Source organism: Xiphophorus hellerii, chromosome 2 (genome assembly GCF_003331165.1).
Source record: "Xiphophorus hellerii strain 12219 chromosome 2, Xiphophorus_hellerii-4.1, whole genome shotgun sequence".
In the NCBI taxonomy this organism is placed as follows: Eukaryota; Metazoa; Chordata; class Actinopteri; order Cyprinodontiformes; family Poeciliidae; genus Xiphophorus; species Xiphophorus hellerii.
Window position 1 is genome coordinate 11,522,330 of NC_045673.1, and position 120,370 is coordinate 11,642,699.

The 120,370-nt window shown below is 39.0% G+C and overlaps 5 protein-coding genes and 1 long non-coding RNA gene across 7 annotated transcripts; 4 read left to right on the forward strand and 2 right to left on the reverse strand.

The window, feature by feature from the left end:
* The first annotated feature begins 6,342 nt into the window (after positions 1-6,342).
* Positions 6,343-46,453, forward strand: ptprq (protein tyrosine phosphatase receptor type Q). Its single transcript, XM_032550965.1, is given in 52 exon segments — positions 6,343-6,432; positions 6,835-7,003; positions 7,097-7,357; positions 7,488-7,648; positions 13,409-13,520; positions 14,124-14,232; positions 15,370-15,484; positions 17,382-17,451; positions 17,537-17,583; positions 17,585-17,689; positions 17,691-17,738; positions 17,826-18,054; positions 18,152-18,280; positions 18,360-18,506; positions 18,600-18,760; positions 19,851-20,352; positions 20,444-20,605; positions 20,695-20,874; positions 20,973-21,080; positions 21,270-21,551; positions 22,401-22,682; positions 23,110-23,230; positions 23,337-23,491; positions 23,601-23,746; positions 24,476-24,647; positions 25,889-26,209; positions 27,074-27,349; positions 27,460-27,611; positions 27,900-28,041; positions 31,117-31,392; positions 31,478-31,846; positions 34,066-34,175; positions 34,372-34,558; positions 34,636-34,874; positions 36,107-36,176; positions 36,460-36,618; positions 36,743-36,792; positions 36,794-37,023; positions 37,131-37,204; positions 37,746-37,845; positions 37,959-38,087; positions 40,451-40,495; positions 41,181-41,207; positions 41,384-41,465; positions 42,049-42,139; positions 42,259-42,335; positions 42,421-42,555; positions 42,683-42,808; positions 43,437-43,582; positions 43,695-43,830; positions 45,657-45,780; positions 45,863-46,453. Coding segments are annotated over 52 exon segments (7,974 nt in total). The 3' UTR covers positions 45,901-46,453.
* A 3,799-nt stretch (positions 46,454-50,252) lies between these two features.
* On the reverse strand, positions 50,253-89,687 carry iqsec3b (IQ motif and Sec7 domain ArfGEF 3b). 2 transcript variants are annotated; one of them, XM_032546702.1, is made up of 15 exons: positions 88,937-89,687; positions 80,251-80,325; positions 72,680-72,797; positions 71,429-71,830; positions 69,804-70,525; positions 68,963-69,124; positions 66,245-66,367; positions 59,984-60,150; positions 55,619-55,758; positions 55,366-55,497; positions 55,139-55,238; positions 54,307-54,465; positions 54,113-54,205; positions 53,938-53,984; positions 50,253-52,029 (listed from the first exon to the last, which is right to left on the reverse strand). In XM_032546702.1, exons 1-15 carry the CDS (start codon positions 89,458-89,460, stop codon positions 51,610-51,612), a joined length of 3,384 nt encoding a protein of 1,127 aa, XP_032402593.1. In that variant the 5' UTR covers positions 89,461-89,687; the 3' UTR covers positions 50,253-51,609. The 2 variants fall into 2 exon arrangements, with proteins under 2 accessions (XP_032402593.1, XP_032402597.1); XM_032546706.1 differs by having other exon boundaries at positions 51,848-52,012.
* Positions 89,688-90,852: 1,165 nt separating this feature from the next.
* On the forward strand, positions 90,853-100,053 carry wash1 (WAS protein family homolog 1). The gene is made up of 11 exons (XM_032583591.1): positions 90,853-90,992; positions 93,101-93,241; positions 94,257-94,368; positions 94,450-94,596; positions 96,440-96,576; positions 96,679-96,814; positions 97,612-97,807; positions 97,956-98,123; positions 98,287-98,445; positions 98,649-98,720; positions 99,487-100,053. The coding sequence occupies exons 1-11, from the start codon at positions 90,985-90,987 to the stop codon at positions 99,627-99,629; spliced, it is 1,419 nt and encodes a 472-aa protein (XP_032439482.1). The 5' UTR covers positions 90,853-90,984; the 3' UTR covers positions 99,630-100,053.
* On the reverse strand, positions 99,645-109,853 carry ddx11 (DEAD/H (Asp-Glu-Ala-Asp/His) box helicase 11). The gene is made up of 27 exons (XM_032583580.1): positions 109,565-109,853; positions 107,970-108,330; positions 107,809-107,895; positions 107,581-107,717; positions 107,435-107,492; positions 107,236-107,343; positions 106,013-106,100; positions 105,716-105,918; positions 105,537-105,611; positions 104,577-104,654; positions 104,459-104,505; positions 104,295-104,374; positions 104,172-104,213; positions 104,014-104,081; positions 103,892-103,930; positions 103,657-103,795; positions 103,413-103,547; positions 103,193-103,305; positions 103,036-103,108; positions 101,886-101,989; positions 101,269-101,418; positions 101,098-101,166; positions 100,909-101,012; positions 100,731-100,815; positions 100,570-100,645; positions 100,340-100,494; positions 99,645-100,238 (listed from the first exon to the last, which is right to left on the reverse strand). The coding sequence occupies exons 2-27, from the start codon at positions 108,315-108,317 to the stop codon at positions 100,206-100,208; spliced, it is 2,694 nt and encodes an 897-aa protein (XP_032439471.1). The 5' UTR covers positions 108,318-108,330; positions 109,565-109,853; the 3' UTR covers positions 99,645-100,205.
* Positions 109,854-109,968: 115 nt separating this feature from the next.
* fkbp4 (FKBP prolyl isomerase 4) lies at positions 109,969-117,222 on the forward strand. The gene is made up of 11 exons (XM_032583603.1): positions 109,969-110,331; positions 110,759-110,903; positions 110,989-111,131; positions 112,076-112,196; positions 113,607-113,763; positions 114,062-114,152; positions 114,230-114,313; positions 114,413-114,598; positions 114,721-114,864; positions 115,975-116,070; positions 116,186-117,222. Exons 1-11 carry the CDS (start codon positions 110,239-110,241, stop codon positions 116,270-116,272), a joined length of 1,347 nt encoding a protein of 448 aa, XP_032439494.1. The 5' UTR covers positions 109,969-110,238; the 3' UTR covers positions 116,273-117,222.
* Positions 117,223-118,309: 1,087 nt separating this feature from the next.
* LOC116732989 (uncharacterized) lies at positions 118,310-120,167 on the forward strand. The gene is made up of 2 exons (XR_004341925.1): positions 118,310-119,491; positions 119,585-120,167. It is a non-coding gene; the product is annotated as an uncharacterized LOC116732989 (long non-coding RNA).
* The last annotated feature ends 203 nt before the right edge of the window (positions 120,168-120,370 follow it).

The window sequence follows — 120,370 nt, forward strand, 5'->3', positions numbered from 1 at the left end:
CTAACTCTCATGTGGCTGAAATGTTTTGCTTCAAAAAGTTTGTTTTAAAATTACTTATGACTCTTCTTTGATTTATTTGGATTGTATTGTATTTTTTTAGTATTTTTTTCTACCTCTAAACTATGATGTGCATGTACTTTAAGCACATATATTCTTGTGTCACTTACAGTTAATAAGAACTAAGAACAACACTAAGCTGTAAAAATGAACTCTTACGTGCCTTATATGCCACTTTAGTCGTTCACATACTTATTTTTCCATCTAACAGCTCCTTCTACTCCTGCATCATTTTCATTCGACCTGGCTCAGGTGGCAGACCAGCATGTAGAGCTTCGATGGAGTGACCTTTCACCCCTGCGCTCTACTCATTCTTCATCTTTTGAGATATTCCTCCAGTATAGAGAAAGTAAAAATGCCCTTTTGGGTCATGGTGAAGAAGATGGATGCAAGGAGTCAGAGGGGAAAAACGGGACGAAAACCCAGTCGAGTTTCAGAAAAACAGTCAAAGTTAAGATTCTTCACTCCTCCAGAGGGGTAACTGTGACAGGTTTAGCCCCGGGGAGCATTTACTTTTTCACCCTTCAGGTCTCCCTCCATGCTGGCCCCAGCTGGATTTTGGGACAAATACAGACCGCATACATGAGTGAGTCTGCTGACAACTTATCACATACGTAGGCAACAAGCACATTATGCAAATATCTCATAACTTGGAATATTTATGCCTGCAGGACCGCTTCCTCCTCAAGACATCTCTGTTGGATCAATAACAGCTAGTCAGATTACTTTACACTGGATGCTGCCAGACACTCAGTGTACAGCTGGGTGGGCATTTGCTGTACAATGTGAAGATGTGTCCTTGAGACAGGAGAGAGTAGTTGGCAACATCTCCAGGGTCTATGGGACCAACAGGAAGTGGTTCTACACAGCTATGATTGGAGGACTTGACGCCTACACGAGATACAGAATTCAAGTCTTCACAATTGCACAATTCGGAATATGGAGCTGTGGTCAGGCACCTCTAACTGTGCGGACTGGTAAGCATGTTTGAAACAAAGGCAGAAACTGTTACAATTTTTAAACATTAAATGACATCTACGAGCCTTTTGGAAAAAGACAGGCAAATGTTATCAAAAAAACAATTGTGACAGCTTTAATATTGCTCAAAAGCGCTTCAAAATACTACATTGTGATTCTTGGAAGCAAAATGTCAAGAAATGAGGGATGACTCAAGAGTTTTCAACAGAATTGTGTTGTAACAATTCAACAAATGTAATTCTGGATATCTACCCAGAATTACATTTCTTTACTTTAGAATTGTAATTATTGCTTCCATAAAGGTCCACGTTAAAGAGGCTCTTGTTAGAATTTTGTGCACAATTTCCAATCCCAAGTTTTTGTAAATCTTTGACATGCAGATTTTAGCCAATCCAGATCTCTATTTAACAACTATATTGTAGGAAGATATAAAAAAACACTGTTTATAATATTTTGTTGTCAAACCACAGTGATGTGTTGACCACCCATCACTAGAATCAGAGGAAATATGTTATTTGTGAGAGGATTTTCATTAAAATGTTTTATTTTTACTGTTATTTTAAAATAAGGATATTTGATATATTCAACTGCCCTTAGCTTCCCATTTTAGTAATTAGCATCACTAGCATAAACTACAATACAGTGCCTATAAAAAGTATTTTGACCATAACATTTTTAAAATATCCTCTTCAATTTCAAACTGAAAAGTGAGTTCTACAAAATAATAACTAAAAGCATTTAACTTAAAATTAAAGATTGCATAAATGTTCATATTAAATGGTATTTAGTAGATGCACTGTCCTGTGGATAGGTCTCAGTCAGAGTTGTGTATTTAAATTGTGCAATGTTACTCCATTCTTCCTTGGCTCTGTCAGGTTGTATGAGGATCTGCTGTGAACGGACCTTTTCAAGTCCTGTCACAAGTTCTCCATCAAATTGAAGTCTGGGCTTTGACTCGGCCACTCCAGAATAACCACCTTGTTGTCTTCAAACCCTTTCTGTGTAGCTTTAGCTGCATGCTTCAGGTCATTGTCTTGCTGGAAGACAAACATATTTTGAAGCTGTAGTTCTCCTGCAGAGGGAAACAAGGTGCCCGTCAGGATCTTCCTACATTTTGATCATGATTGATTTGTGAAAGAAACAATAGGGTAAAACATCCAAGAGGGCAAGTACTTTTTACAGGCACTGCATTATTCATTTTTAATTAGAAAAGTTTTTTTTATAATTGAATTTACAGATTTTTTTTTTTTTTTTACTAAGTAGCTGCAGTCCAGATGAAAAAAAAAAATCAAACAGAGTTTACTTTTAGATATTTACATTTTCTTATGCTTAAATTTACTGCTGGAAAAAAGAAATAATGCTTTATTTGCATCCCTTAGCGGTAAAGCCTCCTGCTGATCTGCTGATGTTTAGCAAGAATGACAGCCTGTCAGCTTGCTGGACAGTTCCACCTAGCGATCCTCCAGATGCATATTACGTGACAACCCAATCGTTTAATAGTCCTGCTGCTTCTTCGCTATGGATAAACGACTCCACCGCTGATGGACTCAGAAAAGATGAATCCATTTGTGTTAATTTGGGCACATTTACTCCTAGTCACACATATGAAGTAGCGGTCGTTGCCATGAGGGGAAATGACAGAAGCGAGAGGTCCATTACTGTCTACACCACAGGTGAGAGAAATAAGAATACAACCCATGATAATACAAGCCATTTACAAAATGTGTTTTTAACTCTTGTGTTTGTCTTTGTGGATGCAGCTCCAATGCCTGTGCAGGTGGCAGTCCCTCTTACTGTGGGGACAAACTACACACAGCTGTATGTTCAGCCTCCACTGGTGGGTCTGATTGATGGGGTCAAAGTGTGTTCGTGTCTTGGCGTTTGCAACAGGACATGTAAGGAATTGTGTGACCACACTTGTGACTGGCATTCCCTCCCCACTGGCATTTTCATTACAACCATCAGCAGCCTTACTCCAGGATCACAGTACCAGCTCAGTGTGTACAGCACTGTTAAAGAGAGAGTGGGGCCACCATTCTACACCCATCCTATTAAAACAAGTAAGTTGCCAACCAGTGATAACAATATTTCAATTTCTTCACTCCATGTGTGTTTTTTACTTTTTTACTTTTTACGTAAAGATGACAAAATTAATTTTACAACATTCCCCATACTTTTTGATATACCTGGTAATGATGGCTAAAAATCTTTAAAATAAATTCACCTTTCATTATAATAGGATTATCTTGTACAAAAAACAGCATTTTATTTCACTAAATCTTTTTCAGAGTAGATAACCTTCCCTGTCAATATTAATTTGCCTTTTTGTTGTTTTTGTTTTCACTTTGTCACTATAATATAGGCACTTCTAACAATAAAATAAACATAGCTTTATTGGCAGTTGGGAGAATTATGTAAAATTATTTGAAATTTCTGTCATGATACAATGTTATTCTCATATCAAAAACATACCTGGAGTAGTGGTTTTGATTCTTTCATGTGTGTTTGAGGAATATTTGAATCTCAGAATGAGGGACAGAATTATGGTGTGGTGCTCTCTTTCAGGAGTTGGGCTTGACCCATGAACTCTAGTGGAGCTTTTAGGCAACTTTGTGAATGAGTCCTTCCTGTCTGAAGTGGCTGAGCACAAAGCAAGATTCAAAAAGACATGGATAAGCGAATTTGGTCTACCCAACTCAACAATACACCTTAGAGATTAAGTAGAATGGGAAATAAGAGTTTGTCCTTCTTGTTAAAAAGTCTGACTGCACAAATGCACTTCTACATTATCTAAAGGATAAAAAATGTCCATAAAGACTCTCCTACACCTTGTGGAAATCGTTCCTAGAAGAGCTGAAAATGTTAAAACTACAAATGGAGGGCAAACATCTTACTTGAATGGGATGTCATTCAAGTTCAAGTATGTGCAAAGGAAGTCAAGCAAATATGTTTGGCAACCGAGTGTATATCACTTTGGAGTTAACACATAAAACTCTAGGTTACTGCCTAAAAGCTTGACGTGTCTTTGTTTTTGCATAAGAAAAACACTGCTGTCACAATATTTGTCAGTTCCGTTGAACTTAAAAATCTCACCTATCCTGTAATTGGAAAGAAGTCTCATATCACATGAAATTAATTGTGATATAAGACACTTGATATTGCAACATTTGACTGATGCTGCTACATTTGACTGAGATTAAGTGTCAAATCAAAATCTGTTTTATAGTTTCTACGTGTGCTTTCATGACAACTAAATAGAAAAATAAATTGCCCCCGATACACTGTTGTCACCATCCATATTTGGCATCAGTCTTTTTTTTTTGCATCATCATTTCATGCAACTGTCACTAACCAGATTTAAAATTTAATCTGGCCTAATCTTGGGAGCGGATCACATCTGCTTCATATCTTTGAAGATTTAGAGTGAAGTGATAGAATGATTTAGAAAATAATAAAAGTCTGCATTTTTTTAGCTTTTGCTATGCATAGTAAGACTTAGCAGTACAATTTACAAGATATGTCATATTATAAACCATGGGGCTGTTTCACAGACAAAAAGATATTTTCTTTAAACATAAAATAGAAGTAGTCCTTAACACTACTCTTTTTTCTTTAAAGGTTGTACGAAAAGTATTTATTCTCTCTTGTTTGTTTTTTCTTTTATGTTTTTCATTGTGTTATAAGATCTATTACAATGCTCTAGTGCGTGTTTTGTGATGATGTGTTTGATTTTAGGTCTGGTTCCACCCAGCAGAGTGAGGGAAGGAGTGGTGACGGACACATCCATAGAGCTGCTTTGGGATCCGGCACCAGGAAAGGGTCAGAGCTACGAGGTCATCTGCCACAACTGTGGCCAGGCACTCAAGGTGAATAAATAAATAAATGAATGAATGAACAAATAGAAATGTAAATGTTTTCTCATAGTTTGGAAGCAGATCTGTGGAAATGGATTATTACCTGCATTATGCAATGCCCCTTTAGTCATTGTTGGATTGCTATGATTAGCTGATTGCATGTTTTTATACATAATATTTTAGTATGAACATCAGTACAATGTTTTGATCCTCAGTAATTAATGCTCTACTGTAATTATACTAGCATTTGCCTATTTGATTTGTGTGTTACAGGTGCAGAAGGTATTCAGTCAGAGTGCAGTGTTTTCTGGTCTGATACCAGGTTCACTCTATCACTTTGCTGTACGCGCAGAGAAGGAGTCCTTTGCTGACAGTTCACCAGTCTCAATCAATATCACTGCAGGTAAACACACACACACACACACACACCCGCACGCACATACACATTGTAACAGTTCATCTTTCTTTTCTATAATGACCACATGCTTTGCTTTTTGATGTGGCAGTTCCTGGCCAAGTGGAGGTTTCACTCGTCAATAAAACAACATCATCCATATGCATTAGCTGGAGTACCGCCAGAGGACTGCTGAGCTCATTCATTCTGTCTATCAAAAACACAACAACCATTCAGGAGCTGATCATTTCTCATCAGGAGCGCAGGCCAGTCTCTTCTCATTCTGCCACAATCAAAATTAATATGAACCCAGAGTTGTTATCGCTGACTGAAACCTGCTCCTGAAAAGACTGACTGCCAAAGCGGGGTGTGTGTGTGTGTGTGTTTACAGATCACACAATTTCCAAGGTCTTGTTCCTGGTACTAAGTATACGGTTGAGGTGTTTGCCACCAATGGGGAGAGGAGAAGTAAACCTTCTACTGTAATTCTGTATACACGTGAGTTAAAATGTGTCTGTAAAAATCTGCAGGTGTACAGCAAAGCCCAAAATTACATATATGTCTGGCAGATTCTGGCTTAAAGTAATCTTGTGATTTTACCAGCATGTTTTGTCTGACTGGAATTTAGAATCTGAGAGAGAATCTTTGGAGGGAGCTAAAAATTAGGGTGATGGAAAGGAATCGTTGAAGCTTAAAAGCTCATCACTAAAGATAAATTGTTCAAATTACCAGTGAAAACATGGGGATAAAATGAGGGGTTATACATTAGCTGTAATCCGAATGGAAAATAAAAAGCAATACAAAAAGATCTAAATGAAAGCAGATTCACTTTTTTTTTTTTTTTACAAAATTATATTCTTTTTACCTTTTTATTATCTTATGAGAGATAGCTCTCATATTCTATCCAACACAAACTTCTTGGTTCAAGGGTGATCATTTTAAATCTAAATTTTCCAATGGTAACTGTCTGCCTGCACAATATGTAGCAAATGTATTATTTTTACATTTTCACAGTTTCAATATCACTAAGAAACATATTTCTTGTCTCAAGTCCCAGGGATGCCAAAGCAAGTGGTTACATCAGAGCACCCAGTGACATCCATATTTCTGACCTGGAGGCCACCAGCAGGACAGGTAGACAAGTACAAGGTGAGATGTTGAATCTGCCGAATCTGTCCAAGAATTCACTTGCATTTCACAGAAGATAATCCAACTTTTATGACTTCAAGAAAAAATAATCCTGGTGTACTTGGTATTTCTAAACATCTATGTCAAAATATAACACTCAGCTGTGACCCGCAAGTATTAAGTGGTTGCCAGGTAACCGCTGTTTGCACACCAAGAATCTGGTTACAACCCTTTAAAGATAAATGACATTCAGGTTCAGCCCAGAACAGTATATAAGCACAGTTTTTTTTAAAATGCAATTAAAGTAAAGGTGGATTGTTCAAAAAAACTTAAATCAAGAGTACACAGAGCTAACATTTTCACTGTCATTTGTTAAAAAATTATTTTTTAACAAAATTCTAAGACTGAAGGTCTCTTCGGCAGCTTGCATTTGGTCTGTTGTCCATGGACAGGAAATTGTGGACTGGAGTGTTTGTTGAGAGCACAAGCTATGAGATCAGAGAGTTGATCCCAGGGTCAGACTACGGTGTCAGCATTCAGAGTGTCCTGGGCTCAGACAGCAGCCATGCAGCAAACAGAGAGTTCAGCACACGTAAGGAACAAAAAAGTACACCCTAGTCTATAACTCAGGTCATTTCCCTAAAAAATATTTGGAAAATTTCCTAATTTCAGATCTGTCTTCCAGGCCCTGCCAGATTATGCCGACTTCATTTAGATAAAGTGGATTCTTCGTCCATATCTGTGCATTGGGACGGGGCGCCTGGAGAGTTTGACTTTCACAGATTGACTGTGGCCGGCGCTTCGATCACACAAACACTCATAATACCAAAAGTGGAGCAGGTTGCTGTGGTTACAGGGCTGCTGGATGGTTGCAGCTACAATGTGAGCGCCAAGAGAGTGAGAGGGGAGACAGAAGGAAGTGCTGCTTTTCTGACTGTCACCACAGGTAGTTATTTCAAGGGCTTCACCGATTAGTCTCCCAGTTAATCATGCCCGACCTCAACGAGTCTACGTTAAATTACAGAAACGTTCTCCTCCACTCTGACTCCGTTTCTTATGTTTCTGTTTCTTATTAGTGCCAAAGCCTGTGAGAGGTGTGCGTTTGGTCAGCATTTCTGGACATGCATTCTCACTACGCTGGCTGCAAGCAGAGGGGTGTGTAGATCACTACCAAGTTAACTTGGTGCCAAACCATGGTGCTGTGACATTTCACCCTACCTATGATGGATACATTCAGGTACACACACTTTAAATGAAATCGTAGGAAATACACAGTCTTTTTTTCTAATAGGACGCCATCAGGATGGTGTTAGCACAGTCACTTTGCTGAATGTTAAAGTTTCAAGTACCAGTACTTTTTTTATTGTGAGAATTTAGTGCACACAAACATATCCCTATGTACAGTGAAGCATCTCTCCTCCCATTCAACCAAGTCCCACCCCATACTGACTGCCAGGTATCCAGTATCTCCCAAAATGTAACCTTACACACCACACACATACACACGCATGGAGACAAAACACAGTGCAGGGTTGAGTAATGGATCACATTATTTATTAAGTTAGCTTCATGAGCTCAGCTTTGAATCATTCATTAACTTAAGCAACTCTCCCAAAAGAGGCAAAGAGACAAACGGTATAGCTTTAGCCTTGTGCTAATCAAAGGATTTACAAAAATTTTGGAATACCTCAAGATCAAGATATTATTATTTTCACCCAACGTCTGGACGATCAAAGCTTTAAGTTGTTCTCTACTGCTAACTTTTATGCACTAAGACTGGACACAGACATACTGGGAAAGCCTCTGACCTGCTGTGGCTAAACAAAAACTAACTCCAAAACCCTGCAATATGTTGTTCTTCTCAGCAATTTTAATGCTCACAGTCAAACTCGGAAAGGTGTATTCACAGGTAAGAATTCCCCTATTAATATCTGCAGTTTTTCACATATTTCATCATTTGCAACCACACAGCTAACAACTGTGTTTTTAGCTGTGTTGAGTTTTACTGAAATGTCATAGACCAAGACGCTATCAAGAACAAGATTTAGAAAGTGTAAGGAAAATGTTTTTGACATTGAGTTCAAGCCCTTTACTTTCATAGCCCTAAATATATTCAGTATAAACAACTGGCCTCAAAAGTCACTTAGTCCATAGCATCCACCTGTGTGTAGACCTCAGGTTTGTTAGAGAACATTGGAGAATAAAACAGACAGACACAGCAGATAGGTCAGGGATAAAATAACAGAGTACTTAAATGCAGGATCAGGGTATGCCTACATGTATGGAGGACCAAAACTGACATAATAAGAAATAAAAGCATAAATGTATATTTAGTTGTTCCTTGTCCTTACACATTTGTTGTCGTCAAGAAATTTATATGTTTTGTTTTTCCTTTCCTTTATACATGTGCTGTCATCAAAAAATTTATATTAATTTTACTTTTCCTTACACATGTGTTTTCGTCAAGAAATGTATATATATTTTTTTTCATTTCCCCTAAACATACGTTTTTTTCAAGAAAAGTAGATATTTTGTTTTGTCTTTTCCTTATACAAGCCTTTCTTCTTTTGTCATTGCCTCCTCTCCTTTTTCTACTTCTTCTTTTTCTGCTTCTCCATGTGCATCTTTGTGTTAATGAGGAGATCTGCCTTCTATGTCCAGCTCCTACTATTGGCCAATAGAGCTTTGGAACCAACGTCACTGCGTAAGACGTGGTGGGGCGTTTACGTCTCACACAGTTGCTCGGTGCCATCTTTACAGGCCACAGACCAAAACAAACTTTACCCCGGCGTTTTTATTGTATTAACGACCACAGTGAAGTTAGTTTCGAGTTGGATATTGGAATATCCAATATTGGAATACTGGAATATCCAATATTGGAATATCCAATATAAAACACAAATAAAACACAAACTTTACTTTCATCTTACAAAAAGATATTGGACCACTGAGCAAAAGTCCATCTCTTTTTCTCCTAAGCCCTAGTAAGGAGACTGTAGCCCATGTGTAGTATATATCTGTGAGTGGTGGTTCTTCATGCGCTCCAGCCTCATTCCACTCATGCTAAGCTCCCCCAAATTCTTGACTGCATTTTGTTTGATAATATTCTCAAGTCACCTCTGTTGCTTGTTCAATTTTTATTACCACATTACTGCTTCCACATAAGTTTGGATACATTTGGATACAGCCCTCAACGAGCTTTTTAAGCAATGACCTTTAGTGGCTTACTCCTTGTTAAAGATGTCAATAATTGCCTTCAAAGCAGGAGCCTTCCCCATGATTTTGTAACCTACTAATCCTGACTGAGAGACCATTTGGAGGCTCAGAAATCCTTTGCAGGTTTTTTGAATTAATTAGCTGACTAGTGTGTGTGACACCATGTATTTTCCAAATGTGAACTTTTTCACATATTATAATTTCCTAAGACAGGAATTTAGGGCCCTTTCCTAATAAATGAAGATCACCAGATCAAGAGTTCAAACAAGAATTCATTTGTACAAGTAATTTGAAAGAGGCAAATCTTGCCCATGGTCTGGGCAAAGGTCAAAAATTAGATGCACAGGTATAAGGGAATTTACTGGACAACAGCAGGATCCACCACATATCAAATCCACCATGAAATGGAAAGTGATGGAACCTCAAGTGAACTATAGATAGACCACAGAAAGGTTAAAGAAGGAAAGTGACTTTTGTAAACCTAAGAATCAGTGAAAGAAGCAGCATTGTTTTGATGACGTGCTGAAGAGGGAATGTCAGACAGCATAGGAGCTTCTTGAAGAAACAGGCTAATTTGAAAGCATCATAGTTATAACGAGAAGTCAAATTAGTTTTAAGTTATGTTTGATATGTATAATATTTTCATAACAACTGAAGGTAAAGTTACTTGATTGTGCTATGAAATGTCTAAGATATGCTTAAAGGTTTTAATGTTCAAAAAATTATTTTAATCTGACAAACCAGCCTCATTGGACACATTCTAATCAATTGAATATAATTGTACAGTTCAAAGTTTTCCTTCGGTCCTTCTCCAGATTTCCCATTTTGTCTTTCCTCTTCAGCAGGGCATTTTTGAAATAAATAATATTCTTTTATCTTTTACAGCCTTCTTCCTTCCTAGTCTAGTCTTCTTCCTTCCTAGTCTAGGAAGGAAGAAGGCTGCAATATGGCTGCTATATGGTTCCTTCCTAGTTCCTTCCTTCTTCTCCTCATAGATCTTGATAATATCATGATATTCCAAAGTGTCTTTTATCTAAAGATAGAGCTGTTACATACAGAATTTTCATTTAGGTACTGATTTAGATATGCCTAGTTTAAGTGTGGTTGTTTAGATTTCCAAAGGGAATATTGAAATACTGATTGCTCTTGGTTAGAAAATTAAAAACAAGCTACACCTAAATTGGTGCAAATCTTCTGTTTTTTCTGCAAAGCTTTCCACTACTATATTGCCAGCTGCACTTGCCAGGCCTAAGTGGGCTCTGTAATTGAGAATGTATGACGGCCATCTAATTAAAAACAAACTGCAGCTTTTATTTTTGATCATTTTAACATTTCTTTTCACCAAACACACATACAACCTAGTAATGAAGAAACAAAATGTTAATAGTACCGATGTAGTTAATAAGCAATATTTTAATTCCTGTCAACGGCAACACAAGTGGTAGACCAAAAAAAGTGTAGGTGGAAGTTAAGCTTTTTATATCTTAACCTTTTGCAACATGCAGCATTATTAAAATCAAAACAGCAACACACTTACTGTATATACTCATAAAAGAAAATAAGCAGTGATGATCAAACCTTGCAGTATTGGTTTAGTAAATGTTTTGTGAGAAGAAGTTTTAATACCTCACAACAATTATTCCACACGTGAATCCCTCTAACTAATGTTAACAGTTGTTCTGACCTTTAGTTTTTTAAACAAATATGTCTTCCTTAATTTATACAACTTTCAACCCCTTCTATATGCAACTTAGAATGAGTTTATTATAAGCCTTATACAGCTTATAATGAGCTCGACTAAGTCAGAAAGATTTAAACTATGAAATTTAAGAAATGTTTCATTGGTTGAATGACAATAATCTGATGTGCTTAGAATTTGCATACTGAAGCACATAGGCTTTAAAGATTTCTTTTTTTCTTCTTTGTCACATTAATTAGGATCAGTCAAATGTTATTATCAGGCACTAATAATCTCAATTAATGCAAAAAATATTATTTATAAAAGAGGAAACTGTAGCTTAACCAACCTGAATAGGTGATTGCCCCAAAACCTAAAATAACTGGTTGTGTGACCGTTAGCAGTAACAACTATATTTAAGCGTTTGCAGTCAAGACTGTTTTATAATATTGTAGATTTTTTTTGCCCACTTTTCTTTGCAGAGTTGTTTTAATTCAATGTTCATGAATGTTTAAGGTGACAGCAATGTCTCTCAATCAGAATGATCATGTTCTAAATATGCTAAAGTTTTAGTGGTGACTGGACCCATGATACACAGGCAGCAAGCGACTGTTAAATATTTCAATAAGAATAGTTGAAGAGGTATTTACAGCAACTAAGAGATAATTGCAAGGGTCAGGCAGGGAGCAATGGGGGAAAAATCTTGCAGGATGGGAGTAAACAGTAGAATCCAGCAAGGAGTGAAGAATAGAGAGGAGTTTAAGTACTGGGGAGTTTGATTACTGACCAGTGACAGGTAACTGATTGGAAACAGGCTGCAAGTCAGAGTGGAAGCCAGACAGGCAGGCTGACGGACAGAGAGAGTGTAATGGTGCGAGAGGAGCAGAGAAGGAGTAAACAAACTGGGGAAAAGGCAAGACATAAATCCAAGAACAGTAATAAACAACAAACTAAATGCAAAAGAAGGAACTACCACAGAGCGATCTAAGCATCAGTTAATAAACAAGAACTAAGGAAAAAGTAAGGCAAGGATGACAGAAACAGAAAAGAAACAATAACTAAGGCTGAGCACAAATAAACAAAAACTGATCAAAAATGCAAACACTGGAGAAACCCAAAAACCTAAACAACCCAGAATCCTGACAAAATATTCATTATCTTCTCCTTTTGAAATGTTTTTACATTGGATGTAACGTGACGCACATGTTCCAAAGAGTTGTACTTTTGTCTCATCAATACACAGAATATTTTCATAGAAAGTCTTGTGGATCATCAAGATGGTTTTTTTGTGTTTTTTTTTTTTTTTTTTACAAATTTACACATTTATTTTGGGTCATGGGCAGTGGATTTCTCCTTGGGGTTCATTCATTGCTCAGTCTCTTTCTTATTATGGAATCATGACCACAAGTGAGACATGCAGGGCTTTAGATGTTATTGGTTCTTCTTTGACCTCCTTGATTGGTTATTGATTCACTCAGAGTAATTTTGGTAGACCAAAGTAGTGGGACTGTTTCCCACTACTTTGTGTTTTCTCCTCTTGCAGTGCTTTCACTGCACTTCACTAAGGTCTTAAAACTTTAGAATTTGCTTTGTAGCGAGTTCCAGACTCATGAAGATTAATGGGTTTGCTTCTTAACTGTTTTTGAATTTCTTTACACTATGTTCTGATCTGTTGCTTTTGTGACAGTTTTTATCTATCCCATGTTATCCGAGTAGTTCTGTTTTCAACTTTTCTAATCAGGGCCCAGCAGTAAAATAAAACTCAAGTTTTCCAAGAGAAGTGGAATAATTGTTTATCCATTATTTATGATTTAACAACTTAATTGAAGAAATAAAAAAACAGCATCTTGTTCTTACACAGGTTATATGTTTAATAGCAAAATTGGTTTAATGATCTTAAACGTGAAAGATTATGACTAGATTATGATTATTACTATTTTGTAAATCAGAACATCCGCACAGAAACAACACATACAGTATTTTTGATTAACATAACAAAACATTAAAAAAAAAACACATACTGAAACCCGAATGGTACCCCAGCTGTAGAATGTGTGCATGCACAGAAAGCAGTGGACCAGGTGTGTTTTGCTGTTTTCACAGGCTGACGTGGTGGATGTTAGTCCTGGGACACAGTACTCGGTGACGGTCTCTGCAGACTCTTCTTCTAAAAGCAGCCCTGGAGTCAGTCGCATGATCATTACCAAAGAGAGCGGTGAGATGGTTTTACAATCAGTGCTCATTGTTGGATTTGTCTGATTTATTTAAGTGGTATCAAGTACAATCAGGCTCTCCTCGTGTTGTGCCCTGCTGCTTCATTTATTCGCTGCACATGGCACACACACGAGGGAAAAGGATGAAGCTGAGCGGTAGAGAGTGTGTGCACTTCCTTCACTATTTAATTCCTTTTAGGTAACTTTAGCCGGCGCTTTTGAACCCCTGGATGAATGCGTCTGGAGTGAATGTCAGTGAAATGGCACTGCTGTGTGAAGCTCTATTCATCAGACTTTAGCCACATAGAATGTACATGTTTAAACTCCCACACACACACCACCTCCACTAAGACCACATGAACTACTCTTTAAACAAAGCCGGCACTTTGTCAGTAGGCTTTGCTGTAGGGATACTAATCTTGAAAATTTGTACCAAACACTTTCTATGGACGGTAATTTATTAGAAAAATTGAGAGAGTGAGTATTTCTAACTACATATTTAACTTTGAGATCCAACTTGAGTTAATTCACAGCTGGGCTTGTTAATGACAGACACTGGATGCTGCTGTTCTCCACTTCACACACTCTTCCTTTCTTTCCTGTAGTTCCCGGTCCTCCGCTGACCCTTGAAGGAGAAGCTGTTGGTTCTAATGGGATTCTGCTATCCTGGACCATGCAATCTAATGCAAACAATATAGATGGATATGTCATCAGGTATTTTTTTTTTCCTTCTGTGTTATTTAGCATTTAGTTGACATCCATTTTATTTTGCTTAGATCCAAAACATGAAAATTGCTGAATTTATAGATAATGCCTACTTGTTTATGTCTAATACAAAGTTCTGGCAAAGAAACAATTACATGACATGACATTAGCTAATTGTTACTTCCAAATAATGAGTGGAAATTACAGTTTGAACTTGGCTTTCACCTTAGCTGTGAACTTTTTTACATTCATGTAAAAAACACAAACTTCAAATGCATTTAATTTCATGCAGATAAATCAGCACAAAGACAATGCATACATGTGAATGGTAAATGTTTGCACAGTATTCAACTTTTTAAACAAAAAATAATCTGAGCCCAGATTTTCCCTCTCGTGTTGCTAAATGCATAGGGCACTCCTTATGGATTCCTTTCTACATCTCAACAAAGTTGCCATCTGCCAAGAACAGATATTTTACATGAATAATAGTTGTACCATCAACAGATTTGTCCAACTTTGGGGTAACGGTGGCTTAGGAGTTATAGGTTTGTTCTGTAACTGGTGGGTTGCTGGTTGAACCCTGACTTAGTCTGTCTCTGTCAAGACACTATTTGATTCTATACACTTCACCTGCTTTGCCTTATGGTGGTAGTCAGAGGGTCCGGTGGTGCTGGTGCATGGCACTTCTGTTACCCTGCCCCAGGGCAACTGTAGCTACAATGTAGCTTACCACCATTGGCGTATCAATGTGTGTTTGAGTGGCTAAATGTAGTGTGAAGCTATTTGGGTCCCCAACACAGTTGTTGAGATCAATCTATCAGATTATATTTGCAGTAGCAGGAATACTTGCTGCTTTCTTTAATCTACAAATACAATGAAAAATTATGCATTTTATTTCTGTGTAAAACTATATTTTACAGGACTATTTACAGAAGATTTATTATAAATTCAATTGAGTTTAAATATAAAATAGAATTATTAAAATAATCACATAAAATGATATCCAGTGGATGGCAACTGCTTTACACGGCAGTAAGATCGTCTTGGAAATCCAAATTATTTTCATTTTTGCATTTTAAGTTCATACTTAAAATGAAATCCAGAAATGTGGAATTCCTAAAATGATATATATATATTTTTTTTCAGGTACAAGGAGGTTTGCCCGTACACCGATCCCTCTTTCACGCAGGTGACCAAGTACCTGGATATACCAGAGATTCTGATCACCGACTTTACCTCAGGTTCAACGTACCATATCCAGGTAAGAGGAACAATTTTTTTATCATTTGTAGATTGATTGATTTTGATGGACATGAACATAGGACAACATTAAGAGAAGCATGTTTGGATTAGTAGAAACACATAAAACTAATTTAAGAGTGGCATATAGGTGTGAATTAACCTTACTAGTTTAAAGATATAACAGTTCTTGTTGCCTCTGATCAAACATTCCTGGGAATTGCTCCACTGTCCTTTTTTACTTTCCACTGTGGCTTTGTGACAAGGAACAGTCTATCCTCTTGATCTGACTGAATGCAGGTAATCAATCCTGATTGCATTATTAATTAAGTAAACAGATCTATGGATCAGCCCAGGCTCTTTCCACTGCCTGTTGTCACTGAACTTGAATGCGATCAAGCTTATTAGTTTTCAGAATCCATTAACCCACCATGACCTTGATACAAATGGACGCAGAGATGACACACTTCCCGATTATAGCTGCACACGCAGGATTTGTTTGAGGGCTCGTATGGGATTATGAAAGTGTGCTCATGTATTGGGTTACTACACCTCCCCTGCATTTGTGTTGGCTCTCCAATTTATGAATCCAGCAGCACACAATTCCTACTGGATCTCCGAGAGGGGTTTACCAGTTCTACTAGCAGAGGTTTTTCTGAATGCCCATTAAAATGTTGTTTTGTTTATGTAAGCAGAAAAGTAACACAAACCACACTGCTTTGTAGTGTTCATACTCTCAAAAGCTTTTTAAATTTTGCCACATTGCAGCCCCCACCATCAACTTATTTTACATAACTGACCAACACAATGCAGTGCATTATTTTTAAGTGAAATGAAAATGATACAAAAAAGTTTCCTTGGCTTCTAACTCATTCACAAACTGAAAGAGTTTGGTACAGTTTTTAAGCTACCAAGACATGTTTGTCCACCTAAGTCCACCTATCGTGAAATATTGTGGTGACAGCAACATGCTGTGTGGCTAATTAGCTTGAGCAAACACTGTGAAGGTTGACAGAATTGATGATGGATGGAGTTAAATACAGGGCAGTCATGGATGAAAATATGTTAGAGCCTGCATTGTCAATAGACGAAAGGTAATGCAGCTTCATGGATGTGGAATGCAGGGAAACTTACTATCATTCATTTATCATAAATGAAGGAACTTTAACATAAGTAGCAGTTTTAGTGAATGTTTTATAGTAATTTGTTATTCTTAAGTTACTTTTTATTTTATTTACTGGTTTGGGGTATCAACACAAAAAAAGAAAGAAAAAAAACACCCCACAATCATCCCATTGTTAGTCTTTGCAACAAAACTGCCAGTGATCCCCTGAACAACATTTCTACTCTCCACAAAAACAGATCCCCTAGAAAAAGCTCAGACAGTTTTAGCTGAAGCTATCCAACCCCCGGTTCACAGTTTTTCCTTTTACTGTCAGGATGCAGATTTGCTTTAAAAAAACCGTAGAACCAACAGATTTAAGAATTAATTTTTACCTGCCATTACTGTCCTTTTAAATATTTCAAGTGTCTGCCAGTGGTTATGGTTTTTATGTTCTTATGTGTATCCTGAGGTGTTATTCATTCTACTACTGTGTTTATTTATTATTGGTGAATATATTTTTTGCTGGCTGTAATAAGAATTGCTCCCTGAGGACATTAAAGAAACCTTGACCTTGAATTGAGTCTTGTGGAGGTTCACCTTATCAGGCCTATGATCATAAACATACAGCCAGACCTACACTGGAATGGTTTAGATGAGGAGCCTGCATTATACCCTCAACTGCCTAGAAAAATGGCCTAAGTGAGTTTTCGAAAAGTGATTTTGCCGAAAAAAAAAAAAACTAACAAAAAACAACAACATTTAAAAAAACATGAACAGAAGGATATTTAACAGTTACCATTCTCTTTCTGTTTAGGTAGCAGCTATGTCTCCAGCTGGAACAGGGCCTTTCAGCAAACCTTTGTACATAAAGACATCTGAGTCACGTGAGTGGTAGAACATATCCTGACCTGCTTTCGTCCAAAATGCAACATGACCAGTCAAACTTGTATTTTCATGCATTCCCTGTAGCCCCCGGCCTGGTGACCAATGTGACGGCGTATGCTCAGAACCACACCTTTCGTCGTTGTTACCTGGTTCCTGCCGCACCGCATAAATGGCCTCATCACAAAGTTTGCTGTCAAAGCAAAACATGTTCGAACGGGTCAGACTGTCCGCATACTGGCAAGTCAACGCAGAGGAAATCATGACTGGAGCTCTCCCTCACTGCAATGTACTAGATTATTCTGGCACAAAAATTGGATTTATCCTCAAAAACAATTCTTTTCTGTTTAATTTATTCATAATTTTATGTCTTCAGGATGCGGCTGATATTTTGTCACGAGCAACTCCCAGCCCCTTGGAGATAACTGCATCGTCTCCACCCATCACCCTCTCTGCTGTGCCTCCCGCAGCCTCTTGGAATGTGCCCATATCAGTAGGAGTAGATCAGCTGCGACCTTACACAGCCTATCTGTTTGAGGTTTCTGCATTCACATCTGATGGAGAGGGACAGGTAGCCTCCACCATGGTCCGCATGCCAGAATCAGGTGTGGATGAACAAAAAGACAAGTGCAGAGTTGTTATATATTTGACCTTTATCAGGTTTTCATAGTATTTCTGTTCTTTTGTGTTTAATGATGACAGCACCCGAGGATCCACCTGATAACTTTTCAGTGATGAACATGACATCCAGGTCAATTTATGCGTCGTGGAACTCTCCCAGCAAGATCACTGGAAAGTTCTCCTATGTGCTTTACCTTTATGGACCTACAGGTTGTTTATTATTTTACACATTCCATAAAATTCACTCATGTAAGCAAATAACACAAAACATATGTTTCTTTTTTTTCAGGTTTTTTGTATGACAACAGCACATGGGATATGCATTTTCTCTTTACTGGGTTGACTCCCTACACAATGTACAGAGTAGCTGTCCGAGCAAAAGCCGCAGGAGAGGTGGGACCAGCAGCTCAGAAGGTCATAGTAACACCAGCTGAAGGTGACAAGACTTAAAATGCACTCACATATGTGTCTTCTGTTCTCGTGAAAGCTTTCAGAGAAATAAGTGAAAAAGCTTTTGTTCTTTTTTCAGCACCAAGCGCAGTGCAAAACCTGGAGGCAGTAGCTGAGGATTCAGTTTCAATTCGTGTTAGCTGGAGAAGCCCTGCCCAGCCCAATGGTCCCATAACTCAATACAGACTGCAGGTCCTGGCTGATGATACTTTGCTGCAGGACATCACCCTCACATCAGGGGTAAAGCAAATATAACTCTTTCCACAGCTTTTTAAAATCTAACTAAGATACTAGCAACACAGTCCTTCGACATGAAAAAACAGTTGGATGGTATTAATTGTAAAGCAGCCCTGTTAACATGATTTTAAAATGTAAATTGTGCTTAAAAAAATTGTGACGCTCCAGTTTCACATCATATATGATAGTTTAGTAAATAGCTGCAACAATAAAATGAAAGTGTCTCCAACAATTATCTGAGTCCTTCAAAGAATAGCTGGATTTACATTAATATTAATGTATACACTGGTGGACTATAGTTACTGAGTAGGTGACTTCTGAAAGTAAGTGGTTGCACTGGATTTAATTTAGGACTGATTAAAGAGAGGTGATTACAAAGTCTGATTTTTATATATACATTTTCTAAATCATACATCGTTTTCCTTCCACTCACAGATATGCACCACTTTGTGTTGGTCAAGTACATGTCCCCTCCATAAAATACATTGTGATTATAATGTGCTAAAAAGTGATGTAAATAATTATTTTTTTATCTGACATTTCACTGCATAGCTACATATGACTGTACATGCTTCATCTTTTCCTTAAGTTCCATAAAGACATCATTAATTCGCCAGATAACTGGTTTCGTTCTGCTGCTAAAATGTCTTTTAAGATAAAGACTAAACCATCAGATTCTAAACTTGTTTGACTTTGATCTGTTATCAAATGACATTTTAAATTGTAGTGAATCAGTGCTCCTGTGATGTGTTTTTCTCTGTAAACATAACAAGTTAAATATTTTCATTGCCATAAATGTCAGAATAATGTAAGTTTGCAGAAGAAATTCTATTACTTCATTTTCTTTAAATGTATTTTATTCTGACATTCACTTTATATCTAACAGATGTTTCTTGGGATATATTCAAGTGCAAACCTACCTATACATTTAGTTTTACTGCTGGCATTTAACTTCCATTACATGTAAATATGTTAATAAAAAGTAGTAAATCGTAGGTATTATTCCAAAACCTCATTTACGTTTTACTGCACTCATCCATTGAACCCTAAGTAAAATTTAACTTTTCTATCTTGCTTTTCTTTCTTCCCTCAGAATATAACTGATTCATATGAGAATGAAACACTTTCTCCACATGTCGACAACACTATGAGGTGGAGAAAGAGATCAGATGAGCTCAGTCCGGTCACGTCTCCGCCGACTTTCACGGCTACAGTTTCAGCCCGCACTCCACCCACTGCAATGACTGCCTCCAGCTTTGCTCGCTCAGAAAGCAGAAGCACTGATCACACTGCCAACACTGATTTTCAACCTACCCTCCACCTTGCACTCGCCGATGAGTCTAGCCCGGGTTATGATTCAGAAAGCATTACTCAGTCTTTTGACAATGTCAGCTCTAGGACGTCTGTTCGGCCTGTGACGTCTGTGTCACGTAATACCCATCCACCCTGGCTCATGGAGCAGTCACACACAGATGCGGTGACCTCAGCCACCTCCGCCTTGGGTCTTACTCCAGGTCAGCTGCGCCTGTCCACACGTGATGTTTCAGTTACTGGGAACATTTCAACACGCAGTGGAGCAGTAACAGGAACTCCAGGTGCATTAAACACTGCTCCATATACTACATGTTTCACTTTACATTGTATGTACCCCTCATGAACAACATGTGCTCTTAATGCCTGACCCAGGTGTTACCGTAAGAGAAGAAGTGGTGGACGTTTTGTCTGAGGAACTTTCGTACTTGGTGTCGGATCTGAATCCTTTTACTGAATATGTGTTCAGAGTCACTGCCTCCACCACCGCTGGGGAGGGACCTGCTGCAGATATCACTGAGAAGACCAGTGAGCAGGGTATGAACAAAAGGAGGGAGCCCTGTTGGGAGCACGGCCTAAATAAAGAGTTTCTTTACCTGCAATAACATCTTGCATTTTCTTTCTAGTTCCCAGCTCGGTGCTTGAAGTGTCCTATCAAAATATAAGCTCCACATCCATTCTTGTTAACTGGATCCCACCACTCAATCCCAATGGGCGGATCACACATTACAGCGTATACGGCCTCAATCTGCGCAGCAATCAAGCCATGAAGTGGGTTACTAACACCACCACCATATTAATATCAGGTAGAGAGTTCATTCAGAGTTCATTCCATGAGAAAAACTCAATATATTGTTGTTGATGCATGTTCTTTTTTCTTTTTTTTGTCTGGTATGATGTGTAGATCTGGACAAGTACACGGGCTACAAGCTACGTGTAGCTGCATCTACAGCTGTGGGAGAGAGCACTCTGTCAGAGGACGATGATGTTTTTGTTTTTACTTTAGAGGATGGTATGAAATAATCAGACATACACAATTTCTATATAATTTTCACTTTTGAAAAGATTATTAAGCTATTGCAGTAAAAAAAACTGTCAAGATTTTCCTTCTCAAAATTTCAAGGATATTGAGTGCCTGGATTCTGTGTTTGTCATTTTAACACAAAACATTTTAAATCCTCTCTGCCCATCTTTTTCTCAGAGCCCGACTCCCCTCCTGAAAATCTCTCAGTGGTTGAAACGAGCCCCTCTACAGCCACTTTGACCTGGTCCGCTCCAGAGAAGGCTAATGGAGTGATCCAGTACTATGAGGTCTTCTATGAAAACGACTCCTACTTTGCAGTGATGAACACCACTTCAAACAGAGTCACTCTGACCAGCTTAAAGCCGTTCTCATTTTACAACGTGTCTGTGAGGGCATACACTCGCTACGGCAACGGCAACCAAACGTCCATAACGTTGAACCTGCTGTCTGGAGAAGATGGTGTGTTGAAGGATGTACAGTAGTATTTAAGCCTCTTAACCCAGGCCACGATTTGTTATGTTATAACTTCCAACTCAAATGTTTATTATTTGGATATTATTTGACAGAAAACAAAAAGCAAAATAGTGGAAAAAGCAGAAAATGTATGTATGTTGATTCTTCTTTGCAAAGTTCCTCAGGCTCAGTCCAATTGGATAAACATCTATGCAAATTTATGTGATGTCTTGCACTAGATTTTAAATCTTGACTTTTACTGGGCCACTCTAATGGGTGCACATGAGTGCTCAAAGTCTGGCCTGTGGGCCATTTGCAGCCCAAGAAAGAGTTTTTGTGTGGCCCGTAATTGCAACTTTAAAATGCTACAAATCTGAACTGGCATCACAGGCCAGTTCAGAAAGCCTGTCGGGGCAAGAGTTTCATTGATAAATACATCTTAAAATACATCTTAAAATGGAAAATGTTTGTCTTTTATTAAACTCGTTTTGGTTGTCATTTTAATTTCCTAGTACCCAAATAATAAGTTATTATTTCTGGAAATCAAATTCTTCTGTCACCATCATTACTTTCAGCTCAGTGACTTTGATCCATGTGGCAAAGAAAATGGTTCTGTGTCTTTGCCTATGCTCGATCCACCTTGAACTGTTTCACTATTCCAAGAAAAAGAAAATATAAACTATGCTCTCTACTGACACATGCAATCCCAATAAATGACATTGAGATTTGTGGTTGTAACATGACAAAATGTAGAAAGGTTTAAAATATACAATCCCTGCACGGCAGTTTTCACAAATACACACATGGACGAACAACTAGAAACTATACCAGACCCTGTTTGTATCCCATCTGCAGTTCCAGGCAGTCCTCCATATGGACTTTCCTACGAGTCAATCAGCCCCAGTGAGGTGAATGTGTCATGGTATGCTCCTCTGCAGCCAAATGGCGTTGTTACTCACTACAGCCTGGAGCTCTGGAACTCCACTCATCACCTGAACCTCACCTCACCGGCCAACTCCCTCCACATCACACACCTGAGGAAGTACACTCAGTACCGCATCATGGTTCAAGCACACACTCGAGCGGGGCCAGGAAACTACAGCAGCGAGCCACTCAACATCACCACACTTGAGGATGGTGAGAGGAATGGGCAAGGGGGCTGGCAATGAGAAAAGGGGGTGAGGGGAGTTTTGGTTCACTTTCAGGTCCTTGTGAGATGACATCTTCTCTGACTGATTAGTTCAGAGGCCATCTGATCAAATCAGACCTTCTTGCAAGGGTTCTCTCCTCTGTTGCGTCTCTGTGCTTCAACTAACGCTAATGATGTTACATCACAGGTTTCTCAACCTACAAGATCCCTGAATGTCTCATCCAGACTCATTGTTACAACAATATTAACAAACTAACAGTTTTTGCATTTCAGGAGACTATTCCATTCCTTTCTTGGCATTTTTCTTGGAGCAGTCACAGTTTTCTTGCCAAAACTCTGAGAAGTTGATGCACCTAACTTTTTAGTTTAGTTGTTTATTGTGCATCACTGGAAAGTTTTTCTCCTGCATCTCAGCTCCAGACACCCCCCCTCAGTTCCTCCAAGCCAGGAAGTTGTCTGACTATGAGGTAGAACTGTCATGGGAGCCACCACTTAATGCCAACTCAGAAATACTCTACTACATAGTCAGAGTTTGGTGAGTCTGGAAATCACAATTACTCATTTTATTTAAAAGTGAGAAATTGGTAAGAAAGAGCTTGACAGTGTGGCATGAGTTGTTGTTTTTTTCCCCCCTTTGTTAGGAATGAAACTGCTGAGACGTGGCAGAATGTGACAGAGACATCTGTGGTTATTAATGTGGACTCAGAAAGTCGCTACAATGCCTCTATCTCCAGCTGGACCAGACTGGGAGACGGAGGAGTGCTGATCTCTATCAGCTTCTCCACCACAGAAGCAGGTACTGCAGACTGTGACAGCTGGCTTTATTTGCTGCCTCACATACAAAATGAACTTTTCTTTGTGCATTTCTATGTAATGTTGTGTCAGTCTCCTGTCTCGTCTTTCAGAACCATTTGACCCGCCACGGAATGTGACGGTTGTAAATGTGACCACTTCCTCTGTCACCTTGATGTGGCAACCACCGACTGAACCAAATGGAATTATTGTGCACTACACTATTTACTACACCGATAACAGCACTGTGATAGAAAAGGTAAATCACAAGTTTTAAGGATTTTGGTAGGGCAACTTAAATTTACAGTTCTCCCTGCTCAGCACTTGGCAGCTGTACGGTTGTGATGAATTGCTTTTCTTGTATTTTCCCAAATATCTTCTTTTTCTTTTCTCAGCATTTTGACTTTGTAGAAAAAGCTGCAAGAGGTTATAGAAATACCTGCCTTGCATTAAGTAGTTTTATACTTGTTCTCTAATAGACCCACACAAAGTAGTCCACAATTGTGGAAGTGAACGAATGGTGGTGTTTCATTTTCAAGTATAATGCTGAAATACAGTTGTGCCATATGGTTTCTACTTTTAAAGAAGAGATAGAACAGCATTTTCCCTGATCTGTCTGATGTGTTTTTCTGAGTTTAGGATGCTCCTCAGTGATATTGAACAAATCTCTGCGTCTTTCATAGAACAGCCAGAATTATACTGAGTTTACATGTTGACTCTTATTTACAGTAGCAGTGATGGACATTTGTCATTACCTTCACTGTATACATTTTATACCAAAACACTGTTCTAATTTCTTCTTTTCAGCTTGTTCAATGGCTCCAGAAAGAAATCCATCTCATTTTAGGAGGGATGACAAATTCACCTGCGTCTTGTGTCGATCAATACCTTTCTTGTTTATTTCTCACACATCTCTGTACACAGAATACTTTGTGCAAATGTAGAAATGCCTGATTCAGTTTGTGGAAATAACTATTTTTTCCCACAGAGAATTGGAGTGTCAGACTTACCACCCCGTTACTTCCCTGACTCGCCCTTCATCTACACCCTGACTCGACTGATCGGAGGCAGCAACTACACCCTGTGGATGACTTCGAGCACTGTACAGGGCGACGGAGGGGTCGAGTCGGAACCTATAGAACTGCTCTTACCAGAAGATGGTCAGTCAGAAACACAAATATACCACAGTCTGCATATATCTCCATAGAATTATTAAAAAAATATCAAAATACCTATTTTATATTCCATTTAAGGCTAGAAAATATGAGTAATAATTCACAACATTTCTGGAAGGCAAGTCTGCACTCTTTTTTTCACATCTCCTCTTACCTTGAAATAAAATTACATAAAAACTCTGCAATAAAGAGACTTCCAGGCAGGCAGTAACTGGAGATAACTGTTAGTATGTTGGACTGTTTTGGCTGTGACAGAATGGCATTTTATACATGACAAAAAAAATGTGAGGGATTAAAAAATAAAAATAAGGAAAATACTAACTTTGGAAGAAACAGAGAACTGATAAGCTTTTTGAACATTTATCTGGTTTTGTTCTGCCAAAATTGTGTTTCCCTGGTGAATGAAATTGGCTATATTTCTATTCAACATTTAATTGTGCTTCTTTTTTTTGCCTTTGTGTAGTAAAAATAAAATTATTCTCTAGGTTTTTATGTGATTTTGGGAAAAATGGTGCAGACTGTCACCAGACTTTGTAGAAAACAGATTCTGCTGCCATTTTGTAATGTTGACATTTTGTTTTTGAAATAGTCTCTGTCTCCGTATGTTCGTACTGACCCTGTATCTCTGCCTGTGCTCCAGTTGCTCCACTATCAGCCAAACATCGGACCTCCAGGGCAACTTGTCCCTCCTGCACAGCCAAGCCCAGCAGGGGCTCACTCACCGGGTCATAGACTCCTTATAACCATTTTTTTATGATTATCTAGAGCTTTGATTTCCACTTGATTTCCCCTTTGTTTACCTTTTTTCTGCTCTGTGTATGATAAATGTTTCCAAAGGAGCTGAGAAGAACAGGATGAGTATTTCTTTTTATCTTTCCTTCTTACTTCACTAAATTTTCAGTGTGCAACTTTTATTTCAGTCCCCCATGTGCATGTCACATTGCGCTGCTGATATTATACAGTAGCTGTTTTCTGTTCAACTCTGCTGTATTTCTGTAAATGCAAATTTCAACTGTTCTGATAAATGTAAATGAAATTATGACTATAACTTGAAAGAATACTTTACATGAGATCCTAACTGATTTTTTTCTGTTTATTTCCAATGAAATGCTGTTCTGTGTTTTAATGATGGAGGCCTTCATGATAATAAATTCTTCTTAATTTTGTTTGGTGTTTTAAGCAGCGTTCGGTAAAGGTAACACTGTTTTACCTGTTTTCTTTTGCAGTGCCAAGTGACCCAGTCTCAAACCTGTCGGCTCAGATCTTCAGCTCCACAATCATCATTGTGAGCTGGGATCCTCCCATGGAGCCAAACGGCCGTCCCTACTACATCCTCACCTTACAGGAGGCTGGCATATTCCCAAACATGAGCAGCCCAGGGACCGTGGCTGTGAACAAGACCATCAAGCAAACCACTACCGACAATGTTTTCCTATTTACCAGACTGAGGAAGTATTTTCCATATGTACTGACTGTTACTCCAGCAACGGGAGCTGGTCCTGCCTACAATCAAACCAGCACCATGTACCTGAGAACAGATGATGACAGTGAGTATATTTATTTTTATTATTTCAACATCCAGGTTCACTATACTGCATTCTCATTTCTGGAACTCATTATGGTCTGTCAAGCTGGTATAGCGGAAACCAGAACTGCACATAAACTGAATAAAAAGATTTTTTTTTTTTCACTGTCTGACGTGAAATTCAACTTCTCTTGCTGTAGGTTAGTTAGAATGATCAAAATTAATTACATTTGCTTAATGCCAAAAAACTAGTGAGAACATTTTTGAGAGATTGCTTTGTAACTCTCTCCCAAAAGTACTTTGACCACTTAAACATTTTCACATTTTGTCACATTACAAATACTAAATTCGGTGTATTCTACTTTGATTTAGACTAATAAAAAGTTCATAAAAAATGTGCATAGAAATAAGTATACAAAAGGTTTTGCATTTGCATTCAACCCTTTTACTGTGACCATAAGTAAAATCCAGTGCAACCCATTGGAGGTTGATCTTCTAAGTAGTAAATAGTATAGATGTGTGCAATTCAAACTCAGTATGTAAAAAAAACAGGGGACATGGTAGCCAAGTTTTAGATAATTTTAAAGCAGGCACCTTCTATGCAAGTAATATGTGGAGAAAAATGAACTCTGCCTGGAGCACATGGAGATACTTGATGGAGGTAGCATCATGATGTTGGGTTGGTCTTCATCAGCAGGGACAGGGAAGATGGTCAGGATGGATGGGAGGATGGATGAAGCTACACAGTTCACTATAGTTCTCATAATTTTTAATAATAAAATACAGTATAATTTGTGGTTCTAATAACAAAAGGTGACATAGCAACATTATGCTATACACTGACATGCAGACAGCAGCACTGATGATTGCATGTTTCTCTCTTTAGTTCCCAGTTCTCCTCCATTGTTGTTGTCAACTAGAAACCTTTCTTCCTCCTCCATCGAAGTGGTGTGGCAACGCCCTCTGGAGGCTAATGGAGAAATAACAGAGTATACCCTCACTCTGTCTGGACCTGGGGGCACAAACACAACGCAGGTCCCCAACACATCTGTCATCCTCACTAAACTAGCGTCATTTACGGCTTACAACCTCACCATCATAGCCTCAACGCGTAAAGGCGCAGGGCCCAGCCTGCTTGTGCAGCTTCACACTGATGAAGCCGGTCAGTTAGAAAGTAGATCCCAAAGATTTCTATGAGCCTGAAGTCAAGGTAATCATTTTCTATTTTGATTTTTTTTTTCTGTGCTGTGTCTTCCTAACTTTTCCCTCCAGGTCCTTCCTCCCCTCCCCGTAACCTGACTATATACAACCACACAGCCGTTTCCGTGTGGTTGACCTGGGAGCCTCCTCTGGAGCCTAATGGAGTGGTGATAAAGTACGGATTCCGGATCCAAGACCTCATCACACAAACCGTCACACATCGGGTACTGTTAATTTCACACACTGAAAGCTCCTTCACAATAACAACAGTACACACACAACCCAACACACACACGCCCACACACCCCCACACTCCACAAAACCACTCAGGAAGAATGCGCACGTACGTGGGGTAATTTCACACTTCACGTATTGCTTTGCGGTAATATTATCCTTAAACGCACGCGTGCATTTCTGTGCTGATGCACTGATCTTATCCACTCCATCGGTGAATCTGGATATCTTAATCTTGTATGTGTGTTTTATTTGGTTGTGTGTTGGAACAAATGCAGAATTCCTCTGGTTCGTCGACCACAGAGCATCTGTCAGGCTTCAGGCCTCACAGCTCCTATGAGATCAGTGTGTACAGTTATACCAGAGTGGGCCATGGGAATCAATTCAGCAGCCCTGTGACCTTCACAACCAATGAGTCAGGTAAAACACACAATGGGGAAAGTCACACAGATCCACGTTCCTGCTTTTTAGTGTTAAAGTTAAAGGATTAAAGATAGATATTTAATTCATTTTTGCTTTAAAAAATGACATTTTGAGGCAAATAGGATTTTAGCAATAAAAACTGTTTTATTTCCGTTTGTTTACAAGACATCTTATTTTACCTGTAACTTTAAGGGGGAGAATGGGACGATCCTTATCTATTGTCACTTTCTTTGAAGTGCACCTGCAGGTTGTGCAGAAAAGATGCAATATGGCAATCTCAAACTGAAAAAAATTGAAGAGAGACTGTTTTTTTTTCTCATAAAAGATCTAAGTAACAATTTTTGTAAACTGGTTTCAACTAAAGCATTTATAATTAATGTTTTAATTAATGTTTTAATGTTTTAATTAATGTTTTTTTCCAAAGTGTTGGAAAAAAACTGTCATTTGTAAAAAATCTTCCTGTTTCCTTACTCTATAAAACATAGAAGTCTGTTTCTTGTGGCCCCTCTTCAAAATGGAAAAGCTCCAAGAACCTAAGTGAGGCAAACTTGATCATAAATCTGTGAAAATTAAAGCTTGCCTAAACTTGTCTATACATAAATATAAAATCAGTAACTTCAAAAACTTAAAATAACTCAAAACAGTGTCAAGCAAGGCTGGATGAGAACCTATTTTTGTCTTTGCAACATGCACAGTGAGGAGGATGGCAAAATAAATAAAAAAAATCTTCAAAGCTCACTGTTTGAGAACTGCAAAGTGTTGCGGTAGAAATCTGCTTCTGCAATTAATGATGAACAGCTTCTCTAATTCTAATGCCAGAAGAAAGTGGAGTGCTTCCTCCAGGTCAGAGTCTGCTTTAAGTGGAGGAGTTTGAATATCTGCCTTGTTCCTCGATGTTAAGGTACAGCAGGAGATGGTTAGACAGATTGGAACCTTATCTGCAGTAATGGGAGCACAGCTGTGATCTGTTGAGGTGAAGAAAAAAACTGCTGAAAAAGAGCAAAGCTTTTGATTTATCTGTCTTTCTGCATTCTACTCTTCAAAAAAGTGAATGCTTGGATGGATAGACAAAGCATTTAAACTTTATTTTTTGAAGTTGATTTACATTGCTTAGATTTTCTAATTAGTCAAATACAACTTTATGTTTCGCTTTAGTTTAAATATGCTATGAGAGAAAGGCCATGTCTCTTACTCACTCTTCTAAATGAAAAAGACAAGAGAGCATTGAATTTAAGTAAGTAATGAGCGTTGATTTCCATTAGTCACAAAATGGCAACAAGAAAACGACTAGCCTAAACTTTTTTATTCTACCATCAGAATAGAAATACAACGTTCAAAAGAACTGTAACTGTGGGAAATAAGGCAGAAGCTGAGTTTACTTTGTGATCATGCACAAAGAGGAAGATTGCACGTAGAATAAAAGGGGGAAAAAAATAGAGCTTTAATGTTGGTGTAGCTGTAGAAAAATTCTACTGCAATAAAATATGTATTCATCATTAAAACTCCTTTCTGTCGGTCCAAATAGATGTAAAGTGTTGTATGTGAATTTTGTGTCTATGTGACTGATAAGAAAAGCGTCTAAAGAGTCAGCAAAAGAAAAGAAGAAAGAACTTACTTCCTGCAGTTATCTTTTCAATAGGTATGAGTCAGCTCTACAATGCATGCAATGCCATGGAGGCACATAAAGTTGGAGACGCGATAAAGTGTTTGCTCAAAGTGCAAAGAAACATTTGAGGTCTGAGTCCACTAAAAATTTGCACTTCTGTGGCTTGGACTCTCGGTAGCTGGTATTTGAAATGCTCTGATCCTCTCCACTTTTTCAATCTGAGAGTAATCTGACACCTTCCACTATATGAAAATTTGTTTTATTAAAAGAAGACTGGTCAAAAAGTGTAATATTGGCTATTCAGATGAAGAGATAAAAGTGGTATTCAAAAACAGCTAAAAGTATCTGGCATTCATTGTAACTGGAAAAAGTTTAATTGTTAATAAGAAGTGGCAACTAAGTTTCTGTTTTTTAGGACAATGTGTGAGACTGAAAAAAAATCCTTGACAATTATGGAACTATTTTTCTCATAAAAATGTAATTATTCTCAGCAAAAACAAAAAAAAACCCTGAGTCTTTTTCGCAGTGACATTTATTAATTTTGTGTATGCAGAGCTGATGGGTAGTGGGGGCTGATGATGACAGCCTATCCCAGCTGTCACTGTGAGCAGTGAACACCCAGGGAAGATTACAAATCCATCACAGGGCCAAATGTAGATACACACAATATAAACATAGTTTCTTGCTGTACAGTAAATCAGGAGTTGCATATTTTGTGCTTTATAAATGATTCATAACATTCAACCTTTAATAACAATTCATTTAACAGGTTTAGAGATAAGAATATTTAGAAATTAAGAGCAAGAGTAGGTTATAAGACATATATCCCAAGCTTTGAACACCTCAAAGAGCATTGTTCAATCAATCATCTAAGAATTCAAAGATTATTGTATGCAGTAAGTGTTAACCTACTAAGATGTAAAGGTCTACCTAAACTTACTGGTCGGAGAGGAAGCCAAAGGTCAAAGAAGAGCCTTGAAGTTTTTAGCTGCAATATGGCAAGATGTGGAAATGTGCTGGGCCTTTGAAAGTTTTTGAAGGAAGACACTGCAAAGAAGGATGTTTGTGGAGCTGGAGATAAAAATTAGAAAAATCTTGAGAAAACCAGACTACATAACCCAGAGTCCATCACTGTTGTGAAATTGTAGAAAAAAACATGAATTACATGAAAATACTCAAGGATATTAAAAGCTAATAATTTTGGCCCTTCAACAAAATTAACCAAAAAAAATATATATACGTATATATATACAGAAGAAGTTGCAATCAAGTAAAAAATTATGTTTAACATAATTAATGTCTAGGTTACTTCATAATAATTATTTAATAGTAAAGCAAATCTGCAAGTAGACAATTACCCTTTCAAAATTGAACACTGATGCAGAAATATGGTTGAACTAAATATAGCTACTAAAATGTGTTGAAATTAAATTTGGCTTCTTGCTCTCTTCTGCACCTGTCTGTAGTCTCAGATGCTGTAGGGAATCTATCCTGCTCAGGATTGAGCTGGGATTCTGTTGAACTGTCCTGGGAAGTTCCAGCCAATCCAAATGGACAGATCCTGTTTTACGAGATCACAGCAGAGGTCGACATGCAAACCTTTAACCACCAGGCCTATGCACCACAGTACAAGGTGGCCGGACTGTCACCAGACCAAGAGTATGCATTCACTGTAGCTGCGGTAAACTCTGCAGGACCAGGAAACAGCCTGAACTGCACAGCATTCACCCTTTCTGAATCAGGTTAGCCATGTTAAGCATTTTGTTCTTCATAAAAATAGCATGTTTGTTTTGTATTTGAAACTAACTCCTCTTTGTCTCCTGACAGTTCCAACTGCTCCTCGGTTCCTGTCCGTCTCTGAGGTCACAGCAACCAATGTGACACTTCAGTGGGCAGCGCCGGTCTCCGTTCCTGGCCTGCTGAAAGAGTATCATGTTGTGGCACAGCTGATTTCAGCGGTTTGCGAACCAAACACACAAGCTGTTGTCCTGCCAACGCCAGAGGACAGCATGGCCTTGCACTGCGTGGAGGACAATTTTAATGTGTCAGTGAATGCCTCAGATGGTGCTGAAGAAGCCAGTGTCATCCTCCAGTCCCTGGCTAAATACAGACACTATCGCTTCAAAGTGGCCGCTGTGACCAACGCTGGACCGGGAGAATATGCAGAGTGGATTTATGCATACACCCTGGCTGGAAGTAGGAACACAACTTATTGATGTGACCTTTATGTGTTGTCTAATTAGACTTGGCAGCTACAAGGCGTCACGTAATATTTGACTAATCCATTTTGGATTTGCACACATACAGATTAATTAGATTATAGAGAATGTGCAACTTTCTATATAAAAATGTGAAGAAAAACAAATTCAATCAGTAGGATTTTTCTCCCTTCATAAGGTCACACCTGAAAGTCTTAAAGTGGTGTAGCATAATGCTTTCCAACAGGTTATTAAAAATAATCCTGCTAGGACGCATCTTCATATTGCTCTTAAGCTGCCCTCATTCACCAGGTTTAATATTAAAGCTATTATTACATCAATCTGTGTATCTAATTTTAAATCTCCATAGTGATATTGTACCGCTGAGCTGAGCTGAACTTGTATCTTTATCAACATAATTGTGCAGGAAAAGCATGCATGGTTTTTCAAAACTTATCACAAATAAAAGTTTGAAGCATGTGTTGTGCATTCGCATTTAATCTCAATCAAATTAGATGGAATCTTACCACAAACTCTCAATTGGTTTTAAGTCTGGAGACTGGAAAGAGCAGGAACGACATGCACATTTAAAAAGAAAAATAAATAAAAACCCAGGTCAAGGCACCAGACCACAAAATGTCAATAACTGAGAGCATTAAAGTGAGTCTTTGCTGCAAACCAGTGTCCTGTAGATTCTTTGTAGCCCCTTTGCCCTTACTTGGAGTGATAAAACAGTTTCTGTTTTTAGACATCCATTGTGTCTCTAATTCCAGGTCAAATACCTGTTTGCATAGAATTGCCAGATCTAGAAGGATAAAGAACTCGAAGTCACAGATTAGTAAATACTACCAAAATATCCCTGCACATTTCCCTATATATAGCTTAAAATGACAGGTTTTTCACTCTTAAATCATTAATACATACTTACATGTTAGGTTTTTATTTAAAAACAAAAACATCCTAAATCCTAAATCTAAAGAGACACTTTGTCCAGTGTTTCCCCAGTATTTCAGTCTGTCCAATTTTTGTTTAAGTCTAACTGGTTTCTTTTTTCCTCCTGAAGAAAATGAAATGACATCAGACTAATATATTGCTTTTCAGCCCTCAAAGGGTTCTCGAAGGCTATTTGAAAAAACAAACATTCTCCCAGTATGATACTCCCACTTTAATATTTCACTATCGGTAATGTTTTTTCGACGAGATGTGCATTGTTTGTTTGTTAGTTTTTTCTTAAAATGTACATGCAGGCAAAAAGTGCCATTTTGGTCTGATTTAACCAGAGCGCCTTCTTCCACATTTTTGCTGTTTGTGGAAAATGGAAACAGGACTTCCTTATTGCTTTATTTTCGCAATGATTTTCTTTATGCTGCTCTTCCAAAAAAGGCAATATTTGAGGAGTGCCTGAATAATAGTTGTCCTGTCAATAGATTTTCTGCTCTTCTGAGTTTTGGATCTTTGCAGCTCTGATTAATGCTCTCCTTACCTGGTCTACCAGTTTTGATGAAAGGCAGTTTTGATGGATTTGCAGTTTCACTATTTTCATTTTCAGATGATGGATTGAACAATACTCTGTCAGACGTTCAAAGCTTTGGATGCTGCTCTACACCTAAAACAGCCCTTCTCAGAACAGCTAGACTGATTAACTTAAACATATGTGGTCTTTATTTAGTATTTGCATGATTTCTGAAGGCTGTTGAAGGCCCTGAATTTTACTTAGGTGTATCATAGAAAAGCCATCTGATAAGAAATGCATCCCACCAATTTTTTTTTTTTTTTTTAATGCCAAAACATTGTTAAAACTATGTGCTCTTTTCCTTCCTCTTTACTGTTATGTACTTCTTTAGTTTGGTCTATCATTTAAAATCCCAGAAGTTTTGTGGTAATTACATTAGAGAGTTATCAATACTTATCCAAGGCTTGCAGTGGTTAGGATACCATGATTTAGTTGTCTTATTTTGGCAAACACATTCCGTGTCACAGCCTGTATTACCATAATGACTTTACTGCCTAATATATACTTTCAGAATTAAATAACGTACCTCCCCTAAAGGCACTAAGGCAAGCAAAAAAAGTCTGCAGTTTGCTTACTCGGAATCCAATAAATGACCTCAATTTCTTTGATTTTGTTTTGTCCTGTGTGATTAATGTGTCTCCAGACTTATATGGAGCCACTGCATTTCAGATAATCACATATTTTTACTTATTTCTTCTCCTTAGATCCTGATGCTCCTCCTCGCGACCTTAAAGTGACCCCAACCTCCACCAGCCTTCAGATTACGTGGGAGGTTCCGGCTGTTCTCTCGGGACCAACTTCATATCTTGTGCAGGTCACCCTTCTGAGCCATAACCTCTGTAAAATCAAAACATGTACCTAGTTAATAATAAATTATGTTGCTTGGAAAGACAATTATTGACTTTCCTTGGTCAGAGTTTTAAAGCATGAAATGAAGCACCAATTATTACATTGTGCATCAAATGACAATTAATTTCTAATAATTATCATGAACTTTGTTGTTACCTCAGGTGGATGGTCCTGGTGTGAACATCTCAATAGTTCGGGTCCCAGGAGAGTTGACAACAGTCTTTGTGACAAACTTAACAGCTTTCAACCTTTATGCCGTGACTGTCACTGCCTTCACTGGTTCAGTAGAGGATGCCAGCAGCGATGGCAAAGCCGTTGGGCCTATTGTCTTCCAGACCCTGGAAGAGGGTACAGGAGTAAAGCCCTATCATTATTTTTTGCCTTATTTCTCTGCTTTTGCATCATGCCTTATTTTTTTTGTACAGAGCCAAAAGACCCTCCCAAAAATGTGACAGTCTCTGCTGTCCCAGAGAGAGTGAACCTGGTCAGGGTGAGCTTCAGTCCCCCCGAAAAGCCTAATGGAAACATCACTGCCTATTACGTCCTTGTGTATGAGAAGGACCAGTTGGTGAAAAACATGAGTCTTGATTACATCCATGGAGAACCAAACATGCTGTTTGCTTTCGTGGAAGGCCTTAAAGGAGGACACACCTACAGTATACAGGTGAGAAAAAATTCATTTCATTCACCAGGGAGACTGGAGGAGATTTGTTCGTTTTTTGGAGTAATTTTGCTACTTTTATATTGCTTGAATCTATTAACACACTTCATACATGTTTTTCTTAAATGTCTTCATAGTATGATTGATTATAATTTTTCACAAGACTGATGTTTTGGTCCCCTATGTGCTCTGCGTGATACATTTCCTGTACCAACATAGGCAGAAAAGGTCACTCAGTGAGGAGGAAACCATTACACCAGAACAAACAAGTCAGACTGTAGTTGGCAAATGAATACTGGAACAAAGGCCTTCATTTTTAGAGATATTTCCTGTTGTCTGATGAAAATAAAAAGAACTGGCCATAATGGTCATAATGGCCATAATGACCTGCAAACACCCTGACAGTTGAGGCAGCATTATGCTGTGGGTTTGCTTTTCTGCAGAAGAAACTGGTGCACTCGATAAAACAAGTCCACCAGCAAAAGAACATTATTTGGAAATATTGAGTCATTTAAGGATATCAGCCAGGAAAGCTGAACCATTTCACCGAAGTCATACAGTTCAATGGCAATGTTACCAAATACTGAGGAAATTAATGTAGCCATCGTATGAAGACATTAATAAGTAAATCTCTGACGTATTCTCTCTCCCATTAATATGTCAATTCTAAGTGACCTAAAACAAGAGAAGTTTGTTCTGATTTTACTTTAGACAATGAGAAAAAAAGGTGTATGTGTCTTCTTTGTCCAGTGTGGGTACACTTCTGGTCTCAATTGTATTTTGTGCAATATCCTTTGTGAATCATGTCCACAACTGAAGCAAATGGCAAGTTCAAAAAATAAATAGAAGCGGTTGGATTTCCTCATGAATTCCCACCTGAGTGTCTTGTGTTGGGTATGGGATTAAAAGCTGTTCAACCAGTTGCAGTGCTGTTTTCTGATGTATGGAGACATGTTGGTTTTTATCTGACAGCAAGGAGACAATGATCAAAAGTGTTTTTTTTGTCCTTAACACAAGCAGAACTCTTTCATTCTTCTTCCAGACCTTGGTGTGTTTCCGACTGTGAATGTGCATGTCATGGGTCTGGACACTCACGCTTTCAGCAAAACCCAAAAATCATGTTTTCCACTTCCTTAAAGCTTTTGTGGGCTTAACTTAGAAATGGTTTGACACCTTTCTGTGCTTATCCTCTCTCTGCTGTCTTCCCTGATTTCATGTATCTGTTCTGTTTGTAGATTGCAGCAAGAAACGGGGCGGGCAGGAGCCCACTCAGTCCACATGTCCAGATAACTACAGGGATTAAAGGTACAAGACCTGTAGAACAGTGTGCTCAACAGTGTGTCTATTCTTTTTGTTGCAGTGATTTAGCAAAATTATCTTGCAGAGTTGTGGCTTTACAGCAGGTTTTCTAGAGAAGGCACATTATGACACCATTAATGTGACATTAGCTCTGTAATGAAGGCAATTTCCATGTTCTGTATTTCATCCTTTGCTGTAACAGGTAAAACTTCACACACGCAATGTTTTCCCCACATAACTGTGTGCGTGTGTGTGTGGGGGGGTGGGGGTGCGTGTGTGTGTGTTTTAGCCCCATCCAAGCCAACCCAAAGACCCCAAGCAGCGCTGGGCCAAGGAGGGGTTGCCATGGTAACCCACAGGAGCATAACCATCCACATGCCTGCCTGTTTCTATAGTGACGACAACGGACCAATCGCAAAAATCCAGGTCATCGTGGCCGAGTCAGGGGGTATGACAGTAAACACTTTTTAGTTAAATACACTTGAATTTCTCCTTTTCTTATTATTAGAGTGCACCACCTTGCCCACAAAAAGCTCACACTCACTCACTCTCCAACTTTTATTCTGTCACAGTGAGGGACAGTGAGAACCTGACCAATTGGAAGGGAGCCTATTTTCACCAGTCCTGCTCCTTACCTCACTGATGCGGGGTTCCCCAACCCCACCTGCTTAGCGAGGGACAGGGCAGCAGTTATGCTCATTGGAGATGGTCGCAGTGTGTCTGCAGATGACCCGTCCCTGCTGAACCACACCATCACAGGAACCTATATGATTGGAGAGAACGACAACTGCATGGGACATAACGACACAGATCATTTCTGCAACGGACCTCTGAAGTCCAACACCGTCTACGTGTGAGTGTACTGGAAGCATTCTGGGCAATGAAATATTTTAAAAAATTGAAATAGGTTTTGAAAGAATAAAAAGCTCCTGTTGTTCTGCTGCTGTTTTATGTCAACAGGTTTAAATTCAGAGCCACGAACATCAAAGGCCAATACACAGACTCTGAATTCTCAGAGTATATCAGAACTACAGGTAGGTCTTCAAGAAAAGATCAAGCATTAATTACTCGTCTTAAAGTACTGTGCAAAAAATTTTAATGAGCCCTAATTTATTTGGAGTTTGCCTCCAATACCATAATAAAGCAACCAAAGTCCAAAAGCAAACTTTAAACGACTTTCTTGAACATCATTGAAGTTGCATATCGTATTCTCAGTTCATTGTGAAAAAAGAGGTTCACGTACTTCATTAAAAGCCCAACATTGTAGGTGTGCCGTGGTGGCGTAGGTGATAGCGCGACCCATATTTGGAGGCCTTGAATCCTCGACTCCCGAACCCGGCGACATTTGCCGCATGTCTTCCACCCTCTCCTTCCTCCTTCCTGTCAGCCTACTTTCGTAGAAGGGACACTAGAGCCCACAAAAAGACCCCCTGGAGGGGTAAAAAAAAAAAAAAAAAGCCCAACACTGTGATGAAATTCATTCTGATGTTGGGTGTATGTAAAGTTCTCATTATAAGTGTATATTGTCCTTGTTTGTTTTTAGGTTGCTTTAATGTTTTCTCTTTCACTTTGCAGTGGACGGACTACTGACCAAAGAGGAACAAATCATCCTGGGTGTTTTGCTGTCATTCTTTCTGGCTGTGTTCCTCATCCTTCTCATCTGTTGCTCAGTCAGGTGAGATCAATCAAAAGCATATGAAACAACTGTATAATATCTCCACCGCACAGTTTAAACATGTCAGTTTTTTTTTCAGTGATGGTAACTGCTCAGTCGACGTTTGTTTCCAGGATCCATCAGCGTAAGAAAGAGGGCGGGACTTATTCACCCAGAGAGGCAGAGATCATAGAGACAAAGTGCAAATTAGATCAACTGATTGCTGTAGCAGATATGGAGCTGAAACAAGAAAAACTCAATCGGTAAGCCTTTGTTATAGAACCATCACTTTGCCAATTTGTGTAGAAGCAGACTGTTCAACTTTAGACTTGATTTAGCTTTGCAAGACAAGATTCCAAATCTATGTGAACAAGGTGAAAATCCTCTTTGCTGCTGCCAACTTGATGTGCAACTTCTGTCAGCACAGGATCATCTAGCAGTGTTGAGTTTGTTCAAAAAATAGACACAGTAGCTGCAGCGGCAACAAGATACAACACAGCATTGTGGCTTTGTAATTTCCCTTCTCGTCAGTTCTCTGCAGAACAGAGAAATCATTCTGTCTCCTTTATTCCCAGCCAATCTCTGCTACAAAACAGGAATCCACCTTTTCAGTTTCTTTTCTTTGCTTGCAGAGAACAAATTGTCCCACAACTTGGTAGAAAACCTCACTAACAAACATGGGGTTTGTTAGTGGGGTTCAATTTGTTCAATCTATTGAACATTTTCAAGATTTTTTTTTTTTTTAAATCAACGACTTTCTGAATCTACAGTTTCAATACCTTGCATGTTAGCACTCATACCCTCCAAAGCCATCAGAAAAGTCAATAAAGATTTTCTATTGCAAACATTTCTATAAAGCTTTACAGTAGAGTATTACTGTGGAAAATAATTTCTTCCTGTAAAAGGCTCCAGCTGTATTTCAGTGTGATTTATGAGCTGTTCCACATGCGTTCATGTGGAGGTATGTCCACAGATTTTCAATTATGCCCAGGTCAGATGAAAAGGCAAAGCCTACAGTGGGATTTTTATTCTACTGTAGAAGCTCTTTTATCTTCTGTTACCTCCCATGTGTTGTTTTTTGGCTTCCAGAGTTTTCTGTTATTTATTGAATGTGTCCTGTGAAATATTCCTATGTCAAAGGATCCAAAGGATGATTTATCAGTCTCGCTGCACTATGCCATCTTATTCTGCATAGATTTGCTCATCAGGCTAAATATGTTTATTTTCACATTACTGGATTCGGCTTAAGTGTGTTTCTTTTTGTTGTTATGAAGCTGTATTTTTTGACCCATTAACGAAAGCCATACTTACCTTTGCAACATTAAATCAGTATGTCAGCACTCGCACATTATCTTAACTTAACCCAGTAAAACTTTGGCTTTGATTTGCATCTCAGTCATTCTGAGGAGCTATTCTTTAAGGATGTTTTAACTGTTGTCACCTCACCTCAAAACACCCATATCCATCCATCCATCCATCCATCCATCCATCCATCCATCCATCCATCCATCCATTCATCTATTTCTTCTGCTTATCTGGGGTCGGGTCGCAGGGGTAGCAGCTTCAGAAGGGAGGCCCAGACTTCCCTCTCCCTAGCCACTTGTTCCAGTTCCTCCGGGGGAATCCCGAGGCGTTCCCAGGCCAGCCGAGAGACATAGTCCCTCCAGCGTGTCCTGGGTCTTCCCCGGGGCCTCCTCCCGGTGGGACGTGCCCGGAACACCTCACCAGGGAGGCGTTCAGGAGGCATCCTGCCCAGATGCCCGAGCCACCTCAACTGGCTCCTCTCGATGTGAAGGAGCAGCGGCTCTACTCTGAGTCTCTCCCGGATGACTGAGCTTCTCACCCTATCTCTAAGGGAGAGCCCAGACACCCTATGGAGAAAACCCATTTCAGCCGCTTGTATTCGCGATCTCGTTCTTTCGGTCATGACCCAAAGCTCATGACCATATCCATATACAGATTTCATTTAATACTTGGGAGTAGTTCAGGACATTTATTTTAATTCAGAGGACAAAGTGACATGTAGTTATTATCACAGAGTCATAAAGTCAGAACTTTCTTTTCTTCTGTGTTGATGGTTTACTTCAGCAGAAGCCCCTGACTAAATGTTTGCAGGCTAAGTCAAATATACAAACAGAAACATATTCTTCCCGCGTTTCTGTGTCAGCAGTCGGAGCAAGTTCATCAATCTGTAAATTTGATACCTGCTCACTTCAAATGAGACCTCAAATGATTATTTTTTAGCAGTGAGTCTGAACGCCTCCTGAACTTCCCTCTTTTTTTTTTCTCAGAATCGTCTTTTATCTTTATGAGTAGAGAGATGATAGCAGGTGACTCATCTAAAACATTTAGAATGACAGTTCCTCCTCTTCACTGTTCACTCACTTTTCATACTAAAGGCATTTCACTGTAGTCATTTGGGCAGCGTCTCTTGTCTCCTCCTCTCTGATATGACCAGAATATCATCCCAGCTCTGACAGCACAGTGAGACCTGTTTAAACACGACTTGTCTCACAGTTAAAGTAACACACCTTTCCTTGTCACTTCCCAACTCTCCTTCACTGCAGACGTTTACATCCACTCACACAAGCTGTCTTTCTCTCACTGAACATTTGTCTCCCACCAGGTATTCTTCCTTCTTCTTTAGGCGGAAAGAGATTTATGTCATCCAGTAAGTTGGGCATTTAGTGTGTGGGTGTGTGTGGGTGTGTGTGTGTGTGTGTGTGTGTGTGTGAGGCTCATTTTGACATGTTTGCATGTTGTATTCTTGTTTTGTTTTGTTAAATTCCCCAGACAGTATGCTTGCGTGCGTGGGTGTGTGTGTGTCATCATGTTGCCTATTAAGGTTTGCGTCAAACCCTCCATCTGTGCAGTTTTAGAAAAGCTTTTGTGGAGGCTGATAGTTCAATGAATCAGTGACATCAGTGTTTTACCAACTGCCTGCATGTTTTCCTCCATCACTAGTAGAGGCAATGAACAGCTTTGCTGAAGCTCCTCTCCGTAAAACCGTTTTAATTTGTTTATGCAGCCTCAAATCGCTTGGAAGACAGGGGGCATAAACAGTAAGCTTCATCAACTGTTGAAGATCTGAGTAGATTCCACAGGAAAAGACCTGCTCACTTTTCATGCAACCGATCATCATTGTTATTAGGATGAAAATCAAGGCATGCATCAGTGTTGTGTGGATTTGATTTCAAAAAATGGTTTAACCCTCTTTTCTAAAGGGGGTTTTCTAAACACATATCTTGGTGTACTTTCTGCTGTGAGGATTAGTTAAATTTTTACGGACAGCGATGCCAAAGTGTGGGTTGCGATCATTGCATTAATTTGTTTATTTTGCTTCTATTTTCGTCCAGGCTGCTCAGCTACAGGAAGTCGCTCAAGTAAGTCATCTTTTATAAATGATGCGAGCATGCACACAGCAGCTGCTGGAGGAATCAGCATGTTCTTCATGGCTCTGCGCCTCTCGTAACCTAAAATAAGTTGACATAGAATGGTGCATTGTTGACTCTTTCTGTCGCTCGCAGTCAGTGCATTTCTCTCCCATCGTCTCTGTCAGGCCTGTCAACAAGAAATCCTTCCTGCAGCACGTGGAAGATCTGTGTGCCAACGACAATGCAAAGTTCCAGGAGGAGTTTTCAGTAAGTGTTTGGCTAAACCCATAAAGGCCTGAGCCCTGCATATGTAACACCTTGCAAAAGTGTTCATAAATCTTCTACTTGTCCTCATTTATTAATGTTTCTACCACATATTTATAGGTGTTTAATTTGGATTTTATGATAGAATAACACAAAGTAGTACATACATAAGGCATCATGCAAAGCAAGATTTCTAAAATGACTTTAAATACAGAAATTACAAACTAGAATTGCTAATGGGATTCTTTTGCCAAACCTTGAAAAACAGGTATACATGAGAAAATATTTTGAAGGGAAGAGATTTTGGATTTTCACATAATGTTGCTTTCCAACCTTGCATGAATGTTTGTGCTTCCTTCTCTTCCCGGAGCAGCAACAAAACCCCAAAACCATAAATCTTACCCGACTGCACAAACCTCTGACGCTCTCATAGATTTCCCATATTTAATGTCTCAATTAGTGTAATCATTTTTAATGAGACAAGTCAAGTTAGTTTTGTAAGGTTTAAAGTAATGGCCCAGGTAGTTTATGTGAATGCTAATGTGAATGTGTTTGATTTTTTTTTTCTTATTAATTATTCCTCCAGGATCTCCCAAAGCTGCTGCCGGACCTGGCCACCACAGACGCTGACCTGCCATGGAATAAATCCAAGAACCGCTTCCTCAACATCAAACCCTGTGTGTGGTTAGACTAGAAATGAGCCCTATGAGTCTTATTTTCTGTTTCATTGTGCCTCTGCAGAGCTACATTTCACACTGTTCACTGAACGGTTTTCTCCTGTTTTGTCTGCATTTAGACAACAACAACCGAGTGAAGCTGCTCTCAGAACCAGGCATGGCAGGATCAGACTATATCAATGCAAGCTTTGTCTCGGTGAGCTATCACTACTAAAACAACTGTCATAAATTCTGATCAGAGGTTTATTTTGAGGACTATATTTCTTGTTTGCTCTTTGCAGGGTTATTTATGTCCCAATGAGTTCATAGCCACTCAGGGTCCTCTGCCCAGCACAGTGGCTGACTTTTGGAGGATGATCTGGGAGACAGGAACTCGCACTGTTGCCATGCTCACGCAATGTTATGAGAAAGGCAGGGTGCGTCGTTAGAGACATGACAGAAATCAGAGTACAAGTAACATTTTGGGTCTTCCCTCCATGAAGGGATAAACTTTTTTATGAAGATCTGACAAATGCTTTGTGTACTGCACTGTTGACATTTCAGATTCGGTGTCACAAGTATTGGCCTGAGGACAACAAGCCAATGACGGTGTTTAGTGACATTCTCATCTCTAAAGTGTCAGAAGAAGTGCTTCCTGATTGGACTGTCAGAACACTGAAAGTAGAAAAGGTAGCAAAGCCTCCTGAATACAAATACACAACTCCTGAGCACACACATACATTGCTCTCCAAATGTATACGTACACAAAAACAACATTTGTGGAAAAAGCCTTCTCGCTTTGATAGGTGGCAAGATAAACTCCGGCTTTCATTTAGCTTTGTGTGTTACTTTTGAGTTACAGCTATGATAAGGGCGACCTTTAACAAGTAGGTCCTTCCTTGTTGATATTTTTTTTGGATTATGAAGAGCAACACATATCAAAGATTCTAAAATAAATGTACAAAAATGGTAGCAGCGAGATTGATTTAACAGAAATTCTTTCCTTGTTTCCTGGAGATAGACACCAGTAAGTCATGACTGATGAACAGATAAGCTGGTGTAAAAACTTTATATTTTAGTGTAATACTACTTGACATTTAGCAGAGTTTTTGCTCAACTTTAACTAGCATTGTTGTTATTCTTATCAAGGCAAGTGAAGTTTATTTGTGTAGCACATTTCAGTGGATCAAAGGGATTTACACCAATTAATTATATCGCTTTCTTTAAGCTAAACAAAGTGAAATTTCCTAATAATGAGCTGAGTATTTAACAGGCTACCCCAATTTTTACACTAAACCACATCTATTGCTCTCTGCAGCATGGTCACTACATTTTAGTCAAACACTTCAACTACACTTCATGGCCTGAGCACGGGGTCCCAGAATCCTGCAGCACCTTGATTAAGTTTGTCAAAGCTGTCCGAGCACATCGCCATGACAACTCCACTATAGTGGTCCACTGCAGGTAGGGTAAAAAGTATAGTTTGAATATCCAAAAGAACATTCTGATTATAAATAGAAACACATTCCCAGATTCTGGTGTAAGTGCGGTTTTGGTTTTCTCCTTGTTCCCTCAGTGCGGGTGTGGGAAGAACAGGCGTGTTCATTGCTCTCGATCACCTCATTCAGCACATCAGAGATCATGACTTTGTGGATATTTATGGGCTGGTGGCTGAGCTGCGCAGTGAGAGGATGTGCATGGTGCAGAATCTGGTGAGTTCAACAGGAGACAAAAGCTAGATAATCAGCTATTTGGATTTTGATACCACAACAGACACAAAACTCAAAAAATGTTGAAATAACTGCTAAACACAACCAAGTTTATAAAATTTGGATTTAAAATCCTAAAAAGAATCATCAAGGAAAAAAAAAAGTTGTCTCCCAACTAAAATGATCTGAACTGATTTTACCACATGAATGCCACACAGCTGTACGGTTATGTAAATGCATAACAGATATTTGAATAGAAAATAAGCAGATCCACATGTGGTTGGCTCCATTCCAAATTGTCAATGGCTCTGGCGTTATCCTTAATAAAAAAGATTTATTTTGTATAACTACTAGAATAATCTGCCAGTGGATTAGGGGGAAATGCAAAACAGCAATCTCCTTCTTGAAACAGCATGATCCCATCTGGAAATCACCTCAGTGATTACTTAAGTGATTGCCAGGATTGGCACGGTGCCTAATGTGGGATCCTCTGCTCATTTTTCTTGTCTCATCAAGGTTTTCTCATGTCTACATTTTCAGCACACTTCAATATTTAGATTCAGGATTGAGTCCCACACTGACTGTCAAAACAAAACCTACACATATGACTCTTTTAGGTTGTGTTGTACAGTGCCTGACATAAGCATCAACACACCTGGATCGTTGTCACATTATGTCGCAATACAACAAATTCCAGGGCATTTAACTTATATGTATTTCATTGCAGCTTTAATTTCCACAAACACAAATGCAGTGGGAACACTAAAGATTCAACTGAAAATCAAAACATTAAGAAAAAAAATTATAGATTTGTTATGAAGCTTCCAAAAGTGAGCAAAAAACAAAAGGGTTCAACCTCCAGGTCAGTTCCTCCTCTTCACAAGGCAATACAACTCCTTCAGGTATTTCAATGTATTCAAACTGATCCATGATTCCCAGCAGGAAATATATAGTGCCAACTCCACAGTATGAGAAACATCCCCATAACAATCACCTGGTTTAAGTGTACTCTGGATTGAATTCAGTGTTTTGGGATCCATAATAGACTTCACATAGTTACCAAAGTACCACAGTAGGATCATAAGCACCTCATTGCCTATGATTGAAGACATCTAATAAGTCTAACTATTCATGAACCTTTGAGACCCCTTGTGCCAGGACCCTGTCTTTTCACCACAAAGAACGAGGGCACACAAGGCAGAAAACAAGCATCTCAGAAATCATTTCTGTCCTCACGTTGTGATGAGTTCTCTAAAACAACTCCTGGCCATGCTGGAGACCCGGACAACCTGTTAATGAGTTTAGTTTATTTCTAAATTTTAAGCCTGTATAATTTTTGTTGTCCACCAAACTGCTTTCAACTGCAGAACCTCTCGACGGTTCTTAAAAGCATTCTTCCTTTCATAACGATAAAATATTACACCAGTTCTCTTTAGGATGGTCAATCTGATTGTTGGCAAATTGTAAACTATTCAACACATGTTGTTTTACCAAGTATGTGATTTTGCAAGGACTTCTTGTCACAAAGTCGTGGCTTCACATAGGCATCATCTAATTGTTATAGTTTTTACAAGTCACTGTACAGCATCTTTGATCAAACTTGTTTGAGGACCTTCATAATACTGCACAAATCAGTTCTAACAGATTTGTGTCCATAGCAAATAAATCGGGCAACATGATAACATTTATGCACACACAGTCCTCGCTTATTGTACCATTTCTGCTTTATTGTCAAGAGAATGTTGTTTTCAGCATCTGTTTAGAATAAAAGTGACATAAAGTAACATCTGGTCTGAACCATCATTATCAGTCTGTGTTTGCGCTGTCAGGCCCAGTACATCTTCCTCCACCAAAGTACTCTGGAACTTCTGAACAACAAAGGCAACAGTCAGTCCATCTGGTTTGTTAACTATTCAGCTCTGGAGAAGATGGACTCTTTGGATGCCATGGAAGGTAAATAACAAACACAAATATAAGAATACAAACTTCACACAACAGTGCAGTACTCAAACCAAAGATTTGTGTTTGTTTTCAGGTGATGTTGAGCTGGAATGGGAAGAGACCACCATGTAAACCACTGACAGGAGGAAGATTTCTAAGATCTTTTCTTGGACCATGGGACCCTCAACTGAACCTCCACTGTGTACACAAATGTAGACGATCAATAAAAATGACCTGGAAAAGAACAAGACTTAGATGTTCCACTTCAAACCCTTTTCTCTGTCCAGTTGTTACTTTCTTGCACATCCTGTCTGCTTGTTTCCAAAGACAGGAAGAGAAACTTTTGGAGGAGCTATAAATATCAGGAATGACATGGACAGAAAAGAGAGCATGAGCTAACTGTGAGACTTCTATCTTATCTGTTCACCTGCAGGTACTTTGCACAACTGCATTGCATTACTTTAATGTTATCTGTTTTTTAAGATAATTTATTAAGCCAAAATGGGATTTTTTGATTCTCTTTGTAACTTTGTTTGCGTTCAGGTATTGTGTATGCTTCTGATTTGCAAACTCAAAGCATTTTCTCTTGCCTTGAAACTTGACAGTGAAACTTTTCCCCATGGACTTGCTGTCATCAAATGTTTATTAGCTTTTGATATTAAAAAGAAACATTTTAAAAGTAAAACTTGCCAGTGCTGGTTTCAATTGAATTGGGAGATGGGGTGTTAAAAGAGGTTATGTCGTGCTTCGGTTTGTTTTTTATCTCTTCAGATGACTGAACAGATTTTGATGTAATGCATCTATAAAATAACAAAGTCAAATGTCTACATCAAACCTAAGTTGTTGATTTTTTTTCCTGGGACTTAGCCTGAATATAAGTCTTTGATTTAGGAACAATGCCATAGCACTCCTACACAGTCTACAAAAGTTTGTTTTTTGATTGACATCATGACCAATTCAACCATGGTGAAGGTGACTGACCCCACACTTGTCCCACAGTTTACCTCCTTGTGTCAGTAAACCATAAAACGTTGGTGTGGCTGTTCACAAAGTTCCCAAAGGATATTAATGGGAAGTTGAGTGGAAAGAAAATGTATGGCAGGAAAAATGCACACAAAATATGACCAAAAACACAAGGACTATAAAGAATAGTCCATTAAAGAGCTAAGGGGAGAGTGGTGCAAAGTCCGGATAGAAGTTAATTCTGCATTTTATTTTAAATTCAAGGTTTCTGAATCTAGAGAAAGCATAAAGAGGCAGGGAATCACAGTTGCTGGAGGACATGTGTGATGTTTCTACAGTCAGTAATGATTCCAGTTATTCACTAGTGGTAGTCCACAGATTTCCTATACCTAAACTCAAATCAGCTGTCTGCTAGGAAATGGTTGAACTCTTTCCTCTGCTGAGTGGCTAGAGGGTATGGGCAATACTCCTGTACTGAAAATTATTTTTATTTGCCCAATTTAGTATTCAAATTTTCTGAGAAACACATTTTTCTTAGGATTTCATTAAGAAAAACAAATTTATCAAAAATAAATCCCTGAAATATAAAGCTCTGCATGTATTGAAACTATGTCATGATTGGATTTAATTGTTTGAATGGAAGTTCTGCCAAATTAACCTTTTTAGATTTTTATTATTTTTAGTATTAGAGTATTCCCTAATACTCTAAATTAATGTACTGACTTTAATTTAGAGTATTAGGGATTATTTTGCATCGATACATTCTTTCTATGTAGTGGATTGGTGAAAAGACATCAGGGTTTCCCCCAGTGTATTATAAGCCTGGCGGGTCACCAGGCTTTACTTGTGCCCCCAACAGGCTAAGCATGGCTTATTTATTTAAGTCTTTTTAAAATGTTTGCATTTTTTAAGACTTTATAGTTGGTGTTCAAGTATTAATCTTTCAATATATTTCAATATATTTTCAAATTTCATGCCAACTTAAAATATTTTTGAACCCAAAAACACGACGGGCTGCTGGATGACTGACTGCCCTAGCACCCAATCACCAGGCCTTAGCAAGTTTTCTGAGGGAAACCTTGGACATTATTGCCTCACGGGTGAGAAATTATGTACTAGTGTGGGGTCAAAGTTTAACTGAGTGGAGTTCTCTCTGTGTATTCATGGAGTTTCTCCAGGTATTCCAGCTTTCTTGCACACTCTAAAAAAACATATTATGTGAAGAGCTTATTCCAAGTTGTTCATAAGTAGATGTGTGGGCTTGTGCAGGGTTTGTTCGACCTGTGTGCCTTTTTACATTAAAGTAATGATTACCGGAACAGACCTATTGGTAAACTCTCCTTCTGAACCAAACCTCTGAGGCTTTTAGAAGTAAAAACTTCATGAATGTTCTGTCAATAAAATAGATTAGGTGTATTGGCTCATTTTGGGTAGATTGCATTTGTATAATTGTGAAACAACGATGAGAAATTTGTGTTTAATTTAACTCAACGTCTGTCACACACATCGATGAAAATAAAAATCCGCAACCATGTAATGCAAGATTGAGTGGAATAATTCAGACCTGTTTGACTGAGATTTGCTATTATCCGGCTGCGTTCTCTAATGAATTAGTTTACCTGGTGCACCGGGATGACACAGGAACACCGGCGCAGACCGGTTTCCCATTAGCTCCTTTATTCCACCAATCTTCTTCCACACCTGGTGCGAAATTATCCTTCAAAAACTCGGCGAGACCCCTGACGCACACAAACAGCCCGATGCCCGAGAGTAAAAACTACTTTATTCTTTCATTTTCTCGAAACAGAAAAGCTTAGAAATTCCAATAGGAAACACATTGTTCTTTAAGAAATTTCCTGGTTAGAAATACCGTGAGGATGCAAAGATTAACTGACGGTGCTGCACAAGGAGGATGCAGATTTGGTGCGTCTCCATGACAGCCACAGATAGAAGAGAAGGGAAAAGAACGGGAGAGAGGGAGGAGAAAATGACATCAATCAAACCCAACATGCCCTGACAATAATGAAACAAACATAGCATCGAGCTCCTGTTGTATTCTGTAAATAATAAAAAAAGAAAACAAAATAAAATTATCATGCGTTATAGTAGAAGCCAGTCGGAGTTCATAGTAAACAAAGTGGGGTTGCTGACTTAATAAATCAAGCAGTAAATTTAATCAGAATTTGTTGTTTTAGCAGCTATGTGTAGGTTGTAGGCGTGTGTGTGTGGGTATGTGTTTGACTGGTGAATTTTACTGTATGTGTTCACCATTACAGCATAGCCCTTTACACACCTTCACAGGTGCCACTGCCATCTTTTAGTAACGTTGTTATAATATGATATGACTCTTTAATGATGGATCTAGATCAGTAATTAAACTGTTTACGCTACAAAAAACTGCCTGTTTCCCGACTCTCATAAGGGGGTTTGCATTTAGGACACCCCCAGTAATAAACGTGAATAGTAACTATAATAACTATATTATTCTTTTTTTCTTTTAAACTAGATTTTTCTCTGTACAAATACATACGTAGATACACACACTGGGCAAACCGATCACTTTTTTTTTTTTTTCAGAATAAATCTATTTAATCTATTTACAATATATCCAATATATTCTGTGGTGCAAAAAGACTTAGTGATGTGCTATATATACTGGCTCAAGTCAGACACCATCTATGCTGAGCAATCAACACAGTGATGAAATACAGAATCATTTCTTAGACATCTTCAGTTTTTTCTCCAGCTAAACATTCGCAGAAATGCATCTCTGCTTGTGAAATGTTCCAGTTATTTAAGGAAAATATAACAGTGAAAACTCTGAGGTATCTACCCTGTGTAGCATCATTTCAAGATTTAATAATAGCGCTTTTTCTGGGCTTTTTTAAGATATACTCTAAATCCAAAAGTAACACGGGTATTCACACTTGGTATTCACAGGAGTAAATGTACATGAGAAGAAAGGCTCTGAGAGCGCCTGTTTTAGCCTTGTTTTGAATGAATTATCGGCCCAAATCCCAGTGGCCCATGAGTAAGCAGCCCGAATACACATGGTGCACACACACTTTGCTCTCTGTGAGGTGCAGATGCAGTATCACATGTTGCAGTGCAGCAGTCTTTCCCGTCACAGCAACAATCCACTGAATAAGAGCAGCAAGAAATGAGACAGTTTTAGCAAAACACACAATGAAGCACAAAAAGATGATTGTCATTGAGAAATTCTTTTAGGTATTTTTTTGGGGTGAGTGGGAACAACTCACCCAAAAAACAATATGTTCATATCCTTGAAACTGGAGGAAACAAACTGTTACTCCAAAACAAGACAGTCAGTTTTTCATGTTTGTTAGAAACATATGTCAGCTGACACTGCACCTCAGCTGACATATGTTTCCCCCTCACATTCCTGCTTTTTTCATAGATCTGATTTGTTTCCAAGAAGATCAAGAATAGGCAACCAAATACCTTACCTTGCAAAAGTATTTATGCCTGAAGTTTTTCCACATCTTTTATAGTACAACCACAAGCGTCAATGTATTTTTTTGGGATTTTACATTGTAGACAAACACAAGTTACTGCATAATAGAGCAGTAAAAGGTTTTCATTTTCATTTTATATTTTATGTTTATATGTAGGAGTTGGTAATTCCACCTCAGTATGAATACAACAATGTCACAGCAGGGGGACAGAAAATATGTGCAGAAAGATGCTCTGGTCAGATAAGACCAAGTTTAAACCTTTTGGCCCGAATATAAAATTATATGTGAAATACTAACAAAAGCATCTCTCCCTAAGAACACTGTCCTCACGACAAAACATAGTATTGGCATCATTGTACTGTGAGGATGCATTTTTGTTTTTTAATCAGGAACAGAGAAGCTGGTCAGTTTATAAGCATTGATGTATCTAAATACAGGAAGAAAAATCTATTAGAAAATGGACACAATAAGACTTGGGAAGAGGTTCATTTGCCATTAAGGACTGACCCTAGCACACAGCCAGAACCATTTGTGTTTGAGAATTGTCTAGTCAAAGTTCAAACCTAAATCCAATTGGGAATCTTCAGCAAGACTTTAAAGCTGATGTACATATATGTGATTCGATTAAGCTTGGACTATTTTATAAAGTAAATTTGGTCAAAAATTCACTTATTGAATGTGCAACGCTGGTGCACATAGTTCAAAGATCTTACAGCTTGGATCGCATCAAAATGAGGTATAGCTACATATTTACCCAGAACGCTACATAGAAATGCAAAAGACATTACATTTCCTTCTGCTTTATAATTCTGCATCACTTTGTAAAATCCCAAGAAAATAGATTAAAATTTGTGTAGCCAAGTTCATTGTGAATAAATTCAAGTGATATTAGTACTTTTTCAAGGCCCTATTAACTTGTATTTTTTTTCAGATTAGGCATCATCATTGAAAGATTTCCTCACATTCACTCCAGTAAAGATCCACACCAATGAAGAGCAATATTAATATCCCGAACAGAAAACAGTCCTTCATTCTTGTCATTTGAGGACAGATTTTCTTTCGCTTGGTTTCTTGATCCGAGCTTGCTGAGACATTTGCCTGATGGCTGACATTTAAAAATGCAAACAAAGCATATTTCTTAAAAACTGGGAAATGTAGACAGGCTACGTCAGTTAATACTGGGTGACATTTTGGAGACAAAAGAAGTAAAAGATGTCTTTCAGAACCACTATTAAAGCTCACATTCAAAACAAATCACACAGTTTTGTCCAAGTTCTATGAGTAGATTCTTGATTTTCTTTTTCCTTCCACATATATAGTATTTCCTCAACATTTTTTGCGTTGACTTGTGCTACACCGACTTTGTGCAAGTGTGAGGATCAACTTTTTTTTTTTTTTTTTTTCATACAATGCTGCGGGAGCCGCTGGAGTTGCGCCGGCGGGTGAGGGGCATGGTGTGGTGGAAGGGCATGGGCGAGTCAGGTGGGCAGAACTGGTGGGGGTGGTTGTAAGGTGGAGGAGGAGGCGGCAGGGGCGGCTGGGGTCCGTCTCCCGCTCTGACTCGGACGGGAGTAGACATGGCAGACTGGATGAGCTGATGGGTCGCCGGGCCTTGGCTGAGAAACGCCTCCATCCGTCCCCGTCCGCTCTGGTCCACAACGATCACCTTGACAATCTGCTGGCACTGGATGAGGGTCTCTGGGCGGAGCTCTCCGGCCTGGACGGGGCTGAGCAGGGTGGGGGGTGCAGCCAGGGCCAGGGGTGCGGACTCAATGCTGGGCTGGCTCAGCTGATAGGTCTGCAGCCTGTTGTGAATTGACACCTAGTTTAGGAACAGTCAGAGAACGCATGAGGAGTTACCAGCCTGAACGCAGCCTCTACGCAGCCCTCTGGTGTGTTAACGCACATGGGCATGCAGGCATGCAGGTGGTAGCATGCAGTGCGAGCGCATGCAAAATCCACACTCTCTCCTGCTGTCCCTAATCTATTTACTAAATCTACATCCATATTTCATTTCTGGACACAATTTATGCAAACACCAGCCTGGGAGGAGAAAACAGGGATAGTGGGCTAAGACGAGATCGTAGGCAGAAATTTTTAGCAGGAACAGTTCGGGTTTTACGTATGTGGGTGTGCCGTAATAGAAAATGAGTGGCAGAATGATAGGCTTAGAGATAAAGGAATATCAGGAGAGGAAAGAGGCGACACCGAGGGCGTGGTGTCTCCCTAACACAATAAGTTACAATTCTAAGGGGCTAAGCGAAAGGCAGGGGAAAGAGGGAAAAATGAGTAAAACAAGGACAGAACTGCAAAAGAAAGAACAGATTAATCTATATGCCTATGTTTAAAGAGATGGTAAAGGAATTTTTTTTTCAAAGAGGTTCTATTAAAAGGCTATATGCAGTTAATATGTTCCCAGTAGTAACTCTCTTGCTATCTTTATTTAGCATAAATCCACTTCTATTTTAAATCCAGTGATTTTGAGGTAGCGCAGCGCTGTAGCTGCAGAGCAGAAGCCTCATATTCAGAGGTCATTAGTCATTGCAATCTGTCTGGGGTTCAGTTCCTAAACCAGGGAACTTTTCTGGATGTTTCCATCCCTTTACTCTGCCTATCTCCATGGCTACAGTGAATAAAGACCATGAAAATCACACAATTCTTTAAAAACACCTTTATGACCGTTCTGTTTGGTGAACTGTCATCATGTTTGCATTAAGCGGGTAATGACACAGTCGCTGACCATTTACCCAAAAAATGGGGTTGGAGGTGATACAACATTATGTAAAACATCCTGAGCATGTAATGTGTGAAGGATCTCATACAGCAGTAAGGCTGTGTAAAAAGTAAAAATAGTGTAGCTCTGTAATTGAACACAATTTTAGGGATTTTTTTTCAATGCCTTGCTTTTCTGCTTGATAAGCTGCTCTGACCAGAAATGCTTTAAATGTTCCGTTCTTAGCACCTGGGTTTCACTGGACACCTCCTCCAACTTCCATTTCCTCTATAAATTATCAGTTTCTCTGTGAATAACTGGCCAATTAATACATTGACAGCAGCTTAAAGTCCATAAAATATCAGTAGAATAACATTTTTGAAATTTAAATTATTAGAAAAAGTTTGAGGTCTCTTTTCGGTCAAGGCACCTGTTAGACTATTCACTAGCTTCGCTCTCCAAGGCCAACTGATCTGGATTTTTATTCAGTTAAATCACCATGAGAGTTATTAACTGTTTATAACCTTTTAATAGAAACACATTTACAAAATCCAGGACTATCACTTTAAAGGAGGAGCTTGTTCCACTGAGACCCAACAACATTAACACATGCACCTTTTGACTTTTACAGTATCAAGCTTATCTAGCTTTGTCGATGGTATTCCAGGAGCCAGTCAACGTTGTGCTGGCTCAAATGGGAAGTCTGGTAGGTTTTAGCTGGGATGTTTGATGGGCTGTTTTGTAAGCAGCGGCTGCTGGTCCACTTATCAGAAACAGAATGAGGCTGTTTGCAGCTCTACTACAGAGCCACCTCTTAGCAGCCTTTGTAGGTTTGTCTGTATAGTAGGGATGTGCTGCAGGCGGTGCTCTTTTAAAGCAAAGCAAAAAGCACTTTCCTTTCAGGATGAGGCACAGTCCCTGTCTAACTGCATATACGCACACAAACACGCGCAACATTCACAGAGCTGAATATGCAGATACTTACCTGAGGGAGACGAGAGTAGCTTAGGCACTCACCTCTACTGTGTTGTTGTTGCCAGTTTTATCATACACATCCTGTTGGCCTGTGGGATGAAAATTTATCTCTGTCAGTCATCTGGCAAATATGTATACTAAAAACCAAGGATATTATATAGGGACCTGACATTTAGTTAATGTATGCCTCATTATGCTGCACAAGCAAAACCAGCACCTGAGGGAGAGCCATGTCCCATGTGTGTGTCCATTTGCCCACCATTGGTGTGTAAACCATGCGATTGGATCCCTTGCTGCCTCTCCAGTTCCCCTACAAGGCGAAACAGGCAAATACTGCTGTCAGCGCCTGATGGCGTGCCATGGTTTTAATCAAATGTCCATGTAATGAGAGCAGTGTGCTTGTGTCCTTACACTGAATGTGAATCTGCTCCATCTCGTTGACCTCTGCGATCGCTTCTCTGAGCTCCTCTGCAAACTTCCTGAGCTCCTCTCCGCTGGGAGAGCAGAAACTAACCAGCTGCTTCTTCTCTGAGGTAAAGGGGCTCATCATGGTAATACCATGAGCATAATCTGAGTAAATACCACAAGAGAGAGGAAAAAGAAGAACTTCAATTATATCCATGGGGTGAGAAAATGTGTGTCCTGTGGACCGTTAAAACTGAATTCAGCTCTGTTGCATTTTTCTAAAAGACTGACGCTAATAAAACACCCTTAAAATAGACTTTCAAATCATAGGTTAAAAAAATACACAGTCGGCTAAAAAAATGCGCTAATGTGTAACGTCAGTTCATTGTCTTGTAATTGTTTGAAAAGCACATGCTAACAATTTTTTTGGGATTCTTTTAAAAATGCAGCATTTTATTTAAGATTGCAACATTTTGTGTGTTGTGTATTCTGCTGCTGCTGAAACTGCCATATTAATCTGATCATAAACTCTTTCTTTGCTCTATTGTAATTTATAAATGTTTTTTACAGCTTCAGACTGGGTGGTTAAACTATTCTTTCATTTTAAATTTAATATTTGAATCAGTTACAGTAAAGCACTTTTACTGAAGGATATTTACCACAATTTGATAGCAATGTGTGCCATTATGTATTGCAATGAACCCTCACAGTCTGAGTGCTGACACTGACCTGAAAGAACAACAGTAAAATGGACAACTTGGCGAGCTCAGCACTTTTTGTGCACAAAGCTAGGGCTTGTAATGGGAATAAATTGCTGCAAAGTAAAGTAGCATCTTACACTCATTGCTGAAGAGGTGAAACTGCATTCCCAGAAGACCCATAGCTTTACAGAAAGTGTATGAAGCTGAGCTTTTCTTCTTGGGACACAGCTTCAGGATCTGCACACACAAAGATAGTAAACTCTCCGTAGTCGCATGCTGGATATCAAACCATATTTCCTATTGTGCACGTGACAGCATGCATGCTCACGCACACCAGTGTATCTTTTTGAAGGTCAATCCTTACCAACAGCAGGTCATTAAAGAGGAACACCTCCCTTTGGAGCGCAGAGAGTTTCTGTTTGTGAGGTTTGTTGGCATCGGGAACCTCAAACAGACGGCAGCAGCACACCAGCCGTCTGTGGGGCACAGCGAGGACCTGAAGGAACAAGGTTAAAGAGACGGAGGGTGGCTAATGTAAAACAGACTGCTGTGAGACAATTCAAACCGAACGAGACACGATTAAACTGAGAAGAAAAGAGGAAAAGTCTGATACTGACTGTCTTCAGGCCCAGGATGGACTGCTCCACACGACTCACATATGTGACATGGTCTTCGTTGGAGCGCAGCTCTCTCTGCTGAATCCTTTCATAAATGCCTGCAACCATCTCTCTGGGGATGTCTGCTCCATCATCCACACCTGAGAGAATTCAAAGGTTCATTCAATGCTGAAGTGGTTGTGATAAAAAAAAAAACAAACACACAACCCACATGAGGTTCTGATACCTTTGCTCTGTAGCACAGAAAGCTTCAAAGCATCAAATCAGAAGCAATAAATATAAATTATAGCCTTTAAAATGTATTTTATATGTTTTGAAACCCTCTAAAGCAATAAATAATTATTCTAACTGGAGCAGAATTTTGTGTACCTCTCAAGTCTGCAGCGTGTCCTTGTTCATTTTGTGTTGCTGCAATGCAGTTGAGTGTTTTTACTGAGGAATCTGATAGCAGTAATCTAAATAGTTTAGTGAAGCCAAGGCTAAACTTTTGCATAACTTTTTCACAACCATAGTCACTAAAAATGGCTTTAGAGGAGAAGAAGCATTTAAAGGAAAAAAACATTAAAAAAAACAAGAAGTCTCGCATTAAAAGAAAAACTCAGTGAAATGCAAATTTTAAACAAATACGTAAAACATAAAATGAAACTGACAAAGTAATCTTTGACCTTAATAGAAAATTTAAGCAAAGCGATTTCTGCATATGCTGTGTTTTCATGTTGTTAGTTCCAGAGCTGAAGGGAATAGAAACTAAACACTGCCTCCTCTTATTTGATTCTGGTCTAACGAACACTAATGAAGAAACAGCAACCTGGTGATATGAGAATCCATCTAGTGATTTAAAAACCATTAACAAGATTTTAATCTATCTCATCTGTCTTTTTACAAACAGGGAGCCAGTGCACTGATTTAAGATCTGGTGGGATATGATCCATTTTCCTGTTGTTTTGTCAGGCTCTTGGCAACAACATATTATATTTGCCCGATTCCTTTTTTATTCACACCTCTGAAGGCACCATTACAATAATATATCCTACAAAAAGTATGCATTGGTTTTTCTATGTCCTGATTAGACATAACATCCTGTATTTTGGAAATACGGTTTACGATGATTAAGTAATAGACTATGTAGATCGCAAAATTAGGTTTGATTTTAGAAGAACAACTGGGTGTCTTGCTTTCTCTGTGGTTTGTAGCCTTATCCAATCTGTCAAACCAAAGTATAAACTTGTGTATCAACAGCAGATGTTTAGATGTTGTTCAGTTTCTTTAGACTCCTAATTGTTAACTGACACGCAGTATTCATGCTCTGCCAAATGAGTAAGTTGCTTTATAATTCATTGATGCATGAACCTTATAGAGTGTATAGACATGAATTTACATTATTTTGTAATTTAAAATTTGCAAAGTTTGCTACGTAGAGTGTATTTCTACTGATCTATAATGTTAGCTTACAAAATATAGATATAATTTTTATTCTTGAGCTATATGATTGCAACTAGTTTTAGCTTTCTTATACTTTGCATGTCATTATGTTGTCTAATGGAGTGGGGAAATTTTAATTAGAATTAAATGTAAACATGACCATACATGTCAAAAACATGCTAGCCTGATCAGCCTTTTAGTAGAAATTTGATCAAGAGGTGATTGAAACTAAGCAAACAGGACTTTAAATAGTTTAACATAAAGAACAATTTCTCTGTAGATCTAGGGAGTTGTTTAAGTAGTTAAATAAATGATACCAAATTGAAATTCATGACACATAACAGACGATGGCACGGTCTGCAGGAATTACTGCGCTGAGTATTGGATTTTTCTATTTGTTTTCTGCTCCTATGTTCTGTGTTGTTATCTTCTATTCTACTTTGTTTAATCTTGCTTTTGTTACTATGATTGCTTTTGTTTTACCTTTCTCCTCTAGTCATTTAATTTAACTGCTGTCCCTCACACACCTGGCTGTTGTTTGCTGATTGCCACTCAGCCATTCTTCATTTGTTTTTAATTATCTCTGTACAAATTGTGGCAAAATTCTTGGGCTCGCTGCCAGATAGTTTTAATTGTTTCTTTCCCTGCCTAATGCCCGACACATTGTGGATTACCCTCTGTTTAAAGTTTCTTTTGATTTTCCTTCAGCAGCACCGTTGGCTTCCCAGTTCCTTTTTGAAACAGAATAAAATTAAACATTATTCCCCATCTTCTGCATCATCATCGTTTTTCATTTTCACCTTAGCAGTCATCTCAGCATTCCTTTTTGGCCGATACGGTAAGTTTTGATTATTCAGACAATGTGGCCGTGAATCACTTTAAAGGGTAACTGGGTGCAACAGTCATATTGGCAGTTAATAATCTGAATGGATTGAAAACAAAATAGTTTAGGTTCCAGAAATTAAAATACTGTGATTCATTTACTCTCGTGGATGAATTGTTTGGCAGTAGGAAACTTGCATAGGCATATTTCATCCATTGCCAAGCGCCTTACACAGTCACCCAGGCTACAACACAAAATATAAGAAAAAAAACATAAGTACATACAGAACAACCAAGCATTTGGCATTGAAACTCACCTATTATACAAACAAACAAATGTGAAAATATCATAAAGCTGGTTGTTCAGAGTGCTGTATCATAACATATTAATAAAGCATTGAGTAGAAGAGAAAGTGTGGGAGTAAAAGGTGCATCAGCAACAAGCCAAACTGCAGCTTTAACAGCTTTAACATCCTCAGTCACTAGGTGTAGACTGAGGCTGGAGTCAGTTCATCAAGAGCAACTACACACAGACCAATCCAACGCCTGAGCTATAAATGTGGCCTTCCTTGTGTCAAGTCAACACTGTCTTACCTGACTAAGGAGAAAAAGAACTGAACTATTTCTCAGTGGTCCAAACTCCTCTTTTCAGATGAAAAAAAAGCATTCTATTTCATTTGGAAATAGGGAAAGAGCGGAGAGGCGCAGAAGTCAGAGATGCTTGAAGTCCAGACTGAAGTTTCACAATCAGTGATGGTTTGCGGTGCCATATCATCTGTTGGTGTTGGACCACTGTGTTTTCTGAAGTCTACAGTCAACACAGTCACCAACCACAACATTTTTTATTACTTCATGCTTTCATTCTGCAAACCGCTTTATAGAGATGCTACTTTCCAACAAGACTTGGCATCTGCCCACACTGCCAAGGTTACGAAAAGCTATTTTAATGACCATGCTGTTACTGTGCTTGATTGCTGCCAATTTGCTGACAAGAGGAAGACGAGAGACTCCAAACCCAATAATGCCACACCATGTTGAGGCAATAATTCATGCAAAAGAAGGCCCAACCAAGTACTGCGTGTATAGACATTAACACTTTTACGAAGCCTGACTTGGCTGTTTAAAATACACTTTTTATTGATCTTATGTAATTCCCCAATTTTCTGAGACGTTGCATTTTGAATTTTCATTATCTGCAAGTCTTAACCATCACAATTACAAGAACTAAATACTTAAAAGATTTCACTCTATGCGTAATGAATCTTAATATATCAGTTTCAATTTCTGAAATATTGTAATTTTGGAGCTGCACTTCTGTATATATGATTGTGAGGACAGGGAATTATCAACATCAATTTCAAACTTGTGCAAGCAATTTACACAAGTTTGAAGATGTTTTTTTCCTTACCTGTTTCTAACTGTATAATAAGATATAAAATGAATTATAATCAATTAAGTATAATTAATGTGTATGATTTTTTTTAGATTGTAGGACAAAAGTTGTTCCAGCTGCCGATGCATGTATCTGTTCACCTGTGGATAGACAGCATTAGAAGTTTCAGCTAATTCAACAAAGGTGATAAGATGTTTCTGGAAAACCAAGGATCACTATCATTAAATCTGACACTGAGCGAGACTTAATTAACTGCGCCGATTCCAGAGCAGAGTCAAGGATATCAGAAATCTCATCCTGCAAAGCTGATGTTTTTCTGACGATAGCAAGCAGAGGCAGGCATCCACAGCCTCTTTGAGTAATTTATTTCAGTTCAAGAGGCCGTCACTCAGAAAACCGATAGTAAGGTTGATATGAGGCAGCTTGTTGTAAAGCTTTGACTTGCCCTGCCCTCTCCTCTTCTCTTCACTCTTCATCTTCCTCATCATTCTTCCTGGCATTTCATCCCAATTAATCTCCTCCACATTAACAGTCAAGTGTTTCAGTATTTATATCCAATCTAAAAAAAGATCTCTGCTCATAAAACCACCTGTCATGAAGTGTGAAACTTGCATGCTCCTCATTATACCATCTCTGTTCACAAGATCCTATATAGCACAGCATCAATCTCACAAGTGTGCACCAAAACACACACAAACAGATGCAGCACAATAAAATCGAACACTGACCTCTCAGATTGCGTATGAAATCATCGAGCCCCATTTTGCGATGCGGCTTGATGTTGGGAGAATACATGTCGGTGTTGAGGAGGACCACAGCGAAGGCCAGGATGAAGATGGTGTCTGGGTTGTGAAACTGCTGCACCACATCAGGGTTACACATACAGTACCGCTGACTGAGGAGACAAAGGACAGGGGAATAAAGTGTATATGACTTTATTACAGCATTGTCTTAATATTTTTTGTTTTATCGCAATTATAGGTGGAGAAAGTAAGGTCCATTTAGGTATGATTCACATAAATCTGACTGATGATTAAATCATAAATCTAAAGGGTATTGGTGATAGTCCAAGGAAACATGAGAAGGTGCAGAGGTAAACTATGATGCAAAAAATGTAGACATATTTTGCATTCTGTAAATATTAAACTTTTTTTGCTTCATCTACCTGCATCACACTGTCCTAAACTAAAAAATAACTTCGATGTTGGACTTTCTCACATAATTATTTGATGACAATAATTATATGCTCCCACAACACTTCTGTAGGAACTTTTACACATTTTAACAGTGTATCAGACAGCATGATGTACAGTCAGCATACGTTGTCAAATGGCTGTACGCACAGCACAAACTGACAGCTGTATAGCATACAATAGGATTTTAATGTGCTGTATCAGGCCAGGATTTAATCATTCTACACAGCCTACAGATCTGCAACATGCAAGCTTTGATTGGTAAAATATAAGATATGTGTGTGAGGAATAGAATCTCAAGTGTTTCAAATCACATGCCAGCAGAGTTCAGCCTCATCATTAATTAAACAATATGAAGTCAAAATGAAGAAGTCTGAAAAAAAAGGTATGTATCGAGAACCATAGAAGGTGGGAACTCTCTTTTTATTGTGATTATAAACTGATGAAAAGTAACCAAGCTTGAATTAACAAGTAGCTATTTTAAAATATTGGACTGACATCCAACCAACAAACCTGAACCTTTTCACTGTGCAAGTATGTTTTCTATAAAACATTTAAACTTCCACTTTGCGTAGTTTTACATCAAAACATTCTAGGCTTTTAATTATTCAGAGAATCTTAACTCAGAAAAAGTGGGTAGCATTTTCTCTCTGAAAAAGAATATAAGTAGCAATGTGGTTAAAATTAAATGTAGTGTTGTTGCTGGGATGGTGTGACATCCCACACGCGTCTCCCATTTATCAAGAAACACCAGAAAAACAATAACTTGTGTAGAACAACAGACCTGCAATGAGTCATGCATTCCTCGAGATTTGTTTTATCTTTCATTAGGATTCATCAAGTTATCAGTTATGCTGCACACTCCATTAGAAGTGATAAACTCAACTTTAGGACACATTGAAAGAGCACTCTGTTCTCCACGTATGTTCACTGACTGACTGTAGCTTCTGCTCACATGGAAGGAGCAGCTATGAGGGAGCCTGACAGGACGGAGGAGGCTTTTGACAGTGCAGAAGAGTTCTGCCCCAGGTCAGATAATACTGTTTGGAGACACTGAGGCTGCATTTGGACTTTCTTTACCCCACTGCTGCCCACAAGCTTCACAAACTCTCGTTTCCACCTCTCCATCCCCCCAATAGCTTTCTCTCCTTACTGTCACAATAACTTACACAGTGGGCCATCTCAGTAGTGGGAGGCTTTTATCTTTATAGGCAGACAGGATGCAGACATAGAGAAAGCCCCTCTGCTCCAAAGAACTATGTACTTGTCAAAGAATGTGCAACTAAAAGCCTGCATCTGAGACCTCTGTAACCACAAAACAATTTCCCACATCCTATACTAGATCTAAGGCCAGGGAACGTATAGGATATCAATCAAACAGCCTTGCTCCCCCTTTATTTTAAGGTAGCTGCTTCCAGGCTCAAACATCCCTGGCAGTTATGAGAAGCGTGCATGCAGAGCCGCAAACAAAACTCCTGATGTGCCAAGTTGATGCAATTCTGCAGCAATTTTGAAGAAGCGTGCAGTATGCAAAAAGACATGTGCACAGACGTGGAGGAGCATTTGCGAGAACAAACTGTGAGAGAAAAAATGAAGTGGTAAATTCCGTCTGTGCATGGATTCGTGTTTCATTCACACAGTTCTAAATCTTATGTAACCAGTTTATTTAAACTCAGGCTCCTGATCTCTTAGCTTCATATCTGCACATGAAAGTTGCATGCCAGCTGGCACAAATACCACTTTTTATTAAAAAAAAAACCACTCCCAACAAGAGCACAACAACCCTCAAACAGATGACATAACAACGGTTATGTAACCGACGTTGGATTGGATGTCTGGCTTTCCTGATTAAAAAACACAACTCTATTTCTGACCTGAACTCACAACTCCCATCTGCAGCTTGGGGAGTGTGGTTTTACATCGCTGATGGCTTTGTAATTTGCGCCAAGAGGCTCAGGGCACATGATTGAGTGCAATGTGATTAACTGATGACCGCAGTGGGTGTTCTGATTGGCCATCAAATGGGAATCGGAGATAATTTATTTCAGTCCTAGGAGGAAGAATTCAGTTTAGAGAGTAGATACAAGTGGTTAGTGCATTCTGACTACAGCAGAGTAAAAGTACGACACCAACAATTAATTGGTTCTTCCATCAAGTTTTAGTTCAAACTAACTCCTCTGCGACAAATTGTTGCCCCTACAGTCCCAATCAAAGTGTTGTTTTTTTTTAAATACCAATCTTCTAATTAATCTAGTTTTTAGACATTGGAAAATATTAGCATTAAGTTCACTGCAAGGACAGTGCCTTGCAACTTTTCCTACAGCTTGTCACATTAATATTATTAATATTATAAACTCTAGCCTATATATATATATATAAACAGCATATAAACAGCTTTGGTTGCAATTACAGCTCCAAAATTGTAATCTTCAAAATTGTAATTCTTAGTCATCTAGGTATCTCACATCTAAAGATGGATTTCTTTGTCCATTCTTCTTTGCAACCTAGATCAAGCTTGAGACAGATTTGATGAAGAGCATATGTGGCAAAACGTAAAAAAGAGTTTTTAAGTTTTGCCACATATACTTCATTAATTTTATCCTTGGATCTCTGCAGCTTCTTCAGAGTTGCCATGGACCTCATGGCTGCTTTATTCAGCAAGGCCAAGCAGCCAGATTAAGTGGAAGGCCATGTCTTAGTAAGATGTATATGAAGAAAGAATTGCACTTGAGTGAATGCTACTTATAAACTAGGCAACGATGTAAGCTAGTTGATTGAATTAAATTTTATTTAGGTCTATCAAGGGGACTCAATGAAGAACTAAAACATACCTTTTTATATTTGTAGAAAGTTTTGCAAATTAAACATCTAATTCCTTACTACTGTGTATTTGTCTATCACATGGAACCTTTGTAAAAAAAAAAAAAAAGAAAACAAACAAACAAAGAGACAACACTATGCTAATACTGTACCATGCTAAAAACCAATCAATAAGCTTTCGATAGTACTGTAAGCTAAAGCAAAAAGACACTTAGGAGGCACAGAACAACCCAAAACAAAAGATTCAGTTCACCACAAATAATGCTGTACACACAAGCATGCCTGATCCCCACATAGAGTGGGAGACCTCGCTCAAACCCATATATAGGAAAAGCAAATCTGTGGTCACAAAACGGCACTAAGCTACAAATCACTCTTTGCCAGAGAATGGGAAACCAAGCCTGGTGAACACTAACAGCTTATTTTTTAGTTTGTTAAAACCCAAAATAAACTAATTTTAGTGGATCAGCTGAGTTTGAGCTTGTTATGCACAATGCAGACTGAAACGAGGTGGTGGGCGTGCGCTGATTAGTGAGGGCTCTAGCAGAGAGGAAAGCAGAGATGACATTTAGAGATGGTTCTATAAATTCACACAGATACTGAACAAACAAGATGAGTCCCAAAAATAATTTTCCAACAATTAATTGCAAAAAAAATGTATTGTAATTTTCTAGTTTTCCAAGCAAACTAGAAAAATCCTGCATAAATTTTCCAAATAAAATGTGTGAAAAAGGGAATAACAAAAAAAAAACTCCAATACTTTTTCACAATATTGCCCTTAGAGCCAATAGCGTCAATTCATAGATTAAAAAAAAAAAAGCAATAGACTTAAAGGTAATGAATGCTATGTCAGCCTATCCTACCTCCACCTCAATTGTCAAGCAGTCATAATTGACTTGAAAACACGAAAAGGTTAAGTGGAATGCTAAAATTGTGTAGGTTATCTATGATGCTGGAAGCAAATAGATATCTGTAAAACTAATTATATTTACCAGCTGCTCCATTTGTTGTTTATATTATTTTAGAGCTGGTTGTACAAACTAAGCTGGTAACTTAATAAAAAATCATTATGCAAAAAATCATGCTAGTACTCTCATTACATGACTGTACATGCTGATAAACATAAAAAGCACATGGCATTAGACTCTTAAAAGTTGGAATATGTGATAGTAAAAAGTTCAATCAGCAAAAAAACTGGAAACACAAACATAGCACAGAAGTGATACAGACAGGTGTAGGCAGTCTACTAAAGGGCAGGGCAGCTGTGATGGTGATCATATGCCTCTGTCATGTAGAAAGACATCTTAGTTACTGAGTTCAAAGGAGCAATGACTCAAGTCATGTCACGCTGTTGACATATTCCTGAGGGAAAACAGCAGCACATCAGCAGAGACACATTAAATTTTCTCAGCAAAGCTAAGCTATTACTCTGTAAGAGAAAACAACAACCAGCTTTCTATTGCATTTTCAGTCCCGAGGATAGTCTTTGGATATCGCAGGAACGCTTCAAGGACAGTTGAAGCCAGGGGATGTAGCGCCAATTGCAGCTTCTGCTTATCTGTTTTTCCCTCAAATTATTTGCTGGCTAAAAGGTATGCAGACATAAAAAAAAAAAATCTTTCCACCCAGGGGTTTGTTAAAGGTAAAACTGGACGGTCCAGAGGAAGAAAAAAAAGGGAGGACGATATGGTGTAGGTCTCTGATGTTCATGTCTGAATCACCTTTGTTGATTTTGTTGTTTTTTTCGGCACTGCAGGGCCAGAGTCAAAAGTGTACGAAAAAAAGCAAAGAGCCAAACTGAGAAAAAACAGCCCACTTGCTCTATAATATCTTGCTAATGTATTGACACCCTGTTAACTTTTCACCTCAAACTTCCATTTAGTTAATTGAGATTCTTTCTGATTCTGTGTGATGCAAATGATTGGATGGAACATTTAGTAGGATTTTTTCCAAGTGCCATTTATGCAAATACTCCCATTAATATTTTTGGTCTGTATGACTGACATTCACTACCATTGTAGTAGTACATTTAGTGCCCATTAAGCTTAACTCATAAAAAAGGTTGAGCACATTCTGCAACAATTTTGTAATTGCATGTTTTCCTGATATAAAGCAGCCTAATATAAATCTAGCTGTTCAGAGAAGGATTTATAGGTTTAATAGAGAACAAAAGTAAACAAACAGCATCATAAAAATCCTAATAATACAGCCAGAGCTAAACTGGAATGGTTTGGGTCAAAACATGTTCATGTCTTAGAATGGCTCAGTAAAGACCTACAGCTTAAACGGCAACAAAAGATGCTCCATTCAGGCGAAGAACAATACAAATGCTATACAAATATTGACTAGTTTGTGTTGGTCTATAAATATAAAATCCCAAAAAGTGATATCTGCAAGACAGCATGATACAACGTTTATAAACATGCAGTATTTAAAAGAATCTGCTTAAAATGAGGATTTGGACAGGAGGTGTGTTCCAGGAGAGAAAGTTGATAAAACAGAGCATCTATTTTTGTCCTGATGGAACACACACACACTGATTGCCTGCAGTGCAGGTCTCTGTTGTGATTGGCTTACAATCAGAAAACACTGCCGCGTTTAGTCAAAGGTTACAGGCAATCATTGTAATTTGCTAATGATACGTTGCTTTGGTGTCATCAGAGCTTGCCGTAATGAGACTGCAGAACTAGTTAAGTACTTTGTAAGTCTAAGCAGTTGGCCTATTAGTTTGTCACTCTGGATACTCAAGGCACCCTCAAGGCTGCACGCAATATTGCAAAATATGCGAGCTGTGTTACATGTCGCTGCTTTCTTGTTCTGCATATGCTGCTGCAGGCACAAAGTTGACTCATTATGTGGAGTCAGAGAGCCATCAAAAAGTCCCTCTCAGTCACGTGTTGAACTTTGCATCAATTTAAAAAAGCACAACCTGTTTGTACGAGAGCCCCGACTGCGACAGCGACTGACAGCTCTTACCTGAAGGCTTCGATGAGTCTCTCCACCTTCTGTGCTTCTCCTTGAACTCGAACGTGAGCCTGGAACTTTCTCAGAGCTTCGTCAAGTTCCATCCCTGAGAAATCCATCTCATCTACCACACAGCTATCGAGAGGAAAGCAGAAGGAGGCTGGGTTTAGTTGTTGTCAGTCAAAGAAGTGTTTTGAATTCACAGCAAACTGTGTGTCAGAGCTGATTCTAAGTCTCTCTCTTTAGAGTCATATTTCAATTACAGATCTTCTGACCTGGAAGATGCACATGTCAACACACACAAATATAATGCAGAGGAAAGTTTCAGGTGACAGCTGGAGATAAGTAAAAGGAAGAAAAATAAAGAAATCCAAAAGGAGAGGGGGCAAAAGGGGAGGCACATGAAAGGCTGAAGGCAGGCTACGGCAATAACAGAAATACATAAGAGAGACTCCAAGTGTACATTAGTGAGCTTCTGCACATCACATATGTCTGTTTGACTCAGTGAACAAAAAGTGAGGCTGAGTACTTATGAGTGTGTTCGATGCAGTGACCTATTTCTGCAATCTGTACAACAACCTCAGCAAAAAGCCCCTCCATCCTGGATCTCTGAACACTGATTGGATGGGTGAGCAACCACTAAGTAACAACATGCATTTACAGATGTGCCACATATCAGCAGGACCCTATGTTTGCTACATGTGAATCTGTAGACGACACTTTTCATAATTTCCTTACATTGCTTAATCAATCAAAGTCCCAGAGACACAAATATCTTAATGAATCTTTTATCTTTGAACTTTAAACCCAGTCTAGAAATAAAATGGATAAAATCTGCCTTTATCCTTGAAGTGAAAGCCAGAACTACTTTGAAGGAGCCGGAAGGTGGGATGGATTTTATCTACTGTTGTCTCCCAGATTATCGAGGAGCTGTGACTTTGACGCAGCTTAGTGTCAAAACACTGTAGTTGCTCGCAATCACTGAAGATCCAAAATACAGCTGGGTTTGTTGACCGTCTTCAAATGTACCCACACACTCTACTTAGTTTTCAGCTTGTCAGACCAACCCTTTAACCCCTCTCATCGCCCCCCTTTTTTTTATTAAATTCAGTGCTGTTCGTCTCTTACACTGTCTTGCAAAAGTATTTATCTTTTAACTTTTTCATGTTACATTTGCAAACATTGCTTTGTTTGATTTATTTTATGTGGTAGTTCAGTACATAATTTTGAAGTGGAAATAACACAACACAAAAAATTCATGGTTTTCATTTTTTGTGTTCTTTATATAATAAATTCAACTTGGACATCACCTTTCAACATACATTCTCAAACGGAGGCAGGGCAGAACCACTCTAATCAGACGATTTAATCTAAATTATTCCAGGGTAACGTTTGCTGTATGTTCAGGGTATTTCTCCTGCTGGAAGGTAAACCACCTGTGTTGCATTCCTAAACTGGTTTTCTTAGTATTTTTCTTTAATTATTTATGGTTTCACTCTATACTTTAAGACTTTGTATTGTTCAGGTTTGGTTTGGAGTGAGAGTCCAAGTTCTTGTATTATTTTGCTCTATGCCTGAGCTTGTCTTTTCATTTCTGTCTGGGTTTAAGGTTAATTTTAGCATCATGCCCTAGACATGCTTTAAGTTACTCATGTACTGTTTAGTAATTGTGTTTATTCACTCATTTAATTGAATAATTGGTCCTCAGTTCATCTGAGTTTCCTCCTTTTCTTTCAGCTGCAGCCGATTTCGAGTTAGAATCCAAATTTTTGCATTCTGTAACCATCTCACATGAGTACAGGTAGCGAGTTTTCAATCATCTCTTGTCAGTTTCTTCTGTTATGTTATGTCCACAGCTTTGTTCCTGTTCAAGCAAAAAATGTGTTATTTGCATAACATATTTTCAGCAAGAAGACTATTTAAAGAGCTTTACATGACAAACATACAAAAAAGGAGTACACTGCAGTTGAATAATGAGGGAAAGTAAAAAAAAAAAACTGGGACTACAGATTAAAATTACTGATGTTTCAAGTTAGTTTAAACCTTGATTTTAAAAGAACTTAGAGTTTTATTATATTTTCATCTTTATCTGATGCTGAAACAGCCATGTTTTTTCAACCATGATGGATGGATGGATGGATGGATGGATGGATGGATGGATGGATGGATGGATGGATGGATGGATGGATGCTTTATCCGATGGGTTAGATAAAGCATCCATCCTTCATCCATCCATCATCCACCCATCCATCCATCCATACATCATCCATCCATCCATCATCCATCCATCCATCCATCCATCCATCCATCCATCCATCCATCCATCCATCCATCCATCCATCCATTCATCAAACCACATTATGGACGGAATGTGTTTTGCAGACTGAGTACAATTCTAGTTTTTCTTGCAGCCCTGCCACAATCACCAGATAGTTTTATGGAGTTCCCATCAAACTGTCATCCTATCTATAAATTTGTCCATTTGAGCTGTGAATAGCTGTAGGCGTAGATTTAAAATTGGCATCTTGTGTTCTTCTCTCAGTTCAGGTGGATGGCCATGTTTTGGTAGGATTGCAGTTGTGCCATAATGGTATATTGAGCATGGCTTTGTGCAATGCCTGAGCACAAACACTTTCCAGATTTATTTTTGTTGGTGTATGAACGCTTTTGCAAGGCACAACGCATGTCTCTCTATGCGCCAGGAACTTTAAATGAATACAGTGCACTTACTCGAGGACATCCCTGTTGAATTGCAGCTTGCTGTTGCCCAGGAACTCTCCAATCATCTGTCGACTGAGGCCCTTCCTCTGCAGTAGGAAGTGTGCCACGCCTATAGCCGTGTCCGGGACAAAACCACGTGTGATCAGGAAGTGGATGCCCCTCTCGGGATTCCTGGCACCACCAAAACCAGAGAAGCAGAAGAGTATTAGAATTAGCATTGAGTGTTGTCATTTTGTGCTTTGGCGTGTACACAGTGTAGGTGTGTGGGGGTGTTTGTGTGTGGGTGAGACAGAAGTTCTCTTTCTCTGTATATGGGAATAAATGAGCTTAATATGTGTGAGTGTGAGTGTTAGAGATGGTGAGTAGAAGGGAGTACAAACTGGGGAAAAAAAGCATGCACTCATGCAGAAAAGCTGTTAGCTCACGACGTTGAGATCAGCTCGCCTGTCACTGAGTTCATTTACTTTAATTTGTATTAACTAATATTAAATGAAGGCCCACCGTAGAATCTATTTTTAGAACCTGAGCAGCTCTAGCATTGTTCATGGCCTCCTCCACTGCATCTAGTATTCTGCTGCATTTTGCACTCCACTTTTCATCCCCATATTCCTCCTGGATGTTTTTTATTTCTTTCATGGACATCACACAATCAGAAGATGGTACCAAACAGATGCTTCCCCCCAGCAATTACAAGCAATAATAAGCTGCTGTTCATAAGTATTTTAAAGGGTTGTTGGGAGTTTGTTCAAAACAAACATCAGGGCTTTGAAGTCAAAGCCAGAGGATGGGGAAATATTTAACGTGTTTTTATTTTGTCACAGAGCTTTATATGAACTGCCAGCCCACTCACACGTTGAACAGGTTGAGTCCGATCCTGTAGAGGCGTTTGCGATGTGTGTCGGTGGACAGGGTTGGGGAGCGACAGGAGGCTGGATCCTGGCAGCGGTCCCTTGGCAGAGAGACGACAAGGGCCTGCAGGGAATCCGGACTCGGGCCCTCGGGGACCTGCTGGGGATGAGTGTAGTGATACTGCTGGTACTGTGTGTAAATTTGAGCAGGTTGCTGATTAGACTGCACTGAGGTGGAGATTGACGTGGAGGTAGAGGTGGAAGTGGAGGATTCCAGTCTGTCTAAGCTGTTTTCCCTCTCCATCCCAACCCCTGCTGCAGCTGGTGCCGCAGACCCCCTCCTAGATCCCGGATCGACCATTTCCAGCTCCTCGCTGGGCGGAGGGGCAGGAAACTCGGGTTCCTCCATCGATTGCCCATCCCCTCCTCCGCCTGTCCCACTAACAGAGGGCTTCCTGCTGCCTGGTTCTCCTCCACTTGCATTTCCCAGAGAGGTGGTGGTTGTGGTGGTCGCGGATGAGATGGTGTAGGAGCTATTGCTGTCTATGTGAACAGTTACATCCCTGAAAGCCATAAGCAGGGAGCTGGCGCTGCGGGGCAGGCCGGCACTTTCTGCAGCTGCACGCAGGGCCCCGGGGTCCATCAGAAGTCCCTTCCCCTCTCCTCCCTCTGACAGGCTCCAACCACGAAGAGCATCATCGATGGACTGAGCCAAGGAGTGAAGCTGCAAGGGAAGTAATAAGAAAAATGTAGATTAAATCAGCAACTGTGTGAGGTTGTTTGTGTTGAACTGCAGAAAAGTTCATAAGTTCAGGCTGATAATTAATGACTACTGTAAGACATGTCAGGCTACATACCCAGTGATGAACATGCTATTACATCAGCAAGACTCCCGGTTTACTAAAGGGTAATTTGTGGCTTGATAGACTTGACATTACTTTACGTTTTCAGCTTTTAATCCATCTTTAAGCACACTGGAACTCTCTTGTACAAAATACAATAAATGTTTAAAATACGTAAAAACAAGATCCACTCTCTTAGCTCAGGGTGAATTGCTGCACATAAGATGCAATGTAAAGTCATTATTATAGTGGAACATGACATTCAAGCTTTGGAGCAAAAGGTAAACATTTACCACAAACTGTCTGTGCATGTTCAAACAGGTTGGATTTGTATTAAAGACTCCAGGTGATTCAGTGAACCACCTACAGTTCAGCTTTTGAGTGTGGAAAACACTGTATGAATTCCAAAGAACAGATCCTAATGTGCTCCTGAAACTTTTAAAACCAAGCAAGGATGATGAAACAGCAGTTTAGCAGAAGGACTCACACCCAGAGGAAGAATAAGATTCTATGCATTCAAATATATTAATTAACTAGATACATTTCAACACATTACAAATTTGAACAAAACGGAGTTGCTTATTTTAATCATTTTTTCAGAGGGTCTGACTTCAGAGAGTCAGCGGTATGTTTCATTCTTTCATTTTCCTCCATTACATTCCTGTTGAAATATTTTCAAGTTTCTGAAATTCTTTCTTCGTGAACCACAAATGCCTCTGGCATTTGGTCATTTCCACAAGTTTATCGCATCAGATCTTGTTTATATCTCCTCAAAGTACACTGACCTGTTCAGAGAAGCAGTCTTCTAGCTGTGTGAGTGTAGGTCCAGATGTCTGAGATGGAGCCTGACTTGGAGCTGATGACGGGACATTTGCTGGGGCTGACGCTGGTGACGGGGGAAGAGATGTGGAGCGACATGGAGGTGGAGGAGGAGTTTTTGAGCGTAAGGGAATCTGTCCACCTCCCGGATGCAGAGTGTAACTGTGTCTCTGGGCCGCATTCCTGCTCCGGGATGAAGGGCTGGGATGGCGCAGGGAGATGCGGCGAGGCAGCTTGCTCTCTGACAGAGAATTGCGGATCTTCTGGAAGTTCTTGCTGAGCTGGTACTGGCGGAAGGCCGTCTGGATGCGGCGCGCTGCCCGTCTTGCGATCAGATGGCCTCCATACTTCTGCTCTAGCTCCTCTATCTAAGGGCACAGGAAGGCGGTGAGTGGGAGTGAACACATCAAACACCTTTAAATTGCTTAGAGAGTCATTGAAAAACACTGCAAGAGTGATAAACCCACTGAAACATGTCTTAATCATTCATCAGCAATCAAACACGCTGCCATTTTTGAGCAATAAGATCAAAAGAGCCAAGAGGAGTCCTGAAATACACACTCACACTGTTCACAGAGGTTTCCTTCTTAATTATATGTTGGTTCTAGTTGTAGTTGTGTAGGGCTTATGGAATCATCATCCTACTGCTAATACTTCATAGTAAGGATATAGAGATGGACCTGTGATACATTGAGTTGAATGAATGGGGGACAAAAGTAAGCCTATTTGTTTGCAGCTCCACCCAAAAATCTTACAAGTTCTTCGAACTTCACCTCTAGTATTTCCAGAGGAGAGAGAGGCAGTTGAGGCAGGAAAAAAAGAGGGAAACCTCACAATATGTCTGCTGTGTGTCTGGTCACACCAAGAGTGGATACATGCACTCAAGCACCGCAGCAGCACAGCAAGATACAACAGCAGACCCTTCAGTTGCTTGGTATGAGGAATAAAGACATCTTCAGCCACCACGAGCAGTTATTAGTTGTTACCATGACAACCTAGCATCTCCCTTTCCTCTGTTCCTGTCGCTGTGGCACTCAGTATCCTGGGTGTTCTTTTTCATGTCAACAGAGACGGAAATAGATCTAAATGGGAATCTTTTTTGTCAAGAAATCTCTCTCACACACACCCCTGCTCATGTTAAACAAGGTAGAGCTGCCAGCAGTTTTTACTCCAAACCCTATGATTGAGCATATTGATCCACTAAGGAAAAGGCATACCTGTTTGTTTTTGTTCTCCAAATTGATCTCGTACTCACTGGGTCCCTCCCTCTTCAGCCCCTTCACTTCCTGTCCTCCACCAGAGGACATCCCATCCTCCAGGCTCAGGATCTGTCCGCTGCAAGGGAAATAAGAGCAGAGAGATTTCAGTTCCGTCCCCTACGACCAAATATCTTCACTCTTTACAGGGGCCTGGCCTTCAGCTCTGTGGAGTGGGAAGAGATTCATAAATTAGGCAGAACGTGGACTGTGATGGCCTGAGGGGCAGATGACTGACTTTCCGTGTCCACTCTTATTTGGTCAGACTTGTGGCTCCACTGCAAGTTGCAGGCAACGGCTGAATACAAAAAAGCTGACAGCATATAGAGTCCAGATTCAGAGGCAATACCCTTACATAACATATCTTACACACAGGTTCAATTTTTTTAATTATGTCTAAGAGATGTTCATTGATAAACTAGATTAAGCTACCCAGTCCTTTTACATAAGAACGTGTAAATGCTTTAAATCTAATTGAATAAATTCATTTTCGGATGCAGTCGTATATTGAAATTTTGAGTGTGTGGTGGTGGGAGAGGGAGGATGCAATATTTACGTCCATGCATCCATTTTCTGTACACTCTTTTCCCTAGTGGGGTCGGGAGAGTTGCTGGTGCCTATCTCCAGCGAATGTTTCGGGCAAGAGGCGGGGTCACCCTGGACAGGTCGCCAGTCTGTCGCAGGGCAACACAGAGACAGACAGGACACACAACCATGCACACACACACACACCGACACCAAGGGAGAATTTAGAGAGACCAATTTGCCTGACAGTTATGTTTTTGGACTGTGGGAGAAATCCGGAGTACCTGGAGAGAACCCACACATGCACAGGAAGAACATGCAAAATCCAAGCAGAAAGATCCTGGGCCGGGAATCGAACACAGGACCTTCTTGCTGCGAGGCAACAGTGCTACCAACTACCCAGGATGCAATGTCTGTCCCATTAATTAAACCATTTATTTATGCCTATATATTTTTTGCCAATTTTGGCAGGAACTGCCCTCCATACTCATCATTTTTCAAAATAGAAAAGGCGAAAAAACAAAAATTCTGCAAAGATTTTGCTCAAAAGGGAAATGATAAAATTCAGCTTTCATTAATCAATCGATCAATCACATTTATTTGTATAGCACATTTCAGCATCAAAGCAGTTCAAAATGCTTTACATCATGAAAACACAAAAAAGTCATAGAAGACACCATAACACACAGCGAAGAATTGAGAAAACCAGTAAACATTATATTTTGCCAAGTGCCATCATTACACATCAAAATATTGGTTAGTGTGTCATTTATTATGGTCCAACGCAGCTCTAAACAAGTGGGTTTTTAGTCTAGATTTAAAGTAACTTAGTGTATTTGGTGTTTTACAGTTTTCTGTACGTTTGCTACAGATTTGTGGTGCATAGAAGCTAAATGCTGCTTCTCTATATTTGATTCTGGTTTTGGAGATGGTGAGCAGAACCAGAAGACCTAAGTGGTCTTGAAAGTATGTAGCAATTCAACACCCCAATACTTTAAAGCAGATCATTAATGTATTATGGTACTATTGTTTATATCAGTAAAACTCACAGATTCACACACTCATGAATCATAACTATGTTGTGTTTAATTTTTTTTTTTGGATCAGGGGTGTATTATGTAAACATTAGCTTGCAGAGCTCTTATCAAATTTTCATGGGCTTGCCTAATACGCTCCTTCAACAGTTGAACAAAGGTTCCCATCTTTATCCAGTGAGACTGTCATGCAGAAATAAAAATCTCATATTTAGCAGTGAAAACCTTCAGTGTTTCTTTTTATGTTTCTGTGTATATTTTTGGCTAGGGCCAAGGTGATTTAAAAGCTTAGACGGTGTGGCTCAAGAGAATTTTCAAAAAGAAAAGCCATATGCAGTGTATTGCTGCAATAAAAACCTGTAAGTTGTAACTTGTGTTTTTCCCACAATATTCTTATGCCAAAGGATTGATCTCTTTTATTTAGTACCGATATTATGCCAGAAGAATCCAGAAAGTGTCTGCACCACTACTGAATCAAATAGAAAGTGTTACACTAACTTATATGAGAAATTCAAACAAATAACTCCTAGCTAAGACTTGCCACTCACATTTGCATTTCTTTTCTTTTGCGATGTTTCCACACCAGCCTTGCTCCACTCTCAGTTTTTACTATTAAGATCAAGGCTGAATTCATGTATGACCCCCTGAAAGCTAATGTGTTTCCATGGCAATGACATCATTTGGATGAGCATTTCGTTCTCTGTGTGCTGCGTGGAAATAAAAAGATTACTGGGAAGGTTTTTTCCCGTGTTGGGATTAAGCTTTCAAAAATACTGCAAACAGGAATGCCATGCCAATACAGTCAGGCGTGACTCAGAGAACAAGTTAGGGGAAACCCTAATCTGACTCCACTGATACTGGGACTTCATATTCATGACACTTTGAATTCAGCAACCCAGAGTGATCCAGAGTAGAGAACATTCATACATACTAAGAACATTACAAGAATATACCAGTAGCGACCTTACGAATTGAATGTCTGCGCGTGCCAAGATTTCCACATCTGCTAAACTGAGCTACATAAAGTCAAAAACACAAACCTACAGAGACCCAGCTGGTTTTGTGAGGTACTTATAATATTTAAATTTGCTCAGTATTTGTCATATTATATATTACATAGATTTTATGATAGTGAGACATGGAGGTGGCAGCATGATACTGTCTGATTATGCTTGTCCTAAGCAATGAGACAAAAGCAGATCAAAACTGATGTGAAGATGAATGAGCTGAAACCAGTACAATTCTAGAAGAAAACCAATTAGAAACCAATTTAAAAAACTTTTGAGCCGGAAACTCACCTTCCATGACAGCAACTCTAAACATACAATGAGATCTGCAAAGAAAATGTTTAATTTAAGGGATATGATCACTGTCAGATATGGGTTAAGATGTATTTTCATTTAACTAAGAAGTTTATTTTCAAAAGGAAATGTAACAAGCATCTTCTAAAAATACAGTCAGCTAATAAAGAATTAAATTTACATTTTATTGAAGTTATTATTTGAAAAATACATGACATGTCAAAAATTATACTGTTTCTAGTCAGTCAATGGAAAAATCTTCACTGGCATTACAACCATCAAATCATTCTTATTTTTTAGCATTTTCCACTGGTATCTTACAAGTTATCTTTGATGATGAACTCCAAGATTCTTAAGGCTGGAATGCCTCTATGCCACTGTAGCTGAGTTACTTTTATTTATTTATTATTTTATGAACCTTCTCAAAGCATTTTTATTTCTATTTTGTCGAATTAACATGTCTGCTGACATGGCTATTTCTGTTTTAACTGCTTTTATTTTTGGTTCCTAATGTAAATATTGTTTTCGGGGGGACGTTATTAGTGTTGCACAAAGCAGTGACGTAGCTGCAGCAGCCAGGCAGAAGCTGCCTAACTGAGCTGCTGGTAAGATGCGCGCTAAAGCTACCTCTCACTTTTAATAATATTTATATTGTTAAAAAATAGTTTTCACAGTTTTTGTTCTGCAAAAATATAATGTTAACTGTGCAAGTGTTTTTTAAAAAAACTTTGGTGTTGGTTAAAGTAAATTTGTTACGTTATTAAGTTTGTATAAAGTTTCCCTCCAAAATGTGTTTGTTGGGCCGCAGGACTGTGACGGTGATCGTGTGCATCATACCTGGTGCTGAGTGTGTCCCACTGTTTTATAGGTATGTAATGGATACACAGATTTATTTTGTGGTTTGATGTTGATTTGTACAAGATTTTACTTTTCTTTAGTCCATTTGATGTTAATATATTAAAAAAAAGAAGGGAGAAGCTGCCTAACTGTGCTGCTGGACTGTGACGGTGATGCGTGTATCATACCTGGTGCTGAGTGTGTCCCACTGTTTTATAGGAATAAAAAAACCAACGCAGAGTACTATTTCTGTGTGATCCTTTCCACATCTGTTACACCACCACTTTAATCTTACAGTCTTTCTCACATTTACATCAAGACCCTGTGTGAGCCATTCTAAAATGTTACTATTACTTCGAATGAGAAGAGACATGTTGGCACAATTAGAAGGTTACACTCAAAATTTGCTGGATAGATAATTTTGGACTCAACTATATATTATCCAGTCAAAGTGCAAACAAAAACCCACTTGAAAACTTGTGACAAGACAATAAAATAGATGCTAATAAACACGCTCAATCCAATCTGACTGAACTTTAGTTATTTTGCAAAGCAGAAAGAAGCGCTAAAAGATTTGCAGTTGTAGTTTAAGCAGAAGGTCATTTCACAAAGTATGAGCTCAGCGAGGCACACCAAACTTTTCAGATTTATATTTATAAAATTAACAAAAAAAACATGTATCTTTTTCCTTCACTGAAAATACCCTGAAAATACATCGAGGTTGTTGCTTGTGACTTGACAAAATCTGAAATGGTTTGTACAGTATGACTACTCAATAGTTAAAAGAATAAGCTGAACCCCATCACAAAAATCACACCAGAGTTTAAATTTAGCTTCAGAACCCAGCAGTGTCAAGGGTGGAGTAGGCTGCTCCCTGAGGTCAGCCATTTTTAATCCCAGACACAGATGGTACAACATTCTTTTACATGGTAGCATTATCGAAATTCTGCGAAAAGTCATGTCGGGCTTAAGTAATTTGCCAGCATAACGCAGCAAACACCCTTTTTCTCTTAGGCCTTCCAGTAATCCAGATGTTCTCACACATAAGGATTCCCTTCATCTTTGCAAACTTTTTTCCACATAGGAATGGGATGAAAAACGAACTTTCAGCACAAAACAGCTCTGGAATGGACAGATTTATGATCATACCCTGAAGGCTTTAGGATTGTATGCACTCACAAGAGTGAGTGTGATGCTTGTGGAATCTCCGTGCTGGCCGGATACTGCTTACTCCGATCATTTTTACACGAACGGAACAAGAGCTAAAAACAACAGGGGAGAATTAAAAGCCAGCTCATGCTTAAATAATGAGTCCATCACTTAAGTCCCTCTTTGTTTCCTCTGATTGCTGTGAAATGAAGTATACTGCAGCGTCTCTCACTAAAAATTGGAGACAGGACCAGGGAAGCTAGGTTGGCTGTATCCTCTGAGATAGAGTCAGCGAAAAGAGCCAGAAAGAGGAGAGCAGAAAGTGAGATAACTACGAAGTCGGAAACAGTAAGATAGTTACAGGCTGGCTGTTGGTGTGTGCACGCTGGAGGCTGTCTCTATCAAAAAGTCTATTAAAACACTGCCATGCCCAGCGCTGCATCAGAATACATTAGGGTACATTAGAATACATTAGAGGGTTTTAAAGCAAGACCTGAGCTATTAATGCATCTGGCCAAGCAAGAATCTCGGTGATGATAGGGGCACTGTGTGCACTTTCTCCTGCAAAGCATATGCAGCATCAAACACAGAGAGTACACATGCCAGCACAGGCGTCATCAGGGGGCGAGATAGAAAAACCTTTGTCAAATCATATCGTTTAAAGCCCTGCACACCCAGGGGGGGATGCACACCCACACACTTAAAGGTTGGAAGAGCGAAGGGTATGGCAGGTTAGGCTAGAGGCAGATCTCATGGCATCTCTTGGGAGGTGAGTGCGCACTGATGGATTTAGAGTGTGTAGCAACTGTAGAGGCGGTGAAGGATTGCAACCAACACACAGCGTTCATGTGATGATGAGAGTGGTGATAATAAAGAGCTGCATTGGCTTTAGAGATCCACACCAGTCTCATCTCAGCTGGGCGCCCGCTGCCTCTCTGTCATTTGCCAATCCAATCAGGACCATGTGAGTGTAGGAGTTAAGTCGTTAGATCTTCACAGAAAATAGAGGGATTCCAGACAGACAGACAGATGGTGATATTGAGAAAAGAAATAAATTTAATGGGGTGGGATGAGGTGGAAATAATTGCGATGCAATGATTGCACAAGACATGGTCTTCCAAATAGCAGGCAAAAAATAAAAACAAGCAAGAGAGACAAGCAAGAGAGAATAAACAACTGTAGATTCCTCTACATATGAAGATGAAGCAAAGCAAAGGGGTTTAAAGAAGAAAGGCGCTCATTCAAGACTTTAAATGAAAGTTTACACATTCACACATTCTCCAGGCATAGCCCACTCAGAAACATGCTGTTAAAATGGCTACTGTAGATTCTCCAGTTACTATGCTAGAGATAACTGTTGCATCACTTCAGGGTTGCCATGGTCGCTTTGATAGCGGCGATATCATTACATACATCATACCACCTCCTCTTCTGTTGTCTTTTTGTGAGTTGCAGATGGTGGAGTTATTAGTTTGCTACACATTTAGCCATGTAGCTATACCTCTTAACCTCAAAATTATACCACTTTTCACTGACATACAGACCAGTTCAGCACTACACACTTCCCATCAGGCATGATTAAAAGTTTTAAGAGTAGATGTGACTCGATTATTCAGATGTGTAAATTGAATGTACAGAGCTGGATGTTGTGAAGAAGGTTCATTGAAAGTATTAGGCAGACTTTTCTGCAGAGTCACTCAGACTCACTTCGGATATAGTTTATCACCTGTAGATCTACATTTTAAAAATCTTGTGTCTACTTTTATGCTATTTTGTTGACAATAAGGCAAGAGAAACTGACTTTTATTTTGTTTACTTCTTTTTTCCCCTTTTTCATTGCATACTTTGAATAGACTTTTGTCTGTAAGTGTGAATGCATCGTGGATTTCAGAAAAACATTGACAGCATGCACATTGATGTGGTTTGTGAAAAGGACAAAGCCTGACTGGAATGCCCAGCTGTTATTTTCAAAGACCTTCAGCAATCATTTTAAATCAAGTTGCTATTAAAACCATATGGTCTTGTCAATATATTCCATTAAAATGATTTTCAAATCCTAACGATATTTTCTGAAGTCATTGCATAAGCCACTACTTCCACCAAAAATAATCCCAAACAGATTTGTATGGGCACAATCCTGTCAGTTAGCCCCAGCATGCATGAACCTGCGGTACAGCCCATGCTATTACTATGAACTGAGTTAAGACCACAGAGAAAATGTAAGAAAGAGAGAAGTTTGTTTAGATAAGCAAAAGCAGTTTGAATTCAGACAGCACGACGTGCCAATGCACTGGCAAATCACGTAACAATTTAAAGTGATACAATATGAATATAGCATTAAAGGGGTGAATGCATACAAAAACCTACATGAAGGAAAATTTGAAATATGATCAAAAACTAAAGCTCTGTAGACAGTCAGCTTCATCACCCATGACAGTAATCATCATGGCTTCGTATTCATAAGAGTCAAACTCTAGCTCAGGCACATGAAAATTAAAAAAACCTTCAACTCGTGCAACTTAAATGCTTCAAAATCAATGTTGAAATACTTTAAAAACAGCACCTTTGCTGCAATACTTAAAATGTCAGGTAATTACTGTATCTACAATCTTGTGCCTTTTGTGATGTCATCAACCCAACTACGCACATCAGAGAATTAGCAATTGTCCCCCTGAGCTGATCTCACCTTGATGATCCTGAGGTATCGGTCTCCGGATGTTCAGGGGCGGGGCAGCAAAACTGATGCAGCACGGTCTCACTCCTGCAGAAGGACGGAGGAAAAAAGCAGAGGTCAGCAAAGGAGAAAGAAAAGGAGCAAGGCATGCATGCAGAGCTGAAAGGACAAGTTGTCATTCTGTGTGCCGATAATGTATGTTCAACATTCCTCTTTAGTACCCAAGATGATCACTTTTAACAAACACAAAAAAGATCCTAGAGAGTCTCCCTTCTTGCTCTGTGGATTATTGTATCATTACATTTTACAGTCAGTGACTGATCCCAGGGCAAATACTCTATGTAGGTCAAATCAAGGCTGAGAAAGCTTAGAACGGGTGTATTTATATGTTTGTGTGTTTGTGTCAGATCAGCTGAGATTTAGCAGAAATCCCTGAACTCAATCTGGAAAGATGCTTGCTCCAGCTCTGCTTCCTACTTCCTCCTCTTCAGCTGGCCTTTCTCATTTGTCTCTCATACATTTTACATTCACATTCATATTTTAGACATTATGGTGGAGCTCTCATCTGGAACAAGAAAGAAAATGCATTCTTAAACAGCTGTATGGATTGCCTTCCTTTAAATTCAGGATGCCCTATAGTTTCCATTTCTACAGTCATAAAAAATGACAATGAGGATCAGCATTTATGAATTTTTTTATAGGTATTATCTGGGCATCAAGAACATGAGGAACTTCTTCATTGTGCTGAATAAATGCAGTGAAGGGACATTGTTGGTTATACTACAGTTGATTTCATGACCTAGGTTCAGATTAAAGCTCATGACACAAAGTCACAGTGACAGGCAGTCAGAGTCGGCGCAAAACCAGGAGTGACAGTCTGGGCTATAAAAAGCCACCTTTTCACAGCAACTTCTACAGACTTAAAGGGACCCTGATTTTTCCCTAAAAATCTCACACTCTGATTCTGTGATCAGCTACCTGATGCAAGATCAATGGAACACACACATGTGCTTTTATAAACTTTAAACATTATTTCGGAATTCATTATGCAATTTTCTTTAATCGTGTCCCTTATGTTATTAGTTTCTTGTCTGAGAGCTTACAGAAAACCTCAGAATACATATGCTGCCTCTTAAGGTTTGGTTTCCACACAGTTGGTTGTACATGTCGTAGTGAGCCTTGGTTGCAAACATCCATGAACCTAACTTACTACCTGCTAGTTTTTAAATCTGAGGAACAGTTTTTCAATTGTGATCTATCCAACACAAAAGCTTCTTAAATAGTCTTCATTTCACACATTAAGAACACGAAGGTGTTGTCAATGATATTTTTTATGTCAAATTGGGGAATCAAAGGAAGGAGAATCAATGCAGCTACTCTTTTGGGTATTATTTCCTAGGTTAGGCTAAATAACACAGTGCCATCTGTAAATTGTCATAGCAATAGAAATGTTTTACATTTTGTTATTTTACAATGAAGAACTTCAATGTAGGTTTTTTTCTACCTAAACAATTGTGGATAATAGGGGAATAAAATGACAGTTTTTCTATGACAAATTAGATCTGAACAGGGTGTCTGATATTAGCATTCAGTCACCTTTTCCCTGATGTCTCTAAATATAAACCAGTTCATCTTCAAAAGTCACCCAAGTCAGACCACCTGTATAACAGAATACATCTGCATAAATGCTGTTGTCCTCTGAAAGCCTCAGAAATTTATAGGGAACATTAGAGAACAAACAGCAACATGAAGACCAAAGGACAGATTGGGATAAAGTTGTGGAGACGTTTAAAGCGTTAAGTTATAAAACGATATCACAAATTAGGAGTAATCTCAGGGGGAACTGTTCAAACGAAAAATTTAAACAGAATGGCACTGCAAACCGCCCAAGTAAACTGGACAAGAGGATTATTCAGGGAGGAGATATAGATATAGATATACTGTAGATATAGAAATTCACAATTCAGTTGAGAAAATCTGCCAACCGGGCAACTATTTGTAACAAATGTGGCCTTAATGGGGGAGAGGCAAAGAGATGCAACATATTCAATTCAAAAACTATTTTTGCTGCTAAATTATTGGATGAATGGACATATGAGCTCTACAACAAAGATATTTGTTTTAATCTGTTTTTCAGGTTACTCAACCAAATTGGAGGAAAGTGCTATCAGACGCATTCAGCTTTCAAGTGTTTTAGCAACCTCTCGTCCTTCATGTAACTTTCTTGAAAAAATACTGGTTTAGAAATGTGAACTAAACCACAGCGACTCCTGTGGCGCAGGGGTAAAGCACAACCCACATGGAGGTCTTGATCCTCGATTCGGACGTCAAAGGTTCAAGTCCCGGCTAGAAGACCTTTGCTGAATGTCTTCCGCCTCTTTCGCTATCTACTTTCCTGTCTAACCATGCTCAAATAAAGGCTGCCTGAGCCAAAAAAAAAAAACTTTAAAAGAAGTGTGAACTGAGGAACACTGACAGTACAGTTGGGGGCATCTGTGCTTGGTGCAACATGTTTTGAATTGAAAGGATATTTTAGGCTTTAATAGCTTCACTGATAGACCAACTCCTTTTTGCCCGATGTAAACAGAAAACTCTTTACCAGCATCCCATCAGATTATTTTTTGAAGGTTCCATCCAGCATTTTTATATGTAATAAAAATGTGATTCACTGTGTAAAACTTTTAATGGGCTAATATCTATGTAATTAATTAATTAATTAAAATAAATGCATTAAAGTCCTGGGCCTAGGTTTTAGATGTGCAATAATGGGAGAGACAAACTTAAAGGTTTCCAGTTTAACTGGAGTGATAAAATGTTTACAAATCATTTACTGAAGGGGCCTGAATACATGTGCACATTTTTATGTGTAAGAACATCTACAAACTGTTTCATGTTTGTACCTCTTCACATTGTCCACTACATCAGCTTGTCTATCACATAAATAAAACATTAACACTGTGAAGTTTGTGGTTGTATTGCTGTACCGGGGAAAGGGTCAAGCGATATGAATAATTTTGCAAGGCACTGTAGGTTTGCTATTTTCCATTGACCAGATTGTGCAAAAACATTTTTAGTGCATTAAAATTGTGTAGCCAAGCCAGACAACAAGACCAAGTAGAAGACTGAACACTTTTACTTTTTCTGGAAACATTTTACACATTGCAGATCTGAAAGCTAATGAACACCATACTCAGCCAATCCCTGCCCAGGGCAATATTTTACAACAAATTCCTCTTTTTTTTAACTGCTCACAAACAAATCAAATCAGCAGATGTGGTAGTAATTGGAGAGGTGATGATGTGTTAATAGTAAAGTTGCATGATGTAACCTATAAGAAGCTGTCACATTAGTGACTGATGTGGAGATATGTTCCTCACAGTTTGACATTGTGGGGAAAAATAGATTCTTTCTCTTTAAAGTGCAATTTTGACAGCTGTCTTCACATGTTGCAGTGTGACGCTTTTGTGTAAAGACACTTAAAAAAGAACAGGCCTTGTACTGTATATTTGGAAGTTCTTTTGAAGCCGAGACTTTCATCTAAAAAGATCCAAACCTTCTGCACCCCTGTGGTATATGGGTTTTATTTTTAAACCTTTTAAGGGGTGCCAACATGTCAGTGTGTTAGTTCAAATTTAAATAAAGGACTGAGCTCCGTGTTGCTGCACATAGAAACAGTCAAAGAATTTTCTTGAACTACTGCATACTTGCTTTGTTTCTTGTGGATGTTTCTTTGTAGCAAAGAGATATTTGATCCTAGGTGCAAGTTTGCTCAGCTCATTTGGAAAGAGATGTGTCAAAGTTCATGAGAGTTTAGCTTGTGCATGTCTAGTTTTATTTTTCCACAGGTATTCTGGGTTTTGTTCTTCCCTTACTTCTTCAGCAGAAACAGGGTACATTAAGTTAATGAGGTTTGCATATTTTATTCTTTCCTTCATTTGTGCACCTAGTCTCACTTTTGCTCTATGAGGTGGAAACTCACAAGAGACCTCGTGATTACTTATTATCTCCACCCCTGCAGACACAGGGTACTTATGCCAGAGATACTGCAATAATGCTGCAGGTAGCAAAAAAAAAGCTCATTTAAATCCTTGAACGTTCTTCCTATGAAAACACAATGTAGCCAAGAAATCCACATAGCTTCCTAAAACAACACTCTATACACCATATGACTGTCACCAATATGCTAATTGGTGTAAAATATAAATGACTGAAGTATTGTTAATGTGCAAAAACAAAGTACCACCTAGAGCTAAGCAAATAAAAAAAGATGCTGCAAATATTTATTCATATTATTTTTTATGCTTTGTCGTATCTATACAGATTTAAGAGATAATTCTAATTTTATGTGCTTTAAAAACTGCTGCTGGGCAGCGTTTCTTACCTTAGCATGAAATCAATCTAGCTTCTTTGTCCCCGTTTAAGATTTATTACAGGTTTGTTCTACAGCGCTTTGCAAAAATGTCCATATGAATTCTAATGGATTTTTTATGTGACAGATTAAGCCAAGCCATTCATTGTAGCTCTGGCTGTATGGTTAGTCATTTTTCAATTGGCAGATGATCCTCCACCCTCAAAAATGATAAGTTCATTGCTCTCTCTAAAGAAAATTCCCAACATCCCAAGGACATGACATTGCCACCCCCATGTTTCACAGTGGGGCTGATTTGGTCAGGACAATGCGTAATATCAGTTTTCTGCCAAAAGTTATACTTTTAATCAAAACGGTTTCATGCTCTTTTTATCCTGACCAGACCACATTATCCTGCATGTTTGCAGTGTCTCCTTCATTGATTGTGTCCTATCGTCTTAAGGCTTTATTCCATTGGGACCAGCTCATTTGGAGTGCACAACTATAGCTGACCTGTCAATCTGAGTTGTGGATCTTTGCAGCTCTATAGTTTAGGTGGATGGCCATGTCTTGGTAGGTTTGTAGCTGTGCCATACCTTTTCCATTTTCAGATAACTGATTGAAAATGGACTAAAATGTTGAAAGCTTTGGGCATTGTTTGGTAACCCAATTCTATTCTATACCTCTCCATAAATTAATCCCGGCCAAGTCTGGTTTTTATACTTAAATGAAGTTACACACAAGTGAACTAATTGTAAATATTTCTGTTTGATTTTAATTAGTATCAGAGTAAAGTGACTGCACTGTGGTTGTAGAATTTACCTAAAATTAATTAAAGCTGGCGGTTTGGTCGTTATATAAGGGGTGTGAATGATTTTGCAAGACACATGAAATAGATATGAGTGAGTCGCATATGTCTTTTCAACAAATCCTTAGTAGTAAACTAAAAGGTCCTGTTATGCTGTACTTTTGTGACATGTTTGAATATAAAACTAGAGAGAGAGAAAAAAAAACAAGTTCAGAAGTCAGCTTCTGCTGTTCTCAAAATGCTAAGCTGAACACAAGAAAAAACACACACTTTCACTGGCTCCATCTGTCTGCATGAGAAACACACACACATACACACCCCTATGCACATTCAACTCGAACGCTTACAAAAAGAACAGGTGAATATTTTAACACTACATGCATCCTGCTGTTGGCCCACGTCCTCTCCCTCTCAAAGCCCTGTCCTCTCTGCTTCATCACTCTCCTGCGTTGCTTTGTTGCCAAGCTTTTACCAGTGAGGGTCAAGGAAAGAGAGCAGGGAAAGTTAAAGAAAAAGACTAGTGTTGCAAAAAGACTAGCTCTATTTGGACTGGGGAAAAAAAGCTCATGTGCCCTTTTTGCTGTACCACAGGCTGCCACAGCCTACATTGTCCACACTGCTTGTTTGTAGGTATTGCAGTCAGAGGAGACAGACGCCCCACACGCACCCTTTTGAAAAATTTCACTTCCCTGGGGTTTGGGCTCCTGTTGTACCTGTCTCACTCCCTGTGTAGTGAGCTCTCCCCCAAACCCTCCCTTTACTCATTCTTAATTCATCCATCTCTCTCTTATAGAGAGATGGATGAATGGATCAGTTGCTTCCTGATGTGCTGGTCCAGCCTAGCATCACCCTCAAGCTTCCTCTTGTAGACACCTCCAAGGGATCCATCAAAGACAACGACTGAGCATGCATCTCTCCTTCTCTTTCTCTCTTTCTCTTTCAATCTCTCTGCTTTTTTCCCCTCCTGAGAATGGCTGATTACTGTTCGCTCCATGGGCTAAGTGGGGCAGATAGAAGGCTCAGCTGGAAAGAGACAGAGAGAGAAAAAGAGACAGAGAGAGAGAAAAAAGAGTGATAGAGAGAGGAAAGCAGACCAAGCAGAGGAGAGCGTCTCCTCTCCTTTCCTCACACTCACGTGCGCTGACAACACTGACAAAGATGCAAAGCGCGCTCACTGCCAAGCCTGAACGCTGCTCACCACTCTGCATGTCATCCTTTAGTAACGCTGCAAAACACTACAATCTATAGAGACAGAAAATATCAAATAAATAGATACAGTAAGATGTGCGAGGCATGCTCCTACATCGGGTTATGCACGAAAGCTCACTGACATACAGGAGTTGCAAGAGGAACATGCTGAGACAAACTGACAACAGGAATAACAGATCTGATCCTCAGTCATCTGCAGGCAGAATACAGCGGGCAAGGACGCCAAGGTGAAAGGAACCCCACTGCCTCCATCCCCGGCCCTTACCTGATGGTGTACACTAAAGAAAAGGTAAACCATAGATATGTACTTTGTTGCAAATGATTCAAGTTTACAGAATGTGGGGTTAAACTCAGACTTGGCCATTGTTCTTATCTTCGTACTGGAAAATCTGAACTCAGTGGTGGTTCTTGTACAAATGACAAGCCCCTCTTTCTGCCACCCATCAGCTAAAATGCAAGCAACTATCTGAGATTCTGCATGCGGAGTAGGTGGTAAATTCAATGCAGCCTTGCAGGAAGCACATAATATTGTCTCCCTGTCCTGCTGCACTTCACGTGCATAAAAGGTATAGAAAACTCGTAATTGGCAACTTGTACTTAACTCGATTTGTGTGCTTTAGATGAAAGTAACCCTGAGCTCTTCTGCAACACACAATCAAGGTGAGTCTGCCATGAAACAAATATCTCCTGGCCACAATTGGGTATGGTGGAGAAGAAATGATTCTATGGGCTTGTTTCATTTCAAAAGACGCAGGGAACCCAGTCTCTGAAAGATAACATGATCACATTCAGATACTGGGAGTTTCACAATAGAAAAACTTGTGGCCTTTTGCAAACAACAGGTTGCCAATGGGTTTTTTCAGAGGAAAACAGTCCAAAACATATTATCAAATCAAAGAAGAAATGCTGGAGACAAAGTTAGCCATGATCTGTCCACAAACTTCATTTTTACAGAAAACATCTGGGGTGAGCTGAAGAGAAGGAAGCAAGAGAAAGGAAATAGATTTGTGGATGACCTAGAGTGATTGTGCAAGGAGGAAAGGTAAAAGAGCCTCCTCTCTCTCTAAACATCATACGATAAACTAAGATGTGTTCTTTTGCCTACTTAGAGGAAGCTATAAAAGTAGTAGGGGTGCTAATAATTATCGCACTGGAAGTATTGTTGAAGGCTAGTTCTTGGTGTATTTTTTACACTACCTGATGTTAAAGGTTGAATATTTCTAAAATTTTGGTTCTACTCTGTTGTGGAAGAGCCCCATGCTGCTGCTAAAATTATAAATTTATTGATAAAGCTTGTTACACATCTTTGCCAGAAGCGGCAAAAAAAAAATGTTTCCTTGTCTGTATAAGTTTGATTATCATCTAAAGATCTGCCACTTAGTGTTTTTTGACATAGCGGAGTCCTGACTCCAATTCCGGAAACCACTGCTGAACAATACACAACTCATGGTGCAGGCATGGATTACAGAGAATTAGAACAATTTGAGAGGTGCAGTAGTGAACAAGCACATAAAATCGCTAACTCCTTTCTAAAGCTTGTCCCCTCACACAAAACAACTGACAGGATTTTGGTTTCCCTCAGTGGGGGTCTTGTCCCACAGAGACCAATCAGGGTCCCCACTGAGGGGAGACCAGCAGTAAAAGAGAGCATAGAAACATGGTTTTATCTCATTAGATGATACTCTGGTGCCAGGCAAGATGGGGTTGTGTGTGTGTAATGATGTGAACATGTGTCTCAGCAACATCAGAGAACCCCCCCCCCCCCCCCCCCCCCCCAAGATCCCGTGAGAGTTCCCAGATCCCGTGATGTAATTAATGTAGAGGCAGCAATACCGCGGACAGTGGTGACTGGAGGTGTCTCATCACCCTGCGCTCATGTCTCAAACTGACAGTGACTACTCGTTTGGCAAAGACACGCACACACAGATGCTGGCATGCACATAAACACGCACGCGCGCACGCGTAGAGGCCTACAGCTATTTGTTATGTAATGATTCAGTGCTCGTGATCCAGTTTCTCATTTAAATAATCCACATATTTCCTCTTCGTGGTGCAGTCCTTGATCGATACACAGCCGAGAAAAGGAAACCTCTGTTAATTAAACGCCTCTCAATTCGGCGTGCACGTGCATGCACGCAAGCTCCTGGTTGCATAGTTCAAAGCGGATGTCGCACACACACCAATTGCCCCACGCAAAAAAACACATTCTCTTTAGAGAACTCAAGAAAGCAGGCGGTTTAAAGTTTAAATACCTGCATTTGGGCCTGTTGATAAACACCTGATCCCCGCTGAAACAGGCGCGACACACGCAAACAACCATATTGTTTACTTACTCGGATTGCCTTGACAGGGTCAGGGATCGGCAAAGAGTTGTTGGGGTCATCGGAACCAAGGATTTGCAACTGGGGCAACTTCCACCGTTTTCCGACTCACTCTCAATGGGGGAAATCGTAGAGGGGTCCGCTGGGACCAACTGCATGTCCCCCGGGTCCATAGGTTGGGCAGGCGGGGGCTGGACGCCCGGAGACACCTCAACCTGCGCTGGTGTTGCCGCATGTTCTGGCAGAGACCCCGTCGTAGTCTTGAGCTGGGGATCCTGCGGGTAGTGGTGATGGTGAAGGCAACTGGCGTCCGGGAGAGCCTGATGGGGATGATGGTGAAGGTAAGGGAGCTGCTGTTGCACCCTGACGTCCCGCAGGTGCCTGTTCTCGCCGATGAGCTCGTCCACCCGCCTGTCCAGCTCCTCTATCCGTGCGCGCTGGGTCTGGATGAGACTCTGCTGGTTCTGCACGATCGTGGTGAGCTCCCGGAGGTACAGAATCGCCTGCACCGGGTTTTCTAGCAAGCTGGAGCTCATAATATCCGAGATAAGTGGAAGGAAGAGAGAGACAAAAAAAAGCTGGACTGACAGATGGAGGGACACAGGAGATGGAGATATTCTTGTGTGCGGATGAGAAGGTGTGAATGCCCTTCCGCTCTTCTCTTGGTTCTACTCGGTTGTAGATGTAGCTGTACCGACCGAGCCAGTCTCCTCTTCTCCGGTCGTTTCCCTCCCTCCCTCACTCCAACTCACTCCTACTGCACTGAGTGGTGCTGATGAGAGGAGCCAGATCCAGATGTGACAGGCGGGAGGGGTGGCGCTTGGAGGCGGATGCGTCATTACGCACGAAGACATGACAGCAATCCAGAGCAAGGACGCACCCTGTAGGTGCAAGAAGTTCCTGCTGACAAGTTAAAAAATATAATATAATATAATATAATACAATACAATACAATATAATATAATATAATATAATATAATATAATATAATATAATATAATATAATATAATATAATATAATATATTTTTTCCATTGTAACAACAGAAACGTTACCCATATCTTTCGTTTTAAAAAATGGACACATGAGTACTCTATTCTATTAATTATTGACTATATCGTAACAATCTAATCACATAAATTAGTTATCCATATGTTTATTGTTTGTATTGTGACAAAAATCACATAAGATAGTTGTTTTGTTTGTTTGTTTTTAATGGCAATTTTAGTAAATACATTGAGCAATGAAAAAATGATAGTGCTTAAACTTATCTGGGCCAATTGGGTCAATCCAAAACAGTTATTACCCAGAGTCTTTTTTACTACCAGAGTTTAAAAAAAAAAAAAATCATCTTAAGGATGTGTGGGCTACATCCATGTACTCTGTCTTCCTCCCACAATCTAAAAATATGTATGATAGGTCATTTGGTCACTCTGCTGTCCTGTGATGGACTGGTGAGTCCAAGATACTCCATCTCTAAATGGCATTTTGCATGATATCAAGGTTGATTTGGTCTTTACTTACAAAAAGGGAAAATACAAACACAGAAATTAACTCCACAGTCTTGTCAAACAGTGCGGTCATACTAGCTTTAGATGTATGCTTGCTTTATGAGCAAGAAATCACAGTATTTTGGTCTTCAAATGAAATATAAAAATTAATTAGCTTATATTCAAATATTAAGATTTTTTGTTATTCATCAAACTAAATATGTGACACACTTATTTTTACCTTTTGGTTGAAGAGAAAAATTTTTTAAAGTGTTGTTGAAAAAGATGCAAAGCAAGATGAAATCTCAAAAATTAATTTAACATAACATAGCCAAGTAAGCTAAAGAACGGCTCGACTAAACTAAAAGTCTATGGATAAAGTAACCAAAGAGGCGCCTCAAAAAATAAAATCCGAGTTACCGTGAAGGCAGCACCACAGTTTGACGTGGTCATGTGATTCAATGTTGCGGAAGTCCAGATATTACGTCTAGTAAAATCAAGTAGCTGTGCAAAAATAACCGAAAGCTTAAGCTAATTATCAAATATATATTTTGTCGCCGTCATCACAACCCATGGTCAGGTAAGAATGTTATTTTCAGCTCAGCGTTAACCCCAACAAACCGTATGGTGCTGCTCTTTAGCAAGTCCAGGAATATCTTTAATCTATTTTTGTGTTATTTACAAGAAAACAGAGACACTGTGAGTTTATTTTCTACAAGACATAGTTGGCTAAATCATCTTGGGCGACTGAAGTAGTAAATTACAAGATAAATCTGTAATACAACGGTATCAAATCGGCTGCAGACCTACATTGTAGGAGATATCATGTGAGAGTCAGCAGAGTCCAGACAAATCGATGAAATGATACCAAAAAGGAGAAAGTCCAGTAATGTTTCTGAGGGAACGTACCGACACATAATTAATGCTCGTTTCATTGTTACGTTGAGATTTCATTTATTCTTATAGACCTTAGATCGCTCGATGCTGTTTTTGTGGTCTAAGTACAACAAATTACAATAAATGAATTCAGGAGGTTCAGATTATTCGTTCAAATGTTTTTAGTGTAGACAACATAAACACGACACACAATACTTTGCACACGTTTTTATTCACGTTATAACCGCCAAATTATTAGCCAACACCAATCAATACTTCACAAAACTGTTATGGAACAGTACAATTTTTGCTATTTCTTCTTTGCAAAATGAAGCTCAGTCAGATTACATGGAGAGAATTTATGAGAATAATCCTATAACAGATTCTCAGTTGAATGTATATGGTATACGTACAGCTGTTCTTACATATAGATATGCTGTAATCCAAACTATACAACGTTAATGTTTTGTGTATTTAATGTCTTGAATTGTATCCGTAAAAAACAAATCAGCAATGCTAAGTAAGGAAAACAATTCAAATGTAATTTATCTTACAAATTAAGATAAAGAAACAAAATCTTAAAACCAAAAATGAGATAATGCAATTATTAGTTTACTGAAAACTTACATGAAATGGATGATTGTAGATATTTAAAACAAGACTTAAAGAAAGTACTTGAACAGAGAACTTTCGATAGATTGTCTGATGAAAAATATTTATGCTTTTTGCTCTCCGGAAGTTTGCATTGCCCTAAAAAATATTAAAGAAATCTAGTCATAGTGCACTAAAAAGGTGCGATCATGTCTACTTCAAATCTTCTGTCTCCACAATATTTCAGGTTGCCGTCATCATCCTAATTTGAAGGATCAGTGTATGCAATTTCATATAAATCAATGCTTGGATGCAATGTTTTACTGTCTGTAATATTTCAGTTACCCTTCTACATTCCAATTCTATATTTGGCCAGTTGCCCTTAATGTCCACACCCGGCCTCTTACTGGTTGAGATGATGGAGCTCAGGGAGAGTGGAGGAAACATTATGATGATTAAAAAAAAAGAAAGAGACTAGTGAGGAAAAAAGTGTGTAAATCCCAGTTGATATAATCAGCAAGTATGCAGCAATAAAACTGCAAGGTCATGTTTTGCTAACATTGTGCTCAGGTTTATCAAATGGACACATATGGTCAACAAATAAATGAATGAATTTCCATAAAACTGTCTAACACTTACATATTTCTGTGAGGGTGAGACTATATCATTTTAGGTTCAGTTTTGTTTTCTACATATATTCCTCAAGCTGACTGTCTGCACCAGGAAATCTCTTAATATATACACAGAAACATAATCCTAATTTGACATTGTCTCCCAGCAAATTTGGTACAAACAGGAAAAGGAATAGTATTAGGAAATAGTCAGTATTATAAATACAATATTGGTATATAACCACATAGATAACACAAATTGTTGACATTTTCTTTTTACCAGTCACATTTCAGTTTTAACAAACCTGCTTTAAAAAATGAGTGTAATATTCTACATAAATAAAATTTCCAGCAATAAATGGAATCGCTACTGTGCCACTCCAGCTCATTAATTACTCTGGAAATGTGCTTATTTTCCCCAAATTTTGCACACACCTAACATTAATCTTATTTCTACTGGTTTAATTAATATCTATCTTGTTATCGCCGTTCCTCTTAACAATTGTGTGTAGTTTAATAGCTCTTGAAATGAGAGACAAAAACAATAGCAGTGCTTGGTTTCATTTTCCTATGAAAATAACAACCTTGCTGTGTGCTGCTGTTTTTTTAGGATGACACAGAGGCACTGCCTGGAGGGCCAGGTATACTCGGTGCCTCTCGTTCAGCCTGAGCTGAGGCGAGAGGAGGCTGTTCTTCAGATTGCAGATGCACTGCTGTACTTAGAGGTTATTTCTACAGACATTTTCAGAAGGTAAGCACACAACACAACACACACACACACTACAAATATAAATATACTGTAGTTACAGTTTCTAAAGCACATGTCTTCAGCATCACAGTTTTCCACATTTGAATTCAGAACAGACACCTGGTTCAGATTCAGTGTTATAAATGGTTGAATTTTTTATTTTTATTTTATTTCTTTCTTTCTTTTTTTTGTTAGACCAGTTAATAGGCAATTTTCACAGTGAGGGTAAAAAAAATTTTTTTCCTATTAGAAGATAAGCAGTGAAAGTATTTTAGGTATAAAGCAGCTCTTGGAAAAGTCTCATCAAGGCATTGAATGGACTGATGTTGAACATTACTGCATCTGCTAAAAGTAAGCTGCTATGGATCAAGATGTCATTTTCTCTAGATTGCACAGTTATTAAGCAGCATATGTTTTACACCAGATGGTCCTGTTTGGCACACTGCAACCATCGGGTTCTCCTGTAATTATATCAAAACACATATTCATAGCTGGAATAGTCAGGAAATTGTAGCATCAGTCATAATATGGCCTGTTTGTAGTTAGAAGTGTGGGGACTTTCTTAAATTTTTGTTTTGATTTTATTGCATTTCTGCTACCAGTGTTCTTACACTGTCTTTAAAATTATAGAATAGTATTGAATTTTCTTTTGGCTATTTTCAAGTCTGTATATGTATGGAAAATCATTTGGGCATGTTCTTCAGTGTTCCGTCTTTTCAAATTTGAAATCATCTTTTGTAAAAATGAAAAGCCCGATGAATGTAAATTCAGTGATGTCGCTTAGATGTGCCTCCACATCACACTATAAGGTTAAAGGTGAAACTAAAATACCAAGTACCAGTAATGGTCATGCTAAACTCCACAAACTGTGACAAAAAAACCTGTGGAAAAATTCTGCTACCCTCACTGCTCCGGCGAAGGTCATCTCAACTGGCCGAACCTTTCACAATATTCCAAACACATTTTTCCTGATGCATGAATGTGATTATTGTCATGTTTGTGTTGATGTTGCTTCCAGGGTCTCTGAAAGTGTAGAGAAGAACCGGTGCCAGCTGCAGAGTGTCTCTGACCGGATCAGACTAGCTCAGGCCCGTGTTGACAAGATTAAGGGCAGTAAAAAAGCCACCAAGGTAACAAAGACAAAATTACAAGTTTTATACTTAGATTCTCGTTGAAGCATCACATAAAATCCTATAAATCTTTGTGCAAAGGTTTTCTCCAGTGCCAAGTACCCTGCCCCAGATCGTCTCCAGGACTACTCCTCCATCTTTACCGGAGCCACAGATCCTTCCTCTCAAACCCGGCCTCGCCGCAAGATACAGAATAAACTTCGGCCTTTTGATGAGAAGGCCTGGCAGGTGAAAAAAAAAACCCCACAAAAAAACGTTCAATACTGTGCTTATTTTTTTTGTGAAATCCACTTATTTTGAAATAATTGATGGTAACCTAGAAAGAAAAGTAGCATTGCTGCAGCCATAATGAGCTTTTTTTATCGTCAGCCCAGATATTTTCAAATCAAAGAGAAATGAGCCAAGTGACAGCAGAAAGTGTGCAGAAAGCCCATAAATACAAAACAAACACAGATTTGATCCATAGTTTTAAGGCTTTTTAGCACTGTGTGTGCTACTATCTCTACTCTTCTGATGCTTTTGGGGAAACACCATCTATTTCCCTCAGCTCATTTATGCAGCTTCCCACATCCACTGTCACTGTGGCAACCAGAGAGATGTAGCTTTTTACTGAGGTGGGGAAAGAAATGCTCTATAAACTGAGCAATGATGAGAAGAATGAAGCTGCCCATACAACAAGCTCACAGCTGGTTCAGAACATCTGGAAATCTAACAGCATCTGGATCCAAGCAGTATTCTAGTATCTGTCGAGAGACTCAAGAGTCTTAGGACCCTTCTGCAAATTTTGTACTGATGTTTGGGTAAAAAGAACAATAACATGATCCACTTACTGATCATTAAGAGATAGATTTCCAGATTATTTTGTGTCTTGGCGGCTGCTTGATGTTGTTTTATAGTCCTGTATATGACACCTGTTAAATAAATGTATGGTTACTCTGTTCTAAAATTGTTTGTATAGGAGTACAGGTTTGATAATCCTCCTCTCCTAACCCCCGTCTGTCTCATTTTAACTCCCCTCCAGGCATGAATTTAACCAATCCGATGTTCGATGAAAATAAAACATTCTTTATATATTTTCCTTGAGAATACCCTTTCTATCTTTTTAAATTACTCAGTAGGAACACCACTTTTTTGCCTGAAACAAATGTGTAGAAAACACACTACTCAACAAACAACCATACATAAAATAAGTGCTTTTTTTTGCACTTGCTAATATCTATAAATGGTTACTATATTACCCCCTCCCCTCTTCTCTCTACACACTTCTTGTGTCTTGCTTATTCAAAATTCAAAATGTTCTCTATTCATTTTTTGAGGTCTTTAGATTTAACCTTCTGCATATTTCCCAAATTTATCTGACTTTGTCCTGGTATCATTCCCTTAAACTCTGATGCAAATTTTGATCTCGCTACATACTTTTTTAAATACATGTATCATTTCTGTCTTTTATGAGTAGTCTCTCCTCAGCAGGTTTAGAAAAAAATAAAAAATAAAAACTCTGAAATTTCTGCTATTTGACATCCCCATCTAAATCCAGATTCCAGGTCTCATTCTTTCCTTGTCAGAACCTTTGATGCAGGTTATTTTGCAACCCACGTCGTTAAATTTGTCACATGCTGTACATGGAGTACATCAGAGGCTGTGCGCGCGTTGACAGGGAAAATCGACTGTAAATGCATGAGAGTTTGTGTGTCTGTGTGCACTCTGCTCAGTAGAAGCTCGTGAATAATTTATAGCGAGCCCCTCCGTTTTTCCTGCACCATCTCAACAACCTTTACAAAAATCCTGCATATTTTCTGCTGTGTGTGCTTGCTCTTGCAAGAGTGTAGATTTTTGTTTGTGTGAAGGATACGTGTGTATTTGTCAGACTGAAAAAAAAACTAGCAGTTGTTTCTGGTGCAGAAATGAATTATTTAACATCCTCTAAAAGAAGTGCCCCTTATAATTCTCGCTGATTGAGGGTGTGTGCGTCCTTTAGCAGAGGGATTGTTGTGGCATTTGTCATTCTGGTTGCTCAAGATTTACACATTCCTCCCCACACACACACTTTGTATTGATCTCTCCCCTTCAGGAGAAGTTAACGTATTTCCCAGTGTGTGTGAGCAATAAGAAGAAGACTGAGGACGAGACAGAAGAGGGATTGGGCAGTCTTCCGCGAAACATCTCATCCGTCAGCTCTCTGTTGCTCTTCAACACCACAGAGAACTTGTGAGTGAACGGAGACGGACTGGAATGCTTCCTGCTGCAACAGCTGCATGGATTTAAAGTTTTTGCCTCTGCATCTTTTAACTTGTCTCTTGTTTTTCATAGATATAAAAAGTACGTGTTCCTTGACCCTCTGGCTGGAGCCGTGACAAAAACACACCAAACTCTGGAGACTGAAAAGGAGGAGAAACCATTTGATGCCCCGTTGTCAATTACAACAAGAGAGCAGCTGGAGAGACAGGTATGTGAAGATCAATAGTGGCTCGGCATATTACGACCACAAACCTATCATGTGAATTTCACATGACAGGCCAAAATAAACTAGTGCATAAAAAGTGGGCTGTGTATGTGTTCATCCCTTTTTATTTTGATACCTAAAATAAAATCTAGTGAGATTAGATATATGTAAAAAGTCACTTATTTAATAAATAGAGTCCAGCTATTTGTATTGTAATCTGTTCTGTAAAGATCTAAGAAGGGGAAACCTGCTAGAGACTGTAAAATACCTCAATACTCATCCAGAAGGACAACAACACTAAATGTGCAACCAGGGCAGCAGTAGAAGGGGACGAAGGCATTTATGTGTTGGAAGGCCTCAGTTACAATTCAGACCCATTTAGAATCTGAGGCAAAACTTGAATATTTCTTTTTCAAATATTTACAGATGGTGCCCATGTAGTCTGAAAAAGCTCAAGTTATTTTGCCAAAACTTTCACTCCATTAATGAAAATATAGTTGCATTTGCAGCTAAAGGAGGTTGAAGAAAGTTTTCATTCAGTGGGGATAACTACAAATGCATGCCACACTTTTAAGATTCAAGAACGCCACGTATCCAATCCTTTGTATGCACTACTGTGGATGGATCTTTGCAAAAATCCTATGCATTGAGGTTTGTGATTGTAATGTGGCAAAATGTGAAAAAATGTATAGAACTTTGCTTCTGCAAGTTCCAGCATAGCCAGTATTAGGTTGATTTTTTTTTTTATGTGCAGGATTGCTTAATCTCTCAGTGATGATTTTTTTTCCCCTCTATAACAGACAGCTGAAAGTTATTTTTACGTGCCAGACCTGGGTCAGGTGCCTGAGATAGATGTGCCGTCCTACTTGCCTGACCTTCCAGGTATTGCAGACGATCTGTCATACAGCGCAGATCTTGGACCTGGATTTGCCCCGTCAGGACCCACTCTCAACATCCCAGAGCTGCCCTCCTTCTCTGGGGAGAGCGTTTCACCAGGTGACATACCTGCCCTTTGAACACTTGCTTGACTGTGTATTAAATTTGTTTATTTATTTGCATCTTTATTCTTTTTCGCCTGCCTCAACTTTGGGCCATTTTTTTTGTTTTTTATTGAAAAGCTAATTTTACGGTTTTTTTATTTCAGGCCCTGAGCTCCAAAATAATCTTCCACCGCCCCCACCTCCTCCCCCACCCCCTCCCTCTGAACCAGTCCTCCCTCCCACTGCTCCTGTAGGAGCTCCTCCTCCTCCGCCTCCTCCACCTCCTCCTACCACAGAGATCCCCGTGGAAGCTACTCCAACGCCAAGCTCAGGTTGGTTATATCCGAGCTCTACGCTTTGACTAAAAACAGTATTAAAGTGCTGAAACCCTCCACTTCTACTGCAGTAGAACTTTCTTTGTTCCCTAGCTCTAACCTAACTGATATTAATGAGTGAAGTTTAACAGGCTGTCCTCACTGTATGCTCTGACTATAGGCCCTGTGTCTGGCGCGCCGAATGAGGTGGTGCAGCCATCAGATGGGCGTGCCAGTCTGCTGGAGTCCATCCGCAACGCCGGGGGCATCGGCAAAGCCAAGTTACGTAATGTTAGTGAACGCAAGATGGAGAAGAAGAAACAAAAAGAGCAAGAGCAAGGTGAGGGACTGAGATGACTTCAGGATCCAGCCTAGAGATAGGATGCACCTGTACTGCCACAGTTCAAAGTGACAACTGAGCCCAAAATTCTTCAGTCCTGGCAGTTTTAGATTTTATATTTCATTCAACTAAAAAGTTAGATTTTTGTTTTACCCAAAAGAGGCAGGATTTAAGTATTTACTTGTCTTTTTTTTGTTATTCAGCTGTTGGAGCAGCATCTAGTGGTGGAGACTTTATGTCTGATCTCTTCAATAAACTTGCCATGCGCCGGAAAGGTGAGAATGTGAAATGCTCTTTGTTTTATGTACCAAGGAATATCCCATTGAGATAGAGTATTTCTTTTGCCCAAGAGTCTTGATAAAGATAATAAAGAATCTACTAGGACTAAGACCAAAACTATGTTATGTATCAAAATATTTTCAGCAGTTATCCGTGTGGAGTCATGACCAGATGCCTTTTTAAACATGACTCTCCAGATGATTTCTGTTTTATAGTAATAGTAAGGCTAACTGTTAATGGACATATTAGTCATTTTGCTGTGAAGTACCAATTTTAACTGTGCTAAAGAACTTCAATCTATGCTGAGTCCATTGTTATTTGTACAAATTATGGAAAGGTACAAACAATAATGTATCACAATAATACAATTAGCAAAAAAAGTTATCTCCCAAGATTAATACAAGTAGGGGGAAAAAAAAGTTGGTTCCATTATTTATCCTTGTGGAACACCACTCTCCATGTGATCCGACAAACTGGATTCTCCTACTTAGTTTGAAAACCAAATAAATAAATCCTGTATTTTACTAAGTTTGTCTGATAACTCAATGAGAAATTTACAAAATTCAAAAAACAGCAATGTTACTTGTAACAGCTCTGAGCTCTGAAGTTACGTTCTTAAAACCTCACTGTCTGGCTTAAAATATTTTGAAAATAGTTTCACTTGTTCATTTGAGATTCAAATATTTTAGTTGTAATTGACATTGAAATAGATTTTGCATTAGGTATACCAATGATGACAGGTTGGATGTTCTTTTTCTCCAGGAATATCAGGGAAAGGCCCAGCAGGTGGAGAGTCGGCTGAAACTCCCGCTGGTACCGGAGGCGCATTCGCAAGGATGTCGGACGTCATCCCACCCCCACCCGCCCCACATTCAGCAGCGGATGATGAGGACTGGGAAGCATAACTTGATGGACAGTGATCGCAACGGAACATCCTTTTTTATTGAAGAACTGGCATTTCATTTACATAACGCAAAAGACGTAAATATCCAAAAAGAAAAAAAGAAATGGTAGCTGGCTAAATAATTTCACAAGACATTTGCAGCTATGATGAAATAAATATAACAGATTGAAATAACTTGGCATTTTTGATAAATTCCAAATATCTAAAAAGCCTATGAAAAAAACATTTAGCGACTAGGCTTTGAATTACATAACACTGTCCTTAAAATATTTACATTTTTCTATAAGAAGTCATCATTTCTGTGTCAGCCTAGTAGCAGTTAACAGAAAATAGCTTTCAATCGCTAACATGTTGACTAAAACCTGAGAACATTTTGGTGATCAATGGAGAACATGCCATGTTTAAATGTAAAATAAAGAGAACATGAAAACAAAAAACATGATGTCGCTGGTAGTGATGGTGTAACTCCTTAAAGATAAGACCTTTAATTATGAACATTTCTCAGTCTTATTTAAACATCACATTTTGTGCAGCTTAATTTTTATTGAAGTCGTAATGAAGCTCTGTGGGAGACAAACTACTCCTGTTTCTGCCTTTTCTCCAGAAAGAACTAGGAAAGCAGAAAAAAAAACCCCCCAGATATTATGAACTTGTCTTCGTTCAGTCGAGATGCAACAAACTTTTCAGGGCGCTTCTGTGCTTCATTCTCACCTTCCGCAATGCAGCAAAAGCAGGGCCAAAGCTGGAGTATGTGTTGGTGCGATTCTTGATCCACGCGGGGAGTTTAGACAGCGTAGCTGGCCGAGCGTAGCGCCTGTCGCAAAGGACAATGGAGGAATAGTCGCCTCTGTGTCGGATGGCTCTGCCTTTGGAGAGAACAAACATGTTAATGCCTCTTGATTAACAAATATTGTTTTTAATTTACCTTCTCTAATCAGTACCTATAGACTGGTTAACAGCCTTCATGCAGAGGTTTTCTACCAATGCTTGTCCAGGGTTTTTCCCATGGCTGTGAGGCTGCAACATAGAAGTAAAATCATTCATCTCTCTTGCAACATTTTACCTTAAATATAACAATTTTGGAATGAAAGAAGAATCTGACCAGGTGTTTGTCAAGATACGACATCTTTTCCTGCAGCTCTGGAGATTTGATGTTGGGATACGGCATGCCAACCATCACCACACACCTGTAATCATATGCACAAACACGCATAATTAACTTTTAATATTCAAGGCAGCATACAGGAGCTTGTTAACTATGGGGTTTGTGATTAACACACCTGCCCAGGTCATCAGAGAAATTAATGCCCTCGCTCATCTTTCCACCAACTACAGAGAACAATATCGCTCCTGTGACTCCTCTGCTGCTGTCCACGGCACTCCTCTGAAATGAAAATAGTTGTGAAGTCTCGCCACAATGACCGCATCACTGACGATCCGATATCTGCCAGGTGAGAAGTTTATGTTACCTGGATACAGCGGGAAAACTCGTTTAGCACCTGCTCTACCTGGTTGGCCTTCTTTGGCTCCTGGAAGATCTGAAAAGCGATTGTGAGATGGGAGAGATTTAGGTCTTTAATAAAGCTGTGCTTTTTTTCTTGCATTCTTCCTTACTATTAAAATACGCTGCTGGTTTATACCTTTTTCTTATTCCCCAACCGGGTAAGCGCACCGCTGGCCTCCCAGTGAGAAACGATTCTCCTGGAATATTCGTAGGAGGGGAAGAAACACACGACCCCGCCCGGAACAACGTTGCAGATGTTGGAGAGAATGCGTCCCGTTTCGTCCATCTGTTAAAAGAAGACTCTACTGTTAATCCTTAATAAAACATACACAATTCTATTTATTATAATTTATTTGGAAAAATTTACTTTATCGCAAAAGATGGACCAAGTAATTGGCCAGAGATTAAAATCGACCAATTTTCCCTTGAGAATAAATACTGAAATAAAAGAAAAGTTTTTTTCCCCTCTCTAATCAAATTCATTAACACAAAGAGCTTCACCATTTCTCATTTATTAATGCATCAGCCAACACCTTTCTTCAGTTTTCTGAGTTCAATAAAAAGGTTAAAGATATGCGAGTTGATGCATGAATGGGGAACATGTAATTTCTTTTTTTTCTGATGGATTCAAAACCTCTACTTTTATCCATGAACCTGCAGCACTGTTTTATCTTGTGTGTTAACCTTTAGAATAAATAAAAACAATTTCAACTGTTAAAAGTTGTTAACTCATTGAAATGTGTCCGTTTGTACCATTTGAGGAGAGTCTCTGTTTTGAAAGGTAAAATCCAGCTCCTGACCAGATGGACCAGCACATAAGACAAGAGGAAGAATGTTTTCCGGAGGAATCACATGGCCTGCAGATTTCACAAGAAGTAAAATAAAAGGATTAAAAAGATACAAATTAACCATTGAAGAACACAGGATATTTTCAGGATTTACAGTGGTGTGACAGCTAACTGTTGCTAAAAGACAATTCTTATCTGTCATGAAAAAAATGTCTTTATTGCAATCTAAACTGCTTTTAATGTACAATTTAAACCAATTTCACCTGGATTACTCTCAATCCCACCTCTTCTTATGGTCTTAGTTATAAACCAGGACTGTTCCACTTGGATAAACTAGTATGACTTGAGCTTAAAGTGAATTAGAAACAGCTTACTATGGATTGTTCCCAACCAATAACTCAGCTACAAGTGGAGCAGCTGAAATATCTTGATGTCTCATTCCACAGTGATAGGGTATCAAGAGGATGGTGCTCTGGTCTGTCAGAGTTTTTTTTTAAAAATTTTCCAAATACTATCTCCACTGTAGCAGAGAGGTGTGTCATGATCAAGAGAACCAGATCACTAATGCAAGGGACTGAAATGAACTTCTTCCATAGCATGGCTGGTCTCAGCCTTAGAGCCCTACCTGCCTACCAGATCTGTTTCAGGGTAGATTTCTACCAGCTTTTGTCTAATTTGCTCCCGGTTCCTGTAATGGAAACGCTGGACAAAGAAAAACTACCGCCAAAAACTATCTCTAGCTCTGTTCCTGCACCTTTAGAGCTAGAGAAACTTGATCATCTGGGAGAAGATCAGATGTGGATAAGCTGCTGCTTATCCACAACTAAAGTAGGGCTGCCATCATCTGGTCACTTAATAATCTAATAATAATTTTTAGTCTAATGTAGCTTAAGTAATAAAATTATTTTTGATTTGTAAATACATAAATAATATTAGGGGCTTATATTTACTTAAGTGTAAACCTGGCAGCTTTTTGTTTCTCGGGAAAAGACATCTATTTTAATTATATAGCTGTTATGAACAAAAATACGCATAAACAGAACCATTAACATAAAGAGCGTTATAAACAAAAGCACAATAAGCTGTAGTGATGTGAGAGAAAAAGAGCCACTCACCACAGGAAAACTCTGTGATACGCTCCTCCTTCACTCCGGCAGAGAACAGTAGCTCCTGTTTGAAGTCTGAAACCTATATATGTAGACGTTTCTTTAATCTTAATATCTCTACGCAACCCCCTTTTTTTTTTGTCCAACTATCTCAGAATCAACTCACAGGCTGCATTGTTCCCCCAGCGATGATGACTGCTCTGCACTCCTTCAACACCTGGGCAAAATGGACCGCTGGATTCAAAAGAAGGAACTTGACGCTGCTCTCGGACAAAGTGCCTGGGTAACAAATGGACAGTCTCACACCAGGGCAGTTGAGCCTTTGTGTTTGATTTACATCTGTGACATAAATCAAACGCATCTCCAAGGTATTAAAAAACAGATACCTTGTTTCTGTAACACCACTCTGCCATCAGTGTTACTGTTGGTGAGAGCCAGGAAGAAACCCTCCACCTGCATCATAGGAGATGCGGACAGCACTTTGTCTGCTTCAGAAGCCCCCTGCTGGTCTGCTGAAGGAACTGTTCACAGGAGAGTGGACAGCGTATAATAAAAAATAGGCAAAACTTACAGCTATGTTTCTTAAAAGTCCATAAAACGACTACAAAGAGGAAGCATCCCGAGGTTAACCTGGTGCGGAGCTGGGGTTGCTGTTTAAGGTCTGAAGGTAGCGATTTAGGCCTCCTGTGCGACGGTTCTCCTTATTGGAGCTGCTGTGGGTGTGCAGCGTTACACTGGAGCCGGCGTACTTCTCCACAAATCCACCCAGCTGCCGACAGTGGTTGAAAAGGTTTAAAAACTTAAGCAAGATATTATAATGTTTTATGTGCATCATATTAATCAAGTGAACAAAAGAAATGCTTACCTTCCTGCTGATCATGCTCTTTTCAAAGTACCTTTGTAACTAAAGTAGGAAGATCAGTAACATAAATGTGAATTATTTTGGTAAAACTGAACATCTTGGGCTAAAAAATTAACTTCAACTACCTTAAACAAGTTGATGTTGTCAATCTGAGCTTTGAAGAGGAAATTGTTAATAGTATACATTTCAGTCCCTGAGGGGAAAAAAAGAAAACATTTTTTCTAGTGAGCAACTTTTCAAGGTTCGCCAATAACTACGTTACACACGTTTGTCCCTGACTAACCTGCTTGTGTAGTCTGACTCTGCGGATTCTGTCCAACTTTACCTGGAACAGAAAAACAGTGGGAAATTCCAAGATTATTATTAAGAAGCCCAAAAGTTTTGTTTGGAAGTTGGAGGCACTCACCTCCCAGCACACGGATGAGTCCCTCTATCACAAACAGAATCTGTTTGATGTACATCAAGTTCTTCGCCTTCAGTCTGTTCCTGGTGTTTGAAACGGGTACATATTACATAAGAACAGTGCGAGATAAAACTGAATGTATGATTTGATTCTGTCTCAGCACTCACTTGTAGCGGTCGGCATACTGAGTGAGCTGGGACTGGGCGCGGCAAAGCTGCAGAAAATTCAGACGTTAGGAACATTGAAACTGAGACCGAACATAATTGAGACTTAGAAAGAGTTTACCTGCGCTCCGCTGAGCTCTGTGCTGTGTATACAGGAGAGAGTGTCACTAAGGTTGTGCGCTTCATCTATGATCACCACCTGTTTTTAAAATATGTAGTTAGGCATCCCGGTTGCAGAGCCCTCCAGACTTATTTAAACTTTAAAATAAATGATTTGTTTATTATAGTAGCAGAACCTCACACTGAAAATTTCCACTTTGATTTCAGGAAAGTGAGTCAGAGGAGGAAAAACAGAAAAAGTTTTAACAGTTCTTACAAAATGTAAATGGACACATTTATTTTATTCTTTATTTCATCATTTACTTCTTCAGATTATCAGAGTGTTCAGATACTTTTAATTAGTAATACATGACATTGTTTAGGGTATAATTATGAGGGACTCCTCAAAATGGGAAATACAATGTAAAATGATTTTTTATTAATAAAGATGCATGCCGATTTTCATACATCAGGACTTTTTTGTTTTACCATTATACACTTAACATGTGTGGAGTTTGCTAAACAGAAAGAGTGTAAAATGGTGAGTAAATCCTAACATGAATTAAGATAGAATGATGTGTTTTGTGCAAGGGACTTTTAAAATAAGAGATTTCCAGTAAAATTCTGTTGGGATCAATCAATAAACTGAGTATGGGTCACCATTAGGTCTTCCAGCTGGATAAGGACCTAAAAACATTCCCCTTGTAGTCAAATTAAAGTATGAAGTATTTTTGAGTTTAATTTTGCTGCTGCAATATTTCTAGGGACTATCTTTAAAACTGTCTTTAAATATCAAATGAAATCAGAAGCTAAATAGGCAAGTACTTTTTTCCATACATCTCTGAATCAGATTAGCACAGTTTAATAGCTTTGTGACTTTTTAACAGCATTGCAAGCATTTCAAATGTAATTTAAAACGCTTTTTAGGCTAAATTGGGTATAAATTATTAAAATGTGCTTCAGAAATAATGTATAAACATACCTGTCCCTTTAGCTGGACACCTGCTGCCCTTCTTGTAGCCTCATGAAGAACCATCTGATAGGGCAAAACGACCAGCTACAAAAAAAATAAAAGCAAAAGATGCTGCAAGCAGGTCTATTAAATCCACCTCTACCTTTAGCGGTAGAGAGGGTTAATGGTGCATAAGTGACTAGATTTACCTGTGCAGGTGGGACAGCAAGACGTGTGGAATAATAGGGACATGCTTTTGTTTCCTTGCCCAGCTTCAGCAGCTGCTCTATGTCCTGCACCGTCCCCAGAACTTCATCCCTCATCTGCTGCAGAGCCAGAGCTTTGTTGTAGGGACACACACTCTTTGGCTGACCTCTCTTACGTTTTGCACCGTCTTCGTGGTGCTGCTTCTCTGCAAACAAATAAAAAAATGAGGGAAAAAATAAGCCAACAGAAAATTACCTTACTTTGAGAGTTGAGTAATGTTGTGGCTAAATGGCTCTCACCGTGTTTGTTTTTCTGCATTTCCATGCAGCGGTCATTTATGTGCTGGATGCTGCCCAGCCACCGGACCTCCTCATTAACACACAGATTCTGCAAAGAACAGAATGCAGCGGCAAGGAAAACAGGATCAGACTTATTGGCAACCTGTCTATTTTTGTTTTGTGATTATGCTTAGAAAAAGTAATGTTTTAACTGAACATGACTGTTAAAGAAATCTCTGTTGTGAGGGTGCTGTAAAGCATTTCCATCATTAAGCTGAGGTACACACAGAAACAACAGGAAATTTGCTTTGTTATACTTTTATTTTGACGACTAATTTCATTTTTCTTTGACTTCAACTTCCTGTGGGCTAGCTTCATTGAGTGCACACGTGATGGCAGCCAGGCCAGACTTTCACCTGGAGGGAACTCCCTAATTATCCATCTTGTTGTGGCAGACTACCGGGTGAAGCCGAGGGATAAAGTGGACTGAAGCTTTTGTTTTTTGTTTGTTGTTTTCTATATTTTCAGTATAAGTTGTAGTCAGTTAAGTGCGTGTTAAATAATTTTCTTCGTAATTTGCATCAGGGCAAAACTGTGAGATGAAAGGAAAATGTTTATTTTAAACAAACACAAGCAGCTTCTTGTTAAGTCCCTTTTACCAATACACCTAAATAAAGTCCACTGCAATAACTCCTTGCATAAATCACCTATTTAATAACTAGAGTGCCCCTCTAGTTATTAAAGTGGGATAACTAGAGGAGAAAGCTCTAGTTATCCCCTCTAGAGGGGAAAGAGGGGAAAATCGGAAAAGCTGTTCTGATTTTACTGTATCGGAACAGCTACCATAAATCTAGCTGTTCTGTGAACGTGTCAGAGGTTTAGAAGACTATAATAGTGAACAAACAGCACCACAGAGAAAATTGTTGAGAAGTTTAAAGGAGAGTTAGGTTCTAAAATTGAACATTCTGGTCTGTGTGGTGAAAAACTAACCCTCCAGCATAACATTCCTCAAATGTCAGACTATAACAAGCTGCCATATCAGTTACAGTAAAGTAAATAATAAATAAAAAAAGACTCCCCTACAAAAAGCCAGCCAAAAACCTCTCGAGTCCCAGTTTGTAAAGGATGAAAAACCAAACTATACCAGTTATCATGTTCAATGTTTTTTTTTAATTATTACTTTTTTGTAAAAGTGTGTATGTGTTTGTGTGCAGGGGTGGGCGTGTGTGTATGTGCACCCCTACCTGCCGAGAACCCAGCGTGACCAGACTTATGTTCGTACTGAAGGGGCTCTTCTGAACCTCATGGACAAACTGGGCCAGCTGGGAGTGAGTGCGACTGCAGTAGTAAATCTGCAAGCAGGGAAGTTCACACTCACATCAGAATCAGGATTAACACACATTATCATCTATTTGAAGATCACGTTTATGCTGACTTCGTCACCTTAGTTACATGCTCTTCAACCAACTCCTCATCGTCCTCATCCTCACCTCCAAAGAATCTGGTAAGCAAAGACACCTTGTTTTAATCGCCTTTTCAGGCTTTTAATGACATCCGTAAGAGTGCAGTCGATGAAAGCATTCACTCACCTGCTCTTACTCTTGGATTCATCATCACTCTCATACTCTGCAACGATAAGCTCCTCGTCCTCCTGATCTCCTGGCGTCGCAGTTTGTTCCTCCTTACTGAGATGAAGCAGCTTGAATGCCTCATCCTCTTCGCAGCTCTGAGGTGAGGTCACAGTTAAACATTTCCATCTACCTGTATGAAATGTGGAAGGATGGAGTCTGAACATGGGGCTCTCCAAACAGTCTTACCTTTCTTTTACTTGCATACTTTAGATTAATATTATTTCTGATCATCTCCATTCGCTCTTCTCTCTTCTTCCTCTTCAGCTCCTCCTCCTGAAAAAAGCTTCAATTATATTAAGAAGCATGAAAAATAAATAAATAAAAGCTGCCAACCGAACTTCCTCCACCTTTAACTTTGACACCAGGTCACGTTCAGCCTTCTTCTGGACAAAGTCAGTGATCCAGTCGGGCTCTGCTGACGCAGAGCTGCTGCTGGATGACAGAGCAGCAGAGGTGGAGAGAGACGCTTCTCCTTCCTGCAGCAGAGCAGCGGCCTCCTGTCTCTTCTTCTCCTCATGGTCTACCAACCAGCTCAGGGCTCCACATATGAGACTTAGAGACTTGCCTGTTCCAGTTGGACTCTCAAAGATGCCCACTTTGCCTTGGTCCAGGGCACTGTAGAGCGCTGTCATGAACTGCTCCTGGATGTCGTAGGGCTTATAGGGAAAGGGAAATGAGTCCCTTCCATTTTCCATGCTCCTAAAGTGCCTGCAAGAAAAAAAACATAAGAATAAGATAGACCCATAAGCTGACCTGTAAAGGTAAAGATAATTTTATTTATATAGCACACTTTCAGCAATAAGGCAATACAAAGTGCTTTATAGGATTTAAAAGGAAATACAAACAAAATAACAAACCAAAGGAAAGAGCAAAAGAAGAAAAAGCTAATAATGTTGAGCCAAAGTAAATAAACTAGATACCCCAATTCAGTACTCCTATACAGACCTGTGTATGTAAGGTTGTGTTTCAACTAAGTCATTCTAATTGTTAAGTTAAACACAGTAATGCTATGGTCACAAAAGCAGGTATAAAAGCTTTTGTAGGTGTGGACTGGTGCTACATCCTGTTGGAAAATGAAATCTGTATTTTCAAAAAGCCTTGTCAGTAAAGAAGAAACATTGAGTGCTCTAAAATATTCTGGCAAATGGTTGCTCTGACTTTGGACTTGATAAAACACAATATTTGAAAATCATACAATAATATTATCAGTAAATATTGCTGTGAAGGTATCACTTGCAATAAGCACACATTTTCTTCACTCCACTGTTTTTCATCTGTGCTCCCAGTATTTTGGGGTCCTTTAGTATATTTAGTGCTCAAAACTGAGGTTATCACTACTGTGCAGATTTGCTGTCAAGCTTTTTTCCTTCCATTGAATTTTTTTCATTAACATATTTGTATGAATCCCTCTGAAAATAGTTGACCATTTGTGGCATAACCTTTTTGCTAAAGGTATTAGTGACAAAACATTTCTTTACATTCCTAGCATTCAAAATTTTATGAAAGACTATATTCTGTATTTTTCTTTAGACGTAAGCCATAATCATCAAAGTTAAAGACAAAAAGGCACTAGAAACATATCACCGTGTAAGGAATCAAAGAGACGACTTATTAAAATTCGCCTGTAGATAAAGACATTTCATATCTGGGGCCAAACCAGATATGATGTCTTTCTTTGCATTCATAGTTGCCATAAATTCAAAGACAGACACTATCCTGTCCCAAGGAAGAGATTTCCTCCTACCATTAAATGGTCTGTTACGCATCTAACAGTTCATTCGGAGTCTGTGGAAGGGACATTTGTCACTCAAAAATGGCTCACATTAAAAGTACTAGTCGTAAGTAGCTAAAAAAATACGGTTAACAGTTATTGATATCTGAATCGCTTTATCTTCTCGCATTTATTATATACGTATATACATCGGCAAAGTAGTGAACTCACCACAGAGATGAAGTTTTGAAACGTCCTTCGTTCAAATCCCGGGTTTTCAACAACCGCGCCAACAAACAGAAATGGTCACAAACAGTGGCCAATAGGAGGGGGGGTAAAAATAGAAGTGCACGTTTTACTACATGAAACAACTTATGTGGGCGGGGCAATTAGAATACAAGCTTTAACTTGTTCGCTTGATAGTCTGTTTTACAATTTTACAGAATATAAAAACGAATTATGATATTAAATTAAAATTATAGATATAAACTGTTTCTAAATCTTGTAATTGTTCAATTCCTTTAGCTTTGCACCGCCTTTGTGGTGTATGGTTGTAGAGACGTGAAACGCCACCCAACGGCGCATTAGTCGCTGTCGATCCAGGTCGACTGTCTGGAAAGTTCTCTGCTCCTCTAAACGCCTGTCAGCTGCCCAACGTGAACTGGAAGCCGTCTGTCTAATACCACAGATAACTGGGTTATTGGGTAATTAGTTTAAACCTATGATTGTGCATTTAATTTCCAACTGCAAAAAGGAAGCGAAGAACTAACAGCGGGGGAGCCAAACGAAGCCTTTGCTGCTACTTGTGTTGACGTTAGTTGTTGCTTGCTGCACTTGGCGTGGTTGGTAGCAAGTGTCAGTTCGTGCTGCGTTGTAGGGATAGGGGGGAATCTGACCCAAAAACGATGACTGCAGAGGAGCAGAACAGCGAGGGACAAAACACCATGCCCATGGAGGGAGAAGACATCACACCAAAGAAAGATGGAGGTGTTTTAAAGGTAAACGAACTGGTGCTTTTTACTCCTGCTAGAAATAGCTAGGCTAATGTTAGCTGCTTGTAGCCTGTGTGACGCACAGAATTTCAATGTAAATAGGACGTACAAGCTAGCTGCAGTAGTCGCAAGAAAACAGTATATTCTCGTCATTTTGCATTGCATTCGCTTTTTGTGTCATCTGATTCTTGGATGAAGGTGAAATTTTATACTTGCAGTGCAACAGCGTGCATTTCCAGAAGGATCTGTTCAGTCAGTCTGTCTGTGCTATTTACGCTCCATACAGGAGAACAATCCTGAATGGATTTCTGTTAAAAATAATCTTTTTTGATGTACAGAATCTTAACTGTACAGTGGCTATCCAGGACACAGACTAAAATTTGGCTTTGGATAACAGTTTTCCATAACTTCTGCAAATGTCTCTCCCTTACAGCTGGTGAAACGGGAAGGCACAGGCACAGACTTCCCTATGACTGGTGATAAAGTGTTTGTCCATTATGTGGGCACTCTCTTGGACGGGACACATTTTGACTCGAGCAGGGACAGAGGAGAGAAATTTTCCTTTGAGCTGGGCAAAGGTTGGTCTCCTATCTAAAAGACATCAATATTTCTCAGTCATAGTTGCACAACTATCAGGGTTATTTAAGTTCTCTCTCATTTTAGGTCAAGTAATTAAGGCATGGGATATTGGCGTGGCTACAATGAGAGTGGGAGAGCTGTGTCAGCTCATCTGCAAGCCAGAGTATGCTTATGGATCCGCAGGCAGCCCACCCAAAATACCTCCCAAAGCCACTCTTGTTTTTGAGGTACAGTTGGGTATTTAAGGAGTCTTTTTTTTAATCCAGATTAGGCTGGAATTGGTATTAGATTATCTTGGTATGGTCATTTTTTAGTAAAATTTAAAACAAAATTTAGACTGAAAATGTAAATCATGATTTTATTGCTTTATTTAAAGCTGAAAAGAAGTCTATATACATGACACTGCTGAATTAAGATGTTGATTATAAAGGTTATATTAATGTTGTCATAATATATATATATTATTGTTTTGTAAATGGTCTCAAGCAAAATTCTTAAATGAGCAGCAGCTAAAGGCTTTGGCTGTCTGTCATGCCGATATTGCATCTTTTGCTGTTCTGTTCTTTTAAAGCAACAAAGCTTTTAAAACCTCTGAGTTTAAATATAGATTTTTTTTTTTTTTTTTGCGTCCTGGCACATGTGAGCATTCCTGGTAGTGAGAACGCAGACAGCACTTCTAAGAGAGCTCTTAACGATCTCTCCAGTTCACGTAAAATCCCTACCAGATCTTAATGCTGTATTATCTTATATTAAAAAAGAATAACAATCAAATTGCTTGTGATTGACCCATTCTGATTTGTCTAACAGCCTTATAGTGAAATTAGTCTTGATATTGTTTCCAATAAGGTACCACCAAATAAAAATCTGTTTTGTTTTAATAAATCTCATTCAGATTTCTTGTACTCCTTTTTTAATGTAATGATTTAAATAAGTTATTTTGTTTTCTAAACCTTGTTACTGTACGCTTGTTACAGTATTACCTTAATAGGAATGATGGGAAGCCTTCTAGTTATTTCTCATCTAATAACTGTTCTTTTTTTTTTTTTACAAACTTTGGTGCCCCTTGAAACAGTAAACTCACCCGTGCCTGAAGAGGACTGCTTCCATGTGTTATTGCTTATTGTTGGCCTGAAAAGTCAAAATGTTAATTTCTTCATTTACATAAATGCAGGTGGAACTGTTTGAATTTCGTGGGGAAGACATAACTGAGGATGAAGATGGAGGAATCATTCGGCGTATCATCACTAAAGGAGAGGGTTATTCCAAGCCCAATGAAGGAGCTGTGGTGGAAGGTATCATTGGAATGGTTGATAGTTTTAATTACAAAGTTAATATAACAAGACATATCATTCAAAATCTCTAATATGTTGTTTTGTTTGAAATTTTATGTCTTAAGTTTATGCTAAATAGTTTTACCCTAACAGGGTCATTCTGCTTCATTCATTGTAAAGTATGTCACATGACAAATCGAGCAGTCTGATGGATTTGTTTTTTGAAAAAGAAAACTTTTAAGAGCTGATCAGATTTTTAGAAGCGGGATAATCATAGTTGTTTTGAATGTACGGAGCTAGATATCAAATTTATGAACTGTTGCAACACATGGCCTCATGCAGAAGTGAACAAGTGTGCATATTCACATTTTAAAGGTTAGCTAACAGTTGGCTCATTATCCACACTTGAATAGAAAAATGCTTAAAAGTAGGTTGTAAAACTGGTTTAGCTACTTTCAAGACCAGTGAGAACTGCTCTGGGTGCTACATATTTCAGTAACCACAATTTTCAACTGATTTCAGCCTTCTTCACCTAAAACAAAGATAGATGACTTAAAAGTAAATTCCATGTTGAAGTTGTAGATTAGCCACCAACAATGATTGCATTTCTTATTTAAAAAGCATAAATCTGAAAAATCTCGTCATTTGTCAAACGTCTGTGAGTGCAGATCACGTCATACTTGTGTCTATATACGTCTGTTCATCTTTACATGCGTAGTTTACTGTTACAAATCACAAACCAACCATAAGACAGTTTATCTAGAAATATAAATTATGAGCGGTCACATCTGGGCACCAGGCTGTTGATGCAGATAATTTATTTTTTTTTTTTAAATAATTTTCAGAAGAATAGTTTCACCAATAGAATTGTATTTTTGTTAGGAAAAATATACATACATGTTTTTTGTTTTAGTTTGACAATGATTTACAGGTTTCTTTTCTCTGAAATTAGACTTTGTGTGTTCCATGAAAACAGGTTTGAGATTTCAAGAAATGTTTTTGTTAAACTGGCAATATTTTTGTGTCTTTAAATATTTTTGTTTTGTTTTAGTAAAACCTAATTTGGCTCACAAGTACTTCCAGCTGGATGGCCGGCATGGCGAAGAGTGTAGACCCAACTGATTTAGACATTTGCCACATTGCCTCTTTTATGACTGAATGTATTTTTTTCTCTGTAGATAACTTACTTAAAGATTGTGATTTGTTGCCAACTTTTTGCCTGCATCTTCTTTGTGATTAGCCCACTTATTTCAATGCTCCACAAACGTGCATGTGTTCGGAGTCTGAAACTCTTTTGAGTTGATGACCAGCTGCACAGCATCACTTAAACACAGTTTTCATTGTTGACCCGTCAAAGAAAGCCCTGTTTTATAGTACACCCCCCCCCCCCCCAAGGTTTGTCACGAGTTAATCCCAGTGTTTCTGTTTCAGTCTTTGTTCAAGGTACCTGCGATGGACGCGTTTTTGATGAAAGGGAGCTGAAATTTGAGATTGGGGATGGAGAGAGTTTTAGCTTGCCCAGCGGTGTGGAGAAAGCCATCATGGCCATGGAGCAGGGAGAAGAGGCACTCTTCATTATGAAACCTAAGTATGATTATGTTTGTTAGTTTATCTTGTCTCTCGTGTAATATTGGTACTGTTTATTGCCTTGCTGCAAGAAGGTCTTAGGTTAAAATCCTGGCCTGGGATTTCTGAATGGAGTTTGCATGTTCAGTCTGTACATTAGTGGGCTGCCTCCCATAGTCCATAAACATGACCAGGGGTTTGTGGTATCTAAATTACCCCTAGGTATTAGTATTAGTGTGTGTGTACGGTTTAACATAATCAACAGTTAAATTGATTATGTTGCACAAAACCATTTTGCTACATCTGTGTTTGTTTTGTAGATACGGCTTTGGGGGTGATGGAAATGAAAAGTATTGTATTCCTGGTGGCGCAACGTTGCAGTACAAGATTAAGCTAACAGCCTTTGAAAAGGTAAGTATATCACAAAGATCTGTGACAGGGAGTTGTTGATCAAGTTTCCTCACATTTTACTTATTTTTATCTAACAGGCTAAGGAGTCATGGGAAATGAACACAATGGAAAAGCTGGAGCAAAGCAGTATTGTCAAGGAGAAAGGAACACAGTGTTTTAAGGTACATTATGTTTGTTAAAAAGCCAAAAGATTTTATTCTGGATTTAATTGCGCCATGTGTCCTTGTTATGTATTCTGACCTGGGGATTTTCTGTTACAGAATGGGAAATACAAACAGGCATCTGTGCAGTACAAAAAGATTGTTGCTTGGCTAGAGCATGAGTCTGGCTTGTCGGATGAGGATGAAAAGAAGGCAAAAACCCTGCGACTGGCTGCACATCTGAACTTGGCCATGTGCTTCCTTAAAATGCATGAGCCAAACAAAGCCTTTGAAAGTTGTGACAAGGTATTTGACTTTTCTAATTCCTGAAAGGGAAGACTGAACAGATGTCTTTCAGATGAGGTTTTTGCTCTTTACAGAAGGGAGTTACTTAAATCTCAAAAAGACCCCGTGATTTCCTGTTTCAGGCCCTGGAAATGGATTCTACAAACGAGAAGGCTTTGTTCCGACGGGGAGAGTCGCTGTTCAATATGAATGAATTTGAGAAGGCAAGAGATGATTTCCAGCGAGTCATTCAGCTCTATCCTTCCAACAAAGCCGCAAAAAGTCAGGTATAACACCAAGTACTAATTCCTTATAAAGTTTTGCCCATTTTTGCACTTTAAAACCACTTCGTTTGTAATACTTATTTCATTTTATTGGGATTTTGGACATAAAGTAGACTAGAAGCTGGTTTTCAACAAATAAAAATGTGAAAAGTTCGGCATGCTTTTCTTCTCAGCCACTGAGAATGAAGGCTTGGTAAAAGCATCTCATAGTGGATTTACAGCTTTAAGTCTTTTAAGGTGTATCTGTACTAACTTTGATCATTCAGATTAACATTTCTATTGATTATTTTCTAAATAGGTATACCCATGTTATATAGGTGGGAATGGGTCTGGCTTAAGTACTCCTAAGTTGGTGTTGTTTTTTCAGCAGTTAGCCTTTTTAGAGTCTGAATACTCCAGTTAATGATTAATTACTAAATTAATTGATTATTTCAGTAATCAGTTAATCACAATTAGTCCAATTAATTGTTTCAGTCCTACTACAAAGGGGACTTCTTTAATCTCCATCCATCCATCCATCCATTTTCTGTTCACCCTTTGTCCCTAATGGGGTCGGGAGGGTTGCTGGTGCCTATCTCCAGCTACGTTCCAGGCGAGAGGCGGGGTACACCCTGGACAGGTCGCCAGTCTGTCGCAGGGCAACACAGAGACATACAGGACAAACAACCATGCACACACACACTCACACCTAGGGAGAATTTAGAGAGACCAATTAACCTGACAGTTATGTTTTTGGACTGTGGGAGGAAGCCGGAGAACCCGGAGAGAACTCACGCATGCCCGGAGAACATGCAAACTCCATGCAGAAAGACCCCGGCCAGGAATCGACCCCAGGACCTTCTTGGTTGGTAGCACTGTTGGTGCAAGGCAACAGTGCTACCAACTGCGCCACTGTGCAGCCCACTTCTTTAATCTGCCTTTTAAAAAATTAGATGCAGTGTCATTGAGGAAGCTGTCAAAAAAATAAAATATTTGAGAATTATGAATTTCATATCAATGATGTTATGAAATTATCAGTACTTCAGAAAAATATCTTGCAATTTTAACTAGTTTCCTTTTTTGGTGCTTACCTTTAGTTTTGTTAAACAGTTGGTTATCTCCTTGTCAAATTAGGTGGTCCTGTGTCAGAAACGCATTAAGGAGCAGCACGAAAAGGACAAACGCATCTATGCTAACATGTTCCAGAAATTTGCAGAAAGGGATTCAAAGGTGAAGACATTCTTCTTTGTATACAACTGCCAAGTTGCCACTAGAGGGCGGCATAAATCACCAAAAAGTGACTTGGAGATGTGCTAATATAGATATTATTTTCCTTTTTGAGCAGAAAGAAGCAGATATGGTGAAACCTGAGAGCAAGGAGAACGGCGAAGAGGAAATGGAGGTTGAAAATGGGGAAAAGGAAACTCAGTGAAGTGAAAGCATAGATGAAGATGCAACTGTTATTATGGTTCAAAAGTACTTAGACTTTTGTAACCAGCCATTTGTGTTTAAGGTATGATTGTGTATATATGTATATGCGAGAATGAGTGTCACTGAGAGCACTGACCTCGGGCGGGTCTTTGGCATGTCGCTGTGTCCAGGCTCTTTGGTGTGGCAGCTAGCTGAGTGAGTGGGGCTTCTTTGGCTGACAGCACTCTGGGAAATGGATTTAATAAGTCGATTATGTGCCATGACCCTTGGCTCTGAACACTTTCAGCCCACAGGTCTGAACTGTGCATGTGTTTTTGTTTTTTGTTTTTTGTTTTTTTTTAAGAAATGTGGGTAGGAAAAAAAAAAAAGGCATCCCAGGTGTTGGTGCAGAGTTTTACAACCCGTCAAGGGCTCCGCCATTTACCCCACAACATTTTCTGTCCCGTATTCCTTATTGTTGCTGTCCATCCGAGCCTCCTCATGGGCCTACTGATCAATTGTTGGAGCATGGATGATTGTGTTCACAGAACTGGTTTGGTTTGAATGTAGATGTCGTTAAGTGTGTATGTAGCAGCACTGTGGATTGGAAATGTGATAAAACGTCAGTCTGGGCTAGTTTACAGACTTCGATTTCTCAGCAAAATTGTGGGGTTCCCTTAAAGCCCTTGGGTACAGGACTGTTCACTTTTTCTTCGAAAATATTGACTTTGTACCTTTTTTTTTCTAGTGTTGTGCTTGTGATTACTGTACTGTTCTCAACAAAGATTTATAAAGTAGAATTGATAAAGCAACTGGAATCTGTGCATAAACCCTTTGCATTTTAGTCAGCAGTGCCTACATGGACAAAAGCTAAAGTAGAAGCCGAATGTAAGATGAGCTTCTTTTTTTGAGTTTATCTTTGTTGGGAAGTCACTGCGTGTCCTGACAGACTTATAATAAACTGTTCACTACAAACTCTGTGTATGTGCTTTTTTTATATCTTTATGTTTCAGTTTTGAGGTTTCCTATAGTACTTTCCTTTCCCTTCTTTGCTTGATTGATATCTCCTTACTCTAAGAACTGTGAGAAACTGTTAAATCAGCAACACCAGGAGTAGCTTTTTTTATGCCTCCCACAGGGGCTTTTGCTCAAAGCTTAAAATAAGATAAATATGTAGCTAAAACAGTCTCAATATTCACGAATGCACAGAACAATTTACCATTGCATAGAACAAGATTTACAAAATGCACAGAACGAGATTCACAGGATGAGTAATGTGCACAAAGCAATATTTACAAATGAACAGAACAAGACTCGCTCTTGTATTTTTTGTGCAAAATACAAATGTATTTTGATTTACAATCTGCCTCTGGTCTGTGGACTTCACTGCATTTTTGTGTGAATTGCGACACTCCAGTGACATGGCTCCACCCACAAATGTGTTTTTTTTCCCAACAGAATGATCAGCAACCAAGCATATCTTTGTTTCAGCCACATGGGAGTATAATTTATGTAAAATCAGTTATTGAAGAAGAAAGCACACCAAAATTTAAAAAATAACATGCTGCAGCCATGTCAAAGTACAGTCCTCAACATGGCTTCTGGCAGCGACAGTGGTAAGTGAAATATCTATTTTAACATAACTTGTCCCCTTGTTATGAGAAGTTTTTTATTATTAATGTTAATAGGTTTAATTGTGCAACTATCAAGACAAGCTAGAGAGCTAAGCGAGTGAGCCATGTTTTGTGCTTCTGCATGCTGATGGTGTCAGGGTAATGTCCTTCCATATAGTTGTATTTCTTCTGATTAAATTAATTATTTGACAGGATCTGTCACCCCGAGCAGAGGTAACAGCTCAGGCTTTTGGGCAATTATTGACCCTAGAGCTGTCCGCGGTCCCAAGACAATAATAGCCTTTGTATATTATGGAGAGTTCCAAAGAGCTGGTCCTTGAAAAAATTATTATACCAATGTAATATTAATATTCATTTAATTTAAATTAAATTTCTTAATCTGGGACCTAAGTCCAAATTTCATACCACAAACAAACAAACTGGTATGACAACTAAAAACTCCTTGAATCAAAAAATTTTAAAGAAAATTCTTGGTCATTTTTTTATTGTCATCTTAAACCGAGAGAGAATACAACAGTCAGAGCCGAGAGCAGATGCGTTGTAGTCAGTGAAATCAGCCTAAACAAAGCTGAAGTTGGTCTCCAATTTGCAGCTTCTGATTCTGCATTTAATGGGAAATCTAATAAAAACTCAACTGACAGCAAGTGAAGAAAAGGAAATATTAATTTCTTTGGAATCACTGAGGCATGAAATCCTTCTGATTGCCAGACAGACTCCTACATCCTGTGAAAGAAAGTGGTCCACAAAGACTTTGTCCCCCAAAGGACAAAGTGAATTATGTGTATTTGTAAATATTGCTTTGTGCACTTGTGTATCATCCTGTGCATTTGTGAATACTGACACTGTTTTAGCTCCATACTTATGTTTCAGCCCCTTAAACAGTGCTGCCATGGGGTGTTAGCCATATTGCCCGTATTAAAGAAAATACCACTATCTACTTGCGCTGTACATGTTTAAATGCTGTTACTTTCACTCTGTCTCATACTAAAATTTTGTGGGGTTAGATTTGAAACATTTTGGTGGTCTGTGAATACAACCATTTGAGAATTTGTTGTTACTATATTTTTTTCTCAGTAGTTAATCTTAACCAGTATCTTCACAGGTATTGAAATCTGTGGTTCTCTGCTCTTAATTTATTAGGTAGTATTGGCTTAAACGTTCAGTATTTTGTATAAACATCCTTGCGCTCTGTTCAGTGAAAACAATAACTTACTGGCAGCATGCTGCCAAACAAATCACTCCGGTATTGGTTTTACTAGCACAAGGCTTTAACTTGCTTGCCTTTGTTAAATCCAGAGGCTGTATAATGAGCCTTTCCAAGGTTGCACCTGCTTTAGTTGGCAGGTCAGAATCTTTTTTTCCATGGATGAACTGGAGCTCATGTGATCCCCCAGCTTTCTCTCAGGGACGCTGGCATCATCTTACGAAAGTGTTTTTTTTTTTTTTATCTTTCCCTGCCTGTTGATGATAAATAAGATAGATTTGTTTTGCTCACTAGGTAATGAAGGTATATCAATACTGGCCCAGAAGGGAGAGTCTGATTTCTCTCTTCTCTCTTGTTTAGTTGCTGTAGTGTTAAGGAAGCCCGGGTTGCTTTAACCCTTCAGGTGGTCTGCTTTGTTGGCTTTGTTATCTCATTTGTTGGTCAATCAATCACAGTGATGCCATGGTCATTAAAACATGTATTTGTTCCTTTGTAGGCAGGTGCCAAGTCATCCATGTAACTTGTAAGCAGTGGGAAGTATGAAGTTCCATAACATTTCCTGGTAAATAGGTGCTCTGGAACACATCAGACCAACACCAGGAGATGACATGGCTCCTCAAATCATCCCTGATTGTGGAAGCTTCACACTGCACCTCAACCAAATTAGGATCTGTGCCTCCTATCTCTTTCTCCAGACTGTGGTACCTTAATTTCTAAACAGAATAGAAAATTGACTTTTATGTGAGACAAGGACTTTGAAAAACTGTCTAGTCCTTTTTCTCCTTAGCCATGTAAAATGCCTCTGCTGTCTCTGCTCAGGAGTGGCTTAACACAAGGAACAGTGAGAGTCTTCTAGTTGTAGACCATATGGGTTACGACTAGCAGATTTTTTCCCCTTTCCACTTATCTTTCCTTTAATTTGACTGAATGCAGGCCCTCTGTTAACAGTCTGATGTCACAGCAATTACCTTCTGTGACTTATCCTCTGTAAGGGTGGTGTTGGTGACAAGAGTCAATAGTCCACAGCATGTGTATTCGATTTTCATTAATTTTAACATTAATAAAAACTTGAAATATAAGTCTGTCAGTGTATTTATCAAATATAATAAAGTCTAGTTTTTTAAATTTAATTACTAAAATGAACCACTTTCAAGTATATTGTTATCAATACAGTATCAGGAAGACAATAATAGTCCCTAGAAGAAAAATTACTTTGCCCAAAGTGTTTTACATTAAAGTTGTTTTTTTAATGTTTGAAGAAATTGTTATCCATCCATTTTTC

What these genes read in the sequence shown, in the direction of transcription:
- iqsec3b (XM_032546702.1), bottom strand. Translation starts at nt 89,460, where the DNA reads ATGAGCTCCAGCTTGCTAGAAAACCCGGTGCAGGCGATTCTGTACCTC. An exon ending in GATACCTCAGGATCATCAAG is followed by an intron (nt 72,798 to 80,250) that starts GTGAGATCAGCT and finishes TTTCCCTTGCAG; the next exon opens with CGGACAGATCCTGAGCCTGG. An exon ending in GCAACAACAACACAGTAGAG is followed by an intron (nt 52,030 to 53,937) that starts GTGAGTGCCTAA and finishes TTCCTAAACTAG; the next exon opens with GTGTCAATTCACAACAGGCT.
- wash1 (XM_032583591.1), top strand. An exon ending in TTGATGAGAAGGCCTGGCAG is followed by an intron (nt 94,597 to 96,439) that starts GTGAAAAAAAAA and finishes TCTCCCCTTCAG; the next exon opens with GAGAAGTTAACGTATTTCCC. An exon ending in ACTTGCCATGCGCCGGAAAG is followed by an intron (nt 98,721 to 99,486) that starts GTGAGAATGTGA and finishes CTTTTTCTCCAG; the next exon opens with GAATATCAGGGAAAGGCCCA.
- ddx11 (XM_032583580.1), bottom strand. Translation starts at nt 108,317, where the DNA reads ATGGAAAATGGAAGGGACTCATTTCCCTTTCCCTATAAGCCCTACGAC. An exon ending in TTGAAGAGCATGTAACTAAG is followed by an intron (nt 107,344 to 107,434) that starts GTGACGAAGTCA and finishes CCCTGCTTGCAG; the next exon opens with ATTTACTACTGCAGTCGCAC. An exon ending in AGTGGTGTTACAGAAACAAG is followed by an intron (nt 103,306 to 103,412) that starts GTATCTGTTTTT and finishes TTTGTTACCCAG; the next exon opens with GCACTTTGTCCGAGAGCAGC.
- fkbp4 (XM_032583603.1), top strand. Translation starts at nt 110,239, where the DNA reads ATGACTGCAGAGGAGCAGAACAGCGAGGGACAAAACACCATGCCCATG. An exon ending in AAGCCACTCTTGTTTTTGAG is followed by an intron (nt 111,132 to 112,075) that starts GTACAGTTGGGT and finishes ACATAAATGCAG; the next exon opens with GTGGAACTGTTTGAATTTCG. An exon ending in AGCTAACAGCCTTTGAAAAG is followed by an intron (nt 114,153 to 114,229) that starts GTAAGTATATCA and finishes TTTATCTAACAG; the next exon opens with GCTAAGGAGTCATGGGAAAT.